General features: G+C 34.9%; 31 protein-coding genes across 31 annotated transcripts; 16 read left to right on the top strand and 15 right to left on the bottom strand.

The window, feature by feature from the left end:
* Nucleotides 1-65,567: 65,567 nt before the first annotated feature.
* On the bottom strand, nt 65,568-65,884 carry HO173_013215 (uncharacterized protein; the record flags this gene model as incomplete). Its single annotated transcript, XM_037315039.1, has 3 exons — nt 65,568-65,620; nt 65,674-65,800; nt 65,852-65,884. 3 exons carry the CDS (start codon nt 65,882-65,884, stop codon nt 65,568-65,570), a joined length of 213 nt encoding a protein of 70 aa, XP_037158101.1.
* A 456-nt stretch (nt 65,885-66,340) lies between these two features.
* On the top strand, nt 66,341-66,636 carry HO173_013214 (uncharacterized protein; the record flags this gene model as incomplete). Its single annotated transcript, XM_037315038.1, has 2 exons — nt 66,341-66,509; nt 66,575-66,636. 2 exons carry the CDS (start codon nt 66,341-66,343, stop codon nt 66,634-66,636), a joined length of 231 nt encoding a protein of 76 aa, XP_037158100.1.
* A 179-nt stretch (nt 66,637-66,815) lies between these two features.
* On the bottom strand, nt 66,816-69,256 carry HO173_013213 (uncharacterized protein; the record flags this gene model as incomplete). The annotated part of the gene is made up of 3 exons (XM_037315037.1): nt 66,816-68,248; nt 68,308-69,138; nt 69,193-69,256. The coding sequence occupies 3 exons, from the start codon at nt 69,254-69,256 to the stop codon at nt 66,816-66,818; spliced, it is 2,328 nt and encodes a 775-aa protein (XP_037158099.1).
* A 477-nt stretch (nt 69,257-69,733) lies between these two features.
* HO173_013212 (uncharacterized protein) lies at nt 69,734-73,240 on the bottom strand (the record flags this gene model as incomplete). Its single annotated transcript, XM_037315036.1, has 4 exons — nt 69,734-71,931; nt 71,979-72,639; nt 72,689-73,049; nt 73,188-73,240. 4 exons carry the CDS (start codon nt 73,238-73,240, stop codon nt 69,734-69,736), a joined length of 3,273 nt encoding a protein of 1,090 aa, XP_037158098.1.
* A 266-nt stretch (nt 73,241-73,506) lies between these two features.
* On the top strand, nt 73,507-74,633 carry HO173_013211 (uncharacterized protein; the record flags this gene model as incomplete). Its single annotated transcript, XM_037315035.1, has 4 exons — nt 73,507-73,875; nt 73,934-74,140; nt 74,194-74,346; nt 74,397-74,633. 4 exons carry the CDS (start codon nt 73,507-73,509, stop codon nt 74,631-74,633), a joined length of 966 nt encoding a protein of 321 aa, XP_037158097.1.
* Nucleotides 74,634-75,598: 965 nt separating this feature from the next.
* Nucleotides 75,599-77,537, top strand: HO173_013210 (uncharacterized protein; the record flags this gene model as incomplete). Its single annotated transcript, XM_037315034.1, has 4 exons — nt 75,599-75,603; nt 75,659-77,039; nt 77,104-77,341; nt 77,434-77,537. 4 exons carry the CDS (start codon nt 75,599-75,601, stop codon nt 77,535-77,537), a joined length of 1,728 nt encoding a protein of 575 aa, XP_037158096.1.
* Nucleotides 77,538-79,065: 1,528 nt separating this feature from the next.
* Nucleotides 79,066-84,361, bottom strand: HO173_013209 (uncharacterized protein; the record flags this gene model as incomplete). Its single annotated transcript, XM_037315033.1, has 14 exons — nt 79,066-79,724; nt 79,784-80,112; nt 80,162-80,271; nt 80,327-80,626; nt 80,680-81,064; nt 81,114-81,190; nt 81,241-81,408; nt 81,462-82,479; nt 82,530-82,746; nt 82,809-82,853; nt 83,014-83,259; nt 83,845-83,993; nt 84,040-84,152; nt 84,209-84,361. 14 exons carry the CDS (start codon nt 84,359-84,361, stop codon nt 79,066-79,068), a joined length of 3,969 nt encoding a protein of 1,322 aa, XP_037158095.1.
* A 237-nt stretch (nt 84,362-84,598) lies between these two features.
* On the top strand, nt 84,599-85,734 carry HO173_013208 (uncharacterized protein; the record flags this gene model as incomplete). The annotated part of the gene is made up of 3 exons (XM_037315032.1): nt 84,599-84,621; nt 84,670-85,657; nt 85,711-85,734. 3 exons carry the CDS (start codon nt 84,599-84,601, stop codon nt 85,732-85,734), a joined length of 1,035 nt encoding a protein of 344 aa, XP_037158094.1.
* Nucleotides 85,735-86,498: 764 nt separating this feature from the next.
* Nucleotides 86,499-87,274, top strand: HO173_013207 (uncharacterized protein; the record flags this gene model as incomplete). The annotated part of the gene is made up of 2 exons (XM_037315031.1): nt 86,499-86,979; nt 87,054-87,274. 2 exons carry the CDS (start codon nt 86,499-86,501, stop codon nt 87,272-87,274), a joined length of 702 nt encoding a protein of 233 aa, XP_037158093.1.
* A 1,183-nt stretch (nt 87,275-88,457) lies between these two features.
* HO173_013206 (uncharacterized protein) lies at nt 88,458-90,035 on the top strand (the record flags this gene model as incomplete). Its single annotated transcript, XM_037315030.1, has 8 exons — nt 88,458-88,576; nt 88,645-88,693; nt 88,774-88,930; nt 89,018-89,087; nt 89,151-89,180; nt 89,247-89,292; nt 89,362-89,913; nt 89,976-90,035. 8 exons carry the CDS (start codon nt 88,458-88,460, stop codon nt 90,033-90,035), a joined length of 1,083 nt encoding a protein of 360 aa, XP_037158092.1.
* Nucleotides 90,036-90,044: 9 nt separating this feature from the next.
* On the bottom strand, nt 90,045-91,467 carry HO173_013205 (uncharacterized protein; the record flags this gene model as incomplete). The annotated part of the gene is made up of 2 exons (XM_037315029.1): nt 90,045-90,213; nt 91,067-91,467. 2 exons carry the CDS (start codon nt 91,465-91,467, stop codon nt 90,045-90,047), a joined length of 570 nt encoding a protein of 189 aa, XP_037158091.1.
* Nucleotides 91,468-91,617: 150 nt separating this feature from the next.
* HO173_013204 (uncharacterized protein) lies at nt 91,618-93,121 on the bottom strand (the record flags this gene model as incomplete). The annotated part of the gene is made up of 4 exons (XM_037315028.1): nt 91,618-92,193; nt 92,416-92,511; nt 92,668-92,815; nt 92,967-93,121. 4 exons carry the CDS (start codon nt 93,119-93,121, stop codon nt 91,618-91,620), a joined length of 975 nt encoding a protein of 324 aa, XP_037158090.1.
* A 1,499-nt stretch (nt 93,122-94,620) lies between these two features.
* HO173_013203 (uncharacterized protein) lies at nt 94,621-96,741 on the bottom strand (the record flags this gene model as incomplete). The annotated part of the gene is made up of 2 exons (XM_037315027.1): nt 94,621-95,848; nt 95,930-96,741. 2 exons carry the CDS (start codon nt 96,739-96,741, stop codon nt 94,621-94,623), a joined length of 2,040 nt encoding a protein of 679 aa, XP_037158089.1.
* Nucleotides 96,742-98,300: 1,559 nt separating this feature from the next.
* HO173_013202 (uncharacterized protein) lies at nt 98,301-103,815 on the bottom strand (the record flags this gene model as incomplete). The annotated part of the gene is made up of 3 exons (XM_037315026.1): nt 98,301-103,205; nt 103,272-103,618; nt 103,677-103,815. 3 exons carry the CDS (start codon nt 103,813-103,815, stop codon nt 98,301-98,303), a joined length of 5,391 nt encoding a protein of 1,796 aa, XP_037158088.1.
* Nucleotides 103,816-104,330: 515 nt separating this feature from the next.
* On the top strand, nt 104,331-107,466 carry HO173_013201 (uncharacterized protein; the record flags this gene model as incomplete). Its single annotated transcript, XM_037315025.1, has 4 exons — nt 104,331-105,978; nt 106,035-106,130; nt 106,182-106,367; nt 106,445-107,466. The coding sequence occupies 4 exons, from the start codon at nt 104,331-104,333 to the stop codon at nt 107,464-107,466; spliced, it is 2,952 nt and encodes a 983-aa protein (XP_037158087.1).
* Nucleotides 107,467-107,716: 250 nt separating this feature from the next.
* HO173_013200 (uncharacterized protein) lies at nt 107,717-109,700 on the bottom strand (the record flags this gene model as incomplete). Its single annotated transcript, XM_037315024.1, has 3 exons — nt 107,717-109,290; nt 109,341-109,601; nt 109,652-109,700. 3 exons carry the CDS (start codon nt 109,698-109,700, stop codon nt 107,717-107,719), a joined length of 1,884 nt encoding a protein of 627 aa, XP_037158086.1.
* A 342-nt stretch (nt 109,701-110,042) lies between these two features.
* On the top strand, nt 110,043-112,716 carry HO173_013199 (uncharacterized protein; the record flags this gene model as incomplete). The annotated part of the gene is made up of 4 exons (XM_037315023.1): nt 110,043-110,125; nt 110,178-110,769; nt 110,823-112,412; nt 112,462-112,716. 4 exons carry the CDS (start codon nt 110,043-110,045, stop codon nt 112,714-112,716), a joined length of 2,520 nt encoding a protein of 839 aa, XP_037158085.1.
* A 1,247-nt stretch (nt 112,717-113,963) lies between these two features.
* HO173_013198 (uncharacterized protein) lies at nt 113,964-114,922 on the top strand (the record flags this gene model as incomplete). Its single annotated transcript, XM_037315022.1, has 3 exons — nt 113,964-114,402; nt 114,456-114,789; nt 114,865-114,922. 3 exons carry the CDS (start codon nt 113,964-113,966, stop codon nt 114,920-114,922), a joined length of 831 nt encoding a protein of 276 aa, XP_037158084.1.
* Nucleotides 114,923-115,425: 503 nt separating this feature from the next.
* HO173_013197 (uncharacterized protein) lies at nt 115,426-116,399 on the bottom strand (the record flags this gene model as incomplete). Its single annotated transcript, XM_037315021.1, has 3 exons — nt 115,426-115,675; nt 115,734-115,877; nt 115,984-116,399. 3 exons carry the CDS (start codon nt 116,397-116,399, stop codon nt 115,426-115,428), a joined length of 810 nt encoding a protein of 269 aa, XP_037158083.1.
* A 683-nt stretch (nt 116,400-117,082) lies between these two features.
* Nucleotides 117,083-119,739, top strand: HO173_013196 (uncharacterized protein; the record flags this gene model as incomplete). Its single annotated transcript, XM_037315020.1, has 10 exons — nt 117,083-117,394; nt 117,448-117,529; nt 117,585-117,669; nt 117,817-117,842; nt 117,900-117,957; nt 118,116-118,224; nt 118,340-118,610; nt 118,673-118,840; nt 119,017-119,355; nt 119,420-119,739. The coding sequence occupies 10 exons, from the start codon at nt 117,083-117,085 to the stop codon at nt 119,737-119,739; spliced, it is 1,770 nt and encodes a 589-aa protein (XP_037158082.1).
* A 1,309-nt stretch (nt 119,740-121,048) lies between these two features.
* On the top strand, nt 121,049-122,759 carry HO173_013195 (uncharacterized protein; the record flags this gene model as incomplete). The annotated part of the gene is made up of 3 exons (XM_037315019.1): nt 121,049-121,564; nt 121,617-122,084; nt 122,139-122,759. The coding sequence occupies 3 exons, from the start codon at nt 121,049-121,051 to the stop codon at nt 122,757-122,759; spliced, it is 1,605 nt and encodes a 534-aa protein (XP_037158081.1).
* Nucleotides 122,760-123,407: 648 nt separating this feature from the next.
* On the top strand, nt 123,408-124,120 carry HO173_013194 (uncharacterized protein; the record flags this gene model as incomplete). Its single annotated transcript, XM_037315018.1, has 2 exons — nt 123,408-123,735; nt 123,798-124,120. 2 exons carry the CDS (start codon nt 123,408-123,410, stop codon nt 124,118-124,120), a joined length of 651 nt encoding a protein of 216 aa, XP_037158080.1.
* A 1,371-nt stretch (nt 124,121-125,491) lies between these two features.
* On the top strand, nt 125,492-126,718 carry HO173_013193 (uncharacterized protein; the record flags this gene model as incomplete). The annotated part of the gene is made up of 2 exons (XM_037315017.1): nt 125,492-125,782; nt 125,837-126,718. The coding sequence occupies 2 exons, from the start codon at nt 125,492-125,494 to the stop codon at nt 126,716-126,718; spliced, it is 1,173 nt and encodes a 390-aa protein (XP_037158079.1).
* Nucleotides 126,719-127,505: 787 nt separating this feature from the next.
* HO173_013192 (uncharacterized protein) lies at nt 127,506-130,763 on the bottom strand (the record flags this gene model as incomplete). Its single annotated transcript, XM_037315016.1, has 2 exons — nt 127,506-129,706; nt 129,884-130,763. 2 exons carry the CDS (start codon nt 130,761-130,763, stop codon nt 127,506-127,508), a joined length of 3,081 nt encoding a protein of 1,026 aa, XP_037158078.1.
* A 976-nt stretch (nt 130,764-131,739) lies between these two features.
* HO173_013191 (uncharacterized protein) lies at nt 131,740-131,922 on the bottom strand (the record flags this gene model as incomplete). Its single annotated transcript, XM_037315015.1, has 1 exon — nt 131,740-131,922. One exon carries the CDS (start codon nt 131,920-131,922, stop codon nt 131,740-131,742), a length of 183 nt encoding a protein of 60 aa, XP_037158077.1.
* Nucleotides 131,923-132,261: 339 nt separating this feature from the next.
* HO173_013190 (uncharacterized protein) lies at nt 132,262-133,476 on the bottom strand (the record flags this gene model as incomplete). The annotated part of the gene is made up of 1 exon (XM_037315014.1): nt 132,262-133,476. One exon carries the CDS (start codon nt 133,474-133,476, stop codon nt 132,262-132,264), a length of 1,215 nt encoding a protein of 404 aa, XP_037158076.1.
* Nucleotides 133,477-133,732: 256 nt separating this feature from the next.
* On the top strand, nt 133,733-134,398 carry HO173_013189 (uncharacterized protein; the record flags this gene model as incomplete). Its single annotated transcript, XM_037315013.1, has 1 exon — nt 133,733-134,398. The coding sequence occupies one exon, from the start codon at nt 133,733-133,735 to the stop codon at nt 134,396-134,398; it is 666 nt and encodes a 221-aa protein (XP_037158075.1).
* Nucleotides 134,399-134,742: 344 nt separating this feature from the next.
* Nucleotides 134,743-134,964, bottom strand: HO173_013188 (uncharacterized protein; the record flags this gene model as incomplete). The annotated part of the gene is made up of 1 exon (XM_037315012.1): nt 134,743-134,964. One exon carries the CDS (start codon nt 134,962-134,964, stop codon nt 134,743-134,745), a length of 222 nt encoding a protein of 73 aa, XP_037158074.1.
* Nucleotides 134,965-135,005: 41 nt separating this feature from the next.
* On the bottom strand, nt 135,006-138,491 carry HO173_013187 (uncharacterized protein; the record flags this gene model as incomplete). The annotated part of the gene is made up of 3 exons (XM_037315011.1): nt 135,006-135,296; nt 135,352-135,958; nt 136,015-138,491. The coding sequence occupies 3 exons, from the start codon at nt 138,489-138,491 to the stop codon at nt 135,006-135,008; spliced, it is 3,375 nt and encodes a 1,124-aa protein (XP_037158073.1).
* A 981-nt stretch (nt 138,492-139,472) lies between these two features.
* HO173_013186 (uncharacterized protein) lies at nt 139,473-140,493 on the top strand (the record flags this gene model as incomplete). Its single annotated transcript, XM_037315010.1, has 3 exons — nt 139,473-139,815; nt 139,958-140,105; nt 140,475-140,493. 3 exons carry the CDS (start codon nt 139,473-139,475, stop codon nt 140,491-140,493), a joined length of 510 nt encoding a protein of 169 aa, XP_037158072.1.
* A 118-nt stretch (nt 140,494-140,611) lies between these two features.
* On the top strand, nt 140,612-140,979 carry HO173_013185 (uncharacterized protein; the record flags this gene model as incomplete). Its single annotated transcript, XM_037315009.1, has 2 exons — nt 140,612-140,679; nt 140,736-140,979. The coding sequence occupies 2 exons, from the start codon at nt 140,612-140,614 to the stop codon at nt 140,977-140,979; spliced, it is 312 nt and encodes a 103-aa protein (XP_037158071.1).
* Nucleotides 140,980-143,350: the final 2,371 nt, after the last annotated feature.

Below are 143,350 nucleotides of genomic sequence, written 5' to 3'. Positions count from 1 at the left end.
TTAAATTACCGCTATCGCAGTCACTATTATTAAAGATTAATTATCTAAAACGGCCTTCGTAGAGGCCTTGTAGCCGGCGATATATAGCTAGAAAAATTTCTTTTAATTATTTTAATTACCTCTATAAATATCCTTTAATCTTAAATTAATCGATTTTTAATATATATTAGATAGCCTAGAAATAAAATTTTCAAAAAACCGCTTTTTAATAAAAAGTGGAATTTAGATCGAATTTTAATAGGGGCCTAATCTAATATAATCGTTTTCAGATTTCGACTTTTTACTTTATCTACTCTATTTTAAACGTTATAAATATTAAATCTCGTATTTTTTAATTTCGTTTATATAAGGGGGGGGTAGGAGTATAAGAGATATAAGGGGTATATTTTCACGCTAGCTACTCGGCACTAACTTATCTTAATTATTCGATATTAATTTTACTTCTATTATTCGACATTAACTTCATCTGCAAATCTAAAAAGTTCCTGCAAAATTTGAAATTGCTGATCGCGCGTTTATCGCGGAAATCATAAAATCCGTCGGATTAGCAAATCTAATTAGAATCCGCCTAAATTCTACTAGTTTAGCAAATCTAATTAGAATTCGCTTAAATTCCGCCGGTTTAGTAACTATCTTAATCTTTTCCGCCAGTTCTATTAGTTTAATAGTAATATGTACGAAAAAAGAAAAGTTCTAATAATCGACGTTGTGACGATAAGATTCTATAATAATAAGTATTAACGCTAACTCAAATTTAGCTATAGAATTAAATAATTTAATAAAATTAGTCGCGTAGATAATACTCTAATATAGCGTATAATAATACGTATATTGATGATAATATATATTGATATTATATATATATAAAATAGTACTTAGAGTATATTAGAGTGCATTACGTAAAATTTTTAAAGTTATTAAAAATTTTTAAAGTTGCTAAACTAATAGAATTAGCGGAAAAAATTAAGATAGTTATTAAACTGGCGGAAAGGGTTAAATATAGATAAAGTCTACTTAATAGGCTAAATCGTGCTAAATCGTGCTTATAATGCGGACCTGGCGGAAATCGTGCGGAAAGGAACTTTTTAGATTTGCAGATGTTACTCTAACTATCTAACTCGAATTTCACTTTAATTATTTAACACTAACTTACTTCGATAACTTAATAAAAATTAATAAGTTATTTCACCTTATCTACCCGATTTTAGACCCATTAGTATTAAACTTCGTATTTATTAGATTTCACTTATAAGAGGATATATACGAAGAAGAGTATTAAAATTCGAATCACGTAACTCTTAGCGTCTTGACAATCACGTGATATAATCACGTGATACGCCTTAGCGTATTTATATCTAGTCGCTCTTTTCTTTATAGTAACTCCATAGTTAATAACTAAGTATCTTACCTCATATTTCCACAATAATTATAAAGATAATTTATCGTTATTACGAGCTTTAGCTAAAATTTCTAATTAATATTAATATTCTCTATAATAATACTAATAATACTAAAAAGAATTTAATTAAGTTATTTAATAATTCTATTTTATTCGAGATTTCTTAATTAAATTAACTTTTAAGTAATATTATAATTAATATAATAAATATCGAAATTATAATTCTTATACTCGCTCTCGTAATCGCTTTATAAACGTCTAATAATATAATCGCTATATTTATTATAAAACTAAAAACGCTTAAAGGTCGTAAAGATATCGCTCTTTTATTTAATAACTTTAATTTTAAAATATTTATTATAGTTATTTAGAAAGATAATAAAGTATTTCTCTTTATTAAAATCGCGAGGAATAATAAAACTATAAATATTATTATATATTAAATTATTTAATCTTTTTTTAAAACGAATATAAGATTTATATAATATATTTTCCATCTTTTTAATAGTATATAAAGCGTAAAACTTTATTTCTATAATCTTTTTAATAAAATTTATATTCTTAAATAATTTAACGAGCTTTCGAATATTTTAATACTCTAAATAATTTATATAAATATATTAAAGATTAAGAGTTTCTTTATTAATTTTATAAAGCGTTTTATCGAAGTCGAAATTAAAATTAGAGTTAGAGATATTAGATTTAGCGAAGATAGAAATACCTCTATTTATCAAATTAATCTTCTTTTTATATTTCGAAATAGCTTAAAATATAATAAACTTTATATTATATTATTTAGATATTAATATAAATATTAATTTAACTTTAAACGATATTAATATAGATTTTAACTTCTATATATAAAAGATATATAGATTATTTTTCTATAACTAAGCGATAATACTATAATAACTAATTTCGATATTATTTAAAACGAATTTTATAAATAGACTATTATATATTAATTATTTTTAAAAAATTAAATTTAGAGATAGCTTAAAAAAATAAAGAATATTAATAAAAATTAACTTCTTCTTCTTATTATCGATAATAATATTAAAATATACTTTATTAATATCGATAGAAATAAGAAAGTTCTTAATATCCTTAATTAGATGAATATTATCAATCTTAAAATCGAGGAAATAATATTTAATAAAAGTATCTTAATAAGAAATAGAGTATTATAAGTAAATATAATTTAAAGTTTATTATATAGACGAGCTATCGAATTTAGTAGTATATATAATATACATTTCTCTTTTAATATTGATAAAATTATAATAATACTTCTTATTAAGCTTATAATTCTTATTCTTATTCTTTTTATTATTAAATTTAAAATCGTTATCTTAAATATTACTCTTATTATTATTATTATTAATATCTTTATTTTAACTCTTTTTACTAAATTAATTATACTTTATTTTAATATAATAATATTTCTTATAATAAGTATAATATTTAACTTACTTTTAAATTATATAATTATTAAAATTAGATATAACTTCTTTTTATAATTTAATAATAATAATAAGATTTAAATTATTTAGAATAGAATAGTAAGAGCGTTAAGTAATAAAGATATAGCTAAATTTAATACGCTTAGAAGATAAATTAATAATTATCTAAATAAATTAAGTAGTAATATACTTTAGCGAGAAGATAGACTCTATATTTATCTCGTTTATTAGCTTATAATTTTAAATATAATAAATAAAATAGATATTATAGATCTTATCTAATTCGATATAAAAAAGAAAAATAAAAAAGTTAGTTTTTAATTTTAACTTAGATAATATATTAGTAATATTAATATAAATACTCTTAAAACGAGCTATAAAATTTAATATATCTTTATATTAGTTAAGATTTAATTTAAATAATTAATAATAGAGATTATTAAGAGTATTAAAATCTTTAAACTTATTATTAATAATAATAATCTTTTATAGAAGATAGATATTAATTTAACTTTCTAGATTTAATAATAAATTATTATTAAAATAACTCTAAATAGTATTAATAATTAATTTATATCTTAGCTTTTATTTAGTAATTTTATCTTCGACGATATTAATAAATCTTATAATTTTAATATTAAACGTATTTTCGATTAAGATAAAAACGATAAGATAATCTTTTTATTCGACTTTAATAAATTTAATAAGGCGTTACGCTATAAGATATTAATATATATCTCGCTATTATATTTAAAAATCTTTAAATTCTTTAAATTTAACGATATAAAGAGATAATCTATTAAACTTTATATTTAAATTAATTTCTTTTAATATAACTTTAACTTCGATATATTATTTAAAACGCGAAGAGATTAAAAGCTTATAAAGAAATTAAATTTAATAGACTATATAATAATATTAAAGAGATTCTTACTATTAATTAATTCGAGAAATAATTTATAAGTTAAATTATTAAAAATTACGAAGTTATTAAAGAAATAGATAGATATATAATTATATTCTTAATTTTCTAAATACTTTCTAAATTAATATTAAACTTTATTTAATATTTAATTATATTAAGAAAAATCGCGCTTAAAAATATATTTACTTATATATACTTTATTATATAATATATAAAATTATTTTTAAAAAATATCTAAAGATATAATAGACGCGTATAATCTATAATAGCTTTTAGACTTATCTTAAATTACGAAGAATATTAATAAATAACTATATTTAAGATATTTAATATTATCTTAATTAGAAGAAGATATTAATATATAATTATATTTAAAATATATAATATTATCTTAACTAATATAATTAAATAAAGGATTTTCTTAAGATATAATTAGATTTAAAGATAATTAGATAAATATAAAGTCTATATTAAATAAAAAATCTAAAGACTTTTTATACCCTTTATCTTACGTAATAATTATATTCTTTATTAGCTAGATATTTAATTATTAACTTAATAACTCGTTAATTAAGCGATCGATAATATTAATATAATAATATTTTATTATAATCTATCTAGCTAATATAACTATATTTCGATTAAAAAATAAAATACTTCTTTATATACTACCCCTTTTATAATTATATTATTTCTATTTATAGATTTAATATTTTATAAGCGAAATTAATATCGTTTAAAGCGCTTAATTAATTAATTAGCTTAATAGAATTTTTAATTAATTTAGCACTTAAGCTTTTTATTTTAATTCTTTACTTTATAATATAGCGATTAAAAATAATAATAGCGAGATCTTTATAAGGGTTATAATTATTATATAATAAATATAATTTATAATTTAAAGATTTATAAAGCTTAAAAAGTACTATTAAATTATCTCGAAGTAAATTAATTAGATATTTAATATTATAATAATATCGCTAAGCGATATAATATTATAATAAAGCTTTTTCTTATTCTTTAAATACTTAATTAATAAACTAGCTGACTTATAAATAATATACTAAATAAATACTTTATAATTTAAATTTATAATCTATTAAAAATAATAGATAAAATACTTAATTAATTAAATTTAACTATAAAGAGTATTATAAATATATATATCGCTAAGCCTCGATAAATCTTTCTTATCTCGATAAACCTTCTAATTCAATTAGATAATACATTTCGACATTAATATCTTATCGCTTATTTTAAAATCTTATAAAAGCGAGTTTATAGATATTATTAAAGTTATTAAATTTAGAATAATAAAATTAAATAATTTTTTTTAATAAAGATTAATAAAGTAAAATATATAATATATATTTATATCGTAGCGTCTATTAAGAATATAAAGTACGGAGGTCGGCACCAAAAGTCCTGGACATGCCAAGACAAGGGTCCAGGTAGGGCTGAGTGCTTGGCATACTTCCAAATTTCATGAATAGCATTATTATTCTTTATTTTAATAAGTATTAGTGCTCTATATAATAGCGACGTAGTATATATATACGAAGTATAAATATACGAAGTATAAATATACGAAGTATATATATAATAGCGATGTTAATAGAATATATAATAGCGATTAACGATAATATTAAAGTATTAATTATAGCGTAAAGAAATAGAGAAAGAGTATAAAGACTTCTAATATATAAGTCTTATTTATATAATATAATAAATAGAAATCTTCTTACTATTCTCTATCTTAATTATCTTTTATTAATATATTTAATACTTAAAGTATTAATTATAATAATAAAACTCGAATTTAAATACTTATTAAGTCTTATTAATTATAAATAAAACGTTATACTACTTAAAAAGATATATTAAGAACTTATAAGAAAGTCGAAAGATAATAACTATATTATTAAAATTATAAGCTTATTTAAAAGAGAATTTAGAAGTAAATAGAGTAAATATTAAGATATATTACGAAGGTAATACGTCTTAAAGATAATAACGAGTATAGAAAAGATCGTAAGGGAGGTAATATATAATTATACGACTTCGTCGAGCGAGCTAATAAGTATATACGTAATTATATAAAGCATTATCGTTAAATAAATGTAACTATACAGAAAGTGCCAAGAATGCCAAGAGTGCCAAGTATTTTAGCGCTGTCCAGGACTTTTGGTGCCGACCTCCGTAATAAATATAAAATATAGAATTTAGCTCTTTACTAGTAAATCGAAATTATATAAAATATCTAATTTCTAAAAAATATAAATTAAATTTAATATTTAATATTAGACTTAATAAATATTTTTATTAAAAAATTCTATATAAAAGATTAAAAGTAGAGTTATTATCTAATTTTATTAACTACTTAAAGGCGTTAAAAATAAATTTAAAATAAACTTCTTTTATTAAAATCTTATTTTCTCTAGATTTTATTCGAAATAATTCGATTAACGTAATATATTTAGAGTTTATTAATATAATAAAATAAGTTTAATAAGTTTTAATTAAGACTATTCTTATAATAGAAAATATTAAAACCTATATAATTAAACTTTATTACTTTTCTTTTTTATTAAATTAAAATAAATTATAATCTTCTACTTATTATTTATAAAATTACTAAATATAAAAATATATAAAAATCTCTATTATTATATTACTACTTTTAAGAATATAATTATATTTAAAATAAATAATATCGCTTTTCTTAAAAATTATAGAGAGTATTATTTCTTCGAGTTTAGAATATAACGTTATAAATTTTATTATATAATATTATACTTATATAATAAAGAGTAATATTATTATTCTAACTTATAATATAATTAGCGAAAATAAAAATAATATAATTACTTTATTATATTAATTAAGAAAGTTATTTTAAAGACTATTTTAATATACTATTTTTATTATATTATCGAAGTTTAAATATAGAGAAAAACTTATTTCGTCTAAAGATATAATATTAATAAAATCTTAATAAGAATTTAATAACGAGTTAGATATTTTTAATATATTTAAGAATTATAAGATATAAAAAATAAAGTGTTCGAAGTATAAGAAGTTTATAGAATCTTTTATTATAGAAGAAATATTATTAAAAAAGATAATAGCGTTTTAAACTTTTATAAATAAATTAAATATTTATATTAGATTATATTTTATAAAATAAAATATGAAAGTATATAACTTTAAATAATCTAATATTTTTCTTATAGAGAAGATAAATATCGATAAAAAATTGTTTTAATAATTATCGTTATATTTCGCTAATTTAAATATCTAAAAACTTTAAAGTATTTATTTTATATATAAACTATCGCGATATTATTAAGATATTATTATCTAAAAAAAGCGTTTATTAAATACTTTACTTTATACTCGCTAAATTAATATAATATTTTAAATTAAAATTAATAATAGAGCTATAAAGAATTTATATTTAATATTTAATATTATTTAAATAATCACTATTATTCTCTAAAAGAGAGTAGAAGAATATAAAGAGCGAGTTAAGATTAATTACCTTAGTTTAGAGAATAAATTATATAAAAAGTTTACTATCTTAAATTATCTTAATAAAAAATTTATTAAAAAAATAAATTAATTACTCTAATCTATTAATTTTAAATATAATTATTTATTTATTTTAATATTATAATAAATATATTAGATTAATTATAATAAGTCTAATATAATTTTTTTTTATAATATTAAATTATAATAATATTAAAAGTTAAGCTTTATAAATAAATATATTTTATTTCTTTTTAAATTTATTATATTAATATATTAAATACGCTAAAAATAAGTTTAGAATAAAATTAAAATATTAATTATTAAAATATAGAGAATTTAAATATTAAATTATATTTAAAGTTAGCGATTTTATTATTATTAAAATAAAAGAATTTATTCGCTTAAATAAAGTATTTCTATATAAATTTTTATATAAATAAATTAGAATATTCGTATATATTACTATAATAAAGAACTTTTATATCTCTTAAATTAATTCTATTCTAAACGCTTTTTATTTTAAATTATTTTAAATTATAAATATTATAAAACTTTCTAATATTAAAAATAAGAAATATTATATTATATATATTAAATATATAAAATAACTTAATAAAATTCGATAACTAATTTACGAAGAAATTATCTTACTTCTAAGCTAAAATTATAATATTTAATTTATATAAAATAAAAATCATTTATTTAAAGATAATTTATTTTAAAGATTTTTATCTTAATAATAAAGAATATATTTATTTAAATTATAAAATTATAAAAATTATAAATATTTATTAAGTAAGCGCTCTCTATAGAAAATTTTATTATATTTTTTATACTTTAAAATTATATCTTTTAATATTAAACTATTAAATATAAAATATAATATATAAAATATAATATTTAAATATAGATATTAAGACTTAAAGTATAAGCCGCTAAAATTTTAACTTTAAAATTATTAAAAAACTCTTAAAATATAGACTTAGCGAAAATTTGAGAAATACTTAATATTTAATTTAGAAGAATTTTAAGAAGATAAATATAATTCGTTTATTAATAATATTACTTTAAACTCTATTATATATTTATATATCTATATTCTAATTTAAATAATTCTATAAAATAATTTAAAAAATAAAAAGTTAGTTTTAGTATAAAATTTATAGTATTAATAGATATATTTAAGCGATAAATATCTTTTTAAAATAATTAATAATAGAGTTTTTTTTAATTAAGATATTTAATTTAAAGCTATATAAATATCTATCTAATATTATTAAAAAATATTAAAAGATAAAATTTATAAATAGTTAGATTTAATTAATTAAAAATTAGAAAATAATATAGATATTTATCTCTTAAATATTATAATTTAGATTATAATCTCTTTAAAAGATAGAAGTTTAATAAGCGTAATTTATATATATAGAAAGATATTAAATATAATTATAAAGCTCTTCTTTAATAGCGAGATATATAAAAAAAGCGATTAATAGATTAATATTTTTTTAATAAAAAAATTATATAAATAAATAATATTTTCGAGTATTTTAAAATAGATAATAATATATATTATCTTATTAGTATAATATAAAAGTTTTGAAATAAAATTATTAATAGTTTTAATAATAGTATAATATTTTTATATATTAAATATCTTAATTTATTTTTAAAGATATCTTTAGCTTTTTTTTACTTTTTCCAAATTTCTTTAATTTTTTTATTAATTAGATATTTATTAATCTATATTTTATTTTTATAAATTTTATCTATAATAATAATAATTTAATCTTTAATTTTAAATTAATTAGATTTTTAAATTTAGATTTTTAAATTAATATAGCGATAATAATAATAAGATATAGAGTATATATTTATTTTTTTATAATTAATTAGAGTAGATAGATAGAATAAGCGAGCTAGATATATAAATTATTATTATATATTGTATTATTAATTTAAAGAAATATTATAATATAATATTAATAGCGATATAGATAGAAGAAAAGTAAGATAATTTAAAATAGAAAAGAAATTTATATTAAACGAAATATTAGAATAAATTAATAATATAAAATTAGTGATAATAGAGAATAAAGTAGAATAATATAATTAATATAGATATTATAGATATTAATTTTAAGATATTAGATTTTTTTCTATTTTTAGATATATAACCGCGTTATATTCTATATTATTTCGATTATACCTTATAGGGGTCGGTAGTACGAAAGACGATATATCTATATACCGTTTATATAGCGTAGATAACTCGTTTTTCAAACCTATCGTCCCCACTATCCAGTTATAATAGGCATTTCCTCGGCTAATTAACAAATCGTTTTAGGTAATATATGTTCCTATAGTCAGAGAGTCGAATTATTTATTTTCGTAAACCTTTTTGATTGAGATGAATAATTCGTCTCGAATAACTCTTCGTTTTATTTGATTCTATAATTTGTATAACCCTATATCCGAATGATAGTTATCGACTTGTCGCATGTCATTTAAAAACTATTGAAAATCTGTTGAAAATCTGTTGAAAATCTGTTGGAGATCTGTTGAAAATCTGTTGGAGATCTATTGGAGATCTGTTAGAGATCTTTCAGTTCTATTCTCGTAGGTATCGAATTATTTAAACTAAGTGCTACTTTTATTTTATATAATAAATTAGATCTAGTCGATATTAATTTATATATATATTTTATATACTTTATTGATAATTACTATTATTTATAAAATATAGTATATAGATAAAAGTAGTTACCCTCTCCGCATCCCTCTAATCTTATTTATCTTATTTTCTTATACGCTTTATAATATTTATCTAATCTTTAGCTATTATAAGTTAATTAATAATCTTTTATTAATAGAATACTTATAGAGCGATATATTAGAATTAAAAAGCGATATATATCTAATAATATTTATATACTTCTTATATTTATTAGATTAAATAATTAGCGATATTAAAGTATATATAATAAAAGCGTAGATAAATTATATACTTTAATTATATTATATTATTTATATTAATTAAAATTTTATCTATAATCTAATCGCGTTATAATTAATATATCTCTTCTATTTATAATATTAACTTATTATATATTAAAAGGCTCTTTAAACTTTAAATATAAGCGCGTTAAGAATAAAGGGATAAAAAGGGATATATAATAGGAATATAGTATTATTAGATAGATGATATGCTGGAGAGAAAGCTAATCTAGGGGATAATTTGTTAATTTAATTCTCGCTAGTAATACGAAAAAATATATCTACTTTTAAGTGAGTAGAAAAGAGAAGAAAAGCTAATCTATTTATAATACGAGATTAGCTATTTAGATTATTATATTATATAGATATTTTTAATATATCTATAAATTAGACTTATAAGTTATCTAATATCGTATAAATATTTCTAATATATCTATAAATTAGGCTTATAAGTTATCTAATTTATAGAATTATAAAAATTATTTATATCCCCTATATCCCCGTTATAATCGATTTATCGCTATTATATAATCTAGAATAAAAGATATTTATATATAAGTCTATTAACGTATTAATACTTATCGCTATAAATATAAATTATAATAACTAATATTTCTAATTATTATTAATTTAAAAGAAATATTAATTTAGATATAATAATAAACGATATAAAAGTTAAAAGCGTAAGGACGCTAGATAGTCGTTAATAAAATATAAAAGAGCGCTATTAACGAATACGGAGAGAGTATAAGAGAGTAAGAATAAAAGAGATATCTTAGAGATAATTTAGGAATAACTTGCTATACGTTAGAAATATCTTATAATTACTTATTATATTTATCTATATAGCCAGATTACGAATTAGCTATATCTAATTACTACTATTATAATATAGAGAAACCTAAAAAAGAGATAGCTTATTCTCTTAATATCTTCTATTTTAATTTATATTAAAATCGTTATATAACTATAATATTCTATAATCTATTACCTTCTAATTAGATAATTTACTTATTCTTAATTCTATCTAATAATATACTATACTCCCTATAGATTTCTAGATAATATTCTTATATCTAAAAATAATTAAATTAAGAATATCTTTATTAAAGTATTAATATTCTATTTTAAAGAAGCTCTCTTTAAAATAGACTATATAAATTAATAATTTCTACGCTCTAACTATCTTAAATAAACTCTTTATTATTATTCTTTAGATAATTATTAGAGATAAAATTAATAATAAAATAGAGGTTAATAAATAAACTTTATAGATAGAATAGAGAGTTGATAATTTAATATTATAACTCTATAGAGATAATCGCTATATTCTAAAGATATCTATATATATATATATATCTAGAGAAATAATAAATCTAGTTTATTAATTATATAAAGATATTGATACTATAATAGCTAGCTTTTTAAAAAAAGAAATATCTTAAAAAGTTATATTACGCTCTTCGTATATCCCCGTAAATCTAATATTTTAAATTTACTTCTTCGCTAGATTAGCTAGTTTATAATAAATAAAGTATAAATATAAGATAAAAATATAGAAATTTAATAAAGGGCTTATTTATTTATATTATTTAACTTATAATATATTTAATAATAGCACCCAGCAACTCTCATCTTCTTATTACTTCTATCTTTAAGATATTCTATTTAAAATAAAGTATTATTTATATTAATAGCTAATTAAAATATTGAAGAATAAAATATTTAACTTATATATTAGTCTAAAAGTAGATTTATTAGCTTATATAAATTAAATATTATAATTATAATTTAATAAAAGAGCCTAACCGCCTCTCTTTAAGCCCCCTTTAATTTTATTATTACGCTCTTTATAACTTATATATAGAATATAATACTTTCTTATATCGATATTTAGAAATCTAACGATCTATACTATCTTCGATAATTTCTAATAAAAAACTTTAAGAATAAAGTCGAATTTTAATTCTCTAAAGTTTTATATTATAATTACTCTAGTAAATAATCTAATATATCTTTTAGAGAGCTTATATAAAAAGATATTATTAATTTAAGCTAAGTCGAAGTTTTAAATAGTAATAAAATCTTCGATATTAAATATAATCCGATATTTAAATACTCTATTATAATTTATTAATAACTATTTATTCTAGATAGCGATTTTTATAGTTATTATTAAGTTTATATATATAAATAAATAATAAAGATATAAAAGCTATTAAAATATGAGGTAGAACACTTAGTTATATTGACTAGAGAGTTCTATAAAAGGAAAGAGCGACTAGATACGAACACACTAAGGTATATCACGTAGTCATATTATATAATCGCTAAGACGCTAAAAGTCACGTAATTCGAATTTCAACACTCCCCTTCGCACGTATTCTTTTATACGCGAAATTCGATAGATATAAAGTTTAACGCTGATAGTATTAAAACTAAGTAGATAAGATAAAAAATAACTTAGTCGATTTTCGTTAGAGTTTAGCGCTGAATAGTTAAAGTAAAATTCGCGTTAGATAATTAAAGTAAAGTTCGAGTCGAGTAGTTAAAGTGAATTTTAGCGTTAAGTAGTTAAGGTGAAGTTTAAGCCGGGTAGCTAAAGTGAGTTTAGCGCCGAGTGGCTAAAGTGAAAAGTCAAAATCTGAAAATAACTATATCAAATCGACATCGCCACCAAATTCCACTTTTTATCAAAAAACGGTTTTTTGGAAATTTTATTTTTAGGCCATCTGGTGCACACCAAAAATCGATCGATTTGAGGCCGGAGGATATTCGTGGGGATGACTAAATGAAATGATTAGAAGAAATTCTTCGTTCTACACATTACGACCGGCTATAAAGCTTCTACAAGGCCGTTTTAGATATCTGGTCCTTTAATAATAGTGGCTAATAGTAATAGTGATATAGATAGAGTACTTCGAAAGAGTCTTAAAGATTTAATAGCGATAGCGATAATAGCGCTAAAGAAATAGCTATTTTGATATAGAATAGCGAGTTTATATTAAGTTTAAGGCTCGGCGGGCGGCTTAAGTAGATTACTCGAACTACGAGAATTAATAAAATAGCTTTTTTAAATTCGGAGTCGGCTTCTCTAAATAAATAATACTATAAACAATATTCTAATTTAATTAATATATAAAACTTTTTAAATTTATTCTTAGATAGTATCTTAATAAGTCTATTAACTATTTATTATTTAATAGAGATATATTTAAGAGTAACGTTATTAGCGATAACTTATTCTCGTATATAGTAATATTAAATATTAATATACTTAGTGCGTATATAAAATTAAGGATTTTTAATAAGGGCTATAATATCTTAATTATCGTAATAAATAATAATAGCTTATATATACTTAGCGCTAAGATTAAGTTAATTAAGAAGTTTATATAGTTAAATTATCTTCTTAATAGCTTACGTCTAGCTAATATATTCGATTTTATAAAAGAATAGCGTTATAATAAACTATTATTTTAATAATTAATTAATAATAGTATTATTTATATTAAAGACGTAATTAGAGATAAAACGTCGAGTATTTTAATCGCTTATTTAATTTATATCTATATAATTAATAAGTAATTTTAAATCTCTTTTAAATATTAATTATTAGTTTTTAATATTATTTAGATATTAAAAGATACGCTTAATAGCCTTCTAATAGAATTTATCGGAGTTTAAGATATATCTAGAGATTATTAAGATGGCGAATATAATATTAAATTAAGTATCTAATATTATATATATAAATAATTTTATAATTAATTAATAGATATAGCGAGACTAATTAATAGAGATAAAATTATCTTTAGCGATATAAAATTTATTATTATTAATAAGAGTAGGCGATAGCGTAGAGCTTAATATATTATATTTTTTTAGAAACTTCTTAATATAATCTTTTTAATTAAGATATAAAATTCGATTAGTATAATCTCTAATAATTATTATATTAAGATAATAGATATAAGATCTTAAATCAATTATTTCGAACTTCTTATTAAGCTTATTCTTAATATTCTATATTTTAATTTTATCGAGATTAACGAGTAAGATATCGTCTACGTAAATAGCGATAATAATAATATTATTAATAAATATAGAGAGATTAATAATAATAGATTTAAAATCTAATTTCTTTAGATAGATTATAAGAGTATTATATTAAACTTTAGAGGATTATTTTAGATTATAAAATATCTTAATAAGCTTATATACTTTATTCTTTTAATCTTTAATCTTAAAGCTAGTAGGCTAAGTAATATAAATTATCTTTTTAATATCGTTATATAGAAAAACGGTTTTAACGTTTATCTACTTAAGCTCTTAATTTAAAATAATTATTAATATAAAAATCGCTTTATAATTTATAGACTTAATAATAAAGACGAAGATTTTATTAAAGTCGATTTCTTCTTATTATTTAAAGTCGCGAATAATTTAGCGAGCTTTATATCGTATAATCTCTCCTATAAAACCACGCTTAAATTTATAAATCTATTAGTCTTCTAAGGCGTACATATTTAATAGAAGATTTATTAGAGTTTAAGTCTTATTAATAATAAGCGAGTCGACTTCTTCTCTTATAATAATTTCCTAATATATCTTATAATAAGAGTTCGATATAGTTTTCTTATAGATTCGAGGTTTATAGAATTTAAAAGAGAAGGCTTTTATTAATAGCGCTAGAGGATTTAAAGAGAGTTTCTTATATATCTTTAAGATATCGAATAAATGATTTATCGCTAAGATTAAGTTATAATTATTTATAAAGCGAGTAATAAATCTAAAAGGCGCCGTTATAGAGGTTATAGAGAGAGTTTTATTACTAAGTATATTAGATAATTATTTTTCTAAAGATCTTAAGTTAGCTAAAACTACTAGCCGAGCTCTTTTAAGAATTTAAATAGAATTAAATAAGTTATTAGCTTTATCTTTAATAAAAATTATATATCTCTTTTAATAATTCTTCTTTAAAACTATAGATAAAGAAAAAAAGTAATCCTTAAAATAATTAATAGTTTTAATAAGCCGATAATCGTTACGATAGACTATCGTTTTAATATTATTACGCGTATTCTCTTCTAAAATAAAGAATATAGACTTAAAAGAGACGTTATTAAATTACTTAATATTCGAGATAATAGCGATCTTATTATTATTTAAGAGTATATAATAGAAATAATCTTAATAATTTATAAGTTATCTCTTAATTATATAATCTTAATACTTTTTTTAATTAATAACTTTAAATATAATTTAATAAAAGCCTATTTATCTAACGATATATAGATAAGAAATATTAAAAAGAAAATTAATATAAATCTTAAAAGAAATTATATCTCGCTTAATTATAGATTAGCGATTACGTAAATAATTCTTAATATAAATAAACTCGATTTAGTACTTCTACAATAAGCCGCTCTTCTTAAATATCGCGCTAATTTTATACTAAATAATAACGCTTAATTATTTAAACTTATTATTTATTTAGAGATTTCTTAATATAATATCTTTCTAGATAATTTCCCTAAATAGATAAAAGGCTTTTATTTTATAATTCTAATATTTTATATTATAATTAGAGCGAAGGCGAGTATAATAATAATTATTATATTTTATATTATCGAGAAAAAACTTAAATATAATAAAAATAAACTCGCTAGATTTATTCGATAAAAGATAAATATCGAAGTATAAAGTAAAATTATTTAGAAAGATAATTATAAATATATAATCGTTATAGAAAGCGTTAAACGATTTCTAGAGATCGATATAAATTAAGTTATTCTCTTATCTCTCGAGAATAATATAATATTTATAAAATTTTATTTTAAGATTAACTATAGAGTATAACTTATAAATATTATTAAAAGAAGATTTAAAAAGATTTATTTTAATATATATTTTAGCTATCTTCTTAACGTTCTAAGTATTTAAATAATTTATATAAGTATACTATATATATAAAATCTTCTTATAAATTTAAAACTTTTACTAATTAAAGAACTTTATAAATTTAATAAAGAACTTATTATAAGCGGGAATTTCTTTATTAATAACGATTAAAATTAGAAGAGTATCTTTTTAAATATTAAGCGTATAAAGACGACTTTAAATACGTTTAAAGAAAAACTATTATTTTTCTATAAAAAGATCGTCGGAAATAAAAGAAAGCGAGTATTATTACTTCTTTAATTATTTTTTAAAAATAAAATTAAAGTTATATTTAGATATATATTAGATATTATTAAAAATTTAAATACGCTTAATATTCTTTATTTTATATTTAAGATTAATATTATTAAAGTTAAAAGTTATATAACTATTATTAGCGAGTTTATTAATAAAGCGAGGTTTTTAAAATCTAGAGAAGATTTTAAAGATTAAGAAATTATAAGTAATATATTAAATATATAATTACGAAATTAAAGAGAGAATATTATTACTATAATAAAAAGTATAATAATAAAAACTCTATTTAAGAATTTAATCTTAAAAGATTTATAGATCTTATCGATTAAGATTTAAGAATTAGCGATAAATATAATAGCGATATAAGCGATAAAATAACGCGCTATTATAAATTAAGTAATTATAATAACTACTTTAACGCTAAAAGATTAATCTTTCTTCTTCTTAAACTTTTTAAACTTAAATTCAATATTAATATTATTATTTTTTTAATTATCTCTTTTATCTTAATCGCTATAACTATTATAACCTTTATTTCTAAAGACTTAAAATTCTTCGCGAATACGCTTACGCTTTAATTATTCGAGATACTTTTTAATAAAATAAAAATCCTTATTATAAATAATATAATACTTATAAATCTATATCTAGATATAAGAGTTATTAGAATTAATATTATTTTAAATACGATATTTAACTAATATAAGCGCCGTAGAAATAAGAATATAAATACTTATTTCGATATAGATAATTATTATATAAATATTAAAGAACTTAATAAAGATAGTAGAATTAGAGATAATATTAAGTTATTATATTCTAGCGTAAACTAGCGTAAATTTAAAAGACTTATTCTTATTATAAAGATTATAATTTTAATTATAGATCTCGCGATACTAAGTATACTAGTTATCTAGATCTTTATAAAAATAATAAATCTTTTAATTCTTATTAATAATAAAGGGATATTTCTCGAGTAAACTATTAACTTCTCGTAATAGACTTATAAATTAGTTAATATAGATCTATAATTTATTTTTATAGATAATAAGAGTAAGAGACTTTAGTCTCTAAATAATAAAATTAAAAATATCTAATTCGCGAAACTTATATTCTTCTAAGTTTTTTTAAATAATTATAGCGTTAATATAGCTTTTAATAAGATTACGCGAGTTATTCTTATAGCGAGTTTTTATTATAATATAAAGTTTATAATACGCTTTAATTTATATTACGATATCTATATCGATAATAGCTTTAAAGATATCTCTTATAAATCGCTAATCGATTATTACTTTTACGATAATCGCTAAATAAGAGATTAATTAAATAATATCGATTTTAATATAATATTAGAGGTTTAATAGCATAAAGAAATTTTATATATTTCGCTTCTATTTATAATAATTAAAAGCGCTTTTAAATATAGAAATTTAATAGAATTAATTTAAATTAGCTAAAAGCTTAATATCGATATATTTAGATATAATATTATTTATAAAGAATTAATTTAATTTTTAAAGCTTAATAAGAGAAAGCTTTAATAAGAGTTTAAATTTAAAAATAAGATTTATAATATAATAAGGCTTAATAAAGTAAATAGAATAGATAGCGTTAATAAAATTAGCTTCGCTCTAAACTCGAAGAGCTCTTTATTTAAAATTAGCTCTAATAATAATTTAAGAATAAATTAACTCGATATAATAATAAAGTTAATATAAAGAATTAAAGTATACTCGCTATCGATATTATTTATATTTAAAATATTTATAATTATTTAAAGCGTATAGAGGAAATTCTATTAAGCTTTAAAGTTAGCTTAATATAACTTAAAGCGTTATTTAAAAAGAGATCTTATATTACGATTTATAATATAATTAATAATACTCTAAAAAGATAAGCTTTAATTTATAAATACTAAGGGGAAATATAATATAAGTATATAAAATCTTTATAAAAAATTATTACTCTTTATATTTAAGAGGGAATTTAATTAAATTTTATTCTTTATATTATTATCGCGATTATCTTAATTACTCTCTATTATATTTATAATATAATATCTTCTATTAATTAACTCTTTTATTAAAGAAATTAATTAAGATTAAATACGAGATTACTTATAATTTCGCTTCGCTTATTTATTAAAACTAATTAAAGCTTCTTCGCGAGATTATTTTATTTTTACGAATATAGAGAGTAATTATTCTTCGATTATTACGATAGAGAATAATTTCTCTTTATATATTAATATACTAGATATATAAGATATAAGTTATTTTCTTTTTTAGCGTTATGCCGTTATCTTAGACTAGGTTTTAGCCTTTATTATAGAAATTATATAATAAGATATTAGAGTCTAACCGCTTAATATTAGTTTCTTAATATAACGAAATATAAGAATAAGAATATATCGTCTTTTATCTTTAACGTATTCTACTTAATATAGGGAAATTAGTAATATTTTAGCGATTATAGCGGCTATATAACGAAAAAGCATAGATATATAATATCCTATTATAACGTATAATAGCTTCGATATTACACGATTAAGTGCGGTATACTTTAACTCGCTTTAAATTATCTTATATAAAAGACGATAAGAGAGTTTATACGTTAAATTATTAATATAATATATTAATATATTAATAATTTCAATATAGCTCCTCTTACTCGCTACTCTTATTCTTTTAATTAAAAGCGTATTCGACGTATATTATTTAGCCTAAATAATTATCTTAAAGTAGAAAATATCTATATTACGAAGGTTGATAAAAGAGATCCTCCGCGGTTATAACTACTACTATTTAATAAATATTAATATAATAAATACGCTAAAAATAGTTATAGTTACGATAGATAGTAGATAGATTATAAAATAATTAAAATAGTTATCGAGTAAAGCTCGAGTTTATAATCTATTAAAATATAAGGTAGAATACTTAGTTATATTAACTAGAGAGTTCTATAAAAGGAAAGAGCGACTAGATACGAACACACTAAGGCGTATTACGTGACCATATCACGTGATCGCCAAGACGCCAAGAGTCACGTGATCCGAATTCCAACAAAAGCTATTAAAGAAAGAAGAGTTAAATATCTTATTAATTTGTAAAGCTAAGCTTTTAATATTATTATAATTTAATATATTTAAATAAAATAACATTAAGCTCTTCGTAGTCTATTTCGTAGATATATTATAATAGTATTAAGAATAGATTATTAAGAGTAAGCTAATTAAGTTATAAAGACTATTTTAAATTCTTTATAATATATTTACAATCTAGGTATCTTAGCGCTAGCGATCTTTTATAAATTATATCTCTAATAATTACTATCTAAAATTAATATAAATTATTCTTTTTAATATCTAATTTAGAGTAAGATAATAAGTTAATTAAAAGAGTAAGATACTTTAAATATATTTTTATTATCTTTATAGTTAATTTAGACTTAATAGATATATATAAATCGATAAAAATAAAGCGTAGAGTTTAATATAAGCTCTCTTTACTAAGTAAAACCTTTTCTATATCTTAAAAATTAATTTAAATTATTATTTTCTTAAAGAATCTTTTTTACTAGATTAGCGTAGAGGCGATAAATAAGAAGAATTCTATATATATATCTATATTTATTCTTATCGCTAAAAGTAATATAATTATTAGAAATAGCGTACTTTATAATTATATTCTCGTAGTATAGAGTAATATATATATTTAGATATATTATAACGTTATAAAATACTATTACTTACTTTATAATATCGCTTTTAATCTTAAAAGTCTTCGCTAAATATTTATATTCTAAATAATCTAAATATTATAACTCGCTATTTTTAAATATACTTTTTATTTTAAATTTATTATCTAAGAGATTAATTAATATTATTTATCTAAAGAAAATAAGATAATTACCGCGTTTAAAGTTTTTAAAGTAAACGAGAATAGCGTATTAATAGAGTCTCTAAAATATCTTTCTTAATTATAATAATAGCGATATTATATTCTATTAATTTATTTAACTTATATTCTATATTAGAATTATAATATTACTTTTAATTATAATAGCGTAGTATATAACGATTAAATTAACGCTATTAAGATTTAATATCGAAGATATTATTACTTCTATAACTTTTAGATATATAAAATTAATCTATTTAAGTTATAGCTAGATTTATAAAAGTAAAAACGTAATAATTAAGAGTTTATTATATTCTTATATTTGATAATTAGTAAGATAATATTTAGATAATTATAATTAGCTCTAACTAGATAGAAAAAGAAAGTATTAAAGCTCGATATAATAGATATTAATATTAGCGTTAATAAGTATAATAGCGAATAGTATATATTACGTTTATTTAGTAATTTTAACGTATTTCGAATATATTATATCTTTAAATTAACTATATATAATATTTAGAGATAACGTAATAATAATTAGCGAAGTCTATTTAGATCTTATCTCTATACTTTAAAAGAATTTAATACTATTTATAAACGCGTTATCTTTAATTCATTTATATAGAACTTAATAATAATAACGAATATTAAGTATAATATTAAAAGTTAAATTCGCTTTTTACTTCTTTATAACTAGATATTTTAAGTATTTTCTATTAATAATCGAAGATATAAAGCTAGAATTCTTCTATTATTATTTTATATCTTCTATAAAAACTATAATATAGATATATATAAATATATTTACGCTATTAAGATTAATTCTAATATTATAATTTAAAATTATTAATCTAAACTCTAGAATTTTAATTATATCTTTAAAGTTGCTAATATATAGATTAAGTGCTAAGAATAGTATATTAACTCTTTATTTTCTCTCTCGCTAATTTAAATTAACGATTATAATATAAATCTTTATTAGAAATTAATATATATTTTAATATAAATTAAATATATTAATAAAGATAAGAAGAGGAATTAAAAGATATAAAGATATAATAAAGCTAGCTAGATATATACAATCATATATATTTAGCTTTAATACTCTATAAATAAATATAAAGAGCTATAGTAAACGAGTGCTTTTATTATTAAGCTCGAAGATTTAATATATTATAAATCTTAATTAATATATTAATATATTTCTACTTAGTCTAATATCTAACCCCTTATAGCGATAATTAAAATATATATCGATTTCTTTAATATAAACTTATTCTCGATTTAAATAAAGAGTTTTTTATTCTAAGAGAAATAGTTCTTTAATTATTAAATACGCCGGTATCGAAAAATCTAATTCTTTTAATTTAAAAGCGCTCGTAATATAGAGCGGATTTACGAGAATTCTAATTTAATTAATTATTTTCTTAATAATGGTTTTATCTCTATTAATTATAGCGATATAAGCTATATAATATTTATATCTATTTTAATAGAAATAATCTTTTTTCTTATAATAATAATAGATAATATTAAAAAAGAAGATCGAAGTTTAATTAAGATAGAATATATATTCTTTTAAATAAGATTTAATAGAAGAAATCTATATTAAAGAGTAATAGAGTTTAAAGAATTAATTAATAAAATATATTATTCTTATATAAATCTTAATATAAAATTTAATTAATAAAAGTATAGTCTTAAATAGCTTAATAAAATTAAAGAAATATATTATACTCTTTATAATTCGAATTTTCTTCTACTTATTTTATATCGAGAACTACTTCTATATTATATCTATCTTCTAATATTATAATTATATTAATAATAATTATATATTAATATATTTTTTAAAAATTATAATAAAGCGAGAAAGATTTTTAAATATTTATAAATTTTTAAAAAGATTAAATATCTCTAATAAACTCTAATAGTTTTATTAAATAATATTAAATATTTTATATTATAAATTTAATATTATTAGAAAGATCTTTATTTCTTAGCTAGCTCGCTTATATAATATTTCTTTTAATAAATCTATTATTAAAAAATAATATAAAAATAATAATATATTTTTATTAGAAGATATAGTAAGCTCGTCTTAAGCTAGCTTATCGAAGTTATCTAAAAATTCTTATTAAAAAAATTTAAAAGATAAAAGAAGATTAAATAGCGTATTAATAGAGATCTTTAAAAATAGAAAATTAAGATCGTTAGCTAAAGCTTCGTAAATAGAATCTTTTACTTTTATATTCTTTATATATTTAAATAGATTATTAATAATAGAGATAGCGTTTTTAAAAGTTAATAAAAGCGTATATATTAATATTAGAAAACTTATATTAAAACTACTATTAGTAATAATCTTAAGTAATATAAATATCTTATCTTACGATATAATCTTTATAAACTCTATAGACTTTATAGACTTATTAAACTTTATAAATTTATTAAATCTATTAAATATATTATTATTATATTTCTATTCTTTACTCTTATTCTCTTACTTAGAATTATTTAATCGTTATCGCTTAATAGTATTAGATTTAAATCTTAAAATAGAATAATATAATTAAAATTATAGATTCTTATTTAATATTATAAATTAAGTTTATACTCTTTAAAAACTTATATTTATATATATAATAGTAATAAATTTTTAAGATAAAGAATTATAATTATAGAAGCGAAGCTTAAGTAAATAATATTATTAAAATTATTAAAAAAGCTATATAGAATATCGAGAAGGTTTAAGATAGCGAAGAAGATTAAGAGAGATAAAGCGAGATAGAAGATTTCGAAGATATTTTAGAGAATATTAGAAAAAGTCTATAAGTAGTTAAGCTATAAATTAGAATACTAGATATATATTATAAATAAATATTATCGTAATATTATTAATCTATATTTAATATTATTATAATATTAGAGAAAGTAGAGAAAGCGTAGCTCTATACTCTAATCTTTAGAATTTAGAAATATTTATATTTCGTTTTATAATTATAGAAATCTATAATATTTAATTATTTCTATAGCTATTTTACTTATTATTAATCTTTTATAATTATATTCTATATATCTAATATCTCTTCTAATAATAAATCTAGAATAATAGATAATAAGAATAATTAAGTTCTTATAATTCTATTTAGAAGATAAGTTTTTAAAGTTTATATATAGTAGTTATATATAAGCTACTAGTATAAATACTCCTCTACTCTTCGAATATATTAGATCTTATTTTTTTTAGATATATATTAAATAATAAAAAATAGTATTCTTAATAAAGAGATAATAGAATATTAGAGAGTTAATAAAATATAATTAATAATTTATATAAAAATATTAGATAGCGCTAGAATAAGAGAATAATTTAAATATTATATAATAATAATATTAATAATATAATTACGATAGATAGAAAAATATTAACGTTATTAGATATAAGAAAAAAGTTAATTATATATTTATATTTGAATTTATTAAATTAAAAGTAAATAGAGAATATTCGAGTTTTCTCGCCTTTTTAACTTTTTAATTTATTATCTCTATTCTTTAAATAAAGTTTATATTACTTATTTATATATTTAAAATCTAATATATAAAATCTTTTATTATCTCTATTTTAATATACTTATAACTTTAAATATATTAATAAAAAATATAATAAGAAAGAACCTTATTTAATCTTAATTTTAATTAAATTTTATTTTATCTAAATTAATTTTTAATAAGAGGCGTTAAAAGAATATATCTAAAATTAATATAAAGAAGTAGAGAATCTAGACTCTAGATTAGAAGAATAAATATTTAATTTTATAAAAGAATTATTATATATCTTTATTACCTCGTTAATAGAAGATAGATTTTAAAAATAAGAATAATAATAATAGCTTTAAATATATACTTCGAAGTTTTATTATAAGTTATTTAATTTAATTACGTCGTTAATAAAGACTAATTCTAGATATTTAGAGTTATAGTATACTATTAAATAAAGAAAAGAATAATAAGTTTAATAAATTTAAGATAAAGATCGCTTTATTAAAAGATAACTTTACTATTTAATCTTTAATATTTATCTTTAAATTTAAGAAATTAAATATCTTTAACGATTTTTTTAAAAAGTATTAAATAGAGCTAGTAATATCTTCGCTAATATATATATAACTTTTAATAAACTTAGAATTCGTTATTAGTTTATATATCTAGTAAAATTTAAGATAACTTCTTATACTTTTATTATTAGAATTATATAGAGAAATAGAATTATAAAATAAAGCTAGAAATAGAAAAAGAGTAATAATAGAATTAATTAAAATAAAAGTAATTAAAAGATTTATATTATTTAGAATATATAGATATAATTCTTAGCTTTATACTTACTATAATATCTATATTAATAATTTATAAATTAAGATCTAAGATTATATTAAGAATAATAAGAGTTATACTCTCGAAAGTATTTTTAAATATATATCGTTTATTAAATTCTTTACTTTTAAGTATTCTCCTAGTATATTTAGTTAGATCTTCGACTTTATAAATAAATATATTAATATTATAGAGTCTAATATAAAGCTAGCACTTTATTTCTACTTTAAAAATAAATTCTTTTATTTTATTCTCTACTTCTTCGCTATATATTTATTTTTAATATATCTTAAAATATATAAATTAACTTCGCTATAAGAGTTAAACTCTATATAAACTAAGTAATAGACTTATAAGCCTTATATAACTCTAAATATAGTCGAAATTTTCTTTTAACGTAAATTCTCGTTATAGCGAAGTCTAAGAAGTATTATATCGATATTAAAAACTTTATATATATTAAATCGAAGAAGTACTATTCTAGATACGAATTTACTAGCTCTATCGAATCGAATAGAAATACTAATTATCTATTTTTAAGAACTTCGCCTTCGAAATAAATATACTTATTTACGCTATAAGCTTTATCTTAATCTAAAAAGTATATAATCTCTATTTCCCCTATCTTCTATATAACTCTATTTACTTTCTTATTATAATTTTATAAGAATATTATACTCTATTATATTTTATTATTTTATTAAATTAAGAGAGTATTAGATTTTTAATAAAGATATAATATTATAATATTTATAATATATAATATTTACTTTATAAAATAGATATTTCTTAGAATATATATTTAGATATCTTTTAGATAAATTAAATTTTATAATACTTACTTAGTAAAGTAAGCTTATAATATATATAGAATTAAGATATTAATTCGAAGAAAGAGTTATTTTCGAAGAGTATTCTTATAAATTAACTAATTCTCTTTTATTATCTAATATTATATTATAGAATTATATTTATTATAAGCTAATTAATATAATAAGATATATAATTCTTAGATCTTTTTAGAATAAGACTATCAAATATATCTTAATTGCTATAGAATTATAAAGAGTACTTATTTAATATCGCGCTAGTCGATACGATATATTTAAATAGCGAGAAGATTCTTTATAATAGTAATATATTCTATCTCGCTATCGTAACTATAGAATTATATCTAATATCTATTAATCTTATTTATTAATCTTATCTATTATATAAGTACTTACTTAAATCTTATCTTTAAGCTTAAATATTCTAAGAGTATTATTTATATCTTTATCTACTCTATCTTTATAGAATAAATATTATAGCTTTAAATAAAAGACTCGCTCTTATAATCTCCTAATATTAACTTTAATTAGAATATTAGTTTAATAGTATATCGATATATTATAATAACTAGACGAAAGGGTAATATAATATTAATATCTTATCGTTATCTTATAATTTAGATTAAGAAAGATAAATAAAGCTAGCTATAACCCCTATATTTTCTTTTAATTAATTACTCTAAATTTAAAAATAAAATCTATTATTATAAATTACTACTCGCTTAATCTTAATTAACTTACTATATATTCTCTATTCTATATTATATATTAATAGAGATATATATAAGAATAGTATAATAACATTTAATAATATATCTTCCAAAATTGTGCTTTAATAATATATTCCATTTAACGTCGCATTAATACACTATTTAGCTAAAGATGTTATTATATAAGATATAATGCTAGTAGGCTCCGAAAGCGACTCGAGAAGTCTAATAGATTTAGGATAGATTCCGAACAGATATACTCGGCTAACCTTCCTTATATAGATCGTCCACTTTCCGCCTTATACACAGATAGGCCCCCTAAGATATTTTATTAATATATTATATATTAATTCTAATAACTATTTTAAATTAGATAAAATAATTTTAAATAATATATTTATATTAAGAGACCTTTAAGAAATATACTTTTAATATTATTTTTATCTTTTTATTAATATTAAATTATATAATACTTTATTATTTAATCTAAATCTTTATATTAAACGCGAGAATAAAAAGCTAATATATATTAATAGTAGCGTATAAGTTATTAAAGTATTTTTAAATTCGCTTAATTAAATAGCGAAAGCGTATAAAGGAATTTACTTAATAAATTATAATTATATTAAGTAATAAAGTATTATAATAAATTATTTAATAATTTTATATTCTATTTAGATATTTCGTTATATTATTATACTTCTATAATATTATATAATATATTATTAAATATATAAATATTACGATAAGCTATTTTAATCTTAATAGAGATTTATTTAAAAAAAAATAATATTATAATTAATATTATAAATTAATTATTTTAAGCGTATATCTACTAAATATAATACTAATTTTCCTTCTAATAGATTAGTTATATTTATTTATATTATATAATACTTATTTAATATATAAACGAATATATAGTTAAAGCTTAAAAAAGAGATAATATTATATAATAATATTATATAATAATATTATATAATAATATTATAGATTAATAGCGTAGCGTAGCGTTTATCTTAGCTATTTAAATAATAGATATAATAATTATTAAATAAATTAAATAGATATTTATTATTTAGATATACTAGTATAGATATATAATTAAAAAAATTAAGTATAGTTTATATAGAATTGTTAATAATATACTAAGATATAATAAACTACTAATATAGAATTATTACTATATTATTCTATTATTAATTTTTTATTAATTTTTTACTAACTATTTATTAATTATTTATTAACTTCTTATTAATACGTAAGCTTAATTAAATAATAGATTTTATTAAATCTACTATAAATAAAAATAGTAGATACTTCGTATTAATATATTATAAAGAATATAAATTATTTAAAATAGGCTATTTTATCTAATTCGGTGTATAGTCTTTATTATATAGTTTATACTATTCGTTAAAATAGTTAATCTATATAAAGTAAATCTAAAATTCCCGCTACTACTAAGATTTATAAGATAATATTATCGAAATTCTAATATTAATAAAACGTTAATTAAAAGTTAATTAATAGTTATAATAAATATCGAGTTAATAGTATAGTTACGTGATATACTCTAATCGTATATTTTCTCTAAAATAGTTATTTTAATATAAAATAATAAGTTTATAGAGTATTAAGCTTAATATAGCGACTTAATAAATAACTTAAATAAATTATTTAAGATATAAGAATTAATTAGAAATAAACTCTTATATAAGTAATAAGATTAAAAGACTTAATCTATTTAAAATTTATTTATCTCTTAAAATATTGAAATTAACTCTTTTTTAATAATAAGCGTATTATTAAAATATAAATTTATTTACTCTTTAAGATATTAAAGTTAATTCTTTCTTAATAATAAGCGTATTATTAAGATATAAATTTATTTATCTTTTAAGATATTAGAGTTAACTCTTTTTTAATAATAAGTATATCGCTAAAATATAAAAAATAATTATTTTATAGATAAGATTTTAATTTAATAAATTCTTAAAAAAGCTTAAATTTATTTTTATATAGAGCTTTAATAAGTCTATTAATTATCTACTTATTAATAAGAATATATTTAAAATCTATATTATTATTAGTAATTTAATTATATATCTAATAATATTAAATATTAATATACTTAATATAATTATAATATTAAGAATTCTTTATTAAGACGATTACGCTTTAATTATTATTAAAGATAATAATTATTTATAATTATTAGTTAAAATAAATCTAATTAAGTAATTTTTAAAATTAAATAGCTTTTTTTATAATTTAAATTTAATTAATATATTTAGTTTTATAAATAAATAATATAATAATAATTTATCGCTTAGAAGATTAACTAATTATTTTACTTTCTAAATTATAAATATAATTTAAAATTAATTTATAAATATTATAATTATTAATCTAATGGAAATTAATATAATTAATTAAATCTTAAAGCGATCTTTTATAAATAAGATATTAATAAATAATTATTTTAAAATATTAAAAGATATATTTAACCATTATATAATAAGCTTTAATAAAATTTAAAGAATATTATAAGATTATCGAAATAATAAATATAATATTTAATTTTATATTGAATATAGTATATATAAGAGATTTAATAATTAATTAATAAATTTTTAGTAATTTAATAAATATTATATAATTATTTTTAATAAAGAGTAATTACGCGCTAGTCTTTATAAGAGTAAATTATAATTTAAACTTTTATATTTTATAATATTTAAAAAATTATTTAATATAAATTAATTAATTTAAATATAATATTTAATTAATAGAATTATAAGTTATAATTATATTTAAATAATAATTATAAAAATCTAAATTACTTATTTTAAACTTAATATTAAATATATTCTTAATTCGTTAAATATTAAATCGAGAAGAATTAATAATAAGAATATTATTTATATAAAAAATAATATTAAAATTAAAATTAAAATTAATAAATATACTATAATTAATATTAATAGAAATAAAATTAATTTTTTATATATAGTTAATAAAGATATTATATTATATACGTAGAGATTATTTTAAATTATAGAGTATCTTATTAAGCTTATAAATTCGTTAAAAATATTTTTTTAGAGTAAAATTAATGAATTATTCTATATAGATTTCTTCTTCGATATTCTTATAGAGAAAAGTGATTTTAATATTTATTTATTTTAGATTTTAATTTTTAATAATAATTAAGATAAAGATAATCTTATAAAATATAGACTTAATTATTAAAATAAAGATTTTATTATAATTTAAGTCTTCGCGTTATTTGAAATTATATATTATTTAATAAATCTTATAGCGAGTAATTTTATTATTAAGTTTATATTTTAAGATATAAATTTATTTATTATAAAATATAATACGCTTATAAAGTAAATCGATAAGAGCCTAGATATTATTCTCTTTTAGTAACTTAAATTTATCGATTATATCGCTTTTTTATTATTTATAAAAAGAATTATTTATAATAATATTTTTTATAGACCTTTAATTTATATAACTTTATATTTATAATTTAAATAATTATAATATAAAGTATAAGAGAATTTAAAAAGAGATTTTAAGAGATTAAATAAGAATAATTTAAATATAAGAGTATATCGCTTTATATTATTAAGATAGATTAAAATATAATAATAAAAATATTTAAGTTAAAAGAAATTATTATAAATTTTAAAGATTTTAAAATAAATCTAAATAATTAAATATATTTATTTATATTTATTATATTTATAGAAAGAAAATTTCTAATTAAGAGAGATATTATAAATTTAAGCGTATTTTCTTTATAATTAAATTATTTAATAATTAAAAAGATATTAAATCGAGTAAGAGTTTATTCTTTTCTCTACTTTATATAACTTTTAATAAATATATAATATTATTATCTAGTAGTAGTATTTAATAAATATAATTATTATTATAATTTATAAGAATATCTTTTTAAGTATAATATTATTCTTTTTTTTATTTAATAGCTAATTTTCTTATTATAGTAAAGCTTTTAATTTTAATATATTTAATATAAAGTAGATAGAGTTTATACTTAATATAAGTCTTATATAAAATAAATTTATAATTTATAATAGAGCTATAATTATAAAGATAATTTATCGCTATTATAAGCTCTAATTAAAACTTTTAATTAATATTAATATTCTTTATAATAATATTAATAATATTAAAAAGAGTTTAATTAAATTATTTAATAATTTTATTTTATTCGAGGTTTTTTAATTAAACTAGCTTTTAAGTAATATTATAATTCTTATATTTATCTTTATAATCGCTTTATAGATATTTAATAATATAATTATTATATTTATTATAAAATTAAAAGCGCTTAAAAATTATAAAGATATCGCTTTTTTATTTAATAATTTTAATTTTAAAGTATTTATTATAATTATCTAGAAAGATAATAAAGTATTTATTTTTATTAAAATTACGCGAGATAATAAAGCTATAAATATCGCTATAAATTAAATTATTTAATCTTTTTTTAAGATAAATATAGAATTTATATAATATTTTTTTTAGCTTTTTAATAGTATATAAAGTATAAAACTTTATTTTTATAATCTTTTTAATAAAATCTATACTCTTAAATAATTTAGTAAATTTTCGAATGCTTTAATACTCTAAATAATCTATATAAGTATATTAAAAATTAAGAGTTTCTTCGTTAATTTTATAAAATATTTTATTAAAATTAAAATCGAAATTAGAGTTAGAGATATTAGATTTAATAAGAATAGAAATATCTTTATTTATTAAATTAATCTTTTTTTTATATTTCGAAGTAATTTAAAGTATAATAGATTTTATATTATATTATTTAGATATTAATATAAATATTAATTCAACTTTAAATAATATTAATATAAATTTTAACTTTTATATATAAAAGATATATAAATTATTTTTCTATAATTAAATAATAATATTATAATAATTAATTTTAATATTATTTAAAATAAATTTTATAAGTAAATTATTATATATTAATTATTTTTAAAAAATTAAATTAAAAAATAGCTCGAAAAGATAAAGAATATTAATGAAAATTAACTTTTTTTAAATAATAATATTAAAATATATTTTATTAATATCGATAGAGATAAGAAAGTCCGCGATATCTTTAATTAAATAAATATTATCGATTTTAAAATTAAAAAGATAATATTTAATAAAAATATTTTAATAAAAAGTAAAGGACTATAAATAGATAGAATCTAGAGTTTATCGTATAGAGAAACTATCGAATTTAGCGATATATATAATATATATATAATTTTTTTAATATCGATAGAATTATAATAACACTTTTTATTAAACTTAAAATCTTTATTTTTATTATTTTTATTATTAGACTCAAAGTCGTTATTATAAATATTACTCTTATTATTATTATCGCTATTACTTTTAATTTAATTTTTTTTAATAAATAAATAATATTTTATTCTAATATAATAATACTTTTTATAATAAATATAATATTTAATATACTTTTAAATTACATAATTATTAATAATAATAGCTTTTTATAGAAAATAGATATTATCTTAAAGGAAATATACGATTAGAATATGTTACGTAACTATACTATCAACTCGATATTTATTATAACTTTTAATTAACTTTTAATCAACGTTTTATTAATAATAGAATTTCGATAATATTAAAATATTCGATATTAGTATATATAAAAGAATAAGATAAAGCTAAGCTTGAAAATCTTAAATTTATATGTATAGTTAATTATAAATTTAAATTCTATACGCTTTTTAATTAAACCGGCTAAGTTAGCTCGATAGCCCTTCCGCGTTTTCCTTATTAAAAATTTATATATAGAAGTTTTACACTTTAAAGTACTTAGCTTGCGATATATATAGTTACTTTATAATTCCTTAAATTATAGAGCTCGCTTTACGCTTTCTAACGTTATAAAAATTATAAAATTTAATCTACTATTAATAGAGTAATTATAATAATTATATTAAACGTATTTAAGATTAAATAATAATCCTTCTATCTATTTATATAATTATTCTTTTTTTATTATTCTATTATATACGAGTAAAGGCCTATGAATTAAATTCATAATCATTTTTTTGATCGGAGTAAATTTTGGTGAGCGATCTTTGATAAGCGATATCTGAATTCCTTACCTTTAAATATCTATAATACTTAATTTAGTAATTCTTTTTTATCTAAAAGCCCACATTATACTCTATAGTTTAAACCAAAAATTCTAAAATTTTAATAGAAAACAAAATGGTTATTCTAAAATCAAATAATGTACACCTGTTTTTGATTAGGGCTGTCGAGCGGATTTTGGTGAGCGGACTTTGGTGAGCGATATTTGAATTCCTTGCGCTTTAATAATCATCAGACCAAATTTCAAAATTCTTAAAAATTCGAGAAGTGCAGACTGCGCTCCAAAATTTAAAATTTAAAATCTCAAAAAATTAATAGAAAACAAAAAGTTTTTCTATATGTTAATAATGTACACCTATTTTTGATGGTTGCGGACGCTAATTTGTTTACCCGCGGTGTCTAACCAAAAAGCGTAGACCTGACGAATTGATGATTGGCTGCACATACAAATTCAAGGTTTTCTAGTTCAGCCCTATCTTATTCTATTATATATACTGATATACTGATTAATTCCACTAATATAAATATAATCGTCTTCGATATCTTTTATCTAAAGATTACTTAATATTTAAAATATATATATTTCTTTTATTCGCCTTTTAAAGTTTTTATTAACGCTTTTAAATTATTTTTTAACGAATTTATTATTATTAATAATCGAGGTCGTAAGTAATTCTAATAGCTATCTATTACTACTTATAAACGTATTAAAAAACTTTTAAAAAGAGTTTAAACGAATTTTTTTTTTTTTATAGATTTCTTTTAAGCTAGCGATAATATCTTTTTATTTAATAATACTATCTTCTAAAACGCGTTTTTCTTCTCTATTTATTCTTTATTACTCTATTTTAAAATCTCTTAACGCGTATTAAATCTTAAATATTATTAAAAAAAAGCTTTTAAATAAGAGAAAGACGTTATTAAAAACTCTCTATTATAAAATCTATTAATAGACTTCTTTAATAATAACTCTTTCGATAATTTATATTCTTTTAATTTATCTTTTAATCTTTATTTAAATTCTATTTAGTTTTTAATAAGACTTATTAGCTATATCGCGTATTATTTATATATTATAAAGTCTATATAATATAATTTAAGTTTTATAAATTAGATTTATAATCGCTATAATATAGCGTTATAGAAAGATAAGATAGCTAAGTAATATTACGATAGCGAAAAAATTAAAGTTAATATATCTAAAATAGATAAAATAAACGATATAGAATAAGATTATAAAAGCGTTAAAACGAGTATAAACGATTTAATTAATTTTAGTAAGTATATTATTAATTAAATTCTTTACTCTTTAATATTAAAAACTTTAAATTTTATTAATAATAATAAAGAATTTTATCGCTATAGCGTTTAATATAATAATATAATCTCTATAGCCTTATAATAGATTATTATTAATTATTTAATAATCTTATATATATATTAAATCTAAAGAGTAATTACTATTTATATATCTACTCTAGCGTCTTTAAAAAGCGAAAAATCGATATTTAACTAAATCTATATTATAAATAATATTTAAAATTAGTTTATAATATAATATAACTTTCTTTCGATTATATTTTCTATATTAACTTTACTAGATATAGCTATTATAATTATATTAATTAAATATTTTATTATAAAATAATTTTAAATTTTAAAAGTATTAATCTTTATATTAACGCTTTTAAATTAATATTTAAAAGATTAAAAATTAATTCGAATATATAGGGTTATAAGCTACTTTATAAGAATTTATAATATTATAATTTATATATTTATAATCGTTTTATTTTAGATAAAATCGCTATCGTCTAAGAGGGTAATATTAATAATCTATTAGATATATCTAAAGCTAGAGATATATTAATAAAGGCTTAAAGTAATAAAAGGTTTAATATTTTATATTAATATTTATCTTATATATCTCTACGCTATTCTCTTATCTTTCTATTTAATAAATAATTATAATATAATAATATATTTAATATAGATATTATATTAGATAGAAGTTTTTTTTTTAGCGAAATAAAAATAATAAAATTATTTTATAAATTAGAGAAATTATTAAATAAGATAATTCTAAATAAGTAATATTTATTTTATATTATAGATCTATTTTATTTATTTCTTCTATTCTATTAATCGCTAACTTCTTATAGATATATAATATAAAGTTATTCTAATAAGTTTAATCGTCTTCTTTACTATAATAGATTATTATAATATTTTATCTACGATATCTATATAGCTATTAAAAGTAATAAACTTTATTAATTAAAAATAAATTAGAAGATTATTTAAGTTAATATTTATTAAGTAATTATTAATATTTATATTAATAAAATTATTATAGATAATTAAGCTAATAAATAATATATTATTCTCTCTTTCTTCTATTAAGAAAGTTTATAATTTATAAAATAACTCTATTAGAATATTATTACTCTATCTATTAAGTTCGATTAATTAAATCTTTTTATAACTTTTATCTATAATTTAAAATAAATTAAAATTATCGAAAATCTTCTATTTAATAAACGCGCTATTAATCGATTTAATCTAATTATTAGAGTATTTAGATTAAAGCTAAAAATTCTTATAAATAATATTCTAAAGAGAAAGATATTAGATATATTTCTATTCTTTTTACTCTCTATTATAATATAATAACTCTTCTCTATTTTATCTAATAAAGTAAAAAATTTTTATAAAATTTTTTATAATTTTATTTTTTTTTTGTATAATAATAATATATTCAAAAATAGCGGCGTCTAGTTAATAGTACTTAAGTTTATATATAATATCTTAATATAATAACTCTAAAGGCTTAATATCTAAGAAATTCAATTATAGACTCTTAACTATTTTCTAATAGAATACTTTTATATCTTTATTAAATATCTAAGAAGAACGAATAATTATATAATAGATAAAGTCTTTTTATTATTCTAATAGACTACTTTATTTAATATCTCGCTATTACTATATTACTCTTTAAAATATATATATATTATAATATAAAAAACTTTTCTATTAAATTAGAATAGTTAAAAGAGATAATAATTAAAATCTAAGAGCTAAAAGTCTTATTAGAAGATATATTTTAAAAAATCTAAATTAAAATATAATATAGATAATTAATATATTATATTAATTATTAATATAACGCTATAATATTAATATCTAACTCTATTAAAATTATTATAAAAGAGTTTTCTCTAGATTAATAACTTAAAACTATTAATAAATAATTTATTAAGAATTAATTAAATAATAAAGTAATATAAAAGAATAGTATATTATTAAAGTGTAGTTTATTTTTAAATAAGTTATAATCTAATAGTAAAGTAGATTTAATATCTATTAAATTTTATTAATCTTCTCTCTCTCGATATAAAAAATATTTTAATCTAAATTTCTTAAAGAGGTAGATTATTAAAAAAGAGAATATTAATTAATATATATTAAAGAAGTAAAAGAGAAAGAAGTAAAGAAGAGCTAAGAAGAATAGATAGCGTAAGAAGAGATAGAGAATAGTAGAGAAGTTAAGATAAAGGGGGGAAGATTTTTTTTAACCCTATAAATTCTATAAATAAAATTATTAATTATAAAATTATAATAGATTAATAAAAGAAATAGCCCCTTTATTATTATTATTTAAAATATTAATCTTTAAATAAGATCGAGTTAATATTCTTAACTTTTTTTAATTATTAATAAAGAAGAAAATAAAGAAGATTTAACTATAGAAGATAAATTTAATTTATATCTTATCTTTAATAATAAAAAGCGAGATATCGAGAGAAGTAGTTTTATTAAGTTATATTAAATCGAAGTCTAGATCTAAACTAAAACTCTTATATATATTAATATAAGAGAGTAGAGTAATATTTACTTAATATAATAAGAAAGAAAAATATTATTATTTTTAGCGATATCGGCTCTCGAAGATAATAGATAACTTTATCTAAAAATACTATTTAAATTATAAAAAAAGTAGAATAAATTAATTTTAAAATAAATTATAAAGAGGTTAAAGAAAATTATAAAGCTTAAAAATATAATATTTATAAAACTTTATAATATTAAAGACTAGATAATATATTATTACTCTTTTATAATCGTTAAAGAAATTAAAAATTAAAGCTTTTATATTAATATTTTAATTATAAATATTATTAAATATTATATAAAGAGATTCTAAATATATATAATAAATAAGAGTTTATTAGATATTATAGATTTTTATCTTCTAATTATATAGATAATAGAGATAAAAAACTTTAAAAGTCTAAAATTTTAATTAATATATTAGAAGTTTAAAGATGTTATAAATAATAAGATTATAATTATTTTTAAAAAAAGTTTTAAAGTATATAGCTTTAAGTTTATAATTAGATAATTAAAGTTAAAATATAATAAAGCGTTTAGTATTAGATTTAGATTAATAAATTTAATTAAGATATATAATATTTATAAAAAAGTATATTTAATAATTAAATATAAGAAATTATAGATATTAAAATCTATAAATATTATAAAATTCTTTTTTATAAAGAATAGATTTATTATATTATAATTATAGCTATATATAAAATATAAATAATCTTACTTAATATTTATTTAATTCTAAATTTAGATTATTTTAGAAAAATATATAATATAATATAGAGTTATAAGATTAATATTCTACTACTTTAAGAGATAAATCTATTTAATAAAATTACGAAATATTATAAAAGATTATTTTTATAGATAGTTATTATAATTTATCGAGTTAAAAAAAATAAAGTCGTTATTATTATAAATATTAAATTTATAAAATAATAAAGAGATAGAGACTTAAATTATATTCTTTATAAAGGGGGTAATAAAAGAATTTTAACTTATAAGATTAAATATAAAGAATATATATTTATAATAATATCGATATACGCCTTAATTAAAGAAGATATAAAATTATTATAATTAAAAGCGAATATAAAAACGCTTAAATAAATATTATTATAAACGCTTTATAATATAATAAAGAAAGATTAAAATCTTACGCTAATCGCTATAAATAAAGTCTTTATAATTCCCTTACCGCCTTTATAGCTATAAGTACTATTTAAATTATTATTAAAGCTTAAAGAAGATAGAGTATATTATCTAATAGACGATTAAAGAATTTAAAATTTAAATTTTAAAGTTTTTATATACTTCTTAAACGATAGAACTCTAATTTCTAGAATTAATTAAATTTATATTTAAGATAATTAAATAGAAAAAGTTAGAGAATTAAAAGATAATATTTAATAAATTATTTATTAATTATAAAATTATAATAATTATAATAAAAATAATCTTTATAATTATCTAAAAATCGAGTAATAAAAATTATTATTTTTATTTCTATAAAGAAATTAGATATAAATCTTATATATAAAGATATTATAAATACTTTTAGAGGAAAACTCGATAAAAGAGTAAATAATTTATAAGATATTAATAGTATAATTTATAAAATATATTATAAAGAATAATTATAGAGCGAATTAGAAAGTTAAATATAATCTATAGCGTAATCGCCTATAACTATAAAAGAAAAAATATCTTAAATTATTAAATTCTAAATTAGAGAAAAAAATAGTAATTATTAAAACGCGTAAGAAATAGCTTATAGATATATATAATTAATTCTATTTCTATAATATTATAATTAAATATCTTATTCTTAATAAAAAATTAATAAGATAATTTTTCGCGAGAGCTAGATATATAAATTATAGCTTTATTAAGATCTTAAAAAATAATTAAAAAGAGATATATATAGATTTAAAGAGTATTCTTAGAAATAGTAATTAATTACTATCAAAATCTTTATAATATAAAATTCTTAGATAAAAGCGTTTAAAATAAAATTTTACGATATATAATAGATTAGATAAACTCGATAAATACTATTAAAATAAAAGACTCTATTAAAGCTTAAGAGATATAAATTACTATTCGTTAAGTATTCTTAAAAACCTCGCTAAATAAAGATAATCTTTTAAGTAAGTTTTATAAGATTATTATAAGATATAAGAAGAAGAAGAAAGAGAAAATCTCGATTATTATTACGTAATTAATCTTCTTTTATAATTAGATATAGCGAGAGTAAAAACTCTTAAAGTATTAAATAAATAAGATTTTTATTATTCTTTTTAAGAATAAAGATAAATAAATTAATATTAAAAACTATCGCTTTCTATTTATTATAAATATAGATTATAAGATCTTTATAAATATTTTAATATAATATTTAATAAAGACTTTAGATAAGATAATTAGCGAATAATAATTAATCTTTTTATCGAAGAAGCTTATAAACGATAATATTAAAATAATTTAGTATTTAATAATTAAGTATAAACTCGTTAAAAAGTTATTATAGAAATAAGAGAGAATCGCTATTCTCTTTCTCGACTAGAAAAAAGTATATAATTAAGTTAGCTATAAGTTTCTTCTAGCGATTCTAAAAAGAATTAGATATATTTAAAAAATTTATTATTTAAATATAGTTTATCTATAAAAAAGCTAAGATTAAGATCTATATTAATAATTATATTAAAAAAATAATTATAATATAAAGCGATATAAGATAGAGGGATTCTCTAAGCTATCCTCTATTTATAATTATAATTAAAGATCTTATTCGATATATCGCCTATAATCTTTAAATTCTAAAAGTATAAATAGAAAATAGAGTATTAAAGATAATAATATATATTAATAATATTATAATTATTATATAATTTTAAAAAGAGATAGATATTATAATAGTAATTTTAAGAGTTTATTACGCTATAATTAACGCGAGAATTAATTAAAATAAATTATATATACTATATATAGAAAATATCGCCTATATTTATATTATTAATATAAAGAAAATTTTTCTTAATAATCTTTATAAATATCTAGAAATATTAATTAAGATAAATATTAATTATTAGTTAAATAATTTTTAAATTAAAATTCTATAAAAGATTAAGAGATTAATATAAAATTAATCGCGATTTTATTTATTTCTTAAGAGTAAAATAATAATTAAAATTATCTTTATAATATTTCTTTTTAAATTTACTCTATAATTTTTATATATACTCTTAGCGATATATAATAAGTTAGAAAAGAAGTATTATAAATTAATATAAAATAATAAAATTTAAGATACTATTTATAATCTTTATATTTATTATTAGATAAAAGAGAATAAAGTTAAGATAATTAATTTATAAGTTATTATTAATAAAAGTATTATAACTATAATTAGTAGAGTAATTAACTTTCTTAAATTAATATAAACTATTCTAATTAAAAATATTTTAATATTATATATTTAAAGCTCTTTATATATTTTAATATTTATTAATTTTTAAATAATTTAATTCTTTAATTAGTTTAATTATATTTTAAAGTTAATATAAATTATCTAATAGCGATAAAAAAAGATATTTATATAAATTCTTTAAATTAAATTTTTCTTAATTATTATAAAACTACTAGCGATATTAATATTCTATTATTTATTATTAAAAAAAATCAACTTAAGAGATATAAAAAAGTTTAACTTCGAGATCTAGTAAGCTTTATAAAATAAGGATATTAGAGTCTTAAAAGATATATAAAACTTAATATACGCGATTTTAATAATTTTAGCTAAAATAATATATAATAAATATTCTTTTTAGATCGACTATATTATTAATAAATTAATTTCTAATATTATTTTATTAAATTAGCGTTTATTACTCTTAATTCTATATATATAAAAATTAAATATACTTTAATAGAAATATTTTATAGAGATTAATAATTATTTTATTTCTTTATCGAAGATTAGCTTTTAATAAATCTATTTTATAATCTTAGATAAGAGATTAAAAGCTATTAATTTTAGCGATAAAATTAAAAGTCTTATTTTTATCTATTAATATTATTATAAATTAAGAGTTTTAATAAATAAAATATAGATTATAATTTATAATAAGTTTAAAATATTATATATAAAGAATCTTCTTTAATAATTACTTTATAAAAAGATTTAATTAGAGACTAATTTTATTTAAATATTAATATAATAATAATTATACTCTATTTATAATATTAATTAGTTTTTATTTTATATATAAATTAAGTATATAATATTAAAAGCGATATAAAAAGAGTTTATTATTATTTTAGATCGATTAATTCTTAACTCGATATTTAAAATAAAAATTATTAATAAGATAATCGCTTTTATAATACTTAATCTTAATCTAAAAGATATTAATAAAAGATAATAAGATATTCTCTATTAGATTATTATTTAATCTTTATAAAAATATTATTTATTATATAGTTTTAGCGATTTAGTTATATACTAGTTTCTAGATATTATTTAAAATTATTATTAAATTTTAATTTAAAGATAAATTCTTATAAATTAGAGTTTTATATCTTTATAAGAGATATTAAATTAAAAAGTATAATATATAGATATTTAAGAATCTTTAAAGCGAGTTTTTCGATTAAATAAAGATTTATAAAAACCTTATTTATATAATATTTCACTTTTTTATAATAATAAATTAGATTAAGTATAGAATAATAAAGATAATTAAGAAGTTAAATAATATTATAAAGAATTAAAATATAGATATTAGTAATATTAGCAATTAGAGATAAATTAATAAACTTAAATCTATTATTTAAATAGTTTCTCTTTATTTTATCTATCTTCTCTTTTATCTCTAATTTATTTAATTTAGCGTTAATTTAATAAAGTTACTCGATATAACCTCTCTCTATAAAGACCTTCGCGTAATACTCTATATATACTTAGGCGAGAGTAATTTACGAGTTCGAGTTCCTATAGATTTTCAGATAGAATATCTTCGTTAAGACGGCTATCTTAGCTAAATAGCCGAATAAAATAAATAACTTTCAAATCAAATATTTTTATTTTTTATATAATAAAATTTTTTTTAATTAATTTTAAAAATTTTTTTAAATTTTTTATCTCTAAAAGCGAGTAAATAATTAAATACATTAACTTAATTCAATAACTATAAATAATAAATTTTTTTTTTTTTTTTATTTTTATTTTTTTTTTTTTATTTTTTTTTTATTTTTTTTATATTAAAAAAAAAATAATATATTTTAACACTCTTATATACTCGAAATATAGCTTGAATTAAATAAGTAGAAAAACGAAAAAATATTTTTATTTCTCTACTCTCCTTATTCGAGTAAATAGCTATATTCGAACGCCGGGTAATTAAGGTAAAGAGAGTATATATATAGGAAAAATTCTATTTACCCTATATAAAAATTCCATTTTTTATTAAAAAGCGGTTTTTTGAAAATTTTATTTTCAGTGCACTTAATATATACTAAAGATCAATCGATTAAAGATCGAAAGTTTATAACGTTCACAATAGAATAGATAATATGAAAAGTTGAAATCTGAAAATAATTATATTATATTTTAGGTATCTAGTCTTTAGCGATATAGTAGTGATATGCGTCTTATATATAATGCGTTAATGGGATAAGATATAGATAAAGACATTTTGAAAGAGTCTTAAAGATTTGATAGCGGTAGTGATAGTAGCGCTGAAGAAATAGCTGTTTCGGTATAAAATAATAAGTTCGCAGAGTGCTAGATATAGCGGCTCGGCGGGTAACTCGGATAGATTACTTGAGGTGTGGGGACTAATTAGAAGTAGGCTCTTATATGAGTAGTGATATCGGAAGACTTAATCTACCCGAAATCTATTCACCCCTTAAGGTGCTGGTATCAACTCTTTCTTGATGACAATCTATTTACCCCTTGAGGTGTTGGAGTTAACTCTTTCTTGATGATAATTCATCCACCCCTTGAGGTGTTGAAGTTAACTCTTTCTTGATGACAAGCGTATACGAATTCATCTACCCCTTAAGGTGCTGTAGTTAACTCTTTCTTAATGATAATTCATCTACCCCTTAAGGTGTTGAAGTTAACTCTTTCTTAATGATAAGCGTATCGCTGAGATACGAGAAATAGTTATTCTATAGGCGAGGTTTTAGACTAATAAATTTTCGAAAAAGCTTAAATTTATCTCTATATAAAGTCTTAGTAAGTTTATTAACTATCTATTTATTAATAAAAATATATTTAAGATTTATATTATCGTTAATAATTTAGCCGCGTATTTAATAATATTAAATATTAATATACTTAATATAATTATAATATTAAGAGTTCTTTATTAAAATAATTACGTTTTAATTATTATTAAAAATAATAATTATTTAAAGCGATTCGTTAAAGCGAATTTAATTAAATAATTTTTAAAATTAAATAGCTTTTTTTATAATCTAAATCTAATTAATATATTTAATTTTATAAATAAATAATATAATAATAGCTTATCGCTTAGAAGACTAGCTAATTATTTTACTTTTTAAATTATAAATATAATTTAAAATTAATCTATAAATATTATAATTATTAATTTAATCGAAGTTAATATAATTAATTAAATCTTAAAGCGAATTTTTATAGATAAGATATTAATAAATAGTTATTTTAAGATATTAAAAGATATACTTAATAATCGCGTAATAGGCTTTAATAGAGTTTAAAGAATATCGTAAGATTATCGATATAGTAAATATAATATTTAATCTTATACTTAATATAATATATATAAAAAATTCGATAATTAATTAATAAGTTTTTAATAACTTAGCGAATATTATATAATTATTCTTAATAAGAAATAATTATATATTAATTTATATAAAAGTAAATTATAACTTAGACTTCTATATTTTATAATATTTAAAAAATTATTTAATATAAACTAATTAATTTAAATATAATATTTAATTAATATAATTATAAATTATAATTATATTTAAATAGTAGTTATAGAGATTTAAATTATTTATTTTAAACTTAATATTAAGCGTATTCTTAATTCGCTAAATATTAGATTAAGAAGAATTAATAATAAAAATATTATTTATATAAAAGACGATTATAATATTAATATTAAGATTAATAAATATATTATAATTAATATTAATAGAAATAAAATCGATTTTTTATATATAGTTAATAAAGATATTATATTATATACGCGGAGATTACTTTAGACTATAGAGTATCTTATTAAGCTTATAAATTTATCGAGAATACTTCTTTAAAATAAAATTAATAAATTATTTATATAGATTTCCTCTTCGATATCCTTATAGAGGAAAGCGATTTTAATATTTATTTATTTTAGATTTTAATCTTTAATAGCGGTTAAGATAAAGATAATCTTATAGAATATAGACTTAATTATTAAAATAAAGGTTTTATTATAATTTAAGCCTTCGTATTATTCGAAATTATATATTATTTAGTAAGTCTTATAGCGAGTAATTTTATTATTAGATTTATATTTTAAAGTATAGATTTATCTATTACGAAGTATAATATACTTATAAAATAAATTAATAAGAGTTTAAATATTATTCTCTTCTAGCGACTCGAATTCTTCGATTATATCACCTTTTTATTATTTATAAAAAAAATTATTTATTATAGCCTCTTTATAAATCTTTAATTTATATAACTCTATATTTATAATTTAAATAATTATAGTATAAAGTATAAAAGGATTTAAAGAGAGATTTTATAGAATTAAGTAAGGATAGTTAGAATATAAAGATATATTATTTTATATTATTAAGATAGATTAAGGCGTAATAATAGAAATATCTATATCGAAGTTAAAAGAAGTTATTATAAACTTTAAAGATTTTAAAATAGATCTAAATAATTAAATAAGTTTATTTATATCTATTATATTTATAGAAAGAAAATTTCTAGTTAAGAAAAATATTATAGATTTAAATATATTTCTCTTTATAGCTAGATTATTTAGTAATTAAGAAAATATAAGTTTAAATAAAAGTTTATTCTTTTTTTTATCTTATATAATTTTTAATAAATATATAATATTATTACTTAATAATAATATTTAATAGATATAATCGTCGTTATAGTCTATAAGAATATCTTTTTAAATATAATATTATTTTTTCTTTTATTTAATAGCTAATTTTCTTATTATAACGAAGTTCTTAATTTTAATATATTTAATATATATTAGATAAAATTTATATCTAATATAAGCTTTATATAAAATAAATTTATAATCTATAATAAGACTATAATTATAAAGATAATTTATTATTATTATAAGCTTTAATTAAAACTTTTAATTAATATTAATATTTTTTATAATAATATTAATAGTACTAAAGAGAGTTTAATTAAGTCGTTTAATAGTTTTATTTTATTCGAGATTTTTTAATTAGATTAGCTTTTAAATAATATTATAATTAATATAATAAATATTAAAATTATAGTTTTTATACTCGCCTTTATAATTACTTCGTAAATATTTAATAATAAAATCGCTATATTCGTTATAAAGCTAAAAGCGCTTAAAGGCTATAAAGATATTACTCTTTTATTCGATAATTTTAATCTCGAAACGTTTATTATAATTATTTAGAAAGATAATAAAGTATTTATCTCTATCGAAGTCGCGTGAGATAATAAGATTATAAATATCGCTATAAATTAAATTATTTAATCTTTCTCTAAGGCGAATATAAGATTTATATAATATATTCTTTATTTTTTTAATAGTATATAAAGCGTAAAACTTCGTTTCTATAATTTTTTTAATAAGATTTATATTCTTAAATAATTTAGCGAGCTTTTAAATATTTTAATATCTTAAATAATTTATATAGATATATTAAAGATTAAGAGTTTCTTCGTTAATTTTATAAAACGTTTTATCGAAGTCGAAATCGAAATTAAAATTAGAGATATTAGACTTAGCGAAGATAGAAATACCTTTATTTATCGAATTAGTCTTCTTCTTATATTTCGAAATAGTCTAAAGTATAGCGAACTTTATATTATATTATTTAAATATTAATATAAATATTAATTCGACTTTAAACGATATTAATATAGATTTTAACTCTTATATATAAAAGATATATAAGTTATTTTTCTATAGTTAAGCGATAATATTATAATAATTAATTTTAATATTATTTAAAACGAATTTTATAGATAAGTTATTATATATTAATTATTTTTAAAAAATTAGATTTAATAATAGCTTAAAAAGATAAAAAATATTAATAAAAATTAATTTCTTCTTCTTACTATCGATAATAGTACTAAAATATATTTTATTAATATTAATAAAAATAAGAGAGTTCTTAATATTTTTAATTAGACGAATATTATTAAATATAGAATTAAAAGAATAATACTTAATAAAGATATTTTAATAAGAAGTAGAGTATTATAAGTAGATATAATTTACGATCTATCGAATTTAGCGATATATACGATATACGTTTCTTTTTCGATATTGATAAAATTATAACGACGCTTTCTATTAGACTTATAATTGTTATAATATTAGCCCCTTCGACTATCGCATAACATGTCGCGTATTACTAGGGCTAGTAATTACCAGCTACCATCAGCCACCTGTTTTATGTATATAAATATCCGTATATCCCATGAATTAATAATTAGTCTTTTCAGTCACAATCATTCTAATATGTCTGGTATCCTACTTTTAATAGGTTATGAGCCCGAAAGCGGGTAGGGTAGTATCGAACATTCTTATACTTCCTAATATGGATATTAAACTAAGTCTTCGATGATCGTTATAAATAGATACACCTCATGGCGACAGCCCATTTTTTTGGCTCGTATCCACCGACGAGAGGGCTGTCGTTATTTAATCCCTACACAAAAAATGTCGAACTAAAATCCTCATTTTATCCGAGATCTCGAAATCAATACGGATAAAAAACCCTCATACCATACGAGGACCCGAACCAATCAAAAACTCTCAGATTATTCCGAGGTCCCGAAGCAATACGGGCAAATTATTAGTCCCGAAACAATACGGGCAAAATATCAAAAACCCTCAGATTATTCCGAGGTCCCGAAGCAATACGGGCAAATCAATAAGGGCAAAACATCAAAAACTCTCATATTATTCCGAGGTCCCGAAACGGGCATTCAAAAGCCTCGGCACTCTTCCTATTTTCTCCATCGAGGTTTTTTATAAATTTAACGAGGTCGAGTAAATAATTAATTTCGAATATAAAGCGTAAATTTGAAAACTAATATATATAGAATATAATATATTAAGATTTAGGGAATTAGCTTTTAGGGCTATCGAGGAGTATTATAATATTAGCCCCTTCGACTATCGTATATATATCGCATATTATTAAAGCTAGTAATTATCAGCTATCATCAGCCATCTATTTTATATATATAAATATCCGTATATTCCATAAATCAATAATTAGTCTTTCAGTAATAATTATTCTTTTTTAACATGTCTGATATCCTACTTTCAATAATAATTTCTATTCTTATTCTTTTTATTATTAAATTTAAAGTTATTATTTCGAGTATTACCCCTATTATTATTATTATTAATATTTTTATTTTAATTCTTTTTACTAAGTTAATTATACTTCGTTTTAATATAATAATACTTCTTATAATAAGTATAATACTTAACTTACTTTTAAATTATATAACTATTAAAATTAGATATAACTTTTTTTTATAACTTAATAATAATAATAATAGAGTCTAAGTTATTTAGAGTAAAATAATAAGAGCGCTAAGTAGTAAAGATATAGCTAAATTTAATACGCTTAGAAAACGAGTTAATAACTATCTAAATAAATTAAATAATAGCGTACTTTAGCGAGAAGATAAGCTCTATATTTATCTTATTTATCGACTTATAATTTTAAATATAATAGATAAAATAGATATTATAGACCTTATCTAACTCGATAAATAAAAAAAAAAATAAGAAAATTAGTTTTTAATTTTAATTTAGATGATATATTAGTAATATTAATATAAATATCTTTAAGGCGAGCTATAAAATTTAATATATCTTTATATTAATTAAGATTTAGCTTAAATAGCTAATAATAGAGATTATTAAGAATATCGAAATTTTTAGATTTATTATTAGCGATAATAGTCTTTTATAGAAAATAGATATTAATTTTAATTTTTAAGTTTAATAGAAATTATTAATAATTTTTATATTAAAAATTATATTAAAATTATTTTTTTTTTTATTTTTTTTTTATATAATTAGAAACTTAATTGATAAAGATCTAACTGCAGAGAGCATTACGAATATATATATCGCTAAGCCTCGGTAAATCTTTCTTATCTCGATAAACCTTTTAATTTAGTTAGATAATATATTTCGATACTTTTATATACTCGAAATATAGCTCAAATTAAATAAGTAGAAAAACGAAAAAATACCTCTACTCTCTCTACCCCCCCTATTCGAGTAAATAATTATATTCGAACGCCGGGTAATAAAGGTGAAGAGGGTATATATATAGGAAAAATTCCATCCACCCCATATAAAAAATTCCATTTTTTTTTTTTTTTTTTTTTAAAGCGGTTTTTTAAAAATTTTATTTTTAGTTTACTTAATATATATTAAAGATCGATTAATTAAAGATCGAAAGTTTATAATATTTATAATAAGGTAAATAAAGTAAAAAGTCGAAATCTAAAAATAACTATATTATATTTTAGATATCTAATTCTTAGCGATAGTAGCTAATAGTAATATACGCCTTATATATAATATATTAATAAAATAAGATATAGATAAAGGCGTTTTAAAAGAGCTTTAAAGATTTAATAGCGATAGTAATAGTAGCGCTAAAGAAATAGCTATTTCGATATAAAATAATAAGTTTATAGAGTATTAAGCTTAATATAGCGACTCGATAAGCGATTTAAATAGATTATTTAAGATATAGAAATTAATTAGAAGTAGGCTCTTATATAAGTAATAAGATCGAAAGACTTAATCTACTCGAAATTTATTTACCCCTTAAGATACTAAAGTTAACTCTTTTTAATAATAATTTATTTACCTCTTAAGATACTAAAGTTAACTCTTTCTTAATAATAATCTATTTATCTCTTAAGATATTAAAGTTAACTCTTTCTTAATAATAAGCGTATCGCTAAAATATAAATCTATATACTTCTTAAGATATTAGAGTTAACTCTTTCTTAATAATAAGTATATCGCTAAAATATAAGAAATAATTATTCTATAGACGAGGTTTTAGATTAATAAATTCTTAAAAGAGCTTAAATTTATCTCTATATAGGGCCTTAATAAATCTATTAACTATCTATTTATTAATAAAAATATATTTAAAATTTATATTATTATTAGTAATTTAATCGCGTATTTAATAATATTAAATATTAATATACTTAATATAATTATAATATTAAGAATTCTTTATTAAAACGATTATATCTTAATTATTATTAAAGATAATAATTATTTAAAGTAATTTATTAAGATAAATTTAATTAAGTAATTTTTAAAGTTAAATAACTTTCTTTATAATTTAAATTTAATTAATATATTTAATTTTATAAATAAATAATATAATAATAACTTATCGCTTAAAAGATTAATTAATTATTTTACTTTTTAAATTATAAATATAATTTAAAATTAATTTATAAATATTATAATTATTAATTTAATCGAAATTAATATAATTAATTAAATCTTAAAGCGAATCTTTATAAATAAGATATTAATAAATAATTATTTTAAGATATTAAAAAATACGCTTAATAATCGCGTAATAGACTTTAATAGAATTTAAAGAATATTATAAGATTATTAATATAGCGAATATAATATTTAATCTTATATCTAATATAGTATATATAAGAGATTTAATAATTAATTAATAAGTTTTTAATAACTTAATAAATATTATATAATTATTTTTAATAAAAAGTAATTACGCGCTAATCTTTATAAAAGTAAATTATAATTTAAACTTTTATATTTTATAATATTTAAGAAATTATTTAATATAGATTAATTAATTTAAATATAATATTTAATTAATATAATTATAAATTATAATTATATTTAAATAATAATTATAAAAATTTAAATTATTTATTTTAAATTTAATATTAAATATATTTTTAATTTATTAAATATTAGATTAAAAAGAGTTAATAATAAAAATATTATTTATATATAAAGTAATAATAATATTAATATCGAAATTAATAAATATATTATAATTAATATTAATAAAGATAAAATCGATTTCTTATATATAGTTAATAAAGATATTATATTATATATATAAAGATTACTTTAAATTATAAAGTATCTTATTAAGCTTATAAATTTATTAAGAATATTTCTTTAAGATAAAATTAATAGATTATTTTATATAGATTTCCTCTTTAATATCCTTATAGAGAAAAGCGATTTTAATATTTATTTATTTTAGATTTTAATTTTTAATAGTAATTAAGATAAAGATAGTTTTATAGAATATAGACTTAATTATTAAAATAAAGATTTTATTATAATTTAAGTCTTCGCGTTATTTAAAATTATATATTATTTAGCGAGTCTTATAGCGAGTAACTTTATTATTAAATTTATATTTTAAGATATAAATCTATCTATTATAAAGTATAATATATCTATAAAATAGATTAATAAGAGTTTAAATATTATTCTCTTTTAGCGACTTAAATTCTTCGATTATATCGCCTTTTTATTATTTATAAAAAGAATTATTTATTATAATCTCTTTATAGATCTTTAACTTATATAACTTTATATTTATAATTTAAATAATTATAATATAAAATATAAGAGAGTTTAAAGAGAGATTTTATAGAATTAAGTAAGAATAATTAGAATATAAAAATATATTATTTTATATTATCGAGGTAGATTAAGGCGTAATAATAGAAATATCTATATCGAAGTTAAAAGAAGTTATTATAAACTTTAAAGATCTTAAAATAAATCTAAATAATTAAATAAGTTTATTTATATTTATTATATTTATAGAAAGAAAATTTTTAATTAAGAAAGATATTATAGATCTAAGCGTATTTTCTTTTATAATTAAATTATTTAGCGATTAAAAAGATATTAAATTAAATAAAAGTTTATTCTTTTTTTTATTTTATATAATTTTTAATAAATATATAATATTATTATTTAATAGTAGTATTTAATAAATATAATCGCTATTATAATTTATAAGAATATCTTTTTAAATATAATATTATTCTTTCTTTTATTTAATAACTAATTTTCTTATTATAGTAAAGCTCTTAATTTTAATATATTTAATATATATTAAATAAGACTTATATTTAATATAAATCTTATATAAAATAAATTTATAATTTATAATAAAACTATAATTATAAAAATAATTTATTATTATTATAAGCTTTAATTAAAACTTTTAATTAATATTAATATTCTCTATAATAATATTAATAATACTAAAAAGAATTTAATTAAGTTATTTAATAATTTTATTTTATTTAAGATTTTCTAATTAAATTAGCTTTTAAATAATATTATAATTAATATAATAGATATCGAAATTATAATTCTTATATTTATTCTTATAATCGCTTTATAGATATTTAATAATATAATTACTATATTTATTATAAAGCTAAAAGCGCTTAAAGATCGTAAAGATATCGCTCTTTTATTCGATAATCTTAATTTTAAAATATTTATTATAATTATTTAGAAAGATAATAAAGTATTTATCTTTATTGAAGTTACGCGGGGTAATAAGACTATAAATATCGCTATAAATTAAATTATTTAATCTTTTCTTAAGGCGAATATAAGATTTATATAACGTATTCTTTATTTTTTTAATAGTATATAAAGCGTAAGACTTTATTTTTATAATCTTTTTAATAAGATTTATACTCTTAAATAACTTAATAAGCTTTTAAATATTTTAATATCTTAAATAATTTATATAAATATATTAAAGATTAAGAGTTTCTTTATTAATTTTATAAGATATTTTATTAAAGTTAAAATTAAAATTAGAGTTAGAGATATTAGACTTAGCGAAAATAAAAATATCTTTATTTATTAAATTAATTTTCTTTTTATATTTCGAAATAATCTAAAATATAGCGAATTTTATATTATATTATTTAGATATTAATATAAATATTAATTTAACTTTAAACGATATTAATATAAATTTTAACTTTTATATATAAAAGATATATAGATTATTTTTCTATAGTTAAGCGATAATATTATAATAATTAATTTTAATATTATTTAAAACGAATTTTATAGATAGATTATTATATATTAATTATTTTTAAAAAATTAGATTTAGAGATAACTTAAAAAGATAAAGAATATTAATAAGAATTAATTTCTTCTTTTTATTATCGATAATAATATTAAGATATACTTTATTAATATTAATAAAGATAAAAAAGTTCTTAATATCTTTAATTAGACGAATATTATTAATCGCGAGATTAAGAAAATAATATTTAATAAAAATATTTTAATAAGAAGTAAAGTATTATAAATAGATATAATTTAAAGCTTATTATATAGGCGAGCTATCGAATTTAGCTATATATATAATATATATTTCTTTTTTAATATTAATAAAATTATAATAACGCTTCTTATTAGACTTATAATCTCTATTTTTATTCTTTTTATTATTAAATTTAAAGTTATTATTTTAAATATTATCTTTATTATTATTATCGTTAATATCTTTATTTTAACTCTTTTTATTAAATTAATTATACTTTATTTTAATATAATAATACTTCTTATAATAAATATAATATTTAACTTATTTTTAAATTATATAACTATTAAAATTAGATATAACTTTCTTCTATAACTTAATAATAATAATAAAATTTAAATTATTTAAGATAAAATAATAAAAGCGCTAAGTAATAAAGATATAGCTAAATTTAATACGCTTAAAAGATAAATTAATAATTATCTAAATAAATTAAATAATAATATACTTTAGCGAGAAGATAAACTCTATATTTATCTTATTTATTAATTTATAATTTTAAATATAATAAATAAAATAGATATTATAGATCTTATTTAACTCGATATAAAAGAGAAAAATAAGAAAGTTAATTTTTAATTTTAATTTAAATAATATATTAATAATATTAATATAAATATCTTTAAGACGAGCTATAAAATTTAATATATCTTTATATTAATTAAGATTTAGCTTAAATAACTAATAATAGAGATTATTAAGAGTATTAAAATCTTTAAACTTATTATTAATAATAATAGTCTTTTATAAAAAATAAATATTAATTTAACTTTCTAGATTTAATAATAAATTATTATTAAGATAACTCTAAATAATATTAATAGCTAATTTATATCTTAGCTTTTATTTAATAATTTTATTTTTAATAATATTAATAAATCTTATAATTTTAGCGTTAAGCGTATATTTTTAATTAAAATAAAAATAATAAAATAATCTTTTTATTTAATTCTAATAAATTTAATAAAATATTATATTATAAGATATTAATATATATCTCGCTATTATATTTAAAGATCTTTAGATTCTTTAAACTTAATAATATAAAGAGATAATTTATTAAACTTTATATTTAAATTAATTTCTTTTAATATAATTTTAACTTTAATATATTATTTAAAATATAAAGAAATTAAGAGTTTATAAGAGAATTAAATTTAATAAGCTATATAATAATATTAAAGAGATTCTTACTATTAATTAATTTAAGAAATAACTTATAAATTAAATTATTAAAAATTATAAAGTTATTAAAGAGATAAATAGATATATAATTATATTCTTAATTTTCTAAATACTTTTTAAATTAATATTAAACTTTATTTAATATTTAATTATATTAAGAAAAATTATACTTAAAGATATATTTATTTATATATACTTTATTATATAATATATAAAATTATTTTTAAAAAATATTTAAAGATATAATAGATATATATAATCTATAGTAGCTTTTAAATTTATCTTAAACTATAAAAGATATTAATAAATAATTATATTTAAAGTATTTAATATTATCTTAATTAAAAGAAGATATTAATATATAATTATATTTAGAGTATATAATATTATCTTAATTAATATAATTAAATAAAGAATTTTTTTAAGATATAATTAAATTTAAAGATAATTAAATAGATATAAAGTCTATATTAAATAAAAAATCTAAAAACTCTTTATATTCTTTATCTTACGCGATAATTATATTCTTTATTAATTAAATATTTAATTATTAATTTAATAATCTATTAATTAAGCGATTAATAGTATTAATATAATAATATTTTATTATAATCTATCTAACTAATATAGCTATATTTTAATTAAAAAATAAAAATATTTCTTTATATACTTCCCCTTTTATAATTATATTATTTCTATTTATAGATTTAGCGTTTTATAGATAAAATTAATATTATTTAAAGCGCTTAATTAATTAATTAATTTAATAAAATTTTTAATTAATTTAATATTTAAGCTCTTTATTCTAATTCTTTATTTTTTAATATAATAATTAAAGATAGTAATAGCGAGGTTTTTATAAGAGTTATAACTATTATATAATAAGTATAATTTATAATTTAAAGATTTATAAAGCTTAGAAAGTACTATTAAGTTATCTTAAAGTAAATTAATTAAATATTTAATATTATAATAATATCGCTAAGCGATATAATATTATAATAAAGCTTTTTCTTATTTTTTAAGTACTTAATTAATAAGCTAGCTAGCTTATAAATAATATATTAAATAAATATCTTATAATTTAAATTTATAATCTATTAAAAGTAATAGATAAAATACTTAATTAATTAGATCTAACTATAGAGTATTATATAGTGTCGCTAAGCCTCGGCAAATCTTTCTCGCCTCGACTAACCTTCCAATTCAGTTAGGTAATGACATTTCGACACTATTAAGATATTAAATAATAAATCTAAGTAGAATTACTAGATAATACTTTATAGTCTCTATTTATCGACTAAGTATAACGCTTATATTAATATAAAAACTTATATTAATATTAAAGTTTATAAATATATTTTTAAATATATTTATAAGTATAGCGATTAAGCTAATTTTTAAATAGAGTATAAAAGCGATATAGATTAAAACGATATAGAATTAAATTAGATAAATAAAATTTAAAAGTATTAAGACGTATAGTAAGTAAGCTTTATAAAAGTCTATTAAAGGATTTTTAACTTTAAATTATATAATTATAATCCTTCTATTAAATAATTATTTATCTATCTTTTAAATTAATAAGACGTAATATTTAATAATAATAATAATTTATCTTATATAGTCGATATAAAATATAAACGCTAGATTAAGCTAATAGTCTTCTTTTAGCTAAATTAACGATATTAATAGCGAAAATAAATAAAAGATTTCTTCTATATTAATCTATCGATATAATATATCTAGAAAAAAAATAAGTAAGATATATTTAAATAAAGTTTACGTTAGAGATATAGAAATATTATTATAAAAATATATTATATTAATTTAAATATTAAAAAGCTCTTCTATCTACGATACCTTCTTCTAAATATATTAAATTCTATATTCTTTAAAGACTTATATATAATAAATAGTAATATTCTTTTTTTCTATTATAATATCTATATAGTAAGAGATTTATTTTATAATAACGCTAAATAAAATTAAGTATTAAATAAAGTAGCGATTTAATAAAGAGAATATTACTTATAAGATCTCTTTATAATAATTCTACTATAATATAAGCTCGATAATCTTCTAAATTTATAAAATAATTATAAATTAAGATATATAGATAATTTCTTCTTTATTAAGTAGAAATACTTTAAATATAATATAATTAGCTTATCGCGCTAACGATAATATTAAAATATTATAACTTTTTTTAATATAATATTTCTTTTTTTATATATTAAAACTTTTCGCGTTAAATATATTTTTTCTTAATAATTTCTTTAATAAATTAAAATACTTTAAACTATAGAATAAAAAGATTATTATATTAATAATAATTTTAAAATATCGCGACTTTTTTTAATATAATTTCTTTCATTACTAAAACTTTTCGCGCTAGATATATTTTTTATTTTTTTATTTATAAATAATTTAATTCTTCTCTCGTACTTTATATATATTTCTTAATTAATATATATTATTCTTTATTTAAATTATCTAATAACTATATTTATATTCTTTAAACTTAATATTATATTCTCTCTTTATTAAATAATATATAATATAAATAAACTATCGTCGAAGACTTCTATCTTTATTTAATTTAAATTTATTTAAAGAAAAATAATATTAGCTTTATAAAGAATATTAATCTTACTATTAACTTTAATCTATTTATAATCTAATAAAATTATAAATAAAATTATATTAATAATCGAAATTGACTTCTACGCGAAGTATATAGCTATTAAATTAATATTTAAAATTAAATATAAGCGAGTTTTAATAATAATTAAATTATTATAACTAACGCTATTTAAAATATAATCTCTTATTTTAATAATTAACTCTTCTTTTTTAATAACTATAAAGATATCGATAAAATTATATTTTAAAATATCGTATTATAAAGAGTATAATATAATTCTAAAATTAGTATATATAATAGAATAAGGTAGGGCTGAGCTTGGAAACCTTGAATTTGTATGTGCAGCCAATCATCAATTCAGGGTCACTACGCTCTTTAGTTAGACCGGCTGAGTTAGCCCGGTAGCCCTCCCGCGCCTCCCTCATCAAAAATTTGTATATAGAAGTTTTACACTTTGAAGTACTCAGCTTGCGATACATACAGTTACTTCATAATTCCTCAAATTGTAGAGCTCGCTTTGCGCTTTCTAACGCTGTAAAAATAATGAAGTTTGGCCTACTATTGGTGGATGAAATGAACATTCAAATATGGTAGTCACACCAGACGCGTCCGGGATCGGATAATAATCCTTCCACCTGTTTGTTTGTGTAACCATTATTCTTCCACCACTCTACCAATTCTATCAATTCCACCAATATAAACACAATCGTCCTCGGTACCCCTCGCGGAAACGTTACTAAACGCTTCAGGCACGTACACCCCTTTTGCCCGCCTCTTAGAGCCCCTACTAACGCGAATCCGCTACTGCTGGCAATCGAGGCCGCAAGCGAGCCCAACAGCTACCTACTACTGCTCATAAACGCGTTAAAAGACCCTTAAAAAGAGCCCGAACGGATTCACAGCCATCGTCCTCCCCTACATACTACTCGACCAGCCGCTCAGTCAACACTACCTACCCTATCAGCTCAGTAATCCACTCAGTCAGCCATTCAGCTAACCACTTAGTCTAATACTCTACAAGAGAAGAAGCAAGAGGAGGAACTACAACAGGCAAATGCGGAGAACACTGCGGAGAACACTACGGAGAACACTGCGGAGAAACCAAGCGGCAACAAGGCCACCATCGTCAAGAACACGGCTCAGCTCTCCGAGATCCCACGTCATACGTCATATACTCTCCACGGTTCCACATCAAATCATCACTCAGCAAGCGGAGAACACCACTACAACTTGGCCTATCATCCCCACTACATTAAGGAGTAAGAGGAGGAACTACAACAGGCAAATGCGGAGAACACTGCGGAGAAACCAAGCGGCAACAAGGCCACCATCGTCAAGAACACGGCTCAGCTCTCCAAGATCCCACGTCATATGCTCTCCACGGTTCCACATCAAATCATCACTCAGCAAGCGGAGAACACCACTGCAACTTAGCCTATCATCCCCACTACATTAAGAAGTAGGAGGAAGAACTACAACAGGCAAATGCGGAGAACACTGCGGAGAAACCAAGCGGCAACAAGACCACCATCGTCAAGAACACGGCTCAGCTCTCCAAGATCCCACGTCATATGCTCTCCACGGTTCCACATCAAATCATCACTCCGGAACGATACATATTTGGACGAATTAAAACCGTCCGATATCTACAGCTATTTCATTATTCGAAAAATTTCACTACGACAGAAGATATTGTGGGATTCACACCACTAATTAGCACGTTGTCTCCATTTCTTTCCGGTATTTCGATACTTCTTGCCATAAGGACATGGCCTTTCTCTGTTTTTTATAGGCAGTTATTACACCTTCCTAATTAGGCCTTAGCGCGCCTCTCTCCGCACATATGTGCCTGTATACTACATAGATTAAATCAATTTTGTAGTGGTGGAAGTAGGTCAAAAACGCACAGCAAGCGATTAGAGTTCGATTTATACTTAGGGCTAGGGCTAAAATTCGATTTAACTTAGAAAAATCCAACTCCATAAATTTAATTCATGGGCCTTTACTTGTAGCTATTACTATAGCTTTATCTAATATTACTTTTATTCTCCTTTAAAATAATACTATTACTTATTCTCGCTTTAAAATTTCTCTTAATATTATTACTTAGTCTAATTATAATATATTAATAAAATTTAATTTAGCTTAATTATTAAAGATAATCGAGTTTATTTTTTAAAATAAGATCTTTATATAAAACCGCTATAATATTAAAACTATTAATTATATATTTTAAGATATTTAAAAAAATCTTACTTCTTTTAATAGTATAGTTATATACTTCTATAATAACTATTATTAACTTCTTTTAATTATTAAAAATATTAAATTAAATCGCATCGCTCGAGCTATATTAAAAACATATTTTATCTTTAAAATTATATTTAAATTCTTAGATTAATAGAAAATATAAGATTTCGAAATTTTAATCTAATTAATTAAGATTAGATTAATATAAAGAAATTTATTTAAAAATTATTAAATATAAATAATAATATCTTAATAAGTTTTAAAGAATAAGAAATTATTAATTAATCTATTAAGTAATTATTAGATAACTTTATTATTTAGCTAATTAATACTATTTATAATAATCTTAATCTATATTAAATAGCTAATTTCTATATATTTAAGATAATTCTTTATACTCTTAATAAAAATATTATTTAATTTAATAATTAAGTTCTTAATAAGTTTTTTAAAATTAAGATTATTTATAATAATAGAGATTAAGTCGTTAATAAAAAAGATAGCTTTCTTCTATTTACTAAAATAATAAATATCTTTAAACTAATCTCGCTTTTATCTTATTATTTAAAATTAAAATAGAATTATATAATAATATTATTAAGGAATTTAAAATAATGTATAAATCTATATAATAAGATATATCTATAAATTAAATATATTAGATCTAAAATACTTAATTATTATATTCTTAAAAGCGAATATAATAATAAATAATATTATATATTACGTATTTCTCTAACTTCGCCTAATTCGAATAATCTATATACTCTCTTTCGATATATTTAATTCTTAATTTAATTAATCTTTAATATAATGATTAATAAAGTCTAAAGCTAATTATTATAATAGATTAGCTTATATTTATACTCTAAGATCTTTATTTATAATTAATTATATATAGCTCTAAGTCGAATTATTAATAAAATCGACTTATTAATTATAACTTTAAATAATTTATTAAAAAGATAATTTACTTAACTAATAAGATATATTAAAAATAAGATTATTAAGTAGATACTTCTTTTTTAAATAAGAATATAATTAATTAGTAATTTATAGTAATAGAAATAAGCTATTTATTATATAAAAAGTAAATAAAGTTTAATTTAACTTAGAATTAAGGCTTTTATCTTCTTTATTAATTTTATAATAATAAAAGTAGATTAAAAACGTATAATAAGCGATTAGAGTTCGATTTATACTTAGGGCTAGGGCTAAAATTTCATTTAACTTAGAAAAATTCAACTCTATTTAACTTAGAAAAATATAAAATCCAACTTTATGAATTTAATTTATAGGCCTTTACTTATTTGAAATAAATAGATAATTATTTCGTAATTCCCTTATTATATATTAAGGTTTAAACTAGTTTAGATATCTCGCTTCGCTTATAATAGCCTATTTATCAACGTCACGTAATTTATTTTTTATTTTTTCGATTTTTCTCGTAATTTAATATATAAGTAAGATATTTAGCTCTATAGGGCTATAGAACTTAAAGAGAAAAAAATCGATTTTTTTTATATATTATCGCTATTTATTAATTCTCTACTAGTAATATATTAATATATTACTTTATAGCGTAGTATTAAAATAATAATAAATCGATATCTCTTTTATATTTTATTAACTATTCGTTAATTATTTATTAATAATAAATTTAACTAAATCTTCTATAAATAGAAAGTTTTATATAACTCTATTCGATATACCTTAAACTAGAACGTAAATTCTAAATATATTCGATATATAATTATTATTATATAAATCGTATTATTATCGCTATTAATTTATCTATTTTCTATTAATAGTAAATTCTTATATATAGTAGCTTCCGTAAGATAATTTAACTTTTTAGATTTAATATAAAATTATTACTAAAATAACTCTAGATAATATTAATAGCTAGTTTATATCTTAGCTCTTACTTAATAATCTTATTTTTAATACTATTAATAAATCTTATAACTTTAACTTCGAGTATATTCTTAATTAAAATAGAGATAATAAAATAGTTTTTTTATTTAATTTTAGTGAATTTAATAAAACGCTACGTTATAAGATATTAATATATATCTTATTATTATATTTAAAGATTTTTAGATTTTTTAAATTTAATAATATAAAGAGATAATTTATTAAACTTTATATTTAATTTTTTTTTTTAATATAGCTTTAATCTTAATATATTATTTAAAATATAAGAAATTAAGAATTTATAAAAGAATTAAATTTAATAGACTATATAATAGTAATATTAAAGAGATTCTCGCTATTAATTAATTTAAGAAATAATTTATAAATTAAATTATCGAGAGTTATAGAGCTATTAAAGAGATAGATAAATATATAATTATATTCTTAATTTTCTAAATACTTTCTAAATTAATATTAAACTTTATTTAATACTTAATTATATTAAAAAAAATTATATTTAAAAATATATTTATTCGCGTATACTTTATTATATAATATATAAAATTATTTTTAAAAGATATTTGAGAATATAATAAACGTATAGAGGTCTGCACGAAAGTCCTATACCCGCTAAGACTCTTACGCTCAGACTTCGGATAACGTCTTACCTAAAGGGTTACCTAGACAATACATCTAAAGTTCTTCGAAATCGCATCTAGCTCTAGCTAGGTTTCGAGGCTTAATACCCCTATCAAGCTAAGAGAAGTACCTAAAGTTCTATCTATACGCTATAAGAAGATATTTCTAGGCTTCCCCTCTATAGGGCCGCTTTTCGAAAGTAGAATTAAGGCTACACTAGTGCGGGTGTAGAACTTTCGATATAGACCTCTATATATAATTTATAATAGCTTTTAGACTTATCTTAAATTATAAAAAATATTAATAAATAATTATATTTAAAATATTTAATATTATTTTAATTAAGAGAAGATATTAATATATAATTATATCTAGAGTATATAATATTATCTTAATTAATATAATTAAATAATTTTTTTTTTAAAATATAATTAGATTTAAAGGTAATTAGATAGATATAGAGTCTATATTAAATAAAAAATCTAATTTTTTTTATATTCTTTATTTTACGTAGTAATTATATTGTTTATTAATTAGATATTTAATTATTACTTTAATAACTTATTAACTAAGTAATTAATAGTATTAATATAAATATAATAATATTTTATTATAATCTATCTAATTAATATAACTATATTTTAATTAAAAATTTAAAATACTTTTTTTATATACTATCTCTATTATAACTATATTATTTCTATTTATAAATTTAATATTTTATAGATAAAATTAATATAATTTAAAGCGCTTAACTAATTAATTAATTTAATAAATTTTTTAGTCGATTTAATATTTAAGCTCTTTATCTTAACTCTCTACTTTATAATATAATAATTAGAGATAATAATAGCGAGGTTTTTATAAGAATTATAGCTATTATATAATAAATATAATTTAAAAATTAAAGATTTATAAAGTTTAAAGAGTATTATTAAGTTATTTTAAAGTAAATTAATTAAATATTTAATATTATAATAATATCGCTAAGTAATATAATATAATAATAAAATTCTTTTCTATTTTTTAAGTACTTAATTAATAAATTAACTAGCTTATAAATAATATATTAAATAAATACTCTATAATTTAAATTTATAATTTATTAAAAGTAATAAATAAAATATTTAATTAATTAGATTTAACTATAGAGAGTATTATAAATATATATATTATTAAGTCTCGATAAATCTTTCTTACCTTAATAAACCTTTTAACTTAGTTAGATAATATATTTTAATATTTACTCGTAAGTTTTTAAAAAATGAATTAATTTTAAATTAATTTTATTTACATTAATAAGAAGTTAATTTTAATATTTATTATAATTTATACTTATAATTTTCTTTTATTTTTATTTTTACAATTTATAGAGTTTTTATTATTTTTTTAATTTCTACGATTTTTATAATTTTATAATTTTATAATTTTACGATTTTTTAGCGAGAGAGATTAATAGATTTAAATCGAAAATAAAGCGAAATAGTTTCGAATTTTATTAAAATTATTACTACTCGACTATCTAAGCTTATATTAAAGAGTATTTTTAATAGAGTAGATAAGTCTTTAATAAGCGATATTTAAATTCTTTATTTTAAAATATTTATAAGATTAAATTTAATAATTTCTTTTTTATCTAAAAGCGTAATTTACGTTCTATAATTTTATTAAAAAAATCTAAAATTTAAATAGAAAATAAAAAAGTTATTCTGAAATTATATAATATATATCTATTTTTTAATTAGAGCTATTGATAAATTTAATAAGCGAACTTTAATAAGCGATATCTAATATTCTTATTCTTTAATAATTATAAGATTAAATTTTATAGTTTTTAGATTATTAAAAAGCGTAAACTACGATTTATAGTTTAAAAAAGAAATCTTAAAGTTTTAATAGAAAATAAAAAAGTTATTCTATTTTATAAATAACGTATATCTATTTTTTTAATAAAGGCTATCGAGCGAACTTTGATAAGCGATATTTAAATTCCTTACGCTTTAATAATTATAAGACTAAATTTAAATATTCTTTTTTTATCTAAAAGCGCAAGTTACGTTCTATAAATTAAAAAAAAATCTTAAAATTTCAATTAGTATATATAATAGAATAAGATAGAACTAAGCTATATAATCTTGAATTTATATATATAATTAATTATAAATTCGAGATTGCTACGCTTTTTAATTAGACTATCTAAGTTAGCTCGCTAGCTCTCCTATACCTTTATATAAAAAATTAGATATATATTATTTATAAATAAAATAATTTTTTTATTTTCTACGAGTAAAGGTTTATAAATTAAATTTATAATTTTTTTTTTAATTAGAGCTATCGAGTAAGTAGGTAAGCGATCTTTAATAAGCGAACTTTAGTAAGCGATATTTAAATTCCTTGCGCTTTAATAATTATAAGACTAAATTTAAGAAAAAAAATTCTCTAAAAGCCCATATTTCGTCCTATAATTTAAAAAAAAAATCCTAAAGTTTTAATAGAAAACCAAAAAGTTATTCTAAAATCAAATATTATATACCTATTTTTTCTATTCGACTATCGAGCGAACTTTGATAAGCGATATTTGAATTCCTTGCGCTTTAATAATTATAAGACTAAATTTAGATTTTTTTTTTATCTAAAAGCACATATTTCGTTCTATAATTTAAAAAAAAAAATAAAAATTTAATAGAAAATAAAAAAGTTATTCTATGTGTTAATAATATATATCTATTATTTTTTAATAATTGCGAACGCTAATTTATTTACCCGCGATAACTTAGATAGTCTAGTTAAAAAGCGTAGAGAACTCGAATTTATAATTAGCTGCATATATAAATTTAAGGTTTTTAAGCTTAGCTCTATCTTATTCTATTATATATACTAATTAAAATTTTGAGATTTTTTTTTAAATTATAGAGCGTTATTTGCGCTATCTAATACTAAAAGAATTATAAAATTTAATCTTATAATTATTAAAAAGCAAGGAGCTTAAATATCGTTTATTAAAGTTCGCTCGACAGCCCCAATTAAAAAATAGGTGTATATTATTTAATTTTAGAATAACTTTTTTATTTTCTATTAAATTTTTAAGATTTTTTATTTAAATTATAGAACGTAATATAGGCTTTTAGAAAAAAATAGAATTATTAAATTTAGTCTTATAATTATTAAAAGGTAAGGCATTTAAATATCGCTTATTAAAGATCGCTTATTAAAGATCGCTTATTAAATTTACTCGATAGCTCTAATTAAATAAAATAATTATAAATTTAATTTATAGATCTTTACTTTATAGAAAATAAAAAAGTTATTCTATATATAAATAATGTATATCTAATTTTTTAATAAGAAGACTTAAGAGAGCTAGCGAATTAACTTAGTTAGTCTAATTAAAAAACGTAATAACCTCGAATTTATAATTAACTATATATATAAATTTAAGATTTTTAAGCTTAATTCTATCTAATTCTTTTATATATACTAATATATATAATTTAAAAAGAAAGTAAGATATTAAATATATTCTATTTAAAATAAATAGAAAAAAGATAAATTTTAATAAGAGAGATTAAAATTAATAATATATTAGTTATAATAATATTCTTTAAAGAAATAAAGATAATCGCTAAATAGATTATCTAAATAAATCTTTTAATTTAATATTTACTTATTAATATATAACTATATAAGTTAATTCTTTAAAGATAATTAGATATATAAAAAAATTATTAAATTAAAAGTATAAAAGAGTAATTAAAAAGTTTAAAAATATAAATATAATAGAATAGTTAAATATATTACGAGATAGCGAAGAAAAGAAAAGTAAGAGTTTTTATTTTAATTTAATAAGATTAAATAAGATTTTTTTATAAGTATATAATTAATATATATAATAGAATAAGATAGAGTTAAGCTAGAAAATCTTAAATTTATATATATAATTAATTATAAATTTAATAGATCTACGCTTTTTAATTAGATATTACGAGTAAATAAATTAATATTTATAACTATTAAAATCTCTTTTCTTACTTTTAATTACTATATAACTTTACTATTTTCTTTTAAAATTTAATAATTTTTTTTATAATTATAGATCGTAATTTACGCTTTTTAATAATTTTTTTTTTTAAAATTTAATCTTATAATTCTTAAAAGATATAGAATTAAAATATCGCTTATTAAATTTACTTATTAAATTTACTCGATAGTTCTAATTAAAAAAATAGATTATAAATTTAATTTATAAATCTTAATTCGTATCTATATAATAACTTATAATAACTCTTTATAATTTAAGTAGAAACGCGTATAAATAAATAAATAATTAAATGAAATTATATGTATATTTTATATATTTTCAAGTATCTACTAGTATTATTTTAAGTTTATATTCTATTTACTAAGAGATAGAATAATATATATAAGCAGATTTTGAAAATATGTAATTACTGAAGGGGTCATTAGCGCGTGAGATGTTATTGTCTATATAATATGCTACTAAATTCGTTTATAAAGACGCCGTTCAATCTTTAAAGTATCGGTGTTGTGTCTTTGAGAAAGAAGCACATGCCTTCGAGTTACATGATTGCGTTGCCTTTTTGACGGAATTTGTTGAAAGACACCCCCTTGAACCGTGGCCTTTACTTTGGCTCTCGCCTTTGACCAAACTTTTCTTGTCATACAAATTGCCGACTTAATAGCAGCCTTCAAAGTCAGATTTTCACACTGTATGCTCATTATTGATCGACCAAGAGTCATGGCCGTCAGAGTCTTGTAACATATCATCCGATTCTGCCGACTTGTCGTCAGGATCATGGAGGTAAGCGGCAGGACTCATGGCTAGGGTTTGTCTTGCATTCTTCGTACTTTGGCCTCCAGATCTGATATTTCTTCTTTGAGCGATATTAGCGAAGTGTATTCGCCATGACGGCCTGAGAACGCCCACTTCTCTTGTTGTCCTTGATCTCGTCCGTTTCGAGCTTCACCCATATCCAGTAAATGGTTTGATAAGTCACCACGGCCCCAAGGAAGACCTTCCCAATTGGACGACCGAAGCTCCTGTAGAAGTTCACCTGTTCAGATTAGCCATTGATCGTTTACAAAACAACGATGCGCAGCTATACATGAGGCGACGAAGGTCTCCGGGGTTTATCCATTGCGTTGTATGCCGTATGGATTATGTGGTGGTGGAGGGGCCCTTTGACGGGAGCAGTAGCAGTCAAGCACTAGACCAGATTGTTCGACATTGGAAACTTGCTGATGTGCCACTGATGCAAAAGATTTCTGCTATCCGGAAAACTTGGGCCTGGAGACGCGAAAAGGTGTGTGGGATTTTTGGGAAAAGTTGAGAGCATGAGAGCACAAGGACAGGTGGTGCAGAGAAAAGGCCAAATCTCTCCACCCACACCCCCTCTGGACTCTCACACTTTCATACCATCATCATATTTATTCACGACAACGGTGTTATCGCCGTGGGTATAATCTCTAAAATTCTCCCAACCCCATCTGATCCTCGATCCCGACTATCTATAACGTGGAATACAATCCTGCGACACTTCCACGCCTGTGAGAGAACCCGCCAAGCCAGCTGAACATGGTACGAATACTCCGCAATGTCTCTTCTCCCGCTTCAAAGCTTACTGCTGGTACAGGCCCAAACTCTCCAACAACGCAGAGCGAATGAGAAATACGCCAGACAAGAGGCTGCCAAGAGAGGCAAACCAGAAAGTGCCATTAAACAAAAGCAAAAGTTCAGTCCACCAATATCACCACTCTGGATAGGTGCGTTATCGAAACATTGAAGAGATAGAATCCCGGAAACGATGTGAGCTGATATTGATGCAAAGGTGTCCTAGTCTTTGTGCTTTGCGGTGGCATCATATTCGAGCTCTTGAGACTCTTTTTCTAAGCTTGCTGCGTTACGAAGGGTTTCAGGGATGCGGACTAGGTCTCGGTATTCAGAGATTCACTTGGAGCTATATGGTCGAACCTGTGCAAGCTAGCAAAATTGGTAATGTAGCCAAATTGCTCACTAGTTTGACGCAGTCACCTTGGAACTCTTTCGTCCAATTAAAACGAGAGCCAACCTCAAGAGCCTAAGCCTTTGCGCTTCGATTCTTTTTTGTACGACAAGCCAGATTCATACTGTCTCTCCAGATCTGCATTAATGTGACCGCTGTACTCAGCCGAACGAGCAGAAAGACCCGCCGATCCATCACTTCCTTCCATGGTTGACTTCTGGCCTCCGAGCAGTCGCAGAAATTTGCTTTTGCGAGACGTGTCGCCGGGCAACCCATCCACATTCCATGAATTGGCGCCCTTGCCTATGCCATTCCTCCCTGAATTACGCTCGGCGTTGGCGTCGACCTCCCTTAACAAGCCAAACCGGTTAGGCAACTGCGCATCTTTGCGCTGCTTCTTGTTTGCACTGAGCGCTAGCTCGGCGTCGATCATTACCTGACGGTCACTGTTTGTCGATTCGCTCTGCTTGTTACTTACTTTCGAGCCGTCATTTTGTAGCCTTTGCCGTTTACTGGCTTTGGTATCATGGGTTGAAGTTGATGACTCAATATTCGAATTATTCTTGGATAGAGCTCTTGAATCTTGCTCTGATTGATCGCCACCGTCACTGGATGTTGACCTCTCGCTCTCAGCTCGGCTTCGTTTCATCCTGACTCTGGCAGCTCCAGGAGCTGCAATTGGCAATGAATTCTCTAGGGCGCTCATAACATCAGCATGACCATCCTCGTATTCATCACTGTCCGCTTCTTCTTGTTTTATGTCAGGATCACTCGATGCGATCTTGCCTATCAGCTCAGCATGTTTGCGCAAACCTGCGTAGATGGCAGCCTCTTTGGCTTGCCTCCTGAGAACACGCATCTGAGTGTTATATTCGGCCAGGTCCATCCTTGCACGGACTCTTTCTTGCTTCGCAGTCTCGAGTGTTCCGTTCTCGAGGATCCTCTGGCCTTTAGCATTGATTGCCTTGTAAGGGGTTCTCAACTCTGACGGGACCTCGATGTTCTTTTCGTTACAGTGGTCAAGTGCACGCTGGCGAACCAGCATCTCCTTGCGAATTTCAGCATTGTCGATAGCCCTGCGGAGTTTTCGTCGGAGCTTGTGGTTGTAGTTGAGCGTCTCAAGATCTTGACCTTCGCCAACATCTAATTTGATGAAATCTTCTGGTTCCCTCTCTTCACTTAGCTGTGCCGTAGAGATGTACTCCGCCTTTGCATGATCTGGGACGTCTCCGAGGTTGACTCTGCTGTTGGCTTTCTTGGGCTTCACGTCACTTCGACACCCTCCAATCTCAATAGCATCAAAGTCAACTTCGACACCCTTCATACCTAAAGCCCGAGGCTTGATCTCGTCTACACCAAGGGTGTTGGCAAGTGTGAAACCTAGCGCTGCGCAACAGTCAAGCGCCGCCTTGCGCTCTAAAATGTTAATGTCAACGGCAATCTTCTTTGACTCTTCATCCTCAATACTCTTCAGTCTCGTCTTTTCCCTCGTTTGCTCCTCTAAAGACAGGACATGATCAGTCTTTCCTTGGGTATTCTGTAGCCGCACAGATCCATACCTTTGATAGCCTTCCAAGTGAGTTTGATATCTCGATAGACTCTCCTCTTTTCGTCTCTGGCGACACGACGCTCCGCTTTGCCTGATTTCTGTTTCAAACGTAGAGCTTTTCTTTCGGCGGCTTTGCGCTTCTTCTTCCTGAGAACCCTCCTCTCCAGCTGATCATCGGGTAGGTCCCACAACTCCAGCCAATTTTCTTCGCCTTCCGGGATCGAGACACCTTCCGGGATTGTAGGTTTCGGGGGCGGTGGTCGCGGCTCAAGAGCCGCTCTCTTCTTCTGCTGCGTTTTGCTTAGACGACTAGGTGGCCGTTGAGATGCTACAGCTTCTATATACGTGAGGCGATCGGGGTTTATCCCATTGCGTAAAGCTGGAGAATTGGTAGAAGTAGACGCTAGAGCTTCTCCATCGCCAGGTTCATCAGTGGTCCGTGTGCCATTGGTAGATCCTCCTTCCTTGGTTTGCTCCGCAGCAGCTCTTTCTTGGGCCTTTTCCTGTCGCCGACTTAGGGTGCCTTGAGAGATGACAGTACCATCCTCCTGCATCGCGACCGGTCCCACATTGAACGTTACCCCAGACTGATCGTGTACTACGGCTAGTCTTTGTGCCTGTCGAACAGCCTCCTGCCAGATCCTTCGTCTTTCGCCCTCAATATCCCGGAGACGGTTGCGTTCAGCATTTTTGTTGTACTTGTCGGGATTCCTGGTCATTCGACGGAGGATTGTAGCATTGAGTTTCCTTTGTTTCTTCTCGTCCGATTTGCGATTTCTCTTCTCACGCCGTGCAGCGACTCGATATTCCCGATTCCGTTGTTTTCTCTCCCAATCTTTATCTGAGTTACGATTTAGTCGAGCTTCACCGAAAAAGCTGTACTGTTGATGTAAACCTTTGATCTCTTTGGATGCCTCGAAGCCGTTTTCAGAATGGTCTTCATTTACAGTGTAACTCATTTTCAGGGCAGAAGAAATTAATTCCAAGAATTCGGATGCCAAAACGCTATCTCATCGATGTTGCTGAGTGTCAAAGGACGAATTTGCTAGATAATTATTTTTACCCCGCATAATACTGTAGCGATTCGTGCGGAGCGGGAGCAGCGCCTATCTTAGCGCAAGATAGCCGTGCGTCTTCAACTTCGTACTTGATGCGATTGCGAGCTAAAGCCTAAAGGAGGTAACGCTCCTTTCCTGAGCTCTTTACTCTCATTGGTCAACAAATGCCATAAAGCCGCTGCATCAGACAAATACTATATCGCTTTTGCTGGCGAATTTGATGTTATCACCCGTTATGTGTATCATATCGATGTGCACACCTTGAGGCTCTCACGTTGAAAGCACTCAAGTACGAAGTCTTATGCCTCTACATCAGTTCTATAAGCATGAAATTTGCTGACAACGCCAACGCTATGTTGCAGTTCCACATCCTCTCATTCACAGCACCGCTTGACTTCGAAAAGATGAAGCATCTTGACCACCCTCAAAAGCTCTCAATTCTTTCTCATCATCAGGCCTTGTGATCTCAGATTTCCTCTTCTTTTTCTTCTTCTTTGCTATAAGAGTAGCATCGGCATCTTGAGAGCCTCGAACTGGACCGCCATCAGCTTCCGGGTTAGGCTTCCGGAATTGAGCCTCTATGTCTCCGGTTAGCTGCTTCAGCTTCTTTTTCTTTTTCTTCTTGACCAACGTGCCCTCTGCCGGAGCCCCGTCTGTCGCTTGGATACGCTCAGAGGCGCGCTGCATTTCTAGACGTAGACGCTCTACTTCAGCAAGCGCTTTGGCCATCTCTGTGTCTTGCGCCTCTTGTCTCTCGATGTCGAGCTGCTCAGCGACACTCTCAGAATTGTCAAGTGAGAAGCTACCTAGCCCTCTTGAATCGACCTGAAGTAGAGACTTCTTCGTTTTGTCACGCGCCCGTTGAAATGGACCGTTATCGTTCATCGTGCCCATAGAAGCTGTTTCGGATTGAGCCACTCCTGAATCTTCGTATTCGATGTTCTCATCTTTTACAATGTCAAATTTCTTGGGCAGCCTGCGCTTCTGCCTTCGAGTCTCCATATTAGAGCCACCAGCTGTCAGAGTCTTGTCCCCAAGATCTAAGTTCATGATCGGAATGGAATCAACGTCAACGTCCTCCCCGTTTGCGCTCCTTAAAATATCATGGAACGGAGTCGAGGTACCAGAAGACACATCATCGTTTCCTATGTAAAAAGGATCGTCCTTATTTCTCTCCCGCCGTTGGTTGCGTTTGCGCATAACTGTGTCCGTGTCTGGGATGCTGTCTACTGTTTGCTGATATGATGATGGTTCAGGCCCAAGAGATGCTAATGAATTGAAGGTCGGGCCAGTGGCAACTCTTGGGAGCGGGCGTTTATTGTAAAAGGAGTCGAATTCCGCGGCCTCGGATTCAGCTAGGGGACCCTGGTCTGCAAGCTGCAGAAGGCGTGGAAGACTCTTGTTGATAGGAGCTCCGAGATCTAGATCATCCGGCAAAGGCACTTTTCGCTGGGCGGTCGGAGCTACTGGGTTCAGCTCGAAGCCAGTGAAGAGTTGTGGCATGGCTCGCGTAAGGAGAAGAGGCCCACGGTCGTTTTCTAAGCCGTGGCTAGTGATAGCTTGGGAAGCCACCCTCATTAACTCCAGAAGTTCAATAGATCTTTCTTGAACTTCAAGATTTGGGTGCATTGCCAAGGGTTCAAGGAAGTGAATGACCCGCGCCACTAGCAGAGACATCATCGTTTTATGCTCAGAGCTCCAATCGAGCAATCTTTGCGACACGATAGAGGTAAGCACCTTGGGAATGGCTTGAAGGTATGCGCAAATGACCATAGGCGAAAGTGATTGGACCTTGGGATGTATAAGAGAATCCAAGCTATGGTACGATGAGACGGAACCGTCAACGTACTCGCCGACAATCCAAGCCACGAATGTGAGTATGCCCTCGCCGCCAGCACCTTTGAGAGCAAAGAAACCTTCGCTCCCAGACACGCTTAGGAGAGAATTTGCAGCTCTGACAGCCTCTGCTCTCACTGTGCTCACCCTCACAGCAACATTACGTAACTCCCAGCCGATGGCACTGGATGCGTCGGCCTCATGTGACGTAGATGAGTTTTTAAGAGTGCGCCCACTGCTTCCGTATAGCTCAGGGGTAGATTGACCGGTGATAGGCACCAAGTTTACCAGCTGTATCAATATATCAATATACCATTCAAAATCAGTGATGTTTGAATATGTGTCCTTAGAGCACATATCAAGTATCTGATGTATAATGATGGTTCTGTACTCGGCTGGCAATGCAGTAGTCTCATCCTGCGGTTCTGCCGTAGGTCGCAGAGTTTCTTCTGGATCCTCTCCGTCTGAGTCTGCCGCAGGTTCAACACTAACGGTGTGACTTCGACCATCGTCAACGCGTCTACTGGCAATAGGTGCGTTACGGAGTTGCTGCATAAGGCGCTCAACGACAGCTATCATATTGTCAATGTTGACCATGCCAGAACCAAGGTCAAGAGCTTGTAGCCGTATTGAAACGTCAGGATCGTCAATGCAACCGATGATCACGTCTTGTTGCATGGATATTAAATGTGGATGTGACGACACAATCTTGTTGAATGCGAGAAGTGCTACATATTTCACTGCGGTTTGTCAGTTTTATCCCGAGTGTGACTTCTGGTCAACCCACGGTTGGGATCTCCTTCCACGACGATCATTCCTCGAAGCTTCCCGACGCACAAAGAAGCAATCTCCTCCCCTTCTCTAGCCCCATCCGTACCTTCCAAGATACCTCCCTGTATCAGGCCATTGATGCACTCGTAGAGGAGTGACATGGCCGGCGTTGTCCGAATGAGTTTGGTAAGAGGAGGCAATAGTTTTTTAATCAAGCGAGGTTCCAATGGTGTCAGCGTTGCAAACTTGAGGCGGTCAGCATAGAAGATAACACATAATGTCGACGCACGCACAAGTTTGATGATTTTGATGGCCATCCAATTGTTGCCCCCATCGACCAGTAAATCGAAGAGCCTGGGGGCCAAGGCAAGGAAGTCTCTTGGTCTTCTCCAACCCAACTCGCAGACAACATTCACTACTGCAGCTGTGACGCTCGAGTCTTCATCCTCATCCATGAGAAGATCCTTTATTTTCGGCCAAGCTGACCGTAACGTATCAGGATATACCAACGCAAGCCTATACAGAGTAGCGACCGTCTTCTTCCGTATATTTGGATTCGAGTGCGATAATCTTGGCAACAAGTCTGACAGAAGAGAAAGCGCCAAGGAGGATGTGATGATGTGAGGTAAAGTCACCAAAGGTAAGGACATTGTGGGCGCCAGTGGGGAAGACACATCCTGCGGCCCAGGTGAGCGCTCTGCAGATTCTGAAAGTTATGCTTCATACCTTTTTTAGTAGGTTTGTGGCAAGCATCAAGACCTCTGTGTCGGGACGAAAGCTTTGGACTGCCGCGAGGTACCCAACCCTTTTTTGGAGATATCGTGGGCATGACATGACCTCCAGCACATGGAACGACGCCCAAGACATGTCGTGGCCGAACATTTCGAGGTATATGAGCTTCAGGAGCGCAGTAGCTTTCAGATCCATATCTGCTCCCCGTATTTCGGAGCGACATTCTCGAAGGCTATGCTGTATATACTCCCTTTCATTGCCTTTGTGATTCCGTAGGCCCCTGATCAGGTCGTAAAGAGACTTTTCAAACCTGCGACTCTGTTCAATATATGTGATAAGCTGGAGAGGCGAGAACCTACATTGTGAACTACGATGGAAGTTCAAAGCCAGGGAGGTTGAGTAGGCCAGACAAGTAGTGTCCTGCAAGCAGAGCCCATTTCAAGAGCGCTTGCATTCGTCTTCGGCTTCAAATGTGAGGGACTTTTGACCTTACAACGACGAGAGGTCCGGCGTTAAGACCTTCTGCTTCTTGAATACTTGCGGCATGTGCTAGCCCGCAACATGCCTTTGACAAGGCTATTCGCTACAATGAGTGCTAACATTCGTAAATGTGGCGTAGAATTAGTGGATACCGCCGTGGTAGTCGTGGTTGAACGAGGTTCGACGTCAAACTGGTGTAGAAACGAAAAATAAGCTCGGTGCACCTTTTTTTGAATGCTTCTAATTTTTACATGAAGTCCGCGTCTTACACTTGCATCGACATCCCTATTTAAACTTAGAAATCTTTTTGCTCCGGCAAATTTGATGTCAAGATGTCGCTCAGCTCTCTTCTCCGACAATCTAATGCAGAAGCTCTGAGCCTATCTCAGCAGACGGCTCAGTACCTTCGAAAACACGCATCTACGGGAATATCGACAATTCATATCCCGTTTCTGTCATATCCAGAATCTACAGACGTATGGCTTATGTACGAAAAGCTGCTCCTGTCCTGTTTGCGCACAGGAGACGACAAGGCTGCCTTCAATTGCCTTGAAAAGCTCATCGATCGCTTTGGAGCTACCAACGAGCGGGTCATGGGTCTACGTGGACTATATCAAGAGGCGGTAGCGAAGGACGATGCAGCGTTGGAGAGAGTTCTGCAGGAATACGACGAAGTCCTCGCTGAAGATACTGTCAATACTGTCGGTGTTCCCCAACAAAATGCCTCCCGCGGTCTATACTAATTCGGACATTTTGTAGCCAGTAGCGAAACGTCGGATCGCACTCCTTCGGAGTCTATCGAGGACCACCGAGGCCATTGATGCTCTGACAGAGCTATTAGAGTCATCACCGACCGACATCGAAGCATGGACGGAACTCTCCGACCTGTACTTGTCACAAAATCTGTTTCCTCAAGCGGTCTTTTGCCTCGAGGAAGTTTTGCTAGTGGCGCCCAATGCTTGGAATGTGAGATAGCCTCCTTCACGCTGATTGGATAGATGCTGACGGACTCATGCTAGATACATGCCCAATTAGGTGAGGTACTGTACATTTCCGCAATGAACGGCAATGAAAGCTCGGAAGGCAGAAGTCTCGCCGAGGCAGCGCGACGCTTTTGTAGGAGCGTTGAACTCTGTGATGATTATCTTCGAGGATACTATGGGCTAAAATTGGTATGATCGTGACCGTATATCGGTAGCATGGGACTGACGCGCATCTTCAGACGTCAGACCGAATGCTTTCCACCAATCCCAACGACACCAGGTCGACAGGACAGGTGGCGACCGTTGATAATGGCGAGCTTCCGGTGCTTCCGACTGCAGTTGTAAGAAGACTGAATGAGCAGGCCACCTTCAAACTTGCTGAGATCACCCGGACGAGTAACAGTAGCTGCAATGTTGCCGACATAAATGCTGCCAAAGATTTGCTGAATAGGAGCACCCAAAGGAAGCAGCGGTGAGGGCCTGTATGATTGGACGATGACTGAGTGTAGATCTCGAAACACATCCGCAGTGGGTTGCAGAATCGACGCCAAACAGCATCCTAGAATCAAGCGCGGCAAGCCTCAGTTGCTTCGATAGAACAGAGTCGAGTGACTCGAAGTTTGTTGAGAGGCCTGTGCCAATGGCGGCACCTCCGCATGGCACCACGGCACGGAGATGAAGTGCGGCCCTGTTTGCCTGCTCATGGAACAACGGGATTTTGCAGGGCCAATACATGTTTATGATCCAGATGAACCAGCAGAGAGCGTCTTGAGTCGATAGGCGTATTGCTGTGATACGAGAAGATGGTGCTACTTAATGTCCCACAGGAACTTCCAAAATTTAAGTCGTCAAGGGGCACGTTCATGCTCGTAGTTATTGGTATGGGTTGTGCGAAAAGTCCTAGGCATCGACATGTGAAAAGTAGATGTAAGCTCGTAGTTGTCTATCCTCCGCTAGGAGAAGAAGACGACACCTGCCGATGTTGAATTTGTTGACTGCACTCAGGTGGTGATATGATGTACTCTCGGGAGAGTGAGAACAGAATTGGGTGATAGCCTCATAGCTTTATAGGTCATACACATTGTGGAGTACCTAGATGAACCTGCAGGACACCCTCTCCAAAAATTGGGTATGCATTTCCCACATCCAAATTCACGATTCAAGAACTTCACTGCCAGATCGATCCCCAACAATCATAGTACTGACTTCTGTCGACGAGGCCACATCTAATATTTGCTTTGCACTGCCAAGAAAAACACAAGACTATTCAGCCTCTGTTTGTTGACTCAGCTTGTGTTTTCCCCAACTTGGATCATTGCCTCGGTGTTCAAGAATTTCACCGCTACTTGAAAAATTTCGTGCCCGTCGTCTCATTTCCCAAGGCAATCTATGCTCTTCCTCTTCATCAAGAGGATTCGAGCTAGATCATTCCAAACTCTACATGCCGTGAGTTAACCGATTGTTCTTCAATGCCATTGCTAATGCTCATGGTGCTTGCTAGATACAACATCACCATCGACCACACCAACACTGCCCACAGTTCGGATCACTCCGATCATTCTGATCACTCTTCATCATCATCAGTGACAGACGACGAAGACTCTACGGGTACTGGTGTCCAAGTGCGCCCAAGATCAGTCGTCGAGGGTCACGAGTATTCTGACCCCGTTGAAGAGCAAGACGGCAGCTGGAACGTGGTATACCGTGACGAGATCGGTCCATCGGATTCCGCATCAAGGCCTCGGACCTCCAATCAGCAACGCCCTTTTGTGGAAGCGCCACGACCGGAGGAAGCACGACGTCCATCTTTCCGTCGTCACATATCCCGCGAGCCTGCGCGCCACCTCCCACATCCTAGAGCGCATCGATCACCGCCGTCGGAGCCGCCTGAAAGTGTGGACCCCCACGAAGAATGGCAGGGCTACGCCCGAGGCCCACCGCAGCATTATAGCCGTCCTTATGCCCACTATGCCCCAGGCTACCCTCATCACGCCTATCAAGCCTATCCAGCTCCAAGTGCCGTACCCGGAGGCCTACAGCAAATAGTCCCTTACGGCTTCTCCCCATACCAAGCCCCTACCGGTGGACCTGCGTCCTCCTATTTCGCGCATGGGCATCATGGGGGGCCAAGCCATGAGATGATTCCCCATGCTCCAAGTGCAGGGTACTTTCCATATGGTCCACAAGGATATCAAATGCCCATGCCCATGCCCATGTCTCCGCCCGTAGTCTACCCTGCTTATGGTGGTATGTATGCACACCCGCCAACTCCACAGGCTCCGCCAGCTCCACCAGCTCCAGCAGCGACCACCCCGCCTCCCCCACCTCCGCCGCCTCCTCCACCGTCTACGTCGGATACTTCCAAAGACGATGAGAAATTTGCTCGCCTCGAGAAGCTTTTTTTGGACCAGAAAGCAGAGCAACAAGAAAAGGCAGCCGCAGCCGAGAAAGCCGCAAACGACAAAGCTGCTAAGGCTGAAGCCGATTCAAATAAAGCCAAAGAGATTGCGGCGGCTTCGGCGGCGGCAGCGGCAGCAGCAAAAGAGGAGGTCGAGAAGGAATATCAGGCTGCTGCAAAGGACAAAGCTGCTAAGGCTGAAGCCGATGCCAAAAAAGCGGAAGAGATTGCGGCAGCTTCTGCGGCGGCGGCGGCAGCAGCAAAAGAGGAGTTCGAGAAGGAACACCAGGATGCTATAAAGGCCAAAGCTGCTAAGGCTGAAGCCGAAGCCAAAAAAGCGGAGGAAATTGCCGCCGCCGTAGCCGCAGCAACTGCCACTGTCAAACCATCATCTCCACCAAAGACAAAGGACAAACCTATCAAATTCAAGGATGCTATTGGGAGAAGATTCAACTTTCCTTTTGATGTTTGCAATACGTGGTCGGTACGTTACTCTAGAATAGGAAGAATTGCAAGCTTTGAACCGCAATTGACCGCTTCTCTTATAGGGTATGGAGTACTTGATCAAGGAAGCTTTTCTCCATGTTGCCGACTTGGGCCCACATGTGGCTGACGGTCAATATGACCTACTCGGTCCGAAAGACGAGATCATCATGCCGTCCATCTGGGAGTCAGTGGTCGAGCCGGGCTGGGAGATAACAATGCACATGTGGCCTATCCCGGAGGCGCCTGAAGGAGGAGACGCTCTAGCAGGGGCAATGGCTGATGTTGTCATTGTGGAGCCAGGTCTGCCCCCCCCACCCCCTAGTGGCAAAATTGTTGATGGTGTGCTTCCACCCCTGAAGGAGCTGCCGTTGATCCATGCTGACTTTGACCAGAAAAGAAAGGCAAGAAAAAAAAAGAAAAGATCCCGCCATTCATGATCTGGACCGCGGGCAAGTCAAACAAGGGCCGAGGGAACGCTAAAGGCAAGAAGAAGTGAGAGCTTCTTGCACTCCTCTCCACTTAAGTTGGTACTGGGATTATACAAGTGTGGACACTGTGCAAAGGATGAAGTCTGCCCAATATGGAACGCTCTATCTGAGACGGCTACGAAGTACGCTCCAATTTTCAGACGATATTTACATCCTGAGGGCGCACGCTTCATCTGTGGAGAGCTATCCCTGGCTTTGACGACTTGTCAGGGCTCTCTTGTTTTGTTTCTTTTTTAGAACATCAATTCCTTTTGGCTTTAGTTCCGTTTTTATTTACTTCTGAACTACGACGATCATGATTGGCTATAGATTCCCCACCAAGCTTTTGCGACGGAGTCTTGGAGAGTGGCAGAAACAGCATCAGCGACGGCGCTTAGAGGAGTGCGTAGAGAACTTTTTCGGTTAGCAGCCAATAAAAATTGCACTGAGGATTTATAAGTGTCAGATAGTAGATATCTATGATTATCATAATCCACTTTGTGTAGCAGCCTGCGAGGACGTGTAAGCAATGGCGTGTACTTGCAAACGATGCATGTATCATGTCAGATCAATCGGCTTGTCTGCACAGTGCAATTCAGTTTCTTGTGTCTAACGTATGATGGGAGGTCTCACTTAACATGTCAGTGACTCATCTAGATTTCAACCATGATGCCGTTTCATAAGCCCAGAATCTCCCTTGCGCTCCTACAAATCGTAGCATATAACCATGATCCCCCTTCTCAAAGTGCCTGACCTACTCGCCAATATGTGTTTTTGCAAGATCGAAAACCCGGATCATGACGAGGAGCTTGTGGTACCAAACCGCCCCTCGCAGCGCCTGTCCACCTCTTCACATCTCACCAAGATTAGAGCCACTTGGCACTGTCCAATCGTACTCACGTCCACGCACAGCCGAGTTGCGCAGAAGCGTCCCGCAGGACCGATTCACCCTTGTCGAAAGCATTACGCCGCGCTCATCTGGCCCCACTGTCCTCCAACGGCCTCGTTCACCTGGTCAAAGGACCCTGCCGAAAGACTTGCAGAGGGAAACTCGGCCTCTGTCCATAGCTGAGTCGAACGGCCAACTTAGGCCCTGCCTCGTTCATGCCGAAAGTCCTCGCCAATCAAATGGCATGGTCGCTGTCATCACCCCTCGGCAGTCAGGAGTGTGGTTCGCCCCTGCTGATCCAGAGCGGAAAACAGTCAAATGCAAGTCATCGCAGCCCAACACAGTCAGCCACGAGCGTCCGATCCACTGAATATGCATCTGAAAGAGAGACAATGGCCGAGATCGATGAAGGGAATTCGAATTTGAGAAGGGAATATGACCGCAGAGATGAAGCTCTGAAAATAGTCCAATCTCCATAAGTCAAGAGTCATGGAGGTGATACTAATGACAGTCACTTGCCAGCGTACATGTTACGGAGCTTGGACAAAAAAAGCACGGTGCGTCCACAGTATTTGTTGAAGGATAATCACACTGTTCTGCATCTGCTGTAGTATCTGTGATGACCATCATTCTTCCTAATCTCACCATCTACCTACTGGTCAAGATTATCATTGTTGACGGCGCATCGGCTGCAATGACGGTATTGCGCTTGCACCTTCGTTGTCATCATCCATCAGTCCATGAGGGACTGAAACGATAGCACCGGTGCTTCTTGGTGGGAGAGGAGGTCCATCAGACTCTGCTGCCTGCTGCCCGTAAATTTCCTGCGGCTTGGTCCGTTGCGGAGGTGGAGGGAAAGTTGTTTTAGCACCACCACCAAATGCTGTTAGTGCTCCTGCCGGAGGCCTTGATGACGTAGACTTTCTTTGTCCATTGTTCCTGCTTTCTTGACTATGCTGTCGATTGCTAAGCAGAGCAGGTTTCTTTGGGATTGGTGGAGCCGCTTTGTGTGCTACATTCGACGACATTAACACTAATGACGACTGGCTGGAACTCCTCGAATTCGGTCCACGAAGAGCGACTTCTTCCCTCAGTGGATCGGGATCGGTGTCAAGCGGCAAAGGTTGACTCCCATCAGGAATTGGCGAAAGTCTGTGAGAGTTCGGATGTTTGAGTTCGTTGTATTTGAGGGCATGGCTTCCTCCAGGTGTCGTCTTACTCGCTTTCCAGTCTGGTTCGTCGGTGGGAGTGAAAGGGTTCTGAGGTCTGTGCACGTTAAGCACAGATGTCTCGTCTGGGGCCTTGAGGTTCGATCTAGCTGGAAGCCCTAGCCCAATGCATTAGCAATGATTAGACGGTTAAAGTGAGAGCCGGGAGATTCCTCACCATTGTCCAACCACCACTTGCGACGATCCGAACTAGCTGGAGGAAGTTCGGGAGCTATTGACTCATAACCAATTGTGTCCTCGTCCTCGATGTCATCATTTCTAGCATTAGCAGTGGTGTCCCCAACTTCCGACCTCCGTTTCGCGTAGATCTCTTGACTCAGAGTCTCTTTTCGGACCTCGTCGACGGCACTCACAGCGCATTGGAAAGTTCCGTAGACGGGCCTGTGATCAGAGAAACGGAGTGGCGCTGTTGTATAATTTATCTGCTTCAGAATCTCTCCTTTTCGAAGTATCCGATCACACCACGCAGGTATTCTCGCCTTTTCTCTACTAGTTGTCAACATTAGGTTACTTAAAGGGCGCGAGATAAGCCTACGAGGTATCGTAATCATCTGAGCCGTTGTTGTATTTATACGTTGGCATGAAGGTAATTCTCGACTCGGAATAAAAGGGAAATGTATGCCCGGCGACCATCTGTAAGTTCAACTGTGTACATGTCACTCAGCAAGCCCAATTATGGATCCACCGCTTCGTGGCTTACCTGATCGTTCTGATACAATGTATCAAGATCGCCTGCTTTGATCAGCTGCCGTGCTTTATCATCGCTCAGGCCTACTCGGTAGTTGAAGTCTCCCAACCATATGATTGCATCATGGTCTTCAATGGATCGATTCCGTTGGAAGCGAAGGCCAGTGCTGATTGTACGATAGTCACGATTGCGTTCTTCGTAGTTAGCAAAACCAGCAGCCAGGTGGGCAGTTACGAAACAGATGCGGGTACTCGCATAGTCCAATCGTATGGCCACCGCCCCTTTGTTTCCGGCCATGCCAGACATGCCAGTCTTTCCATCATTAGCTCAAGATTTCCAAACGCGGGGATTCCCTTGAAGCTTACCTTCTTCACGCTGCCTTCGACATTTTTGATTTTTTTAAGGATACCAGCTTTCACAAAGATCATGAGTGCTGCTCCCACGAGCTGTCCGCTGCGTAATAGGATGTACTCCTCCGACGAGTGCTTGCGAGCACTGTCGTTCAATGTTCGTCTCACAGCGTTTTCCCATGCCTGGCGCCTCACCGGATCAGTAGACATGATCTGTTGCGGGCTAAGCTCTACAATTTCTTGGAAGCCAACAGCAACAATGCCAGGGTGCTGATGCAATTGATTGATATCAGGCCACAGCCAGGCTGTAAGATCTTCCTTGACGCCACTGCCGCGACCGTTCAGATTGAACGTTCCAACCCAAATTTGCACCGTGTCAGGTGTGGAGTACTCGTTGAACCTGAATTCTGTCACTATCATGAGGATACTGGCCGAAGTTTAAGACACACCTCCTCTTGAGCTCCGCGCTTACAAAGTCGGTGATGGGATCATACAAATGGACAGACGACTGGTCCATCAAGCGTCCCTTAAATATGTTAGAGTGTTAAAGTGATTACAAACCCTTTAGTCGTTTACCAATAGCATGTCAATAGTATTCTGCCTTCCCTTGTCTGCGAAATTATTGATGTACATTCTGGTGGCACTTTTACGGGCATCAGCTATGGCGCCAGCCAATGACATCTTCCCATGTCGGGTGAAGGAGGATTTCAAAGCCCCAGTGCCGGCGTATATCTTAGATAATGCCTGTAGCACACTTTAGCCCTTGGAACATAGTCCTTATATTGATTATGACTCACATCTCCATTGTCTGCCCAGAGGCTAGAATGCCTTACCCAGAAGTCTGTTGCAGTATGCTCATTGCGATGCTGTAGAAACTGCTCTAGAGCCATTTGGCTAATAATAGTTTGAATGAGGTTAGTCCGGTCTAGGCAATCCAGGCAGTTTGTGCGAAAGATGCCTTCCTGTTGAAGTATCACTACCTCTCCCACTTGTGCAGCCTTCTCGTCATACAGCGATCGTTGAGACGACGAGTCCACATCTTCACACAGAAAGTACACAAATCCGTCCGCACGGTCCTGAATGAGCCGTTTGACCATGGTTGCAGCTTCATATCCTCCTGGTCCTCTTGTCTCGGCATGGAAATCGAATTGCGACTCAATAAGACGATTTTCCGACGTCCCACCAACGTCGACCGTTTGATTTAATGGGCTATGCAGCACATGATAATTGTATCTTGCTGTTAATTCTGCCTCTCCGGGTTTTGACTCACTCAAGAGATTGAGGATGTGAATTGAGCCATAGTCAGCTCCCAGAGACCCAAAATGCTTATCAAAAGCTGGTTGCGTAGCTTCAGGAGATCTAGTAATCTGAATTTTCTGCTGTCCTGGAAGCAGACCGGTAGCCTGCTCCCAGAAAATGGGTATAGAACCCCTTATCTGGGCGTAAGAGAAACACAGACTGGAAGGATGGTAGAAAACGGTCTCCGTTTCTACGAAGTTTGCCACGTTCCCATCGTCGTCTATGCCTCGAGAATTGAACCTTGTTCCTGCACGCCTACAGGACAGTCTGGATATCAAGGTTAAAGTTGAAGGTAAATTAGTCCTCAGGCCCTTAATTGGCGAAGAAGAGGACGGGACGGTGATTGTGGAAACAAATCCTCGGATAGCGGACGTCAATATTCGAGAGGAGTCAAGAAGTTCTTTCTCTTTTGCTGCCAGTCGGGAACGAAACTTGATGAGAGGATCTATCATATAGGAGTTCCAGAGAAAACCGTCATCTAGATTATCGATATCAAATGCTGACTGCTCCGACAATCTAGGAGACTATTAGATCTCCGCATTCTCGAGATGACATACCTCACATACCTATGTTGGAGCCGGTTGGTCAAGTCGAAAGTCAAGCTATAGTAAAAAGTCCCGCCGCTTAGGATCTTCTTCAGTTCGGAGCAGGGATGCTCCAGGGCCGCATCATGCGGATCTACCACATTTGTGTGCTCGTGCCTGTGAGGCGGCCCATGGTCTACATAGTACGGGTCAACCTCTTGATGAAGCTCGTAATCAAAATCGTCTCTGTTCAGGCAATCTGAAACTCTTATTAACAGGCTCCGAGTCTCACTGAACATTGAACTTGAGCAAGGGGCTCACAGAAGTCGACAGAGAGTATTCTCTGAACAGTCTCATCGGGTCTCACTATCAAGATTTCGAGTTTAGCACCCCTTCCGCAAGGCAAATACCCGTGCAATAAGACAGTTCAGAGGAGCATTGACGACTTTTTGCCCCCGGAACTTCTCTTACGAAAAGCAAAGTGGTCCGGCATAGGGAAGGCGAACTTCTCGGAAAGTATACATACCTGTAGCCACACGAACAGCTCCACTGATGACACAAAGAAAAACATCGGCGTTGATGTTGATCAGACCAAGCGTTCCATGAACCCCAGATGCTCGTAGCACACGGTAATCCGTCAGGTCAACATCCTCGTGAGCCGTGAACTCGACCATGCATTTGGAAGCCGAAGATCTCGCGCTTGTCTCATTATTGCTCGAGGAATCCGCGCTGGTACTTGACAGGCTGTGACGCAATATGAGAGCATGAGAATCTGTAAGGACAGCAAGAGCTCTCTGAGGGTGTTCTCGCAATAAGAGTTTTAAAGACATTAGTCACGAGCGCAAGTTTGCAAGCGACAAATGGATATGGCGGTACAATTTCTACTACCCATGAAACATCTGTAGGATCTACCAATTGGTGCGAGTCTGAGCACTAGTACACGGACACAAATTTCGCCTTTTGGTCCAGTTCAAGCTACTGCGCATCTACGAGGTGCCAACACTATTAAAGCCTCTTTGTACCTTTACGACACTACGACTCCTTGCAGTGCCAGAGCAGGTGTACAGGAGCAGATCTCATACTGAACACACTCCTCCAAATCCAATTGAGACACTTTTTTTCTCTTGATGAGCTACTTGATAGGAAGCAGAATCGTTGGATCGATGAAATTGCTACATTCCACCATAAAACAAGCGATGCAAAATGGGGTATCATGTTCCAAATATCTCGAACGCCAAGAGCATATCAGCAGGAATGCAGAAGCTTGCGTAAAGCGCCGATTTGTTATCATGTCTTCGTCATCATTGATGAACAGCCTTGGGCGCTGCCTTCTGGCGCTTCCCAATACTCTGAAGACGGCGTGCAAATGCGAATGCGAGTGCTTTGTCGGCATAGATGAAGGCGTTTCCAATATTCTGAGAGCTCGCAAACATCTTTGCCTCAATGATTGATCTTCTTTGGATCAGGTCGTTGAGCCTGTCCAATTGAAGCCGATGCCTTTTGATCCTGGTCCCACTCAGACAGAGTGAGAAGAAAGTGACAGTAGACTTACATCCGCCTCCTGATGTCCTCAAATCTTACCGTCATAGCATTCTCTATCTTCCTCACTGCTTCCCGATGACAATCGTTGATGACAGTGCGTCGAGCCTTTCGACGTCTTCTGGCCTAAGAGACTGTCAACCCTTATAACGTCATTAGCTCGGGTCTGAACACAGGATAACCTTTCTCTGCATTTTTGTAGCCAACTTGGTGACTTGGTTGTCATCGGAGCTCTGAGACCCTGGCTGGGACGGTTCTTCTACTCCACTTCCATCGCTTCGGGCCAATGCTCGTTCTCCTGTACGCTGTGACTTGGAAACGCGCACCCGTGCCATAATCGGCTGTTTGATTGAATGTCCCAAGCTCCTATCATTCGTAAGTACAATAAAAGGATAATTGACAAGATTCGTGGATCCGTTCCCGCCCGAGCCGCCTGTAGATGTGGCCATTGCCAAGCACCATATAAGCTTCTCCAGGAAACTCGCCTAGACAATTTTTGGCCCCATCAAGACAGTTCTGAACCTCGTACACTATCCCACGGCGTTCGATTTTCAATTCATCAACCCAGCGACATGGGACTGGGTGCTCCTAAAAAGTGAGTAGAGCAAGATTGTCACCCTTTGCGCGTTGCTGAACTCAATAGACGTTTCAAGCTCTCCCACGACCCCAATAATACGGCCTGGAGCCGGTCAGCTACGAAGTATGGCCACAAGATACTCCAATCTCATGGCTGGATGCCCGGAGAACTACTCGGAGCCAGAGGTGCATCCTACTCAGACCAGCGCTCTACGGCTAGTGCTTCCCATATAAGGATTACGCTCAAGGACGACAACCTGGGTCTAGGTGCAAAGCATGAAGCAGCCCTGGATAGTAGTAAGACTACAGGCCTTGACGTCTTTCAAGACCTACTTGGACGCTTGAATGGCAGGAACGTAACAGATCTAAAAAAGGATCGAATACATAGGTCAAACCTGAGGAGCTCCGCCTATATCGATCAACGCTGGGGGAATCTTCGTTTTGTCAGTGGAGGACTATTGGTCGGAGCCGAAATGAAGGACCGAGTGAAGGGTGGACAAGATGCGCTCAGTAACTCTCAGCAAACGCCAAGTCACTACTTAGATGAAGGAAGGCTGCCAGAAGCAAATGAACCACAGGAGGTACTATCAGAAAGCGCAAAGCGCAAGAGACATAAGAAGCAGAAGACTTCAGGAGTCGATCACGGTGTGCAGGAGACAAGCAAGGGAGTCAACTGGAGCGTAGTAGGGGCCCAATCACCTTCCTTAAAACAAGAGCGGGAGTCTCATACATCGCTTAAGGACATGTTCGATGAAGTTCAGATGGACAAGGTCCAGAGGCACGCAGAGAAGGCAAAACGCAAACCCAAACGGGCCAAAAGAGATGCAAGGCACTCATCAAAAGTGCGAGAGCAGTCGTCTATCTTGCCATCGCCAGACCTCAATCAGCTTCCGGGCCCAAATATTGGAGAGGTTGCTGTAGCATCATATCCCCTTTGCGAGGCCAAAGCCCCAACCAGAATATCACAAAGGCCCGGGGCTGGTAGACTTGCTGTACGCCACCGATACATCCAGCATAAGAAGATGTGCATGATGGATGACAAAGCGTTGAACGAAGTATGGATAGCTTGGCCTGCTTGATGGGACTTCAATTAGCTGACTCCTCGCAGATATTCATGATCAAAACTGGATGATTTCGGAGTTAGCATTGAACTCTTGAGACATGTCTGACAACTCATGAATAATGAACAGGGAAGAATTATCCATACCTAAAGTATCTTTTACGTGGGCGGCTTTGTTAATTTTTCTTGGATTGCCGCTTGCTCGCGTACAATTTGGAGGCAGCTAGCGCCTGGTTCGTTGTCGAAAGAGAACTTTCAGACCTATGATATGCTGGACCGTTATAATCACCGATCACCACGTTTCCAGTTTGCACTGCCAATCTTACTGCATTGACGCCGTTTTTCGACTGTCAGAATGGCACCCAGATGGACATTCTTTGTGACCATAGAATCTCCAGCTATTAATTATGTCGAGTGTGGAGGTAATCGAAAGACAAAGCACTCTGCTCTCCAGAGGACCCTCCTCTGCATTGAACAATCCACCAACACTAATGTACCCCAAAGTAATTCGAGCCGTTACACGCTAATTCTCAAGCTCTGCGGGGAGCTTCTTTTCCCCGCAAAACAGATCGGCGATCATCAAATCCATCACTCCTTGCTTCAACCTCAGTGGTAACCCGACGCAACTCTCCCTTTTCAACTCGTCCTCTCCAGCATCCTTGAATGAAGCTAAGAGCTACGTCCACAAGAAAGGTGACAATTCGACTTCATTCCATCCGTTCCCCGCAATTCCGCCTAGCTGTGAGATCAAGCAAACAAAGAAACTGTCCAGTGTCCCTTAAGTTGACAGCTGTCTTGAGCGCTTCATCGATACGTCGACTCCAACATTGATCCAAATGTCTAAAAACGAGAACTCACCACCACCAACACCTACTGCAACTACCGACCGACGAGCTTCCTTCTCACCAGGCCAGAAGCTCTCCGAGCTCTTCGGTCGTTCTCCTCCCAACGGCAATGGCACCCCCGCCTATCCTGGTCCCATTGCAACTGCAGCTGCCAATGCCCAGGCTCAACAACGTCGTCGTACATCCATCGCTTCACTAGGCCTGGCAGGATCTCCGACCCAGACGTCAGCTTTCACCAACATGAGGAACCGGCAGAGCAGCATCGGAAGCGGCAGCTCACCCTCTACTTCCATCAATGAAAGCGCCGTTGAAGAAGGGGATGCAGAACCAAACACATCGCCCACGTCGCCATTTGCTCGAAGGATGAGCTTCGGTGCGAAGGCGCTTCGAGATGTCAGAACGGGGGGAACAGGTAACGCCAACGGTAGAGCTTCCACCAATGCGTCTTCTGCCCCGTCTGTTAAAGGACGAGGTGTGTGTTCAAGCCACTCAGATGTAGTCAAACGTTGGGTTCTATAAGCTAACCTGTGCTCTCTTCGGGTTTAGGCGAAGGGTTCAATTGGCCTGAGCAGATCAAGAATAGGGCTGAACGATCAGCTTCAATCAACAGCCAAGCACCTCCTGCTCCAGCGACGGGTCCTTCGAATCATCAAAAGGCTGCCAGTGTGTCAGCTCCCGAGCAGCCGGTCAAGGAGATGCCGAAGTCTCCCAGAAAGCCGGATCATTTCCAGGAAAGAATCTTGAAGGGCGACTTCTACATGGACTAGACCCCAACGGCAACCGCATCAATATACAGTCGGAGCCGTCCAGCTACAAGCACGGACGAGACAGCATCAGTATATACGGTCACGCTTCTCAAGGCTGTCCTCAAATGGGTTACTCGGAAAAGCACCAGCGTACCATTGACAGGGTAATCACTTGTGCACCTGCTGATGATTCATTGCTACCAGCGAAATAAGACTCCTGGCAAAGGCCGGCATTCCGCACGGAGTCGTTGTCTTTGTTGCTCACCACGGTCATTACTGGGTCCGCTTGGACGCACATTATCGGCCCGATGCATGGGAGGACGCAGTGTGTCAGCGTTTCAGAGGGTGCACATGGTCTTGCTTCACAATTGCTAGGGGGGCCGTGGAATTCGAATTAGGGCTTTCTGAAACATGTCAATTGCTAATCATTACTTCTGATGATGACAACTATTGGGGGAAGATGCGATCATGCATGGCGCGAGTAGTGTACTTTCTGTCAGTGCTAGCATCACAACATCTTACCGCACCTCAACAACCAGGAATTTCATATTCCTGTCTTTTCCCCACACATAGGTAGCGCGTAAGCGCTTAGGGTCAGTAAGGTAGGCAGTGGGCAGTAGGCAGTATGTAGGTGCATTCCCCACACCCAGGAGAGAGTTTGGTGGGAGGGAAGTGGGGCACCTGGGGTGGTGGTGGTGTGGGCCATGTGGGCCATGTGGGCCTTTTGAGGAAATAAGGTAAGGTTTGCATGTGAACCGGTACCAGTACACGATTCCATCTGCATGAGGAGGCTATCTATTGCTATCTCCGGTTAATGTTTCTGAAGATGACGCAGAGTACTAGTACTCCACCACTCCACCACTCCATCACTCTAACCTACTACATGTACCTACTACCTAAGGTACTTATCTATGTAATTACTAGTACATTTTGCTCGGTCTGGCTCGGTCTTCTCTGACCTGGTAAGATGGGGAGGTCTTCCTCGGAGCCCCGCACCCTTAGCTACCTACCATACCGGTCTCTCCAATTGACCCACACACACACTCTCTCTCTGTCTCTTCCTTTCCTCCCCTCCCTCTCTCTCTTTGTCTTCCTTTTACTTCTCATGCATCGGATTTGGCAACACACCTCTCTCTCATAGCTCTCTGATTCAATCACATCTTGACCTTCTGCAACGCCTTCTCTGCGTGTACCCTGATTCCAAATGTCGGAAATACCCAAGCAGTACAAGGCTTGCGTTTACGATGAACCCGGAAAGATTTCTACCAAGATCGAGACTCGAGAGACGCCTGAGCCCGGGCCTGGTGAAGTCTTGATCAACCTGTATGTACCTGTCTCGCCTCAAGACCCTCGGACAAGGGACACATTTCCGTGTTGACTCCCGGCTCAAGCACTCATTCGGGAGTCTGCCACTCTGATCTGGGTGTCATGGAGAACTCAGTAGGCCTATCCTATCACTCCCTTTTGCCTGCCTCGCATCTTTTATCCCCCCAAAAGCCGGGGACTCATGTGCTTTCTAGTGGGCCTCCCTCCCATATCCAACCCAGGCAGGCCAGGTCGGGGGTCACGAAGGCGTAGGTAAAGTGGTAAAGCTGGGCCCCGGCAGCGAAAGCTCGACTGTTAAGGTCGGAGATCGTGTCGGCGTGAAGTGGGTATCTGGGACCTGCGGGAGTTGTCGTGAGTAAAGGCTGGGATGGGGAGCGCTCCACCCTTTGCAACAGGTGAGATACGCACCTGGTGCTTCAAGGCTGACGATAGCTACAGCTCAGTGTTTGGGTGGTTCTGAAGCTCTTTGCCCAAAGGCAAAGGTTAGTGGATATTACACTCCTGGCACGTAAGCTCCCCACCTGGTCCAGGAGTTCTCCAAATGTGCCCTTTGACAAGAAGGTGTTTGTAGTTTTCAGCAGTACTGCATTGGCCCTATCAAGTAAGCTCTCACCACCCATCTAAAGTGTTGCATAACACAAAATATTCTGACAAATTTTGCATGTAGCTATGTTACTGCAATCCCAGATAACCTACCATCCGCCGATGCTGCTGTAAGTATGAACTGAGAGGCAACGTGCGTCTGACTTGGTTGCACGCGTCCAGTGCTGACAATCTTAAAGCCTATGCTGTGTGCTGGCGTGACCACCTATGCCGGCTTGCGCAAATCCAAAGCCAGGTCCGGCGAATGGGTCGTCATCTCCGGCGCCGGTGGTGGCCTTGGTCATATTGCTTGTCAACTCGCGGCTGGCGGAATGGCTCTTCGCGTCATTGGCATTGACGCCCCCTCCAAGAAGCAGGTCGTCATGAACTGCGGCGCCGAACACTTCATTGACGTAACTGCGCACGACGACACATCTATCGTGGAAGAAGTCCTGAAATTGACAGGTGGCCTTGGAGCAAGCGCCGTGCTCGTGTGCACGGCGAGCAACAAGGCTTATGCGCAGGCGTTGGATTTCTTGCGATTTGACGGTACTCTTGTCTGCATTGGCATGCCTGAAGGAGCGCCTCAACCAATAGCGAAGAGTTTTCCGCAGGCACTCGTGTTCAAGCAGGCAAACATTTGCGCCGTCGCAGTGGGGACCAGGCGGGACGCAATCGAGTGTCTAGACTTCGCAGCGAGGGGGATTGTAAAAGCGCATTACAGGACGGAGAAGATGGAAAACCTGATGGAGGTGAGTGGCGAGAGCCCGTACTGACATTTCCTCGACAGGCTTGCTGACTGGAGGAAATGTAGGTGTTCCAGGAAATGAAGGACGGGAAACTGATTGGTCGAGTGGTCTTGGATTTACAATAGACCTTTGCACTATGCCGATACTGTTTGTGTCTTAGGTAAAGAATCATCTTCAGGTTCACAGTGTGTGAACTGCGATTGATACAACTGAACCATTTCATGTGTAGAATGTGTATCCGTCCGCGTGGTATTTTTGACATAAGGCATTAGTTTGGGGTTGTTACTCAACAACAGGACATGTCTGTGCCACTGATATCGCAATTCACGCTCCGGCATCAAAGCAGTCAGTACTAGTTGCGAATCCAATACCCATGCCCAGATTGACACTTGCAGCCGTGCACATAGAGACAGGATCAGGATTGAGATAAGTGAATGAGTGCGTAGCGGAAGCACCGGATGGACTTGCCGTCCATGTGGTGGTAGATTGTGCGGGAGCGTTGCGATATGCTTGGGCTTTGGCCGCGGGCGTATAGGATTTACGTGGCTTGCTTCGTTTCGTGGAGCGCCCTCTGCCACGGGAAAGGCAGGACATGTGTTGTCCCATGTTTGATTTCGTAAGTCGAGTGTGGTTGAGTACGCTCTGGGGTTTGGGGAATTTGAGGATGGAAGAGGGAGTCCTGGGAGATCTGCTTGTATTATTTCGCTGGCCCAAGACACTGGAACGTTGAGATTTGCTCAAAATCTACCAAAAACCTGGCTATGAATAATCTATAAGTGGGACCAGCCCATAGAACAGTCAAGTGTGCTCGAAACTGAGGCCATCCTTCTCTATGTATCTCCGGGCCCGACATATGGACTTTTTGTTCGGTAATGGTAGAGGAACGAGTGAAAATACACACAACCGAGGACCCAAAAACGTAGTGCCAGGAAACGCAACAAGATGTTAGAGACTGGTTTCTTATTCAAACCCATCGTGGGTTGCCTTCCCTCAGGCGCGCAGATCGCTGGAAGAGGGAATGCAATCAACAGCAGTTACTGCAACATGTGAAACCCTTCTCACAAGAGGATCAGAGTCGTCGATCCAGGTCTGTCCTATGCGCGCCGCGGTTGAGCGGAAGAAGATCGAGGTTCATCGGTTCTAGGTAGTATCGTACTCGTGCAACATGTCCTCAATCCTGCCGGCATATGCTCGAGACGCAGGCATATCATCAGCATCCCATTCATCAATATTCTCCTTGATGGTGGTCAGACGCTCGGAAAGGGACCTCCCTACGTCGGCGGGGAAGGCTCGCAGTCGGTCAATGATGAAGTGGTCTCTCATCCAGAGAAGGAGTGATGGATTGAACGGAGGATTTCCGATCAGGTAAGCGTACAAATTGCGTTCTCTTTCAGGTTCATTGGGCTCTTGATTTCTGTTCCAGCTGCTTCCCTCGTAGATGTCTCGGTTGTGGAAGCAGACCTCTTCTACGAGGTCAGTGAGGGTCTCAGCCAGGAGATATACTGCCCCCATGTCGAGAGGAGCATTCGTGGTTCTTCTCTCGCGGTCTTCACACATCTGGTGCACGAGCAAACGAAGAGTGCGTGCGCATTTAGGGACATCCATATCCCTCCACTGTTCTGGTACTACAACAGTTAGGATTCAGCATTCTGCTTTTGAAACAGACTTTCAGTTTAAGGACTTGTTCGAAGGGCAAAACACGTGTCCCTATTCCTCAAAATTGTCTTCAGACTCAAGAAGTGGTATGAAAGGGGAAGATGAAATTCGGGAAGGGCGGTTACTATTGTTCCTTGCGTGTCCGGTTTGAGGTCCACTCCGACCATAATGGCCAAGGCATTGAACCGCAAGCCTCGCTCTCTGACGCTGCTTATTATAGTACTGCCTGGCACACACGTCGGGTGGTACCACCTGCCGCAGGTACTGATAGAAGGCTTCATCATAGATTGCAAGCCGATAGATCGTTCGGGAGATATCTCCTGGAACGAAGATGTCGTCGAAAGACATTGGTGGCTGCTGGTTGTCTACAACATCGCGCTTGTACTCGCTTGGGGTGCGACCCTCATCAAAGCTTGAGAGAATATCACATAGACTGTCTATTTTCGTGAGTTCTTCTTCGTCGTCCCCTTCAACGTTGTTGAGACTCATGGGTAAGGAAACATGCCGTTCCTCAATGAGAGGGTACAGCTCACTCAAGCGAGAAGTCACTTCTATTTGTGTGGAATTTTCCGAGCTGGCTACTTGCTGGTCTTCGCTCAAGATGGCATGAAAGCGTCCAAAGAGCCACTACATCTGTCAGTATAGTATTGTCACAATTTGGACCTGGCAGGCAAGATGCTCGAAAAGATGGCTGCCAAAACGGTACAGATCCTCTTCGTGGAGCAGTTCGATCTTGAACAACAAATGAACACGGGTTGATGCCTAAGATTGTTGTTGAAAACGAGAGGGTTTTGGTGCCTCGGACTACCATTTCTTTGACAGCTTGCCTGCCCGGGTTGCTGGACTCACATATAGATGCGGACATGCACTTCGTGACATTCGATAACCCTGACAAGAACATTCGACCCTGTCTTGCAGTATTCGTTGACTATCCGGATTGTATACCTAATCCGACATTTCTGAGTCAGCCTTGCCCTTTTCAACGTCCATAAAACCGGTCTAGCAAGGGCTAAGGGGCAGGAGGGACTTTTCGCGCGCAACATCTATATGAGAAGTCGAACCGTGGTGCAGATTGGGGGAATCACCCTGGAATGTACATACTCGCACTGCAACTGGAATTCTTAGCTGGAAGGCATAATATCTATCTCTGCCATCTCCGTATGGTCGTACAAGATCGACCGAGAACATGGACTCCAAACCTTCAACAGCTGTCTGAGTAGAGCTGGGAGACAGGTGTTGGGTATCATACCTGTAAATTCCAATGTTAGCTTGACTTCTTCGCGATAAAAGCCAATCTATAGGACGAATCCTTGGGTTCGGGATTAAGCCTGCTACTCGCGGAACATGTCTAACAACGCAATTCACGATTAGGGAGAACTTGCTACGAAATGTGGACTTACTGAAGACCTGCGTATCCCGAAACAGGGGCTATAGTTAGTGCTGGAGGTTGAGCGCGGCCACGGCCACGGCCACGACCGCGACCTCGAGCCCGACCTCGCGGAGATCGTCCTGCCCTTTGCTGGGGGAATTGGGTCTGAGAACGAGTGACTGGCATATCGTCCAGATGTAAGGTTCCAAGCAGTCGGGCCGGATCCGACATGAGCAAACTAAGAACAGCGAATGATCGACAGGAGATGGTTGTTGCAGGAATGAGTACTACTGGAAACATCATGAACCTTTTGTACCGGGGCATTTGACTCAAATTTCAGGCAACAAGCTTGCTTGAAGAAGGAAGACGTGAGCAAAGGGAAAAGATGGAAGAAGTATCAGCCCCCTCTGACGGCGGTTAAAGGACAAACGCCAGTCAAATTTATCAAAAGGCGAGGTGGCCGCACCTCTATGGCTTCAGAGCACATTCTTCGAGCTTCTAAAAGCTCCGCTGAGCATCTCTTAGCAGCGCGCCAGATTCAGCTTGAAATTGATTGGAGGAGATGACACAGGAAAACGGGATATAGCTGAGTCAACTGGAGCTTGAGGTGGTGGTGCCGGCTACGCTGATGCCAATATGGGGCTGTCCCTCTAAACGGTCAAAGCGTGAATGGGCCAACGGCAAGTGGCGTTATAGAAGTCCTGTTGACTGCCATCCCACTCGTGTTATTGGCCATTGGAAGTGTGATTGAATCAGTAGCCGCGTGGTCAGGGCCGGCAACAGCGAAGCCTAAGTCATGAGTGCATGGCCTCCGTTCAGCTCCTCGAGGCTGATAGAAGAACAAGAGAATCAAAGATCGTGGGTGGTGGAGATGAAGCCGCATGGAGTTCCGGTCATTGGAGTTGGCTTTGGTATACTTATTGCGGCTCAGCGACTGTGCTGTGAACAAACTGTGCTCCTTGGTGGCGCTTCCCATAACCTTCGTCTCAGCCCTCGAACTCAGGCTGATTCATATCGATGTACTGCGCTTCATCGATGCAGATACTGCGTCCTCTTAGTCGCTCTAAATGCAATTGGTCAGTTTCTGAATTCTGTGAAAAATGGCAATCGCTTTTCGGCTCGTAAGCTGCTTTAAGCGCGAGGCTTCATTTGCACAGAGGCACCAGCCCTTTTCCTATCGACACAACATGAAACTATGATACACATGTGCAGTCGTGCCACCATAAATATACTACTCTTTCCGATGATGCAAGAGAGTAGCTATGTGAAATGGTAGCTACAACAGCCGCAATGAGACCCGCTAAACACCGCTTTTTGACCGACTACTAGAGAAGACCAACAGGGAATCGTGAGAAAGACAAGGTGCATGGGAATGGCAATGTGACCAAGGACTATCACTATTCCAGTCCCCGTTGCATTGCCGTCACTCGTTCCCACCATATTTGCTATGCGCCACCCATGCTTGAATCGAGCCGGCTTGTGTTGCTTGTCGCTGGCCGGAAGCCTCTATCGTGTGCTGGGCTTCCTCAGATGACGCCTTTCCCCTTCGCTGATGCTATTTGTCCGCCGGCTATGATAAATGGATAAATTGGAGATAATTGAACAATGGAATTCGAACGGCTTGGAATCCAAATACGTCGTGGTCTATCCCCCACATTGTCTGCTCGGGCAGACAATGAGGTGCGCTAGTGATGGTCGTGAGCACCTCCACTCGGTCGACTCTTCAACGAAGCAACTTCGTCTTGCAATCGGTCGATTTTGGCCTCTAGGCTTCGAGCATAAATCCAAAGCTGTTCATTCGATTGGGTATAAGGATTGTGAGGCCTGTCAAAGCTGGTTTGGGGCCCAGTACTGTGGCTAGAAAGGCTGTTGTTTGCTGATGACGTAGTACCTGGTGGATAGCTCGGTGAGTTCGGTCCATGTGATGGAGGTCCAGCGAGGCTATTGGGTACGCTGGCGTGCGGTTGAGTCGGCCCTGTGGTTTGGCTGTGTAGAGTATACCTAGTTTCCGGAGGGTTCAGACCAGGCAGCGAGGGCAGTTGAGGAGCATTGGGATGGCCCGCGGTGGGGTTTGGAGGTGGCAAACTCATTGGCGGCGATATGTTGTGACCCGTAGTGCGTCTACCGAATTGCGTGTGCTGGAATTGCTGCGTTAGGCTTGGGGATCTGTTGCGATGGATTCCGGTATCTGGATGGCCCAGCTGCTGGGATGTTACGCCAGCCGGTGAAAGTGGTTTTGGGCTCTCGGTCATGCCGCCTTGGGCGAAAACATTGGCGCCAGAAGCCTGGAATCCGGCCGAAATACCAGAACTAGGAGGAGGTGGATATGAGGATAAGCCGAGCGAAGACTGCGTACTTGGTGGGCCGGAGCCGCCTCTAGGGCTTGCGTTCGGTGGCGGATAAAGGCCACCTGTAGGCTGCCGGGCAGCTACAGGAGGATAGGTACTGGGCTGTCGTGATTGATACATGGTCTGGTGTTCAGATACATGTCCGTGGTGCTCATCAGGAGGAGCATCGTGTTTTCGAATGCTAGGAAGGCTCCTCCCGCCAGGACTATCATTGTCTTCGTCCATGTGCTCAGGCTCATGTGAGGCCTCGGCAGTGTACATAATCCCAGGCATACTGTCTCCGTCACCAGCCCTCATTCTCTCTTCGTGCTTCTCGTCGCCACCGAAACTACCCATGCTAGACCTCCTCCCAGCACAGCCACCCTGGCCCTTGTTGTGTCTTGCTAGTGCGTCGCCACGAGCGAAGCTGCGATCACACTTAGGGCAGACGTGAGGCCTCTCGCCAGTGTGAAGCTTGGTATGCCGTTTCAAGTCGTGTAAACGTCGAAATCGTGCTTCACAAGTGTCGCATTGGTAGGGCTTTTCATGGCTATGAGTAAGGAGGTGGCTCTTCAGATTGTGATGCCTGGTAAAATCAGTACTGCAGTACGGACACTTGTGTCTCTTGGTGGATGGAGACCTGGTGTTGGCTCTACCGCTACCGTACCCAGACTGTGGTAAGCTTGACGTTCGGTGTGCTTGAGCGGCCAACATTGGACCAGGATAAGTGAAAGCCTTATTGGAGCGGCCTTCTTCTGGATCCGTACCACCAGTATCGTCCCTTCCTTGACCATTCTCACTTCGACCCGGTCCATCATCGTCATCGTCGTCATCATCGTCATCATCTTCGCCCGCGACATCATCCATTTGACCTGGACTTGCCACTGAGGTACCATTTGCAGTGATTGTAGGGGCGGCCGTACTGCCAGATGTTGCGAAGCTTGCTGTATTTCGCGGGCTCGTCTGAGCTGTAGCCTCACTGGAAGCCACTGAGCCCCCAGTCAGAGTTGATTTGGGGGAAGGAGCCACCTCAGCGAGAGGTTTGCTCAGGGTAGATGCCTGGTTCGGCGCATCCTGTAACCTGCTCATGCCACTCCTTTGCGGTCCCGAGAAGTATCCAAGTGCCTTTCGCGCAGGATTGGGGCTTGTTTGGCGACCTTCAATCCTGTCTCTTTGCCTTTGCTCGTCTGCTAGAGCTGCAGCTCCTGTGAGCGCCTTTGGAGTATACTCCGGGGAAAGCGCTGACTTGGATGTGATTGACGCCCTTAACAGCTTGGCTTCGGGGCCGGTGGCAGATGCGGTTGTGAACGAGCGACGGCGTTTCCGAGCACTTTGGGGTGTGGCGAAGTCAACAGCGTGCGGAACGCTTGGGAGCTTGGGTGAGGAAGCGACGGAGGCAGGGGTGTGGGAGTTGGAGGGCCGGTCTGTCAAAGCTGCCGTCGCGCTGGATGTTGCTGTAGACGTCACGAAATCTGCCATCTAAAGGAGTTGGGAATCTTGTTTCGAGAGAGCACTGCCTTGGGGTGTCTTCACAAGAGCGACACAGAAATCGCAGTTCAAGGCCAGTGAAGGACACATTTGCCTGGTGAGAAGGTATTACTGTATTCAAAAAAGCCAGACTGCAGACCTAACGTGTACTGGTCCGAAGCGCAAAAAGCCTTTCAACCGTAAGGTACTCTTATTAATAAGTACTGTATGTTTGTTGTCTTTTCGTCCAAGCTTTTTGGTTTTGGATATCACATTCAGCCTGGCGCCGGAGGAGGGCTGGCACCGTTGAACAAGAGGATTTTGAAAAGACCGCTTAGCCGCAGCGACCGAGATGGAGAATTACGGTTGCGAAAGTGAATACAGGAAGAGAGAAAGCATTTCTAAGAGGCCGGGGGAGGAGAAGGAGGGGGGGGGGAGAGGGCAGTGGCAGAGTGGCAGAGAAAATGTAGAGGTGGCGGTGCCGGCGAGGTAAAAAGGGTGGAACATCACCCACCTTCTTGGAGTTGGGGAGCTCGGGGAGGCTGGAGTTGTTGCGCTAAGGCAGAGGCAAGCGAGCCAAGGAGCCATGATAAAAAACCGTTCCTCAATCCTCACACTTTCCAAGGCGGGATGACGTCAAAAGGTCCCGGTCCAGGATTCTCAATCTCTCGCTAGTCTAGTCTAGTTAGCTTGTATTATTACCCTCGTACTTTACTTTATTCTCGTCAGTGTCACCTTCTTCATATTCGCTGTTTTTCTCACGTTTGCTTTTGTGAAAGCAGACCACTTGGGTATACAATTCCATTACCATGTGGTTCTTTTATCCTCTCCCCATCCACAACGGAAAGCGAAGCTTTTTCTCCAGACGCCAAAGGAGAGTCACAGCTGGTCGATGTCGATGGTTGTTCAATCTTGGCAGTGCCACCAAGCAAAGGTACTTTGAACTTGCCATTCACCAGTCATTATTGGTCAAGACTCCTTGAGCTAGAGTAAAAGCCACCAGCACCACCGCCAGCTTGCTGAACCTGCAAGAAGGGGTCAAAGCCATCGTTGGTGTCAGGAAGCTGGCTTCATAGTCATGCCACGCCGTTGCTTTGACATGCTCGCCATGAATATTCCTACCTTTGTCTTCGGACAGGGCGAGGGTAGGTCGTGACTTGCTAACGTGCTTCCCTCGCACTGGGCTTGCACTCCCCGCTGCAGCCACTCTCGCCACTACTTGTACACGCGACAACTAAGTACCGTTCCTCGACTCCGTTCAATGTATAAAAACGAGAAAGGTATCCTGAGATTGATCAAGGACGAATGTCCAAAATACTTACTTCAGTTCTCATGAGAGTTACGTATTTACACAATATCTGTATATGGTACGATAGCGGCCGAATGTTTCAGACCTTCTCAATAGATACTCATAATGCTCGCTTCGTTGGCCAAATTGAAGTCTCTTCAGGTATGAGGAATACTCGTATGTCGTTTAAAAAAGCAATTCCCGCTCACAACACATGCTGTCGCACGCCTCTATGCGCCGCGAGGGGTATCATTGAAATTTCCAAGAACATTTATCACGCATCTCATTCTCCAGACTGCTTGAGTGCATTCCTCCTCTTCGCCTCCTCCAAAGCCTTATGTATTCTTGCTTCGTGCTCTGGATCTGCATTCTCTGCCTGCGCCGGTACGCCATCAGCGCGCCCGTTCTGGACGCCCAGAAATAGCATCAATTTGACGATTTCGTCATTGGTCCTCCTAGAGTCTTCCCTGATAAGCGCCAAGCGGTGCTCCAGATCTCTCATCAGTTTCTGATCTTCTTTTGCCCGCTCTTCCTTGAGTTTTGCCAGAGTCGCCATGTCAGCCTTTGCAACCTTGGCTTTCGCGACAGAGACTTCGTAATCTGCCGAATTCAAGAGCATGTCCGCGACGTGAAATGTCTGCACGATCTGCTCTGAAGATGAAGCAAGCAGAGCAGTGATGGCCTTGGCCTTTTCTACCTCTTCAAGCCCGGCTGTTGGCTCGTTCGAGCCGGGCACAGAAGCGAACGCTCTTCCAGATGCGATCCTACGCACGGCCTTCATGATTGCCTCCATATAATCCTGGTTCGCGCCCACCCCTCGAAGCGTGTTCTGATCGAGTACGTCCATGAGATGATTGGCTCTCGCATCACGTTGTTGGCAGTATTCGATAATCGCTTTCTTTTCCGCATCTTCAAACTGCTTCTCCAGCTGCTTGACCTTGGCAATGTTGCTCAAAGTGTACCACGGAGATATTTCAGTCTTCTTTAGCCGCCGGTCTCTCTCCAGAACTGCTTCGAACGCTTTTTGGTAACGAATCTCAAGTTTTTGGTGCAACGCAAGGAAGGAGCTCATCGTCGGTCCAAGCGCGAGTCCTTCTTCCGAGCCCTCGAACATATCTTTCCCAGCCAGCGTATGATCCATCAGTTCTGAATATTGCTCGTAGTGAGGAATCAGCTGGTCAAGCTCGTAATGTAAACGTGTCCAAACTAGGTTGAAGACATCGGATACGAAAGTCTGATATTCAGAGCGGTCCTCATCAGCTCTCCTAGCCGCTTCTGAACGTTTGAACTCTATTTCCAATTCCGCAATGTCCCCATACCCAATTTCATGGTCGTCGAATAGCGAGTCGATCTTCTGTTCAGATTCCACTTGCCGTGCATGTCGCTGTCTGTCATTCTCTTCGCGCTGCTTCTTAGCCTTTGCATCCCAGGCAACAACACTTTGGTGAATGAAACTGAATTCGTCGGGCACCGCCTCCATGACATTCCTCAGGTCTAGAATTCGAGCTGACTCGTGAACAACAGCGTCGGAATTTGGCAACGCCAACAGTAAAGGATCGAAATCGGCCTTCACAAAGCGTCGCAAATCAGGCGGTCCTTCGGCTCCAGGAGCTTTCTGCTTGTTTTCAGTTGCTGCACCATCTACCTTGACCTGCAAACTGGAGTTATATTGACTGGTTGGTGCCGTGATGATACTTGCCACTCCCGCTAATTTGGTATCATCCCCTCTTCCAAAAGTCGATGCACTTTCTAACGACCCCTGCGTAAGCGTCGCATATGGCCTACAGACGGACTTGCGATTTGCTAAGTAATTTTTGACCTCTGAGCGACCATCGCTGTACTTCGAAGCCGTGTATGCAGGCTTTTTAGTAGCTTCAAAATCTTCGAGTCCTACTGCGGTCGGTCCGTCGGAGCTTGGTGAGTCCGCACGTCTGGCGCTTCCTGGCGTGTTTGAGAGAGCGGCGTTGTCCTTCTCAAAACCTGATTTTGCGTCCTGCGATGAATCTACGTCTGTTCCACGACCGGTCTCTAGCAAGCGAGCTCCTACAGGTCTGCCACCAGGGCTGTATTGAACTTCATCTGATGGCGAATCGACCATGACATAGGAGTCATCTCCGAACGGCCTGCTTGACTTTTTACTTTCTTTCTTGGACTTAGAGTCGTCTGCCGACGGCTGAACTTTCAAGTCAACGCCTCGTCCGTCGTTTGTTAGGTCATGCTGTATTACCAACGGGGCCAGTGTGTTCCCAGGCATACCTATTACGCTTTCTCGATTTGCCGGTAAAGCAGGGAGCGCTTTCAGTGAGCGTTCGAGACCTATTGAATCGGCACGCTCTACAGCTTGCTTCACGAATCCTGCCTTCTCGACCTTTTGTATGGTCTCAAGCTTTTGCTGTACCGGTTTCTGCGGGATGATGAGCTCGTCATCAGTGCCGTACAAAACAACTCGCAAGCGAGATTCGCGACTGGTAAACACATTAAAGATATTTAGCTTGTCTTGGTTGGTTTCTGCACGTGATTCTTCTCGCAGCATTGCCGCAAATCGATTCAAGGATGCTTTACCCCACGGTTCGAGGTCTGAATATGGATCTTGGACCGTTTTCATCTCCGATGAAGTTGTGTTATGGGGAAGTGAGGTATCAGGGGTGAGCGGAGGAGGAGTTGCTTGGGGAGGTGCGCTAGTGACGTTGTCCTTTGACGGCGACCTGTCACTAATTGCATAAGTTTTCGGTGTCTTTGCATGCTCCTGTGAATGATCCTGCCTGGGCTCAATACTATCTCCCGCGTCAAAGTTCTCTTGCGAGGTGTTGCGAGGCATGAACGAATAAGGGTCTTCTTGCGTTGTCTCCGCGGAAGCTATCAACTGCTTCGATGGCGAGCTTCCTCGTGACAAGCTCTCGATTGTTTCTGAGGACACCATGATGATAGCTTCGTGCGATGTAGAGCCTCCTGAATTCTGCGGGAGCTCTGATTTGACCTCCTGTGAATTCCTCTTACAATCGTCTAGGTGGTCTGACTCGAGCTTCTCCAGTTGCATGTTTTGCGAAATCTGCTGATCTGGGTTTAAATCGTTTCTCTGCGATGAGCTATGAGAATTTTCGTTCGAATCTGTCGGCGTTGTCTCTCGCGAAGCCTGAGGCAGACCATGCGTCCTCGGGTCTGTGTATGTGTCTACTGAGGGATCAATGTCCGAGGACAGTCTGTTGATGCTTGGCTCGGTGGGAATCGACAGTGAAAGGCCCGACGAAACCGCCACGTCGACTGGCGGCAAGACATTTTGTATTATCTTTTCGCTTTCTGATGTGAGATTTTCTTCTTTTCTGGGCTTGACCTCTGCATTCGCCGACATGTCATTTTTTGCCGGCTCTTGCTGATTTGACAGAGGCTGCGATTGCTGTCCATGATGAGTGGCAGTCAGAACGGCATATGATGGGGTTGCCGAAACATTAGCATTGTGGTGTAGCTCTCGCTCATCAGGATTGAGGGAATCCACGGAATCTGGTAATTTTGGTAACGAGGGCGCGCCTTTTAATATCACGTCTACACCTAACATCCTTTCACGAGGGGTGGATGCCAGTGACGCTTCAGCAATATTCGAAGGCTCTACATCATTGTCAGGGAGAATTCCAGTGGCGGGCGCCACTTCCTGGACTTTTCCGACATAGGGAGCTTGCGACCATGCTCGGATTACATCGTCCAGATCTGGCCGTTGCTGGCCATCAGCATCTGATGACGGTGCTGCATGACCTGAAGCAGCATGAAGAGTAACCAGGCTGTGCGCTGATGGCGGCCTTGTGTTGGTTCCATAGCCACCTTCACGCGAAATCCGCAGCTCCTGGACGACATTGTCTTGAGACCACCTCTCCATAAAGGGCCTGGCGGAAGATTTTTCGTGCAAAGATCGGTTCTCCAGCCGCATCAAGTTCGAGCCAAGCAGGTCCGATTCGTTGCGTGGTTGTATGGAGTCGAGAGGTAAGTCCACCGGCAGCTCAGTGGATCCCTCGACCACGCTCTTGCAATCCCGCGGTCTGGGTCGACTGTACAATTCTTCATCGTCGATCTCTTCTGCCTCGTAATCCCCAAAATACTCCCAATCTGACGGGCCACCGAAGCCCAAAGCTGAAGCGCCGTAGGTCGCGGATGTTGCCGGTGAAAGACTTGTGGATCGTATAGGGAGATCTTGATGCTCGCGCTGCAGTCCCATTGAAGTTATGGTTGAGCTTCTTTGGCCAACACTATCGTCTCCTGGCGTTGCTGTTGGAGAGCCACTCTGGCCCTGGTCTTCCTCCGCGTCTGACGACGAGCGACCTGAGTGCCAGTAGAATGAGTCATCACCCTGGTGCTCAGGTCTGCCCCAGTCCCCTCGATTCTCATTTTCCCGGTACGACGTGTTGGATGTTTGATGGGACCCTGGTGTCGAGACACCTGCAGTATTGATTGAGAGGTCAGTAGTGGAGATAGACTGTCCATCGGGTGGGGACAAGACAGCATGTTGCGGCTCTGGAGAAGGAACATAGGCGGCCTGAGATTCCCACGGCGTTGATGATGGAACCCAACGATCTGCGTCGCTGGGGCACACGGGCGAGATCGATGATTTGTGTAGGAACTCGCCTGCCCGAAAGCGATTGAGATCATTACTTTGGGCTACGGTAGTTGATTGAGGCAAGTTTTGCTGAGGGAGTGATGGTTCGGGCTGCGGTTCCGGTGGTGGTAGGGCAGATTCAACATCGAAATTGGTGAACTGCGGAATCGGGATCGTTGGCCGCTGCTCATGACTGTGCCATTGATATGGTCTGTTTTCAGTGTTTTGCGAATCCTGAGGGTCAAATCGGGGGCGCTGAGAAATCGGTGAATCTTTTTGCTGTCCACCATCGTAGCTATGCTGTGGGTCATGCCAGGGGCGCTGTGGCATATTTTTCGGGGCTTGCGCCATATCCTCGTGTCCCAGGGGTATCTTCTGCGGAGGAGGTGGTGGAAGCCGTTCAGGCTCGGGCGGGGACCGTATCGAAATTTGCACGTCTTGTGGTGGGGGCTGACGAGGTTCTGGCAACGGCGGCGCAGAGGCAGGGTCGTAAGCTACAGGTTGTAGGAAGACTGGCACCTCGATTGTTGTGGCTGACAGGCGAGATGAAGGTGTCTTCGACTCGGGTGACATAGGCTGGCCTGGTGTTTGATGATGAGGCCGTGGCTGAAAGGGTGGGGGTATCAGCTCTACGTTGAGATGGAACGCGGAAATGAGAAAGGATGGACTCACTGGCAAAGCTGGCTTTGCTGTTGGCTCTGAACCATGTGCGGCTTTCTGATTATATTTCACGCCCCACGTTGATGTGTCTGGAGGACCACTGTCCCAGGTAGGATTGACATTCGAGTGGCTAGTGACAGGCACAGGGGGATAGCCATGAGAGGTAAAAGGTACGTTGGCGAGTTGACTTGCAGGTGGAGCTGAGGGCGTAGGACCATGGGAGTGCCATCCTTGCAATGATTCTGCCGAATAAGGGGAATGATTCATCCACTGAGGTGACGTATGAGCTGGCGATCCAGGGAATAATCGAGGCGGTAAGGCCGGCGGTATGTCATGATGATTTAAATTCCAAGACGATCCTGCAACTCGAGTATGTTAGAATAAGGTCTTGGGGGCAGGTTGCAGTCAGTTACATACCATTATGGCTAGGAGAGGATTCGGTCGAATTCCAACCTTGAGCAGGTCCATAGTAGTACTTTGAAAGGGGTGGAAGCATGGGCCCTGTTTTGGAGGAAGGGGAAGGAGACTGCTGCTGCCCTCGATGATATTCTGGCATGATGCGCGGTAGCATGTATACGCGGGCATCAAGACAGCGACTTGAAACTTTTGCCGCATGGCTCTATGCGCACCCTTTGGCCTTGGGCCATCGCTCCTGCGCAAACTCCTTTTTGGTCTAGGCTGGTACTGGAGACGGTGAACAATGCGTCCCATGCCTTGGCGGCAAATGGCGATGGTTGAATGGAGTAACATGCAGGAGTCCTTACAATTCACTCTAGGGCACTGTAAGAACAGGATACTTTAGTATTTAGTAACCGGCGGCGTGAAAATCACAATCCTTCGACACAGCTCCACAAAAAAAGCTCTATCGAAGTAGAATCTGGTAGTAAACTTCGAACTCGAGATGTTGTTTCTGATCGTGTCTCAGAGAATTTCTTCTCAAAAGCGCTGATCATGGAATAATCAGGTAATGAAGTGATATCAATTTGGTTGTTCCAGCGCCAAGATTTGCTGGCACGCCGCTGAGAACTAAATGCCACCCCAATAGTAGCCCTGGAGAAGTGCCACTTACTGATGAAAGCACCTGCCATCTTCCATCCAATTCAAGCGCTCGTAAGCTGCTTGGCCCCCGTGTATGAGCTCAGAATTCCTGTCTTTTCCCTCAATCCACTTACCGTTACCGCGCATACAGACTGGCTCAGAACCTCACTCCATCTCAACATCCACAACAGCAGCACTTCCCACTTTCCCACTGGGGTGACTGAGTATCATCTCTCGAATGTCACCGAAACGTTTGACCAACAAGCCGAAAACCCCGCGATAGCCAAGATGCCAGGCTTTGCTGATTCTTTTTGGTCGGGGGACTACGCCGGAGGGCTGGGGGTCTTGTTTGGGAAGCTCCAACAGGGCGTTATAGAAAATCAGCAGGTTTTGACGATTGCAAAAATGCGAGCTGATGCAGAGGAAATGTACGGACGAAGACTGGGAGACATTGCGCCAACTACAGACAAAATGACGGGTGGTTTTGCTAGAGACGATGGAGCAAGCCTACGCAAAGCTTACGAGGGTGTGCGGGGGGAAATGGAAGAAGCTTCGAAAAGTCACAAGAAGATCGCGTCCAATATCAGCGAATTGGTTGTATTACCGTTCAGTCGATGGTGTGAAGCTCACGAGGGCCGCGTCCAAAGCTCTCAAGATGACCTGCAATCTCGGATGAAAGCACACGACAAGCAGGCCGAATATGTCAGGAAACTGAGAAGCGCATACTTCAACAAATGCCGCCAGCTGGAGGATTTAGAGGAGGAAAATAAGCTAGCTTTTCAGAGCCCTGAAAAAACTGACATGGCGAGCCCCAAAAGCCTGGCGACACCCATCATTAGATTACCTGAGGCCCAGGAAACCGAAGAGCAGGAGCCTTTAGAGATTGGAGATGAGACTTACGACCCTGAACGAATCAAGAAGATTTTGACCCATATGCTGAACACGATCAAGATAGGCGAAGCCAAAGTGCCTATTCTCGGTGTCTACCAGAATGTTTCTATAGGATCTGATATCACCGAATACATACAGAAACACATGGGTGCTACTAGTGTTAGTCATGCGGAAAGAGTTGGTCAGGATCTTGTCACGAATGGTTTTTTGAGATTGATAGGGGTTGTTGGGAGCACCTTCGCAAACAGCTCAAAGATGAACTATCAATGGCGGCCAAAGGTATTCCAAATGACAGGCATCCCAGAGAGAAAAAAACCTCTAGACCGAGTATTGTCGATAGCTTCTACCACAAACAGCGTCGAGTCACCTATCGTCGGATCTGTGGGAGAGATATTGTCAACTTGGAACCCTATGAACAATGCGCATCCGAATGAGACACCCGCAGAGAGGCTTCGCAGAGAATCAACTGAAGCTGACGAGCGATACAAAGCTAGTGTCCGCAGACTTGACGGTTTGCGCTGTCAGCTGGAAGAGAAGATGGTCGATAACTTGAAATTCATGGAACGATGCGAATTAGATAGGCTAAAGGCTATCAAGGCAGTGATCCTGGACTTCTCTGGAGCCATCAGCAACGCTATACCCAGCCTCCAGAGTACTGTAGACAACATGATGCTCTATCAAGAAACTGTTCAACCTATGGGGGATCTCAGGTATCTGCTAGAAAATTATCGTACAGGGGCTTTTGTACCACGGGTACAGGTCTATGATAATTACTATAACACAGTGGACGGTATGTTCGGAATAGAGGCCATTCAAATGACTGGTAAACACTGACCCAAATCACAGAGCAGACATTCGGAGTAGACCTGGAAGCCCGGGCACGAGCTGACAGGAAGCGTGTACCAATAATAGTCACCACGATCCTCACTTTCCTGGACAACCGTACGTAAAACCAATGAGATCAGAACTGCATCATCTGATAGAGTCTCCTAGATTACCCCGATCTCGAGGGAGATGAGGCCCGTCGTGGCATTTGGCTTGTTGATGTGCCCCTTGCGGCAACGCACCATCTCCGGAACGCCATCAACACAGGCAAAGCCATTCCGCGTGAGGTTTTAGAGAGATACGAGATACCCATCGTTGCAAGCGCATTGAAACTATACCTCCTCGAATTGCCCGGTAAGATTGTACAAACAAATCCAGTTTGTATCCAAAGAGACACGAATCTTGAAGGCCACTGCTAACCTGCATCATAGACTCCCTTGTTTCTTCACAGGTTTACGAAATTATAAAAACCATATACTCAACTCCCGACTCCTCCACTTCCGCTCAAACTCGGATTTCGGTCCTCCAGAATACCCTCGGCCAATTACGCCTTGCAAATATTGCCACCCTTGACGCCCTGACCACACACTTCACCCGCCTCATCGAGCTCACATCAGCAGACGAACCTTACATCTCATCACTCGCCAGCAATCTAGCACCCTGCATTCTGCGGCCTCGCTCTGAGAACTCACTGACCATGCACGAAAGACATTCTTACCGGCTCATACGGGATCTTTTTGCACACAAGGAAGAGATCTTCGGCGAACTCAAACGAGCATCCACTCTCTCGCATACGCCCAGTGGTGGCGCTGCTTCTAATGCTTCTCGCATGAGAGCCATCAGTACAGATGAAAGCAATCGCCGCGCTAACATGGAAGCACGTAATCGAGCAATAGCGTCCAAGTCGAGGAACAGCAGTCCAGCACCCCATGCGAATGGGCGGAGTCATCGGAGAGACCGATCCAGTGATCCGCCAGCGACCAGATTTCCAATCCAAACAAGCTCACCTACCGTTGGTGACGCACCTCGAAGAGGTGTACGAGCTAGCTTAGATGTTCCATCCGACGATGGCTCGTCGCCGGTGGTCGAGAGGCAAGCTAAGCAAAACAGTGTCAGCAACATGATCAATAACATTAACAATACCTCCAAGCCCATTCCTGAGGATCCACCTCAGGTTCCAGACCCCAATTATGAGAAAATTAACTCCAGCTATGTCCCATCATCAGAAGATACTAACGGCGGAACAACCTTCGCTGAAAATCGCGAGTCTTTGGGCCGGAGCAGTCGCTTCCCACCCAGGAAACAAGGGACGGCGGGAAGCTTGAATCGGTCTGGCGGTGGAAACAGAAACAGTTTGGAGACGGGGAACAGACATAGCCTGGAACCCGAAAGTGGTGCCGGAAATATGGAGAGGCATGGAGTTCAGTTGAGCGATAAGCCCATGGATGATTAAACATTGAAAGGCAATGGATGTGTGGGGTTGCCTTCGAGCCGGTTGACTTCACTGCAACAATAGCTTTGAACCGTCCACCTGTAAACCAAAGCACGGATTTGTAACCAAAGAAATCATTGAACAAGAGAGAGCCTGGCCAATGCTAGAGTCAGACTTGAATGAAGGAAGGCATGGTTTCAGGCTGAGAAATAATGCGGACTAGGATGCAAAACACCACATGCATGGGTTCCGCCCAACCACAACCGTTCATTCATTCCAACCCCAACAAACCTCTCAGGATGTCTCCACTCACTCCTTCCAGACAATTTTTGACCTCGCCTTCGTCGACAAAACTTACAAATCTCTTCTCCTCCCCAACATGCTTTCCCTTACGAGTCGGCGTGCCCTCTTTTCCATTCAGGCCACTTCCATAATTCTCTTCTCCCAAAAGCCCTAATGTCTCCAACCCTCCCAAAATGTCCACAAACTCCGTATTCGAGAGTGGATGTAGTGCGTCCTCTCGCTTACACAGTGTGCAGTAGGTCTCATAAAGCTTTCTTAGACTTGGCGCATGGGAAGATCTTGATGGCGTGGCAAATATTGAACTTGCTACTTTTCTGGAAGCTTTTTGGTGGTAGACAAGCGCGCAGAGAGCAGCTTTCTGTTGCAGGTTGAGCTTCTGAAGACGCTGAGAGATACCATTGCTTAGTGCAGCAGCAGAAACACGTGAAACGTGAGCGATAGTGGCACGAGGGGCTGTCAAAGGCGTGAGCGTTGCCAGGGAGGCGGCGAGGGTGAGTGAGCTGCCTTTGGGGGAGCAGAGGTTGGGATTTACGCTTAAAGGCGTTTTCGACGGAGGGCTTTGGAGAGCTTTGGCGGTGAGGTCGCTTTGATATTTTTGCTTTGTTTCGGTCTCGATGAGATCGATGGTGCGGCGAATTATATCGAAGGCTTTACGGAGATCACCGCTTTGAGACGCCGCTTTTCTTGAACAAAGCTGGATTGCTGCCGGGTGGAGAAAAGGAAGGTAGTCGACTGGCATCGTGGGATCCGGTAATGAAAGCGACATGAGCTTCGTAGTGATGACGGAGGTAATTTGAGGAGCGGTGTACGGAAGGAATGGTAGGAGCTGCGGTTTGAGATTCCTTGCCTTCAGACGTGGTAGAAAGCGGTCTGTCAAATCAAGCGCGTTCGCAATTCCGATAAGGATGAGGCGTGACGAGCGATGCAGCGACCATTGAAACAATGTGTAAATAATCTCCAAATCCAAAGTCAAGAGATGGTCGATCTCATCCAAGGTCACGATATAGACATGATCTGAGGTTTTTTCTCTTGGTATGAGCATTTCCCGCAGATGCTCCACCTCGTCGCAGTCGGCCTCATCATCGTGACCATCAAATTCTCTGATCAGCTTGCCATAAACATCCTTTGAGCCTTTCGCACTCATGCAGTTGATATACGCTGTCTTGACTCCTTGCGTTCCTTGAACGTCTCGACAGACTTCCCTAACAAGCGCGCTTTTTCCGGTGCCAGGTGGACCGCTGATATACATGCATCGGCCGGACTTGGGTTTAATGCCCTCCTCGATGAAAGTGTGCAGCTCGCTCCTCTCCTCTTCACGTCCTACTAAACGACCTGGGTTTGCGCTCCTTGTGAACAACTGACGCGCACAACTGTACACGGTTGGTGCATTACTTGGAGTGAACGGCGTCCGAGGTGTGTGTGGGGTCAATGGCTTGCCAACGAGACCGACTCGGTGACGAGGGGTAACGGGCATTCGCTTTGATGAAGCGTCTCGGTGTCGTGGCGTTTTGGGTGTTGGAAGCTGTACGACGTTCTTGTCTTCTACTGACAACGTTAGCTCCGAAGCCGTCCCAGACTGGCGCTGGACATACGTGGAAACGTGTATGCTTCTCTGTGACCATTGGCCGTACTTGGAGACAGCGCGACTCTTTTTCCGATCGCAGAGCGCTTGAGTGGACAAGAGCTGTTTGGAAGGTATTTGGAACTATCCAGCTTATCCAAATCCATGCCATTGCGCTCAGCATTGTCTCGGACATGGTGCATAAACGTTGGGTCGGCATTTTCATCGTTGGTGATTTGGATATGGGCTCTGCGCTTGACGCGAGAGGAGATGGAGGAGATGGCCGAAAATTCTTGGTAGCGTTAGAGAGACTGGCAATGTGGACGTTATGCTGCTGCGTACCTTGAGCTGACTCGATAGGTCTTGCACGCTTTCCTAGTACCGAAGCCATTGATTCTTTATCGAGGGGGTTGCTCTTGCTGCTTTGTGTCACTCGAAGTTGCCGTTTGAAGACGACACGATTATTTTGCGACGCGTCGAAAGTCGCGCCAGCTTTTCCGGAGAGCTAACCGATTCCAGCTTATCTTAAGTGCTCCGGAAAACCTGTTGTGCCGAGACACTTGTAATTTACATTACATGTATCAATTTTTGCGCAGTACGAACTTTCAGACCACCGTAGCACGGCCACGCTAGTCCACAAACATCTCGTGAACTTGTTTGTTGATTTCGATCGCGGCAAGCACCTCTCGCACGAATTTACCCACGTATCATACATAGTTGGGTTGGTAGCATAATGCCTCGGGTTGTGAAACCTGCACGCGCAAATCATAAAACTGCTACAACACCGCACAAACAAGCCAATCAATCGCCCTTAAAGTGAGTACGAAACATTGAGGTTGACAAGGGCGGACTAAGTTGAACCCTGTAGGATCCCCCTCAATGACGACCGACAAGAGAAGGCGGCGCGCCTTCAATCTCGACAAGCTCTCCACGATCTACAGATGAACTCATTGAAAGCCGCGGCTTCTCCAGTGCGAAAGCTGAACAATTACGACGGCGCAGCCAGTGACAGTCCCAAAACTCCTCGGACCCAGATAGCAAAGGGCAAGGAGAATATCGAAGATGGAGGTCTTTCGGTTGTTGCTGCCAGTGCAATGACACCGATAAAGCGAGTCCCGATTTTGGCGAACTTCGAAGAATGGATGAAAATGGCCACCGACAATAAGATAAACGCGACGAACTCCTGGAACTTTGCCCTAATTGACTACTTTCACGACATGTCGTTGCTTAAGGAGGGAGACGGTGTCAACTTTCAAAAAGCTAGCTGTACTTTGGATGGCTGTGTGAAGATTTACACGAGCCGAGTAGACAGCGTCGCAACGGAGACAGGGAAATTGCTGAGCGGCTTGGCGGAAAGTGGTAATAAAAAGACGCATCGTGGTGAAGAACAGGGTGAAGATGCTGAAGGTGGAGAAGACGAGGAAGACGAAGATGGCGTGAGAAAGAAAGCGAGGAAAAGAGTGCGCTTGATCTTGATGATTTGTCTTCGGATTGTGAAACTAACGGACAGCAGACACAACGTTCATCAGAGGCGACACTAGCACCATCCTTTACATCATTGCAGCTGAAGAAGTTTGAGCTCGAATTCTCTGTGGATCCTCTCTTCAAGAAGGCTTCAGCGGACTTTGACGAAGGCGGTGCAAAAGGCTTGCTTCTCAATCATCTAGCAATCGACTCCACTGGCCGGATCGTCTTCGACAGTAGCGATGATGCAGGAGACGCAAGTGCGGAAGGCGAAAGCACTAGGAGGAAAAGTGGCGCGGAAGCAGGTGAACATGATGCAGATACACCTGAGGTCGGGATGGAGCAGCCAGATATACCAACCAACGCTAAGCAGAGCGATATCGACATCGATGCCCTAGGAGTCAAATTCTTTCCCGACCTAGGATCATTGGATGAACAAGATATATGTCCTTCGCTGAAGAACCTCGACCTAGGCAATCCGGTTGGGTCTTTAGACATTCCGTTTTTGAAAGCACCGGAAGACTGTCGGCAAGAGAAGCAAAACCCTGTATCTGGGGGCCTCGGCGATCAGACTGGCATATTTCTTGATGGCGACAACGTTGCTGGATTTGAAGATGATGACGGGATTCTTGGCGGGTATGAGGTCGGTGCCGATGCCGGCTTTGGGGAAGGGGGTGAAGCATGGGCGAAGAACGCTGCCATTGACCCTCAAATGTATCTTGGAGACATAGGTTTCGAAGAAGCAGCCATTGGAGTAGGCCAAGTGGGAGAAGGTGTAGGGGTTGGCGACTTCGATCCTGACAACAATCAATACGCTGTATCCTTGCACCACAAGAAAATGGAAGGGGGTCACGAGGATATTCTCAATTATTTCGACAATGCATTGCGGAAGAATTGGGCTGGACCAGAGCATTGGAGGATACGGAGGATTAAAGACCTCAGTAAAGCTTCTGCACCAGCTCAATCGAAGCGGAAAGAGAAGGAACCCTTTGAGATCGACTTCGCATCTCCCCTGAGTCCAGCTCTGGCGGAGATGCTGTATACCCCGGCGAGTTCCAACGCGGCTATCTCCTTGCCTAAAACGCAATGGAAATCTAAGACGCGGAACCTCCTACCTGATGACAAGCACTTTAATTCGCGGCAGCTCCTACGACTGTTTCTCAAACCTAAAGCGCGGATGGGCTCGCGAAGATATGGACCGAGATGCAAGGGTCGGACGACATCAAGGCAAGAAGAAGTACCGGAGAATGAAGTGGACGAAGCGTTCTGGGCGCGGAAGGAAAATGTAGCAAATCAGGCCTCGCCGGACGAAGAAGCGCCACAGGGCAATTACGACGCCAATTTCTTCCAAGACGATGGACTTGGCTTCCCCAATGGTCTTCCAGACGATGATGAGGAGTTTGCGGACGCTAGAGAAGCGTTCTCGCCAGCTTTAGGAGGTGATGCTGGGGTCGGAAGCCAGGGCATTGCAGGTGCCTTGACCGGCACTGAAGAAAGCCAGGAAGGTGCTTTTGGGACGCAGCTTGTGACGCAAAGTCGACGGCTACGGCCAGAATACGTGCAGTATGCCCGTGTAGCGAAAAAGGTTGATGTGCGAAGATTGAAAGAGGAGATGTGGAGAGGCATTGGATTCGTAGAGGTCCGTGGTTTCTGTTCTTATCAACGGTCGATGTCTGACATTTGCGCAGAATCCCTCTCAAGCACCCGCTCCCTCTGAGCCTCCAACGAAATCTAACGAAGCCCCCCTGAAGTTCACGTCTGTGATGAATAAACTTCAGCAAGTGTATCCCAAGCAAGCCATGGCTGACATTTCGACGTCTTATTGCTTTATATGTCTCCTGCATTTGGCCAACGAAAAGGGACTCACATTAGGCAACGAGCCAGGCCTGGAGGAGCTAAGTATAGAGAAAGACTTGACCGCTGAGATCACTGAAGGTGACTAAGAAGACTTGTGATGCTTCCTGTTAGTTGTCGTTAGCGACTGGCGTTTGGGACGCAATTGTGGGCGGATCAGATGGATTTAAATGTATGCTTGTCGATGACACGGAGCCAGATGTACAGCAGATATCACAATGACTGGACTTGACGGGATGGTGACAAGCAGCAATGCTTGCTGTTACAAAACTTGAAGTTTATCAGTCTCGTCACTGTGAGGCTCTGCGTACTATGTGCAAACCTGACCAGTAGGCAAGATAAAATAATGATATAATTGGAGATACGGCGGACGACGGCTGACACTACGACAAAACCAAAAAAAATCTTTTTCGTTTTTTCTTCGCGATTTCTAGTAACTCTCTTCAAAATATTCTTTTAAGAATATTCTTAACTCTTCGAAAGGTACTTTTTAAGGCACTCTTTAGGGGATACTCTCCGGGATACTCTCCGGGGTACTCTCCGGGGTACTCTCCGGGGTACTCTTCCGGGTACTCTTCCGGGTACTCTTCCGAGTACTTACGACGGATAATTCGCAAAAAAAAAAAAAAAAAAAAAAAAAATTAAATTAAATTAACCGTATACTCGGAAGAGTACCCGAAAGAGTACCCGGAAGAGTACCTTAGAAAGTACCTCGAAGAGTACCCGGAAGAATACCCCGGAGAGTACCTTAGAAAGTACCTCGAAGAGTACCCGGAAGAATACCCCGGAGAGTACCCGGGAGAGTACCCCGGAGAGTACCCCGGAGAGTACCTCGAAGAGTACCCGGAAGAATACCCCGGAGAGTATCCGGGAGAGTACCCCGGAGAGTAGCCCCTAACGAGTGAGAGAGTTACTAGAAATCGCGAAGAAGAAAAATGAAAAGAGAATTTTTTTTTTTTTTTTTTTTGGTTTTGTCGTAGTGTCAGCCGTCAATTTCGCAGATATTATACGAACTGTAAAAGCTTCTGACTGGATCTCACTATCGCTGCGATTCTAACGTTATGGAAACGTCCATCTGGAATGGACTATATTCTAGATTTATCACATTGTTCTTCCTTCATAACTTTCAGATACTGGAATAGAGTCGTATTCTGAATCTTCTGTATGTAATGTTTCCACTATATCCTCTAACGAATATACCTTAACGTCACTTGGTTTTTTACAATTTTTGACATACGCTAAAGGCAATCAAATCGAGCTCCCTAGCTGCTGAAAGTTGAAGGAATGCACTTGATCAGCTTATGAGTAAAAAGATCTTTGCAAAGGTGCTTCCATCATGGGTCCTAGTCCTGCTACAATACCGCGTTTCCTGCTACCGCAGCTTTCGTGGAAGGCTTCGAGCCCCTCACCTTTGGCTGTTGCGTCTCGAATACATCCTCCTACTAAGGGTTCCGCGCCTCGGAACAAGCCCACCCGCTTTGTCTCATCAATAGCACGGAGATATAAACACAACAAATACACCTTTTCGCCTTTGGTTTCTAATCGCCAAGGTCCACCACTCGCAAGATACTCCTACGTTCCACATAATCACCCGCAATGCTTCTCAACAACCCCAACCCGCTTTCGCGACCATCACTTCGACACTTTGAAATTTGTGCAACGTCTTAAGGATGAAGGTTTCTCGGAGGAGCAGTCAAAAGCCATGATGCTCGTGCTTTCAGATGTCATTGAAGAATCCATCCAAAACCTAACGCGCACCATGGTCCTACGAGAAGGTCTCCAATTCTCCAGTCCGGAGCACCTGCCAAGCCGTCACTAACACTCGCAGATGCCGATCGAAGTACCTACACACAAAAGGTCGACTTCACGAAACTTCGCTCCGAGCTCCTGGCCCTCGATTCTAGCGACACATCCATGACTCTGGCCTCGCATGAACGACTGTCTAATGATCTGGCGAAGCTCAGTTCCAGACTTCGTGACGAAGTGAACCGTGCTCAGGCAAGTGTAAGACTAGATTTGAATCTTGAGAAGGGTCGAATCAGGGAGGAAGCCAAGGGACAGGAATTAAAGATCAAGGAGACAGAGACAAGGATAGAGCAAGAGGTTGCAGGCCTCAGGGAGAGGGTGGAAGGGGTCAAATTCAGTACTTTGCAGTGGCTAATGTAGGTCACCAATCCAAGACAATGAGAGCGATAGGGTTATCACGAAATGCACGGCTTACGCTAACTATCTATTAGGGGTGTATGTACAGGAACAGCTGCACTGATCCTGGGTGCCTGGCGTTTGCTCATGTGATGTGCTGGATTAGTACAGTGATATAGGGTTAGTGCTGTCAATGATAGTATGATCACGGTGAACTCAACAACGTGCAATGATTTTCGCGATTTTTGCTAAACCAAGGAATTTACCCTGTTTTGCGTTGATGGTGGGTGATGTCGTTGGGCAATATCTGGAGACTATATAGCGGAAGGAAATGCCGTGGCGAATAACATCTCATGGGCTTTTAATTGGGGGGTTAAGGACAAAAGCTCCGGATAGAGCGAGAAGATCTCAAAGAGCTGGCAAGAGAGTACCGGGTGAGAATGAGATGCTTTGACCGTAGAAGTAATCACTTTTTTGCGTAAGTCAAGCCACTCTTGGGCACCGCCATGCTAGAAGAGAGCCAGAGAAATCTGATATCCCACGTTCTATACTCTATTGTCATTTAACCAAGCTCAATGAGAAGCTTTGACAAGTCGTCGTTATCAGTCTCCTAGCACGATGACTTTTACTTCGACCCGTCCCCCCTTTCCCTCTACCTAAAGATCGAATAGCTCTTTCAGAACCCTCATTGTATGGTCCGGATTATCAACACTATGCCCAACCGTCCTGCTATCTTCGAAGATCTCATAATCATTTCCACCCTGGTATGTTTTGTCACCGAAAAAATGGATGATCGAGTAATCGACACCACTGAGAGACTTCTCCGTCTCTAGATGTTGCAGGCAGTAAGTCTTGTCCCAGCCAGTGGGAAATACATCGAAGGAAATTTGTCCGCCGATTGAGTAGCTATAACAGTAGATATCAGCCTATCTACAAAAGTGGATAACAGCAGAGGCCAACGTACGTAAGGCCGAAGTCACCGAATTTTTCTTTCAAAGCTTCGACGAATTTGGTACGGATCTGATGCTGTTTGTCGTACTTTTCATAGTCGTTGCGCTCTTGGATGCTGGCGTTACGGCCGACTGGTGAGACGTTGATCATGCCACTCCTTCAGTGTGGCCAAGCATAGCGTCAGCGTGGGTGAATAGGTTGAGAGGATGTCCCCATCAATAGAATCTGCCTAGGCGGGCACGGCAAGCTGCATCACCACGTACCTGAATTCAACGAACGTTCCAGTCTTTACCGGACACTCAATGTCCGCAATGTACCTCAGACAAAAGTTGACCAATTGCTTGTACTTTTCTTGGCCCAGCCATCCGATGAAGCTATTGCTCGCCAATTGCTCCCCCAACCTATACGCCGTTAAGCCATTCTCAGCGAAGCAGAAGTCGAAGAGGCCAATGACGGGTATGGAGGGCGTTCCGAGCTGTTCTTGCTGTTTGACAAGGTTAGAGCCACCAACGAAGCCTATAGCGCATTTGTGACGAAGGACGGACAGGAGTTGGAGCATCTCGGGAGAAACACTTTGGCGGGCGGGGGTGAGGGTGTTATCGACGTCGAAAAGGCATATTGTATCCTTGATGGGACGACCTTCTAAGGGAGGATAAACACTGGCTGCTTCGGCGTACATGGTAATGGTGGGGAGAAGGTAGGTGTCTCCAGCGACGAGGTGAAGAGATGAAGAGGACTGGTACAGATCAAAAGAGGCGTACGTTAACCTTACTTAAGATTTGTCTGACAAGCGGAAGGAGCCGAGGAGGCTAAGGTAGCTTGCACTTTAACACTTTTGCAGGTTTTGCTGGGGCGAAGTGGGGCAATGGATGGACGGGCCTGAACCTGAAATCGACCTCGGCTTACCTACATGTACCCAAAGTACTTTCTTTACCTTAGGGCTTGAAACCTACTTGTACGTACAAGGGTATTCCCTACCTACTCCCTTAATGAACTCGAAGAGAACTTAAAGTGCGGAAATCTACCTATGCAGATTAGTATCACTGCTCTCACTTAACTCATCCTGGCGTCGAATTGTATGACATGAGGAAGACAGCCGTTTCGATTAGCGAAATATACGTACTCGTACTCGTTACTTGTACGCTATGGATCTACTTTGAGCCGCCCGGCATCGGAGACGTGCGAAAGTCCGAAAATGACCCTATCATCGCAACAATCGAAGTAGCCTGCGCTTTAGGTTTTAATGGCTCTCCGGTATTATTCCCAAACGAACGGGCTGCTTTCCTTCTGCGACTGACAAAGGATCAGAACTCACCTCACCTTTCCAATCTTCTTTCCTTTCCCATACCTCTACCATCCACCATGAAATTTCCTACCCTGTCTCGCACAAAGCCTACCAGACCCCTCAACGGAGAGAACGATACGCCAGCCCTCGCAGTCGTTCTGTCGAGTCAGCACACGTCTACGAGTCAGAAAGAAGAGGAAAGAACGCTCTTCCGCCCCTCTTCTAGGCAGAATTCCCAATCCGGGGGCGAGAAGAGGTACGTGGAGACAGCGCCTCTGGACGAGGCACTAGCAGCAGACAAGCTTTCAGATGAACCAGAATATCCTTCTGGGGCAAAATTTGCCATTATAATAGTCTCACTATGTCTTTCAGTGTTCCTAATGGCTTTGGTGAGTCCCAGCCCAACGCATGGTCAGTGGGTGGGATATTGATATTAACCTAGGACAACACCATCATTGCTACTGCAATCCCAAAGATTACGGATCATTTCAAAGCTCTCGATGATGTGGGTTGGTATGGGTCAGGTAGGCATGCACCTGTATTACATCAAAGTCTTACACTAATCCACCCCTCCCCCAGCCTACTTACTTACCGAATGTGCTTTACTACTGCTCTTCGGCAAATTATACACCTTTTTCAGCATCAAGTATGTCTATCTGACTGCGTACGTATTTTCGGAGCCCATATTTCCCCTTTCGGAGCAAATCTTGAGTCTTGAGACACGTTTCGGGAGGCTTTACTCTTGAGACATGTTTCAAGGCTCGATAAACCTCCTCAAATAGGCAATACTGACAGCGAAATTGTGATCCAGTATATTCATCTTCGAAGTCGGTTCAGGTAAATAGTCTACTTTCACTTCGACATCTTCAACCACCATACTGAATACCATCCTAGTCATATGTGGTGCAGCACCTACCTCTGTTGCTCTTATCATTGGTCGCGCAGTTGCAGGGTACGTACATTTCTGAGCCGATTATTCCCATTGGTATTGGAATTGAGTCGCAAAACATGTTTCGGGAGCAAGAGGGAGGACCTTTCTACTCCCGAGATCTGTCCCGCAATTCCATTACCTACCTCGTATAAACAATGCTGACTCCATAATCTGTGCAGCGTTGGAGCTGCCGGGATATTTTCTGGTGCTCTTGTCATCATAGCATACGCTGTACCACTAGTGAAAAGGCCAATCTATACCGGCTTTATTGGTGCTATGTATGGTTTGGTATGACTTCACTCCCCTCTATCAATTCTTTTTGGAACTTTCGTGATCCAGATACATGTTTCATGACTTCAATTTCCGTCGAAAAAGAGTAATTGCTGACGGGAGACCCTATCAGGCGTCAGTCGCTGGGCCTCTAATGGGGGGTGCTTTCACGGACAAAGTCTCGTGGAGATGGTGCTTCTACATCAATTTGCCCCTTGGAGCGGTGACGATTCTCGGCATCGCACTCTTTTTCACTTCACCTCCACGTGAACAGGAGAATTCAATTGGCTTTTGGGAACGCGCGAAACAGTTCGATCCTATTGGAACCATTCTCTTCGTGCCTTGTATTGTATGTCTCCTGCTCGCGTTACAATGGGGAGGGTCGAAATACCACTGGGGCAATGGTGAGATTTGCCATTTTCAGACTCACTTTATTATCTTGGTTCTATTTGGCTGACCCATTTAGGAAGGATCGTTGCGCTGTTTGTCGTCTCTGGAGTGCTCGGTATTGCTTTCGCTGGCGTACAACTATGGAAAGGGGACAATGCAACAGTCCCACCCAGGATTCTCAAGAAACGGAGTATAGCCTTTGGTTCTTGGTTCGTCTTCTGCTTGGGTGGTTCATTTTTTCTCCGTACGTTTGATTCCGACCATCCAACCCTCCTTTCGCTCCTCACATCTGTCACACAATTTAGGCTTGTAGGCTCAAACAGAAACGTTTCTGGCAGCGAACACCCCCCTCCACTCCTCACATTCTTCATACAGCTCGGTTTCCTTTCTAAGGAGAAGAATACTGACTAGATCACGTAGTGATCTACTACATTCCTATCTGGTTCCAAGCTATTAAAGGCGTGTCAGCTGTTGAATCTGGTATCAGGAGTCTCCCTATGATCCTTGGTCTCGTCATCGTATCTATAATATCTGGTATTGCTATCACTATAATGGGCTACTACACTCCGTGGATGATTATCTCATCCTTGCTTATGGCCGCGGGTGCTGGTTTAATATCCACGTTCAAAGTTGGGTCCGGCCATGCCATGTGGATCAGTTTCCAAGCCATTTATGGATTTGGTGTCGGCGCTGGCATGCAACAAGGGATCATTGCGGCTCAGACGGTGTGCACTCTGGAAGATATCCCGACAGCAACAGGTACGTTTCAAGGCTCAACATACCCTATCAAATAGGCAATACTGACTCCGGAATCTCAATGCAGCGATCATGAATTTCTGTCTCAATCTTGGGGGCGCTCTTTTCATCGCGGTTGGGCAGAACATCTTCACAAATCGTTTGTCTACAAATCTTGCCAACAATGTACCGATTCTCAACCCATCGATCGTCCTTAACACGGGGGCAACGAGTCTGCGAAATGCCGTTGGTTCAGATAGCCTTGAAGGTGTCCTGTTCGCATACAACGATGCACTAACACATACATATTACGTTTCTGTCGCTATGGCATCATTATCTATCGTTGGCGCGCTCGGCATGGAGTGGAAGTCGGTAAAAGGGAAAAAGATTGAGGGTGCTGCAATTTAAAAGGGCTGGTTTTCCCCAGCAGTGTGTTGCAGGTGTCTCAGGTATGATTTTGATCAAGGTATAGAGGATCCTAGCAGCCACGCATTGTTATTGCGTGGCCTTAGAAGACAGCATGACTGCCAAGGGTTTACCGGCAGCACGGTGGACAGTATATGTCAGCTCTTTTGAACAGCAGTAGCTAGCTAGACTTCTTCAATCAATAGATGTATATACAACAACACAGCCATCTTGTCAACATATCAAGTCACCAATAGTCAGTTGCCCAGAAAAGAGATTTGCCTACTCGTACTTCCAAGGCGGCAATCCGACGAAAAGATCATCAGTCTTCTTGCGAACCGGTTATTGCGTCTGTTTCCTCGGAGTTCACGATTTCTAGAATTGGTACCTTGGAGTTACCTAGGCTCGCTAGGTCTAGGTACCTACCTTGAGGTACCAAGGTAAGGCACCTTAGGCGTGGTGCGAGCTAGCGCCGGAGCAGTGCTAGCCAACCAGATGGCCCACTGGTCCAGAAACCAACCGTCCTCCTTCCGAGTTTCTTCGTTCTCACACCGAATACACCAATCACACCACAGCATGTCTCTTCTTGCCGCTGTAATCGGAACAGGCCTTTTCTTTTGGAGTAATTGATTCATCGTACTTTGTGGAGTGGGGGTGGGGGTTCTCTTTTGCACTTCATTCCTTGCAACATCTTTTATTGCAGCATCAAGAAGGAAACACTCCTTTCTTCTGAAAATCGCCTGGCCAGGTTATGACCTTTTGCCTACGAGATGGATTTTGGAGGAAACAATACCTAGGGTAATTGCTCTAATGAAGTGGGATTGCCCAAGAGTAATCTTTAGCATACATTATGCATGACACTTGCTTCCCGGGCGCCTACGCTCTATTCCTGGGGCTTAGCTTATCTACACCTCGGCCTATCACACCTTCCAAAGCCCTTCCTCTGTCACTCTGAGACTCATTCTTAGGGCTTCGCGCCCGTGCTATTGATATTACCCTGCTCAATTGCTCATTGCGATCAAGCCCATCATGACACCACCTCCAATCTCCTAATTATGGGGTCCAGAGACTGAGACCCAGCGCTTGGAGAAACCCCCCAGCGTATCCGCCCTCGTCACCTTCCAAGCAGGCCTCCTCTCCTCTTGTTACACCTTGTTACGCCTTCCTTTACCCTTCAAACCGGCGACTCTCTCAACAGCTGCATCTTGCTGACACCATTCATTGTCCTCTTCAATCGATCTTGAAGAGGCAGATTGTACTTGAAAAAAAACTCGCTCTTGAGCATCTCACGTTAGCCGCACTGTCGCTTAGCATGTCGAACGTCCAACATCGAACTTACGATCCAGTATCTCCTATAGAACCTGATCCTAAGCGGTCACTGCCGCAGCGAGCCCTCACAAACGACAAGGTCAAAAACAGTCAAGTCACTGTCCGTCCGAGGACGTCGTCAAGTTCTTCGTCCGGACTTTCGATCAAGACGCCTAGGACAGCACGCTTTGCGGAAGCAACATCTGTCAACTCACCCATCGGTCCTAGCACAGCTGGGCCGTCACCTTTCGCCAATCCTCCACCTACGACTCGCCACCTCATGCCTCAACTACAGCCCTCCGACGTGGGCTTCGGCTACATGGCCGACAATCAGGCTTCTAAACACTCATCTTATGCGGGTGTGGAAGTTCCGCTGACCCCAAACTCACCCTTGAAGAGTGCCTTGAAGCCCCCTGGGACCCCTGGACGACTTGCGAATCCACTCAGCCCAACTTTCCATGAGGAGCAGATCTTGGAGAAACACGAAGACCATACAGAGAAGGAAAATGCAAAGGACTTGGTACAAGATTTCATGGCAGATCGCTGGACTACATGCTGACTTTGATTTCTAGAAAGTCAAAACCCGGGTCCGAATGGCCAAGATGTGTCTTCGAGTAACAAATTTCAGTTGCAGTCTCATCGTCTTATCTATGCTCTCAACTACTTTTACAATATTCAATACCACCAAATCGCTGCCTTTGAGGAGCAACCTCCCTGCTTGGGCTCCCAACCAGAAGACATGGCCGCAAATCACCCTGCTCAGCATCTCGTGCGTATCGCTGGCGTTCTCTCTCGGCATCTTCTATGCATACTGGCGAGGTGGTCACAAGCGAGCGCAGAAAGCCGCAATCTATTATACCGTCTTCTCTATAGCTTTCTTCACATTCAGTATAGTCATGTGGGCTATCGGCGCTGCAATATTGAATCAAAGCAGGAAGAGCGGGGGTGGCAAGGATATGTGGGGATGGTCTTGCAAGGATGGCAAGCGTAAGGATTTGTTTCAGCAAGACGTCGACTATGCTTTGATATGCAGACTTCAGGTATGGAGCTCGCTGATTGATAAGGAATTCTATGATACTGACTTACGCCTGTAGAACTGGTCGCTGCTTTGCGCTTTTATCGAGATCATTGTCGAAGTTCTCACCATCAGCATTTACGCCATCGTCTTTTATCGCTTTCACTCCAAGCGCAGGCTCGCCAAATCAATGGATTTGCGTGACAAAGCTCGCTCTGATCTTTATCTTGCTCAACTCAGGAGTCAATCTGCGCCCAACACCCCTGGCTTCCAGAAGACTCCCATGACTTCCACGTTTCCGGCGCACATTCATGATGATCCGATCGATGCGGCGGAGAATGGTGAACATTACAACGAATCCACCCAATTCGCTTCGAAACACCAGTCATTTTCCCAACCGAAGCCATTCAATCTACAGCCGCCCCCAATCAAGGTTCACTCTGCCACTCCTGCTCTGTCCCAGGATGGGTTTGAGCCAGCGCCACAGGTCCAGGAGCATGTCCCGGCAGCGCCAGGCGAGCAAACATACGATGCAGTGCCCATACCAGGAGCGTATGCGAGCCCGCTTCAAAGTCCAGGCTACCAACCACAGAGCATGAATTTTGGCAGCGAACCGGGGCAGGCTTACACGACGGAGGGTCGGGTAAGCCTGGAAAGCCCACCTACCAGTCCTCGGTTGCGGCACAGTACTTTACGATAGATCTTCAAGGAGACCAAGAATCAGGAGTTTACGGGATTCTCTCTTCATCAGAATCTATACCATTTTCTTTCATATACCGGAGGTGGTGTTTGACTGGGGTTCATGAATTTTGTAAATCTGCCAAAGAGAATATATCATATTACCCCCATACTTAGTTCTTTGAGTGAATATGTTGGAGGCTATAGATGCAGACAGTCATGTTGGAAGCATGAGAGCTTATCGTCTTGTCAAACATTAATCAAGTGATAACGCTAGGGTAAAGGCGTTTGTACAAGTAGAAATGAAGTCATGCCGATCGACAACTCTTGATCTCTGCATCCTCCTTCCCTTGAGGTGTACGAGTACTCATCGCTGACCCTTTCCACATGTCCATTCAAGCGTTTCCAATCCAAAACAATCCTCCCAGAAGGTTAAAAGATTCAGTTCCGTTGGAGCGTGTCCGCACGAGAGCAACTCTGCCCTATCGCAGGACATACGTCTCGCGGCCAAACCCCAATCAAACCCTCAAGGTCTGGCCATTCGTCTTCATTTTCTTCGCTGGAACAGGAGCCTACGTTTACATGGTCAAGACCCGCGCCAGCGAGCCCCAAAAACCCCGTGGCCCCTCTGTGACACCCAAATAGGTTCAGTATCCGAATCTCGCATACCATGGCACCCACCTCACCCCGCCTCTCGGCCCCCAAAAAGTCTACCCCCGCCTTCTCGCCGGACAAAACGTCGGTAATCTACGTCCTGGGTGGCCCAGGTGCTGGGAAAGGCACTCAGTGTGCTAATTTGGTCCGAGACTATGGCTTCACACACCTTTCTGCTGGAGATCTGCTACGGGCGGAGCAAGATAGGGAAGGCAGCGAGTTCGGAAGCATGATCAAGGAGTACATCGCTGAGGGAAAAATTGTGCCGATGGAGGTGACAGTGCAGCTTTTGGAGAATGCTATGATGGATCAGGAGAAGGGAAGGGGGCGATTCCTGATTGATGGTGCGTCTACACTGTCGAGTCTACATGAGGTGATGAAATAACCACGGCTTATCGACGCGCAGGCTTCCCTCGCAAAATGGACCAAGCCATCCGCTTTGAAGAAGCCGTGTGCCCCTCGAAATTTACCCTCTTTTTCGACTGCCCCGAAGACGTCATGACCGAGCGTCTCATCAACCGAGGAAAGACCAGCGGCCGTGCTGATGACAATGCCGAGAGTATCAAGAAGCGGTTCAAAACATTTGTGGAGACGAGCATGCCAGTTGTGGACTACTTCGAGAAAGAAAACAGGGTGGTGAAGATCAAGGCTGTGAAAAGTCCGGGCGAGATATACGAGGAAGTGAAGATGAGGATGGGAGAGAGAGGCTTCGAGATGGCTGTGAAATAGAAGAGCATCATCGCGGAGGGAGAAAAGCTCGGTGTCAGGCTTCATCCTTGCTCCTGCCTTGGAGCTGCATCGATGCATGTTCCTATTATCCATCAAAGCTGTGGTCATAGACGATCTCTCGACATGTTGAAGCGTTATCCCCGGATGCACGAGAATACCATCCCTTCTTTGCTCGCTGCTGCTCTTCTGGCCTCTACCGACAATGGAAGGCAGGTCTATGACAGTGAAATAAGCTGGTCAAGCCTTGAGGCACAGAAGATGTAACCTTTTTCTCGCTTTCGGTGCCTGCTGTTGTACCATATTGACGCACACGACTGTCCCAAATAGTTGCAATGGTGGTTTGCTCCAAGTGTTATGCAGGCTGCCGCGGAGGGAAAATGTCAGTCTTGTTTGATGATGGCTTGGGCATTCATGAGTCTCAGCATTCATCACCGGCAATGAATACAGCAGACTTTATCCTCCATGCTTCACCATATACTGATACGTTAGTGTTCCTCTAAGAACGAATAGCTTAGCAACCATTCTGGCGAGTTGGATGATACAAGGCGAGGTTGGCGCGATCTATTGAATTTTTAATTGCCTGGCTTCTTCTATTGACAAAATGAAAAGGAAAAGGAAAAGGAAATCGACATGGAAATGGAAGTGGAAATGGAAATGGAAAAGGAGATGAAATGGAAAGAAATGGAAATGAAATGGAAATGAAATGAAATGAAATGAAAAGGAAAAGGAAAAGGAAAAGGAAAAGGAAAAGTGAATACGTCGGAGATTTTCCTATCTTCCTATTCTTTCCTATTTTCTCATTCTCCTTCTACCTTATTAGAGTAAGGCATACCTTATTGTTCAAAATCAAGTCCCTTCACGCTCACACGCTAAGCTAATAAGGAGATCTTCCCTTCCCTGCTTGCCTCATGTCCTTCACCTCTCACCTTCTCTCCCCCCTCCCTCCCTCTCTCTTATTATCCTGCACAACCTACTTTTCCACAACTACCTTCGACCTTCCGCTTTCAAAGGCCGCATGCTATGAATAAGCATAAGTCTTCACAGTGACTCTCAAAAAGGAGCTTCTTATCCATTCACAATCCGCCAATCGACTGTCTAGTAGTCCTTCCACTTTTCCAACCTTCAAAGACATCTCCACCAAACAGACACACAAGGTCACCGTCTCATTCATATTTGCAGGCGACTGCAACCTCTATCATTGAGCATCAATCACACGTCCTGCCTGCTACAACCGCCACATTCTTCACGCTCTCCTCACCTGTGCTTACCCAGCCTCTCTTCTTTCACAGCTGAAATCAACATCAACCGAAGCCCCATTCTTCCACTTGACGCGTCCACTTCTCAACGAGGCCGTGATCCACCTTACACGTCATGGCAAACAGGAAGTCGACGCCAGCCCGGGCTGCTAAAAAGGGCCTTATGGGTAAGAAAGCTGAGATCTACAAATTGATCGAAGAGGCAAACAGGAAGAAATCTCTTTCTGGCACCAAGCTGCCACCTGGCACGGCGAGCGTCCGTCTTCCACCGCTGCAGCCCAGCAGCCGAGACAATCCACGTAGGCCGCTTTGTCGACAACCTAAAAAGATCGTCCCAGGCCTGATACAAGATCAGAAACCCGTTCTTTTGGAATCAGAACACCTACATCATCCCGGGAAACCACTCGTATGTCTCCCTCGTGAGCCCGATACGAAACGTGCGCTGAGATACGCGCCAAAGGGTCATTTTCCATTCCTCGAACTTCCTGGAGAGCTCCGAAACAAGATTTATGAATACGGAATCGTAAAGCAGTACTACGAGATCGGATGGGTTGACAACAACCACAAGAGCAAAAGTCTGACCTATCGGCTACCCAAGCTAGGCAGAGCATATGGACCTCGCCTTGAATCGGGTGCAGCCAGACGCCGTCGTCAGCTGGACTATTCCCGGCGTGTACCTAGTCAGAAACGATTGGTGGAGGGTTCCATCTATCCCGGCCCTGCTGCTCTCCTCGTCGTCTGCAGTAAAATGCATAAGGAGGCATGCTCAGTCTTCTACTCAAAGTCGACCTTCACCTTCCATGGCCTGGGCGCCCTTCGTCATTTCTTGAATAACCTCTCCCCAACTGCGACGGAAGCCTTGACGCGACTTGGAATCAAGCATCGTGCCTACGGCGAACCGAACCGCACTGAAGATCAGATGTGGAAAGCCAAGCACGACCGGCTATGGGAAGACTTGTGCTGGCGCATCGCAGACCAGTGCAGTTCATTGACTCGTCTCTCACTCGATCTCACGCTGAACAAGTCACCGCTTTGGTTCGCGCCGTTCGATCTCGCAGACAAGGCAGGAATTGGTGCTCAGTGGATCAAACCCTTATGGGGCTTTCAAGATGTGGGGATCCAACGGTGCTGGGTGCGTCTGCACTGCTTGAGCAAAGACAGCTCGATCCTGGAGGTTGAGAGTTGGAAGGTGAGAAAGGAGATACTCGGAGCTCTATGGGACGAAGAGGCGGAGGCGCAACGTGATGCCTACGGGTTCGAAAAGCGCCAAAGTGGCGCAAAGGAAGTCCAGAAAGGCATGGTGCTTAGACTTCGGGTCGATGGAGGCCTGGAAGTTGCTTGAGGGGTATAGGAGACAGCGAGGTCATGGTCGTAGACGGTGGTTTGCCTTTGCTCGGGGGTTTTAGAGGGGAGTTCGGTAGGAAAGGTTTGGTCTATTCCAAGGCCTCTGTTCCCCCGGACAATGTCCGCAGGATAGCTTCAACGGGGACAAAGGTGGTCCGAATGATCTCAATTGGAAGCCAGGAGGGAAAAGGCAAGGCCGGTTGGACAGGTCATACGATTGCTTTCCTCTCTTCACTCAGCAGCATGCACAACATCATTTAACACGGACACTGACTACCATCAAAACAATTACATTGGTTTCTTTAGCTAAAAAAAGATTAATTGGGAGCCGGCCAGCAAGTTCCCAGATCAGTGATCATCATTCATTTCCCCCACCGGCTCTGCCGTGCAGTGCTTCTACACGCTGAGCATCTTGACTAGCCCTATGTACAGGCTGTGGTGGCCTATGGACACAGTAGCAACAGACTGGCAGATGGTAACGTTATTCTAGGCAATGGATTATCAGCCATGGCAATGGATTATCAGCCATGTGATTCAGCACTTTTTTTGTTGAAATATCTCTGGGAAGAATTTCAGAGAGGACTGTTGCATGAAATATCACTACAGTAGTGTCTCATGCACTACCTCCATACCTTCCGATGAAAGATAAGAAGATAACGCGTAAGCGTGAGGCCATTCCGCGTGGGTATATGGAAGCAAAAACTAGGGGTATCCGAGGCGAGCACCGAAGAGATATGATGGGGAACTGGACACATCCCTAAACCCAAACGCCTTTTCCCACACAGTCAAGATTCGGCTTCCGAGATTGTCGAGATAGGCCTCAGGGTCGCAGCCAGGGCGCCAACACTGGGCACCGCACTCAAGCTCTCCTTTCTCCGTTCTTGCAGAGGTCTCACCATCCCATTAGCCCCAATGACCAATCCACCTGTCTGGACTCGATCGTTAATCATGCTATCGAGAATCTTTGTCATCTCGTCTATACTCTTTCTCTTCATCGCCTTTTCCTTTTCTTTGTACTGTACGGGGCTGGTAGGTGAGAGCAGCTGTACGGGGCTGACGGGGGACGTCAAGGAGATTCCATTGCCGCCGCTATTAACACTGCCACCGCTATCTTTGCTCTCGTTGCTTTGATGATAGCTTTCCTTGCGGATTTCGGGTGACAGAGGTTCAGATACGAAATCTGCAGTATCACGATGGCGAGCTGCAGATCGAAGAGCATTGACCATGCGGTCTTTGTCATCTAGTCGTGCACGCAAGTCGGCAATCTCGGCATCTTTTTCTCGTATGATTTCTCTTGTGCTAGCATTTTCTTCGATCATGCCATGTTTCTTTTGCGAGGTTGGCGAACCCAGAGCGGATGATTTGGAGTGACTCGATCGCCGGGCTTGCAGCAAGCGCTTCTCCAAAGTCGAAACGTACCTGTTCTTATCGGCCAAGTCCGCTTGAAGGGCGCGGATATGTGCATTCGATGTTGCAGTACCATCTCCAAATTCGCCTGCCAAATCTTCTTCGTTGCCCAGCGAAGATACAGGCGAGTATTGCTCCTCACTTCCTTTCCCAGCTGCTGTGATGGTAGATCCAGCGGACACTGTCCGTTTCAGTGACGGTGCAGCTCCTCCGAGCGTCGATTGGCTTCCTGACGGTCGCAGAGACCGCAATGTCTTCGTGGAGATTTCACTCCTGTGGTTCGAAGAAAGTGATGGATGCATGCTCAGGGATGACATCTTGCCATTTGTGTTGACACCGGACGATTTGGAAGACAATATCAAGCGATTGAGATGCTCGATGCGGTCGTTCAAAGCCGTTCTTGCGAGTTGCATCTCGAGCATCTGCTCCTCACGTCTCTGTTCTGCTTCTCTCTCGAACTGCTTCTCTTCAAAGTCAAATGGTCTTTCCTCCCTGCCTTCCTGGGCCTTTTTCTGGCTGTCGAGTTCGTTCCGTAAGCTCTGTATTTCCATTCGATATCGCTCGAGGAGAACCCTGCTTCCTGCATCCGTACCGCTGCCAAGAGCTTCCTCTGCTTTCTTTGCATGGCTGACTATGTTGTTTTTCGCTCTTGCCGCAAATTTCAGAGTGTTCAGGGTCTCACTAGTATGTCCATTGGCTGTGGTCACACTCCCAAATGACCCGAGCTGAATCGTGCAGAGAATGCTGACCAATGAGTTTCCTGACAAGGCTGGCTGCAGCAGTCGAGTTAGTTTGCTGTCTCGATACGGCAAGTGTTTGCCATCTTTATCGGTTGGATTGCCGTTGGAGTCTTTATCACCCGAAAGCCTTGCAATGACGGTGCCGAGGGTCAGCAGACTCTTGTTGATGTGGGCACCCTCAGTTCTTCGCTCCTTGTTTTCTGCTGCCCTCTCGGAGCCAGCCAAATCAATCATGCTCAGTGTGGATACCCGAACCCCCCCAGGCATGAGAGGGGCTCGTTTGTCGTTCACGTCTCTCCCGCCGTACGGCGCACGCTCCCGACTCTCAACAACAATTTGAACCACAGCATGACTACGGGAGCTTTGAGCGTTGTATTGGGTGCTTCTAGTCCTCCTGGACTGATCGCCTCGAGCAATTACTCGAAGCAACTGAGTCGGACTCTGCACGATCTCTTCTTTCAACGGACTGGCAAAAACCCCTCGTTTTGGGTCCTCACGAAGTTTGATCTCTTCTGGCTGTGGCGATCCAGGTCCAATGCCGGCTTCCGTCGGCGGCTTCAACAGATCATGAATCCTCTCGTTATAGATTTCTAGGTAGCTAACTCGTAGCAAAAATTCCCGATGCGGTGTTTCGCGAATGAAAGAAAATATGTCGGTTATAGCTAGTGGTATCACTCCTGGTGATGTTGCGGTTCCTTGCATGGAGAAGGTTTTGCCAGTCCCCGTCATACCGTAAGCAAACACTGTTCCATGGTAGCCCTCCATTACACGGCGTACAAGCCGTTTCGCTGACGCATCATAAACTTTGTGATTTTGATCATAAGGCGCGAACACATTATCTACTTCGACGTAAGCAGCGGTCTCGAACACTGTCAATTAACCCAACCAAGTGATCTTCAGGTACAAAGGGACAATTGATCTCTGCTCCGAAATTGGCGATTGCCAGTGCGATATCCTAACGGCACTGCCTGAAAAGTTGGGATTGATAGTAGTGCAATGAACTTCCACTGGCTTACCATAGTAATAATCCCCACCCTCTCTTCCCCTGTAGGCCACGAGAGACTGCCGGCTATCCACCATCCAATCCTTGCCTGACGACTTTTCCGCACCTGCATCGGGTCGTACACGCACGCTAACAATCACATTGCCCTTCCCCTCATATTCTCTTCGGCCAGAATCCCTTCTCTTACTTCCATCCTCTTTGTTGACGTGACTTTCTTCTCTGGCCCTCTTGTCATCCGTGTCTTCAAACGTTGTTGCTGAAGTAGAGTAAGACCCTTGAGCAGAAGAAGTTCGGCTGTGTGGCGGTGACCGCAGACTGACGAGATCATTTGACACTCTTGGTTCTGAAGTACTGGATATTGCTTTACCATCGCCACTTCCGTCCAGAAGAGTAGGGGTTGGCCCTCCGCTGTACATTTGACTAAGCCCATCTGTTGACGCCTTTGTTTTTAGTCTTTTGATCCTCAAGCTACCGGGCGGCGTACCACCTCCGTCTTTGCTTTGTGCGGTTGCTTCGGATATCAAGGAATGCGTGGCCGTTGAGTATTTGCTGTCGAGACCAGTCCTCCTGACTTTGGGAGGTTGGGGAAAATTCGCAATACTGACAGAGCGTCGAATCTCTTTGTCTGTCGACGAACCTTCCACTTGGCTGTGAGCCTGGCTGGCGGGATCGGACCGTAGAGTTGGTGTTTTCGGGCTAGAGGGCGCGTGACTGGTGCTTGGGGAGGTAGATGATTTGACGAGCTTCGAAGGGTTCTTGAGAGCGAGTGTAGAGGCCGTTGGAGGGGCAACTTGTTCTCGAGAGGACTCAGACACAGTCACAGGGGTTCGTAACCTGGAGACTGGCAATTGAGGAAGAGCAGAGGTTGGTGGAGGGAGATTAGGTCGGGTCATGTTGACCTCCATGTGTGGAAGTTGCGAACAACTGTGTATTCTCTCGGCAGAGGGGACAAAGCGAACGAGAGAGCGCAGACTCCTGGATGATGGGCTATTTGTGAGGAGTTGTCAATCCATGGCCAGCTGCTCATCCTCGTCAGCTGAAGAGGGTTTAGTCGAGGAATTGTAGTGCTGTCGCGGTGACCAATTGTTCGAGGACAGACGGCTAGGGATGGTAGACGTACTTTTATTCGTCCTGTGTCGCCAGGGGGACTTGGCAGCAGCAATTGCGAAGGATGTATGGTACAGCGACTGGAGAGAAGAATGTACGCGACCTGGCTTCACAGCATTGAAGATGAGTACAGTAAGAGAGGTTGAAGGCAAACCAGCAAAGTAGGGGTTTTCCAAAGTGTACGTCCCCAAATCCTTTTAAATTTGAGACCCCGCGATGTTTCAGAGATGGCAGCATTCCTCCCGACGTTCAATATTTTGTTGAAGCAAAAGAGAGTAGGGTTGGGGGGGGGGGAGGGTAAGGTAGAGGGACACTTCACACTCACAGCGTACCTATTTGCCTAAGATGATAATCTAATAATCTAATAATCTATAAAGTAACTTACTTACAAACGGACTTCAAAATCAATAGAATTATCATACATATGTACCCTCCAGTTAGGTACCTACAATAATCTTGACCAGGGTCCACTGCAGCAGCAACGCTCCCCCCGCGCTCCACCTGCTCTGCGCTACGCAACCTTACTCGCAACGGGGAAAGGGGCACAGGGGCTTGATTCGCTCAAGGCAGAAGCATCACATCACACTATCACACCATGCAGTTGCTGCAGAAAATCAATGGCCAACATAATAACGACTGCTTGCCACCGTCACACCAGTCACGGCAAATGTGCATCACAACCCCCCTTGAACGGACGTTGTCCTTTGCTGTACTCCGCAGTATTAAGGTATTGAGGTATTGAAGTATTGAGAAGGATGATACTCATCCGACATCGAGGACAACCTTGGTCTTCCTCACCCGAGCATTTCTCATGAAATCCCAGAGTATCATGAATGCAATGCCTTCTTTGCCAGCCTTGGACTTGCGCAGGACGAAGGAAGAAATGAGAACGAATATAGTTGGTGCCCGTAGTGGATTACGCTTGCTTTCGAAGATCTTGCCCATTTTTCTTTCTCCCTTCTAACGCCTTTGGAAACAATCCTCGGTACTTTCGTGAAATCGGCCTTCTGAACAACTAAACTGCCTGAGATGACGGCGTTGCATTTCGTGGTCTGGGCTTGTCTTCGATAGCAATCTTCAACGACATCCAGCGATGAAAGTTTACGACGTGCTGAGTAACCTCGGTCAAGCATTTGAACGGAATAAGCTGCCATTTTCTAAGCTTGTAGTTCCTGGTTGAGCGTATCTCGATTTAACAGGCTCAAAGGCAAGAACAGGTCCGGCGAAAGGCATGATGATGGAGAGCCTGAAGCTGTGCGTAGAGAGTAACGGATAGTGATCTAACTATGACTTGGCCACACCAAAGTTAAGCTTCCTCGCCACTCTATCACCGCGACCGTCTTCAATCTCACCTCCTCTCCTCTTCAGATCCTCGCCCATCCTTTCCGGTCCCCCACCCTTCTTCGGCAGATCCTCTTTCGCAGTGGGTCGTGGTTCGCTCGACCACCACTTATGCTCAAGCATCTCACGGGACGTGCACCGTTTCCGAGGATCCAAGGCAAGCATAGACATCAACAAATCAACTCCCACAGGCCCTGCCGTGCCAAATTTAGACAAATAGAAGTCCTTCCCGCGCACTGGTATTGTTGCAGCTTTATCGTATTTCAAATAGCCTTCGAGCTTGGACACACCCGGCCAATTCTCCTCTGTCGGAGTGCCAATTGCGTTGCATATTAATTCAAGCTGGTGCATGTCGGTGTTCCCTGCAACGAAAGGGAAGCGTAATATGAGTTCAGCGAAGACTGTTCCCATCGACCACACATCGACTGCACCAGAGTAGAACCTTGCCCCAAAGAGTAGCTCTGGAGGTCGGTACCATCGTGTGATGACCTGGTAAGTCATAGGCCGGTAAGGGTCAGAGAATGACCTTGCCAGTCCGAAATCAGCAAGCTTGACTTCTCCGTCTGCTGCTATAAGAAGATTGTTGGGCTTTATATCGCGATGTAGCACGAAATTCTCATGGCAAAACCACACAGCACGACCTAGCATGCCCATCCAAGCTTTGACCTCAGCCGTACCGTAGCGGATACCCTCACTGTCTTTAATGAGCATTTCAAGATCTCCCAAGGGTAGATACTCAAGTACCAGGTTGAGGTTTTGATTTTTGGAGGAGAAGACAGCATGCAGTGCAATGATGTTTGGATGTGAAAGCTCTTGAAGATACTTGACTTCTCTGATAGCGTCCATAGATAAGCCATCGCGATACTCGGTGTTGACCTTGATCTTCTTGATTGCCAATAGGGACGAGGGGTCTGCTTTCAGGTGTCCCAAATAAACTATGGCGTAAGTGCCTTCTCCAAGCTTCTTGTCCTTGACGTATTTTTGTTTGGTTTCATCGTTCAGTCTTTCTGCTAATTCCTGCCCTCTTCCTGGCTCAGAAGTAGAACCATTCTGAGGCTTCGAGATGGAGTTGGTGCGAACAGCTAAAGATTTGGCTTTGGTGGCAGTGACCTTGATGTTGGATGTACTATCATATGTGACTACGGGCGACATTGCCATAGCTGCTTTTGGAGGGAGGCTTGAGATCACACTCTCTCAAAGCCCCGCAAGATCTTCAGAAGGCACAATTGGCATATACTTTGTATCTGCGGTTGACTTTGTAAAAGTAGCAAACCCGCCGACTCATCACTCCAATCATAGAGTGCTGATATGCGCTTTCGCGCTAACGGCAAGTAGTAGAAATATCCTTCCGCTCCTGGCAACCTCAAAGCTCGATTAATCACAACATATAGATACAATTGCGCCTCTTTCCATCATGATCGTCAGAAGCCTGCCATCCCCCTTAATACGATCAACCCTTCAATCCTTTTTCATAAGATCCCAACCTTCGCACTGTCTCCGCCATCTCCACGCTCGAGCCTCCGCTTCTCAACCCCCAACTCCTCAACCCACGCCATTTGTTCCAGACGCCTCCACCTTTCTCAAACTCATTGGCCGTAACCTCTCACAACATGCCGGAAAAATACCCACTTGGCAATCCCTCTTTTCCCTCACGTCAACCCAACTTCGTGAATTAGGCGTTGAGCCAGCTCGAACGCGACGGTACCTGCTCTGGTGGAGGGATAGATTCAGAAAAGGCATCTTCGGCGTGGGTGGAGATCTCAGGCACGTCAAGGATGGGGGGGCAGAACTCCGTGTAGTGGAACTCCCCGTTGCCAAAGCGGCGATTCCAAAATCCAGAAGCACGAGCATAGCAATTGGCCTACAACGAACGAAGAGGATGATCGTCAACGAGCCACCAGAGGTCATAGAGAAGAGCCTATCGTTACAGCAGCTGAAACCAGTGGATGGCATGAAAGTGGTTGGCTTGCGGACGATAGTGGGACCATATGTGCAGCCCGTGAAGGGAACGAGTGGGAGCGTGGCCACCATCAAGGTTCAGGAAGGGATGTGGGAGGTCAGGAGAGGGGTGGAAGGTTGATGGTGGAGAGAGGAGAAAATTACAGGTCAGGCGGAAGAGATTATTGGAGGAGAGGAGAACAAGTAGGAAGTAGTGGGTATAGGAAACACAAGCTGTGATTTTTCTGCTTGTCTGGAAACTTCCCATAATAGAAGGTGCGTGATTATACTTCACGAAGAAGGAAATGCTCTCCGGTTATCGATGGCTCGTGCTATCTATACCCATTTTTACTTGACGTGGTAAACAAATTGTGAGCTCCATGATGTGACTGCACAACACTAGTACTCGTGCACCTAAGCCGTACAAAGAACAATCATGGCATGCTAAATCCAAATGAACCCGCTTGCCATACCGGACATTCTCCCTCATCTGCCATATTCCAAACTAGGCACAATGACAGGCCCATATTTACTCACCCCCACCGCCCCCATCCCCGCTGCATCGGTCTGCACCATGAAATCTACGGCCAAGCTCAACTTCCCAGTCGCTGTGCCATGCATGTTCGTTTGTCCGAAGGTCCCCGTCACAACTTCCGGATCGTAAGCCACAATTGCCACATAATTCCTCCTGCCCATTAGCTTCCTCATATCTCGCTGTCTTCCATCTGGCTCTGCAGCGAATATTTCCATCATGTCCTCCTTTGTATCGCTCGGCGCATTATTCGAGCGGTGTCCGTTCTGTGGGATGTATAGCGGTTTCTGGGAGGCGTGGAGAAGCTTGAGGACGTAAGATGGAGGGGGGTGTTGACGACAGAGGCAGATATGAGTTGGTACATGGTCTTGTGATCAGATGGTTTTGCCGGATCGTGCACAATACCAGCACCGCAGCAATCGACGGCACCTGATAGAAAAGTCATACGAATTGATTTTTGGTGGGATATACTCTGAAGGGTACGAATGAGGTAAGTGCGTTCAAGATCCTGATGGGAGTTAGCATGAGACACTTTCGACGACTGGCGAGTAATCAGGGCTTACCTTGGATTCGTGCGTCCATTGATCGCGCAGTTCATCGAGCATGTCAATGTCGCCGAATGGACTCAATATCCCGCCCATGAGACCAGACTTGCCGACAGCCTTCTTCACAGAGTCAAAGCCAGAGCCGACAACGCCTTTAGCACCCACAACTCCAGCTGCCGAGCTGGTCACTTTACCCAAGAGGTTGTAGGCACCGGTCACGGCTTTCTTACCGGTTGCAACGGTGTGAGCAATCTGCTCAGCCGCTTCCAGTCTTGGATACACGATTGGTACCGAAATCATCCAGATGCAATGTTGCACACTAGGCGGTAGCATTGCGACTTTCGGGAAGAGGCCCTGGTACGTTGGACCAGCCATTACCTGATGGGGATTCCTCTCAGATCGGCAGTCCGGACCCACGACGACGACTGCAGGCCCAAGGTACTTCACGAAATGCCAACCAGTGCCAGTAATGGTGAAGATATCGGTGTCCGTACTCACGTTGCGGAGAATCTCCAGAGTGGTGTGGTGCTGGAAAAGCAAGTACATTTCTATGCCGACTCGGCCAATATTCTTAAACATGTTAGAAAATTGCATGTATTCAGGGTATGATCCGAAACCGTCGAAACTGCAAGCTTTTAGTCTTCATGCCGACTTTCGCTCACGGCGAGTTTGAGAACCTACATGTCATGATCATCAATCTGCAAAACGTGCGGTATTTGCGCAAAAGCTTCTCGCAAGTATGGCTGGTCGAAATGACTGGTATAATAATGGAAATACGCATGTGAGACATCTTCTTCGTGCTTGGCCGTCCACTGAGCGTTCTTTCTATTCTCTTTGCCACTCATTGCTAGCCATTGCTTCAGTAAAGGAATCTCCTTCCATATTCTATCGGCATATATCTGATCGCCCAAGCCAAGCTGCGTATGGAAACCACCGCACTCGACGTGTTTTTGCATTATGTCCTTCCACATATGACCGATGCCACCCACACGAGCTCGCTCATTGGTATTGACATTGAGCGAGAAGTCGTTGCCAGAAGTCGCAATGAATCGCCAGTTCGTCTCATTACGGCCCGCAACTAAGAATTCATATCTTGTGCAGCCAAGATGAGAAGTTATGGCATAGGTCCATTTTGCACTAGTATGCTCCTCCATCTGTAGATCTACATCATACCGATAGAAAGTCCAGCGCTGATGAACGGAGATTTGACTGGCTTTCAGTTGGCGGGGGTTTGGAGAGAGATCTACGCTTTGGTGGATATGTATAGTGGGAGGTTGAGGAGCGTCGGTGATGAGCAATATTGACCCCAGCCAAATGCCCCTCTGTAGATCCATATTGGTATACCTTAGGTAAGGCCCGAAGTAAACTCCATTAGTAGGCGCAATCCTGTACATATCCACGCCTGCACTTGGTGGAGGTCCGGAAAAGCCTGCTACGGTAGGAGTTGAGGACTGCATGCTCATGATACTATCTTGATAACCTGGTGTGGATGGCTGAAATCCTGGAGATGCCAATGGCTTACCACTGAACGCACTAAGGCCTGGAGATGCAAGCGCATTTCCAAAGTTGACACTACCGGTTGGTGACAGGGGCTCATTGAGATTGAGAGGTGTTGGCCCCTTGGGAAACTCCCACTGTGTAGATTGGGTAGGTAGATGAATGTAGTAATACTGGCCTGAGTTGGGATCGAGGTGATGGATCCAGCCCTCTGGAAGAGGTGGAGGTGAAGCAGGCCCAGGACCAGCAGGCGCAGGAGATGATTTGGTCGGCACTTGTATAGAGGCTTGAGTGCTTGCTTGTAGTGGCTGTAGCGCCGTTGCCACTTGAGGTCTAGGAGAATCATGGGCGAATGCTGGGTGGCCTTGATTGCCGGACTCTGCTCGAGAGTTCACCGCCGCAGCCGCTCCTGCTGCACCTCCAACAGTCGCTCCCGCGGCGTCACCTCCAACTGCTTGAGAATGTTTCTCGTTGGGATAACCTTGTGTCCCAGTGGCGGAGGATCCAGCTGGCGAGTAAGCGGGTGGAGGAGACGATGTGACATGCATTCGTTGAAAATCTTGTTCCAGAGCTGCTGAGGCGGTAGTCCTTCCCACTTGTGAGGATGGAGAAGTAACTTGCCCTTGAGGGATCGGCGATTGTACGGGAGGTGAGCCAGAGGCCTGGCCGGGGCCTTGGTATACCGTCGGAGGCCCATGAGGCTGACTTCCAGGCTGCTCTGTAGGTGTCCAAGGCCTTCTCGTCTGGTCTGGCTGCTGCAGTGCTGCCGACTCTTGCGCTCTCGCAGGCTGGGGGTACTGGGCTGCTCTGTGTGCGGCAGCTGCATTCTGAGCTTGCAGGCTTGTCAATGTGGATGTACCTGCGATGCCTGCCGCAGCGTAGCGCGCTTCTATACCCCCTCCCAGCGGGTCCCCTGGTGGTAGTATCGGGGTTTCGGGGGGAGGTGGAGAGCCACGCTGAGCTTTTGTAGTCGACGTAGAGGCAGTCGAACTCAGTCTATTCACACCGGCAGGGTTCGGAACATTCAAGCCTCCAGATGGGGCTGAGTCACCAGAAGTAGACCCTCCTGGAGGTGGCCAGTACTGCTGATAGTAATCGGGGTACGGATTGACTTCAGCCTGAGACGGTTTTCGGGCGTCCGCTATTGACGATTCTCTGTCTCTCTGCGGCAGCCTCTGGAAAAGCCCTTCTTTGTCTGGGGCTTCTGGTCCCGGTGAGTCCGGCAATGGCTTCGGTATGTTTGCCCTTCGTTCTGCCAACCTGGAGCTTGACTGGGCATCTCCTCGAGGGCGTAGCGCAGACGGGTATTCAGGCACACCCGGTCTTGCAGGTTCTGCAAAACCCACGCGAGGAGGCGAAGCAGGGTATGCTGGCGAGACTCTGCCCTGTTCGCTTGTTGTTGTCCGACCGTTGGCAGGCCGTGGTTGGAAGCGTTGACGATCATCTGGGTAGGGCAGTGGAGCTGGTGAGCTCGATGCGCCGGGAGGAAGAGCAAAGGCAGCGGAGTGTATGTGAGGTGGATGTTGATTGTCGGATTCTGGGGAGCATGAGTCGCGTTTGTATATCCTTAATGGTTCGATAGTTGGCGAATCTTCGGCCAAAGGTCTCTGAAGAAACATTTCATCGCCGGGCTTGCCATGACGTACGCCGCTGGAGCTCATGCTTTAGTGCTTGAGTGAGCTCGCACAATCGGTCGGCCTAAGGAAATGAGGGTATAAATAGCCTTGTCGAAGAATTGATGTCAAGCAGGCCAGTCTGGGTGATTGCTACGCACGAGTGATATGTGGAAATTAGGTGAAGCGGCAGGGACTGTTGATATCATGCCTTCATTCGTCACGGTCGTCACGGTCGTCACGGTCGTAATACTTACTTATGTACGGAGTACGGAGGTAGTGTTCTGCAAAGAACAAGGATCTCGTGCTGTAGCCGCCACGCTACCTAATCAGAGGGGGGCTGGTCTAAGCCGACGAATCAGAATCTAAGCGCCCAGGCTTGTAGACCAACGAAATAGGTACTTGCGAATCTTGGGTGTCGGAGTACTTTTCCTTTCCTAGGTATTCCTTTCTTTTACTGTTTCACGACGGAGCCAGACTGGAAAACTGGCTTGCGATGTGTAGTCGCTGCCTCCACGGGCTTCAATACGAAAATTAAGCAAGTATTTGTTTGCCAGAGCCGTCTATCGATTAATAAACAAGGTACCGCTACTTTGTACGCCCAACCGACACGATAGGACTCAAATTCCTTCAACGAGTCTCCATTACGTACAATTTTGCGCGTCTGGCTGGAGATGGTCAACGTCTGTCGAGTAGGAGTAGGAGTAAAGTACCACTCGAGGGCAACTTCCCCCCCCAGCTCTTACGAGCGAGTGATTTATTTTGGTAACGGGTTCGGGCCGCCGCTTCCCGAGGATAGAAAATGCATCATTTGCTCATCGACTTCCGCGACTGTTTGACATTCATCGCAAGTTAAAGTACGTCATCACTACACTCGCTCAAAGTTCAATCATTAATTATATGTCGTAACGGTGTATCAACATTCCTCTTTGCTTGTCATTATTACTGCTGAATATCAGTTCATTCTATACGTTGCTTTGACTCTGCCTTGTTCACTATCTAGAAGCAACAGCGCTCCTGAATCCAACAATGGCGCCATTAGGCAATCTTGTACGTCTACTTCCACTGCACATCAACGAATTACCGGCCCACCCTGCGCTCGAATCTCTGGTCATCCCTCATTCAGAACACACCAGGTCTGCCGAGAGCAGTCCATCACAAGCTGGCAAAGTCGACTCAAGCGAACGTCCCAATCTCATATCATTCATGGAGGAAGTCTTCGACCAGGCTACAATATTCGTGGATGATACTCTTCCGGCCACGTTCAAAGAAGGCAATTTGAAAAAGTCTGCTCCAGCCACAGCCAAGGTTAGACTGTTGAGTCGAAATATTTCGGAGGCAGAGATTCAGGCTATTCCCTGGATTAATTCCAGTAGGTACATCCCGAAGGAACTTCTGGCCTATTTCGAATCACGACACAGTGCATCAAGAGCGAACCTCTCTTTGTCTACCAAGACCTATCTCTTCCCTCGCTTTCCCTCGAAGGAGCTATATTGACTCCGGACTCTACGTAGGTATTCCGCGAAATTGGTCCAATGGGAGGAAACCTGCCGAAGCTTGGTTTGCCAGGAGGAGTCGCCATGCCAATCACAGCGACGAAGGAACTGCAGACCTCGACGAGTTCGACTTCGGCTTACGGCATGACCATTCGAAGCATGAGCAGTAGGACTTCCCCAGCCCCAAATTCCTCTTCTTCGGACGATATCGGTAATCTCATCTCATACTTGAGACGCCTGTTTTGTGACTCCACTTCCCGTATGGAGAGATTAACTGCTGACTGGACAACCACACTAGAGAGTATACGCCAGATGTCTTCGATTCGTATAAAGTGCTTGATTGGTCCGAGCAAATAGGGTCAGCTATTGCGAATGGGTCAGCTATTGATAATTATAGGGACCTAAGCATGAGCAGTAAGCGTGTTATTTCTACCGACCTTTTTCCTTCACATCGGCCATCTCGAGAATCACAGCGTTTCTCGTTTCAGTTGAAGTGGCAACTCCGAAGAAATTTGGCTGACTATCTTGTCTGCAGTCCACGAAATGTGCCATGAACTACCGGCTATGCTTTCCAACCGCGTCTTTCCAGTCCTTGTCGTCACTGCGAAAAGGGGAAAGCACTCTTTTGTTGTTGTACAGATCCCAGTGGACATCTCGGGTCTAACAGTGGCGATGTACAGCAATGGAAGGAATTTGCGTAAAGGTGACAGCGCAGTGAAGCGGAAGAAGCCGGTTCTTGGGTATGATTGCTAATCCAACATCCCTATGAATAGCCCAATTGCTGACATTCCTTCAGTGTCTATACGAGCATTGAGCGTTGCCAGATGCTCCCGGACCAGAATGTTGAATGGGTCATGGCTACAGCTAGTGACGCAAAAGGCTGGCTACCAATGTGGGCCCAAAAGATGGGGGTTCCTTCCGCTGTTGTCAAGGATGTCGGGCTATTCATTGGCTGGGTGAAGACGCGTAGGCCCCTTTTTCGCAAAGATCCCCCATTTATCGTAAGGCGGGAGGATGGTACGGGTGTGAACGGAGACTAGGGGACCCATAGCTTGTTGACGTTGTATTTCTTGATGTGTTACTGGTGAGGCGTTCACTCGGCCTAGCGCCACATCGGCTTGTACCATATCGAACGACATTACGAAGGGAGGCAGCGCTTGTTGGAGGTTTAGGCCACGAAGATGGCAATATGGAGATGAGGAAGCCCTTGAATACCTCTTTTGCTATGTTGTACAGACTCAATCACTCGACGATTTGCAGCTCTCCGGTTCTCTCCCTGGCAAATTCATCTTTCCACTCCTCCCATATCCTCTCCAACTCCTTAACATATACGTCATGCAGCTCGTCTACATATGTCTCCTCTGGCTTGCTTGCCTGCTGCACCTGATTGGCCTGCCCACCACGACGTTGAGCGGCCGTCGGTAGGGCATCATGCCTACGTCGTAATTGAATACACCTCGCGCATGGAAGAGGGGAACAGTAAAGCCCAAGACTTTCTTAATCACAAGTTGGATTTTGTGAATAAGTGGGTGCTGCTCGGGCTGCACCTGATCATACAACTCATTTTCTAAGTAGATTCTCAAAGTCAGCATTGCCTCACGAAGCTTGATGGGATCTGGAACAATGAGGGATATCTCGAAACTCAAAATCTGGTTCAAGAGAGGAGATCTGGACTTGGGAGATGCGTACCGCCGAAAGCGAGGACGGGCACCAAGTCTGCGCCTGTACGAATGGCAAGCTTGACAAAACCTTTCGGCGCTTGAGCACAAGACGAAGAGAGTGCGGTTGTGCGTCCAAAGATTCCCGAGCACCACCCACGACTATCGTGATGCCCCTCCCCATTCCCTCTCCATTTGCACCACCACGCGAAAGTAGATTCTCGCAAGGGATTCTCGGGATACAGAGGCCAGTCCCATCGATAATGTGTATTCACGGTACCTGCATTTAATAAGTATAAAAATAGTTATTTTCATAGCGCTATAGCGGCCGTAGAGTATTATAATCTTAAACCGCGATAAATATAAAGACGGCTTCGAAGATAAGCTTTTAGAAGTACTTAAATATCTATCTATATACGTCTTATTATAACTTAAAAATAGTCGCTATATAACTATATTAATTATCTAAATAATATTAAGTATTTACTTTAATTAAATTATATTTAGAATACTATTAAATATATTCTAAAAATCGCTTTAAATTTATATTATCCCTCTAAATTACTTAATAAAAATTAAACTATATAATTTATAAAACGATACTTTAAATATTATAAATAAAAGTAAAAATCTCTTAGTATTAAGTGTAAGAATATATATAATATTAAAAGTATACGCGTAGCGTATAAGAAATTTCGATGGAGCTATAAAGAGAAGGGTATATAATATTAGAATATTTGAAATATAAACGAGACTGACTTTCGAATTAGTTATAAAATTATTTATTATATTATTACTTTAAATAAAAGTAAATCTCTATAATTTATAGATTTAGATAATCGTAATTATATTATATTCGTGAAATATATTAGCGCCGTAGACTAAAGTATATCTTTATTTATAATTCTAAAAGATACTTATATTCTATATAAATGAAGTAAAAACGACTTATCTTCGAATACTATATTAATTATTTTATTTACTAAATATTTAAATAATCGATTAGTATATAACTAACTACTACATTTTAATATATTTTCTTATTATCATTAAGTGAAAGAATAAAGAATCTTAATTCTAAACGGCTTCGAATTCTACTACACCTACGAATTTTATATATTTATCTAATAATTGAAGATCGACTTATTTATATTTTTTAATATTTTATATATATTATATAGCTATTAGATATAAGATACTTTTAACTATTTAAATATTATTATACGAAGGCTATAGATTCGACTATATATCTTAAGAGTAGCGACTTTAATAGATTTAACTTTCTCGTAATATTCAATTAAATAAAAACTTAAACCTTTACGCCTAGTACTATATATTCGACCTTTTAAAAGATTAATTTCGTATTCTATAACTCTAAAGTAATATTTAAAAAAATTAGAAATCTAATACCTCGCGCTATAACTTTAAATAAGTTTATATCTCTTATACTTACTAGAATTCTCTATAAAGTCGAAGATATTATTAAATACGATTAATAATTTAAAGAACTACTTATTACTTAGACTTTTATTATTTTAAAGAGTATACGATAGCTATTAGCTCGATTTATAAAAGAATCTATTACTAATAACTACTTAAGATAAATTATCGAGCGAGATATTAAGGCTATTTATAAAGAGGCCGTAGTTAAGCGAGTATATAAGATACTTTCTAGAATAATTATTTAGAAGAGAGAATAGATATTAGTAGATTAAATATATAAATCTCTAATTATAATAAAAGAAATAGCTAT

Source organism: Letharia columbiana (genome assembly GCF_014066305.1).
Source record: "Letharia columbiana isolate WasteWater2 chromosome Unknown xpSc0000089_s0, whole genome shotgun sequence".
NCBI lineage: Eukaryota > Fungi > Ascomycota > Lecanoromycetes > Lecanorales > Parmeliaceae > Letharia > Letharia columbiana.
The sequence above is the reverse complement of the archived record's forward strand: the minus strand, read 5'-3'. Positions and strand labels throughout refer to the sequence as shown.